Consider the following 140,220-nt stretch of genomic DNA (forward strand, 5'->3'; position numbering starts at 1 on the left):
TCATTTTGACTCCAATGGGATTATTTTCCTTTGAATCAGTGCCACAGAATTGGTCTGGCATTAAAATCTGTGGAAATTCCAGATAGCACACTTATCTGTCCTCGCCTCCTGACAGCTACTAATACCATTTTCTTTTTCTAGAGGATCAGCAGTTTAACTTAGTAGGGCACAGCACTGGTTTCTGTAAGATGTGCATAAGCTACAGGATATTTAAAAACATAAAATAAACAATCCAAAACAAAACAAAAAACAAAACAATACAAATGACCTTAACTTCAAATGACCTTAACAGTCACAAGAACAAATTTTCCCTGGGATATTCTAAAATAGTGTTCTTTTTTCTTTCTGTGGAGAAGTTACACATCCATCTTGACCAAATCATATCACTGCTAGGTTTCAAATTATGAACTTATATGGTTACAAATTTTCTGTCTCTGAATTGAAAAGAAACGTAACATTGCATAGTTTTCAACTTCTGCTCTTACTACACCTTAAGAAACATTTTTAGGATTAAATATTGCATAACAAAATCATCCATGTCACCTGTCTGTGTAACACCCTCTGTGAATGACATGCTGCTGAACTCTTCCCCAGAGGAAACCAAATAGCCTATTTGCTTAGGAATCTCATATATGACTCAATCAGTGACTCCTCTGTGTTGTTCTCTTGACAATTCATTAATTCTAATTAGAAATAAAAGCCTAGAACAGCACACTGGCTCTGCTCAGTTGGTTTATTGATTCAAAAAAAATAAAACAATAACGAATAAAGGAATACATTTTTGTCATTTCTATAGACCCAAGAAACTTCATTGCTTCTAAGGGATGCTGCTCGGTATGGCTGTTCATTAACCCAGATTCAGTACTCTCTTTTCTAAGTTATTAATTTCCCCATTACTTAGGGTAACTCTTTGAAATAGCCCAAATGATTTGTGCTACCAGCCATGAGCACTCAGCCCAGACCTCGAGCTGGTTGTGGGTGACTAAAGTTTGAGGGTTACCAGCAGAATACTCCTCTGATCTCAGTTCAGTACAAGTTTAACATAAATAATAGAAACATTCTCGGACTATGACCTGTACTTCTGGTGTTTATTTTTAATGCAGAAAGAAGTTTTTTTTTTTTTTTTTCTGTGCATATCCAGGGAATTCAGAGAAAGTAACACTGAACTATTGAATGCTAGAAAGCGAAAGACAAATGTAAGTGTGAAAAATACTCAGCATACAGGAGATTTGTCAATCTCTAACTCAACTGAAAAGTTCAGTGAAATTCATCTTATTACTGAAAAGTCAGGAATCCGGGAGGGAAAAAAGAAGTATTAGTATGTCCCTTGTAACTAATTTATCTAGCTGAAAATAATAATGATGATGTTGTTATTTTGTCTTGAAAGCTTGGATACCAGCAGAAGATTTTGACTTCAAACAGTCTGAGAAATTGCATATTCAGAGCCAAGAATGGAGGAAGAAAAGTACTCCTACATGAACCCCTATTGGTTAGTGGTTTAGAGTTTGCTAAATCAGAATATATATATGTATATTCTTTTATATATATGTATACATATATATTATTATATATATATATTATATATATATTCTTATATATGTTCTTTTAAAGTTAGTGCTATCCTGATTTTTAATGTTAGCCATCTAAAACATTTCAAAGTGCATCAGTCAGGTGGGCTACCCATTAGGGGGTTGACCTAATCAACAAATGTCTATTGGTGCTATGACATCAGTCTGCCATGGCTACCAATATATTTTTAAATAGTGCCTACTTTAAAATGTGTAGCCCCATACTCTCAATGTCAACATTGCCTTTCACAGGAAATTACACCTGTTCAGACAGCAGGTAGAGCAAAGAGTACATATGTATTCTCATAAGTAACAAATGATTGCAATTGTAACAAAAAAGAGGCAAAAAAAAAAAAAAAAAAAAAAAAGACCTAAACTAGAAATAAGTTGTCAGGGCAACCAATTACTCTGCTTTGGGTTTGGGGCCTTGCACAGAAAGCAATGCAAATGGACAGGCACTGGGGAGAGTGGAAGGTTTCAGTCAACCTTCACACCAGGGACATTTTAGCTGGAGTGTGAAGGCTAAAACCAAGGAGCTGCAAGTTAGAAAATAAAAGTCATATGTTTACAGAAATGAAGGTCCAAACTAGACAGCCTTCAGCCTTCAACACAGTAATTAATTGCTTCACAGTGCCCAAATTATAAAAACTTGGGGAGAGTATGTAATGGTGAAATAAAGTGCTCTAGCTTGGTGCATTTTTGTTAAAAGCCCCATCTCCAGAGTATTTTCAATTGATTGTAGAAAACACTGTAAGAAGCCAGAGGAGAGGGGAGTAAACTACTGCTGTAGTGCTGTTATCTTTTATCCTGTACCTACTGCAGCAGTTTTCATGCAGCTTCTTCCTTGCTCCTGCCACACTGGTCCCCACACCAATTTTGTCACCAGGAGGTCACATTTCAATTTCCTTGCCTTTAGCCCCCAGCACATGTGCAAAAGCTCAGTAGTCCTGTGGGCATATCTCTAGCCTTCTGCACCTATCTCTGCATCTGGAAAACAAACGGATTGCAAGGCTTGGGAAACTGCATCAAGAAGGGCTGCACATTTCTTTTAGCCCTCAGACAGGACTCAGTGGCTCCCACCTTCCCAAAAGCTTTCTGAATGTGGTAGGAGCCTGGCTGGGTGCACTCCTCTATGTAGTGGAGGAAAAAGTTTCCTATGCATTTGCTATTTAGGCTGTGCCTGTGGGAGTCCTGATAACAGATGTGAAGGAATGAGGGACACCTCCTTCCAAATGCCCCTATTGCCAAGGCCTTCGGGGCATCAGACCCTTCAGCACTCATGGTAAGCGTGTTGGACACATGCGTGCCTGCCCACCCAGGGACAGGACAGCTTGCGAGCCACAGTCACATCCTTCAGTTACATCAGCAAATATTGGTTTTGGGTGGGGAGAGAAATAAGAGATGTAATTCAGAGCCCTTGGGGAAGACAAAATTTCCTGCTTTGCCACAGGGACTGTGCATGTGCTAGTCCAGCCCACAGCAAAGGCTCTGCCTGAAGGTGCACACAGCTCACAGCAGATCGCAGACCTGAATGGCAAAAAAAGGGGAATGAGTATACACAGGAATTACATGATCTTTAAGGTCCCTTCCAACCCAAAGCATCCCATGATTAAGGAAAACACGGAGGGTTAATCAAGAATGGAAATCAAGATGGTTTATGTCTCTGATGGTCTGATTCTTGAACATTTACACATGCATGCACACCCCCCCCCCCAAAAACAAAACAAAAAAAAACAAAAAAAACAAACAAGCAAAACAAACAAACAAACAAAAAAGGGAGAGCAAGGGAAAAAAAATCTAGAAATGTGTTAATGTCATGACTTTTTATCCACGTGTATGAACATCAGCCCTTACTGAGCTTTGAGCTGAGGATCAGAAAAAATGCTGGTTGCTTGAGGTTTTTTTTGTTGGAAAGACAGGAACCTTGCATCGCACAGGAAACCCTCCCCCACTTGCTGGCTTGGCAAGAAGCAGAGATGCACAACCACAGAAGAGGGTAAACGCATTTCTGAAAAGTCTCTTAATTAAAAAGAAGAGAAAAAAAAAAGGATTGTATATTTCATCCACATGACACTGACACATTCAAATTTGTATTATATGACACATGCTTTGAATATGTACACAAGTGATAAGCATATTGATGAGTCAAGCTTTGACAGGAAAATATATTTCAAAGCTTGGATTTCTTTGACACAGAGTTATTCCACGCTAGAGATAATTAGTGCCGCCTGCTTTCCCCTTGCTCAGAGGAGAAATTTTTCCCTACTATAAAGATTAGTCAGAGCTCTTAAAAATCCTGTTCAGTTAAATCCAACTAGTAAAGAATGGTACAGCACATGTCAAACACCAGACAAAGAGAAAATCAAAATACAAAGTGATTAATTTAAGGAACCCTTTGAAAATCAAATCTGCATTTTGTTTTGAGTATGAAATAGCTCATCATGAATATTTATTTTGATGACTATTTTTACTATTTTTGCTAGACTATGAACTGCATCCAACGTTCACCTCTAAACAGAGATGAGAAAACCGGTTTGGAGAAAGATGTATCTGCAGCTCTAAGCACTCTCTGAATCCTTGCTTATTTACAGGATGAAACCCAGAGCCTGAACTTCAGCATCTATGGCAGGCTTTTTTAGTCCCCATAAAAACTAGATCCACATCTGTTCTTACATGGTGGCCCTTTTAATTACCAAGTGTTACTAGAAGAGTGTGTGTTGCTGCAAAAAAGGGGGTTCACTGACCTTTCCACACAGTTGGACCTGTAATCTAGCTGGGGCTTCAGGGTGTGCTGTTTATAAATATGTCTTTAGAGGCTGAGGTGGGGTAGTACCAGCATCTGTTGTCTCCACTATAGTGGTGATGGAGGCGTCCCACCTTTAGCATCATTTTTCTCTATTGCAGCATTGTTGCTCAGGGTGACCACAACAGTGGAGGTCAGATATCTCATTCTGTTATTATTTTTGCAACTCCAGAATGATTGTCATAAGTTTTCTGGCTCATTTTCTGCCGTGCAGACTGGTGGGGCCTGCACTTGGGCTGTTGTGCAAAACCCAGACAGATTGTGACATAAGACAAGCGCATGTCAGAAACATTTCTGCAGGTCCAGCTGGGAGTAGCTGCAGCTAGCAGAAACGATGTGGCAGAAAGCAGCAGCAAGCCAGGCAATCCTGTGGGAAGGCAAAAGGAGCTGGTCTTTCTCAGTAATTTTAAATCAAGATAACAAAACATATTTCTACAAGCATGAGCACGGATTTAATTTACAAGCGGCAGTGATAAAATAAGTAGTTAGTACTTATTAAACTATCCATATCTTTATGATGTGACATCATCGTGTGCAATGGAGCAGTATCTGTTAGTCTGGAGAACACAGAGATGATATTACTTCATAACAAAATGATAGGGAGTTATGGTTTCTTTTATCAGACTTGATCCTCCATAATTATGAAACTTTGCTCATAATCTGAATATGCATAATGCCTTCCTTATTACAAGGTACAGCCTTTTTAGTCCCGTCCCTCCAACCCCCCCCCCTTTTTGTTTTAAATGGAAAATGAAAGAACAACCAGCATTATTTATTTATTTATTTATCCCACAGTTGAAGCTTTCCTTTAGCATTTTATAATCTTGCAGCTGTTTTCCATTTCTCTGATGGCTTTTCTTTCAGCTGTGTCCTATGGAATGGCTTCTCAAAGGAAAACCCAAGGTCTCCCACTGAAGTTGGCATCAGCCCAGACTGATCTTTCTCCTTCCCATGACTTCCCCCTCTTTTGTCTTTATAATGAATTTGCTAGTGTATCCCAGCCTCTCTGAGTAGTACAACAAAGTAAATGGAGCCAGGGCTAATCTGTGAACAATGAGGGTCCCTCAAGGTCCCCATCCCTCATACCAGGCCTTGTCACCAGCCCAACTGCCTCCCCAAAGTCTTCCTCCCACAGCAGAGAGCAAGCAGGCAGTACTAGCAGCTGCTGGCCACCATTTGCACATTTCTCTAAGCACCTCCTGCCTCTTTAAAACAGGCTGAAATAGAATCCCACGTTAGGTCACCAACAGCTATAGTAATCTTTCAGGTTTGCTTCTATTTTTAAAGAGAAGTGTGACTTAACAGGAAATTATGGTAAAATTCTTTCACAGGACTGTTTGGGCTGTCAGGGTTCTCAGCAGTCTCTGGTCTAGCCTCTGGCCTCTCAGCAGCCCCTGCCCCTGCACAACTGTCCTAATAGTGAAGAAACATTTTCAATGTGTCTCTATTTTCTCTCAAGCTCCCACTATGCATGGCTGGGAACAGCCCAGATCCCTCCTCTCAAGCAACCCTCACAGGTACCCAGAGGATTCTTCTTGTCAGGGGCCTTGATCTAGAGGTGGTTCAGGGAGTACAGAGAAGCCCTTCTCACAACCTCCTTTCATGCTACAGTGTACTGTTGGCTCATTTTGACTTTGCTGTTTACCAGGACCCCAGGATCTTCCTTGCAGAGCTTCTATCCTGTCCCTGGACTACATCTTTGCCAAGGGCTCTTTCTTCCAAGGTTCAGGACTTTGCATTTGTCCCAGATGGATTTCATAATGTTCCCATCAGCACATTCCTCCCTCCTGTCCAGATGCCTCTGAATGGCAGACCTTCCCTTGAGGGTATTGGGTTGTGCACCCCCAATATGAGTTAATCTACAAAGTTGATGAAAGTGCACTCAATCAGCTTTGTTACCTGTCTCCAGGTAAGGTATAACATGTTACCATTTGAGCCCAATCATTCAGCAACTTTTTTTACACAGGTGTCTGTCCATCTAGACATTCACATTCTAATTTGGATGCAAGGCCATTGTGGGAGATAAGAGTTGAATGTCTTGCTAAAGTCAATCCTCACTGTTCTCACTTCATCTACAAGGCAGTTGGGTTATGCAGTCATTTACCAATGAGTTATCATTGGTAAATCTATGCTGGCTGTTCCCAGTCATCTCCTTCTTCATATGACCAGAAATATGTTCCCAAATTAAATATGTTTAAAATATAACAAGCAACTCTGCCTTACACAAGAAGTAAATGCCTCTGCCTTTTTAGTAAAGCCTTCTAGGAATGCACAGGAGAAAATGGACCTGGACCTGGATAAAAGGGGTTAATAATCAAATCTTGGCAAAACACACATCAAGCAGTAGTGGCCCAAGAGGCAGAAGAACTGTAGCTTTAAATCACTTTTGAAGTATAGCACCTGGGGCGTCAACATCGTGAGCTGCGACCTCGGGAGAAGGGAAGAGCGCCATCTACTGAACCACAAGGCAGGTTTTCTTTTCTTTTCCGTACTGTGGGTAGAGGTTGTTTATTGTCAAACCAGCACTTACTGGAGAGTTACTGGTCACTGGGTAAGTTACTTAACCTGCATTAACAATAGGCTGGTTCACATCTTGGAGAAGAAATGATTGCATACCTCTCAAACCTTTAAGTCCCAGTAGCCAGAAAGAACATCTGAAACCTTTCTTGCTCCTATTATTAACTATATATTTATCTCATTAATCTATCTCATTAAACTTTAAAAAGTAGTTTAAAATAAAAACAAAGGATGTAGTAAAAATAAATAAAAGATCATTTATTAAAATATAAACAAAGTATATAGTCAAAAATTATCCAAAATCCTATTGATAGTGAGTCAACCAGGAAACGAATCATTCAGGTTGACTTTCTTTCCTCTTACTGTAGTGTGCTCTTTTTCCCATCTCCAGTCCCCTTCTCCTAGAATAAAATAAGCCTCAGGTTTATATTTCTAGACTTTTTTTTTTTTTTTTTTTTGGTCATGGTCTTTTTGATGTTATTTCTTGTGTTGGCTTTTTAAAGCACTTGCTAAATTTGCTTGTAATATGAGGCTACAGCAATCCACCATCCTCCTACACTGCAGTCTGTTCTAGCTTACACCGTACAAAAAATCCTTTGCTGTCACAGGGTGGGAACTGTACTCCGAGACTCCTAAAATAGATACAAAGGGAAAAGAAGAGCTACAAAGGAAAAATAGGAATACAATCTGAAAGCTCAGTTCTACTCTCAAGGCACACTGCATATTCAAACCACCATGTCGCTTAGCAAAATTGCCCTTTAGCTTTACAAGGAAACTCAAAGTCATCTCTCTGTTTTCATTTGGTTTCTGAAAGATCTATCCTTATCAGTGATCCCCTTCTAAACTTTAGCTAACTTACAAAGCACAGCTTTATGAGCTCTGGGAAAACGACTAACATGCAGTCATTTTATTTAAAAAAATCTAGCTTGCATGTATTATTTCCATGGTGGAAAGTGTCAATCTCCATAACACAACCATTGCCAAAGACAGTATATTCACATAGAAAGCCCACCTCCATGCTTCCTTAGCTTCTGGTACACTTAGCATTTCACCAACTTTGCATTGTGACTTCTGATTCATTCAAATTATTATGCTAAAGGAGTCAATGTGTGATATCATAAAACTTTTTTTCCTTTCTTTTCCTGGAAGTAATTTCTAAATGAAATTTAAGAATTCCCAGATATAAATTGTATTAACTTTGGAAATATAAAACATATCAGCAACAAACAGCAGAACCACACCCAAATCCTACCTTTCAGAAATAAAATTTATGTAATTTCTTTTACAGTTACAGAAACACACCAGATTAAGTTATATAGACAAACCAAGAATAAAGCCAGCTGGACAGTTCAAGGATGGACTTTCCATTTCAAATAGTCCATTTCCAATAAATGGACTTTCCATTTCACAAAGATTGCCATAAAATCCGAACACACTTCTCACCCAAGGTAGAATAAACTTCAAGCAAGAAAATATCTCAATAAATGAATTTTCTGAAACCTAAAGTTATCAGTAATTTTATTGTTGATTTGTATATTTTTAAAAGTATATATATATACACACACACATATATATATTGTCTATGAAGTCCATAATATTCTACCAACAATAACACAAACACATTTTGAAAGAGGAAAATGAATTGATGGTGAATTGATGGTGAATCATTTCTATTCTTTTTGTTAAAATCAATGTAGTACAAAATACTATTAAGAAATTATCAACTTTTGACAGAGAAGCAACCCTCTCCAGAGCTGTCTGCAATTGTCGGTGATTTCCCTGGTCATGTCCTGTTGGGTACCACACATTTCTATAGTCCATCTTGCACACAGAAACTCAACTGGCAAAGTGACAGCAAATATGCACTTATTAGGAAAAGTCTTTGAGTGGACCAGCTCTCTGAGCTGATGCACAACACCTGTCCTTACTTATAAACTATTGCACGACGGTTCTACTGTCACATTCTTCTCTAGATCAGATTGACAAAATTATTCTGTATACTGTGGCACATTGCTTATTTGCAGGATCGCTGGACGTTTTGAATCCCTGCAATTGCAGGTGCCTTTAGGCACTGGTACCATCTGGTCTCCCCAGCTCTCAGCTTGGCACATATTATTTTATTTTTGAAAGACTGAAGTATCAGGTCATGCCTCCGAGCTTCTTGGAAGGAAACGGTGATCTTTATGGGTTGTGATCTGCAGAAGGTCATAATGCATATGTAGACACCCCTCCTGCTTTGCCCTTCTGTAAAATCAGTGAACAAGCAGCAGTTCTACACAGAAATATTTCATGAGACAGTGAAAAGAGGTTTTTGTTTTGCTTTGTTTTTGTTTTTCAATAAAAAGATATGGAGGCAGAAGAATGTATAACCTGTGCTAGAATGTACTACCTATGATGGTTAATACATGAAACTGTTTCATTGCACTACATATGCATCCTTTGGTAAAAACAGTGACTATTAGGCTGCTACATCTTGCACATTAATCTCTGGGGAATAGTGATAAATGCAAGCCACTGAATTGAAAGGTGGAGATTTCCTGCTCATGAAATAACACTCTGGAATAGCTTAGGTCTATGAGATTACAAGGAACTTCTCCAGCTGGTGCAGGTGTAGATCCAGCAATTCTTACTGGAGCTTCAGAGAAGTAGAAGAAAATATTTTCGTAGGCCAAGGGTAGAAGAAGGCAAAGTTTGTTGTCTCAGCTTCCCATTCCTTTGGTAGTTCATCAGTTGTCTTTATTTCCTTGGGCTCATCTACAGCCTTTTGTTTATCAAATCCCAAAACATTCAAACTCTCGATAAACCATTGGTAGTCACGTGGGGGGCAAATGTTGTGTATCAGATTGACAGCTATGTAGCATTTTTCTCTGAATATACTTGAGGTTCTAATTTTACAACATTGCTTGGCTGAATGCCTAGAACTGAGCTCCACAGGGGATGTGAAGAGGTGGAGGAGAACAAGCAGGAAAAAGAAGAAGAAAGAAATATGGTCTCAGGTAAAGTAATTAATCTAACAATAGTTGGCTCTGGCCAGGCTAGGACAAAGCACAGGAGAAGAGGACCATCCCTTGGCAATGCAGCCTGCTCTTTGAAGATGGGGTGAGCATGCCTGAGCTCTTGTGGAGAGTTTATTTAAGATAGTATATTTAACTTTATATCAAGTCTCTGTATGCTTTGTATTCCTGGAAGACCATTGTATTCTTTTGGAAAGCCCCTGTATCGCATTTAATCATTTGCTGATACAAGTAGGAGAAACTTTAGCAGAGATGGACTCTTGTGGTTACCACTGCTGAAACTCATAGCTAGAAGTGACCACCAGCTCCTAACCTAGGACTTGCCAAGTAGCCCAACTGCACCTCAGAGAAGGTGTAGGCCAAAGACCTGACACTTGGTTGATTCACTCAAAAACTAGGAAGGCACACATTTGATATTTTGGTTTCCACAGAATGGGATACCTTTGATTCACTGAAACCAACCTCTCTGTTTTGGCATCTGCACCAGCTTTCTTCACTCATGGGAAGTTAAGCAGATTTATTTCCCCTAAAAATTCAGTCTTGTTATAGTCTTCTGGATACCTATGAGGTGCCCCAATGCTCTTCATGCTTCAGGCTGAGTAAAACTACTGACTAGATGATGGGATCGAGGTAGCAACTTCAACACTGGGAAAGCTGAAACACACTGAAGTACAAGAAGAAAATTGATATGAACTAAACAAATTGGAGATACTTTTGGAATAAAAAGAAACAAATGCAGTTTAACAAGTGAAAAAATCTACACAAGGAAGAAATTGCCTGAGTACTGGGTAGGGAACGTTGGATTAGCAGCTGACCAACAGAAAGCACATCATCCTAGAGCTGACTAACCACAAGTTAAAATGTTATCATCATTCCAGGGAAAAAAAAAGAAAGGAACATCATTCTGGAATGTTAAAAAGTTGAGTGTTGAGTATATTATCCTAATACAATTCCTTTGCTTTACTCAACACTGGTGAGACACAACTGCAGAACCAAGTCCAATTTTGGTACTTCAGAAAAGCTATTGCTCAATGGGAGAAAATCCACCAAAGAGCAGTGTGAAATATAAAATAAAATTAAAATAAATAAATAAATAAATAAGCAGAAAGGATATGACACAAGTCTTCGTGTACTTCAAAATACAGCAGCTAGAACAAAGGCAATAATTTGCTCACAACATTCACTTTAGAGAAAGCAAATAGTAAACTGAAGACATGAAATCAACATTAAACAAAATATGAGGACTGTGAAGCTCTGAAGTTGATATGGTAATATTATATGCATATTTCTCATTCATATCTCTATTATATGTTCTTCTTTTACAGGTACTGTAGGTCTGTCTTGAAATTTCTTCTGCAGCATTACTTCCCATCTCTTCCACTGACAAGTGCATTGAAAAACTGATCATACAGCCAAAGGAAATGATCATCTGTTTCTGAGCAGTTAGTGTTGTCCTTCACTATATGACTAGGTGAAGTTACAGCACAGCAATGAAATTCTTACAGTGAGATGATCACTTTCCTGTTCATGGGTACTGTTTTTAAGTTGTTAAATGTGTATCCACAGAGTAGGCAGACAGACACATATGGCATGTCACTGCTAATGTTGCTACTCTTCTTAAAGGTGATTGCCAGGAAGAATTCAGTGAGGTGAGTGATTTGCTTACTGTGAGGAAAAAAAAAAAAAAAAGCTTTGAAAAGGAGGGAAATGCCTTCGCTATTATATCTCTTTGTGAAAAAGGCAGTGATTAGTCTTTGTGGGCAGAAGTGTATGCTAGGTCAGAATAGACAGAAGATGGAAATTGATAGGTGCAATGGCCACATTTTCTTTAGCATCCTCCCAGTCTGTTGTGACCTGCTTTGTTTTTAAACCTTGATTTAGCTGCAGCTGCTTTTCCTCATTGACAGTGGCTTAAAGAAACTGGATCCCTCTGTTACAATGAAGGAATTTACAAAACTGTCCTTGGTTGCCAGTGATCTGAAAATCATAACTATGCTAGAACCATCATGGATGTTGCAGGATGACATGCCCCAAGATCATCCAGGATGGAGAAGCAATGCAGCATCTCACTCAATTGACTTGTGGCTCTGAGGATTGCAGGGGATGCAAAACCTCATCCTAGGTCCTGTGCTGAACATACAGCAGTCATTTGAGCTGGAAACATATCTTTCTGAGACTGACTTGCCTCAACCAAAGCCATGGATACACAGTTAGCCTGGTCTGTATTGGAGTCTGACTGCTTATGCACCAAATCATACCTTATAAAGTGAGATCTTTTATTGTGGGAAACCCTGCATTCCTACCTGTCCCCCACAATTAGAAACCTGGCTGGTCTGGGTAGGAAATGACCCACAGATTCTTCCCATAGTGATTTACAGCCTATATTCTGATTCCAAAAGCCCTGCCTGTGCTCAGGCACAGAGGAAACAAGGCAAGCTGAGGCAACACAGTTGGAGCAGTGTGCTGGCCTCAGAGGCACCAGCAGGGCCTTGCTGCTGGCAGCACTGTCAGCGAGGGCCCTCGTGGGTTTCACTTTCTGCAGAACTTGCAAGTGAAGTGAAGTCATGACTTAATGTGACAGAAGAGAGCTGAATCTAAGGTGGTAACAGCACAAGTGATCCCAGAAATAATTTGTTTTCCTTCTAGGGAAGTAAAAATACCCTTTGTGAGGAAAGGATCTTTAAATGCCGTATTGTGTTTTGAGTATTCTGAAAGATGTAGATCTTCAGGAATGTCTTATGTGCAAAGGGGATAGCACCATCTGGTAAAGAAATGTGACTTTGCCATGAACACATCCCAACAGTACTTCAAAGTAGGAGGAGGTGGTTGCATTCAGCCAGCAAGCCAATCCTTAGAGCAAGCTTTTGTCCTCTTCATGCACTATGTGTAAGCCTTGCACAAAGCTGTGCATTACGAATAATAAAAGAAGTTTGGACTTTCTTATGACATCCAATTTGCAGATATACCACTGTGTTTTAATGGATACCAGCAAAGAGAAATCAGCATGAAATCTCAGTTTTGGAACATGATAGCTAAGATATACAATATATCAAATAAGATTTAAATGTTAATTTCTAACCTTACAAAGGAGTAAAGTGTGAAATAATAATGCTCTGTAGTACCATATGATATCTAGTCTCCAGCCATAGAGGATGACAGGGGAAAAATCTTTCAGCTTTGAAGATCAGGAAGACTCTCTACCCAGGACAAGTGCTACAGTTGTTCCTTTTACTAACAGGAGCAGGGGAGGGTCAGACTGGGTGTCAAGGAAAGGTTCTGCACCCAGAAGGTGGTCAGGCACTGGAACAGGCTCCCCAGGGCAGTGGTCATGGCACCAAGTCTGCCAGAGTTCAAGAAATATTTCGACAATGCTCTCAGATACAGGGGCTGATATTTGGGTGGTTTTGTGTGGAGCCAGGAGTAGGACTTGATGATCAAGGCAATGGCTTCAAGCTGCACCAGGGGAGGTTTAAACTGGTCATTAGGAAGAATTTCTTCACAGACAGTGTGGTCAAGCATTGTAACAGGCTGCTCAGGGAAGTGGTCAGGTCCCCGTTCCTAGAGATATTTAAGAGCTGTATGGGTGTGGTACTAGGGAACATGGCTTAGTTGATGGGATCTGGTAGGTGAGGTTGGTGGTTGGATGTTATGATCTTGAAGGTCTTTTCCAACCTGAATGATTCAATGGTTCTGTTATTTGTGTCCCTTCTAGCTCAGGATATTCTATGATGCTATGATTCTAAGTCCACGAGTCCTGATGAGATGCACCCAAGGGTATTAAGGGAGCTGGCTGATGTCATTGCAAGACCACTCTTGATAATAATTGAAAGATTATTGCAAGTGGGAGCAGTGCTTGAGGACTGGAGGAAAGCAGAAGTCACACTTATCTTCAAAGACCAGCCTTTATGTCCAGACTGGTTGAACATCTTCATTAAGGATCTGGATGAAGTATGCCAAAGGGTCTTGTGGCCATCTGGAGAGACCTCATCAAACTGGAGAAATAGGCTGACAGGAACCTCATGCAATTCAACAAGGTAGAGTGTGGAGTCCTACAAATGGGTAGGAATAACCCCAATCACTAGCACATGCTGGGAGCCACACATCTGTAAAGCAGTCTGTCAGAAAAGGACCTGGAAATCCTGGTAGACACCAAACTGAGCATAAGCCAGCAATGTGGCCTTGCAGCAACGAAGGCCAGGGGTATCCTGGGCTGTGTTAAGCAGAACGTTGCCAGCAGGAAGAGGAAGGCAATCCTTCTCCTCTACCCAGCACTGGTGAGGACACACTTGAAGTGCAGGGTCTACTATATGACTGTTTAAATGCCATCTGTATATGGTCCTGGGCATGGGGCTCTAACTTGCCCTGCTTGAGTAGGGGCTTCAGACCAGACAACATCCTAATATTCTGTGATACTGTGATTCTCTAACTTGTATTAGGTAGGGAATAGTTATGTTGTGACAATATAGTGGGGAGCATAATTGAACCCTGAGGATATATAGAAAAAAAATAAATAAAAATAAAGGGCAAATTTAAAAAAAAAATAATACAAACAAACATGCAATTCGACTCCTATCCTCTGTGTAAGTCTCTATGAATATTTTTGAGCTATTTCTTACAGACCAAAAAGCCTTTTGTGCTACACATGGTTGTGGCAGAGCTGTAACCTGGGTTGGTTCTCACTAATAGCCATTTTAAAAAGTATTTTCATGTAAAAGTGAAATAACTTATTAAATTATGTGTTTCAAAATCAGAATGTATACAGATGAAGATGGTCATACACTTGCCCAATTGCTTGACTCTGATCTGCTTCTTGCTACAGTGAATACAATGTATTACAGACAAGTCTTTGATAATTCATGAAACACTTCATTACGGGTGAGATGGGTGTTACTATTCATTGTAGAATACTTGATTTAAGTATTGATTTCCTGTGCTTGTGTTTTCATGGAGTGCAAAACTCAAGCTGTTTCTTAAGAACAAAAGGCCACAAGAAGTTAAAAGATTTGCTGTTTTAAATTTCCACTAAAATCAGTGAAAGTCACTTGCACTTTCCAGAGTCTGGCCACTGGCAGATCTTCATTTTCCTTTCTGTTAATCCCTCAAACAGTGGCACTGAATCCTAAAAGAAGGATGCAACATGCATTGCCAAATGAACTTTGAACACAGTCTCTTTCACACAGATCATTAGCAGACATGAGAGATTCAATATTAATTTTCACCTAGCAGTAGAAGTACCAGAGCTGCAACTAACATGTGACATCTGAAGAAGTCTTGACTTTTAAGCCATCAGCAACAGATTAGCCAAACATCCCCCCTTTTCTTCCATATCAGGAGCATTAGCTCTGGATGGAATAATGATCATAATTGTGGTAGCAGCTGGGACAATTACAGAAAATGAAGGCCACATCCCATCACTCCTAATTCCACAGTAGTGCCTGTTACTGTCAGTTGAAGGTTTCCCTTGATTTCAGAAGCTGAGTATCATCCAAAACTGATGAATAATTACAGCCTTTACTACTATCCTCTACTCAGTGAAATGATTTAAACTGAAATCCCTGTGATCACTGTTTCATCTAAGGCTTCTGACCAAATGTCATCTGAAATGGCTAGGCAAAGAGCCAGGTTACCAAAGGTAGCATTTGGATGAAGCAATATGTCAGTCTGTATACAGAGAAATTAATTCAGATTGTCAGCTAACCATGTTTTTAATAATGTCCTCAGAGCACTTAGAGTCAAGTTGCTTTTTGAACACTCCCTTTGCCATTCTATCAAGTCATTCAAGTCACTTTTATTATTATTATTTTTTTAATATCTGGAAATGAGTCATATTTCTATTTATCTGGAAATAATGTGAAGGAGGTTAACATACTTGAATTAATGTATGATATTTCCTCTTACTGACTCTGACCTCTAGAACCCTTTTCAGTTTTGTTTGGTGCACCTGCTCAATAATATTATTTTCAGTCACTGAGTTTCTGTCCAAACATCAAGCTGGATGAATCTAGGCTGCCCCTGCAGGTATCTCCATGGACTTCTGGGAAGGCTCAGGCCACGTTTTTTGTTGTTGTTACTTTTTTATTTTTTTACTTTTTTCACAGCAACATGGGTTAATGCAAACATGTACCTCATTCATATAGTCTGTTGTAAGTGCTTTTCAACCACTCTCTTTTTATCTCTGATGTTTCTGTTGAGAAATACATGTTCCGACCCTTTCTTGAGTCATCAGTGTTAATCACATTTTTTTGGTAAAGCATCTCTGAAAAAGAAACTCACAGATCTTCATGTTATTTGCTGTGGCAGAACATCTGTGGCCCACATAAAATAGTATAATCGTTGGGGAAAGAAAAGTCTGCAGTGAGAATGCACCAGTTTGAATCACTGTCTGATTAGATGCATTCTCAGCCAGAGAGAACTGGGTTTGGAAACTGTGCAAAACTTTGATGACTGTAGCTCTCATAAAATTATTTCGACATTTACTACTAGCTGATCTTCAAAGTATAAATAAAATATCAATGCATTTTAAGTAAATTCCTCTGGTCTTGACTCTGTTCTTTCTCTTTCCACCACACACATACCCATCAAGATCTGGTGATGTCAGAAATACACTCTGTTTACACAACCAACTGAGCAGAACTGCTTATGTTGCACTTGGGGGTTCATCTCCTCGGCAGGGCAAAAAGTCCCTGATGAAATCTCAGCAGGATGGAGCTCAAAAGGCCAGCTCATGCTAACAGGTCAAAACTCAAAAGCCAAGCTAATGATACTCAGACTCCACGTGTCTCTAAGATGGTCTTAGAGTGGTGTCCTCACTGCACTGAGAGCAGCCCAAAATACCAACTGTGCTTGAGTCTGGGGAGTGTAATGGTGGCTGTCGTTGACATTAGATGTAGGAGATGTTTCAGCTAATGTCAAGGGAAGAGGATGTGATATATCTGGACAGGGACAAAAAATGTCACTAAATCTAAACAGAAAACAAAGTAAGAAATCTGTTGGGCAATTATGTTGCACAGGGGAATCCTGGGTTCTCTTGTTGCAACATTGCTTCATACCTCCAATTTAAATTCCAAATCACAGAAATAGAGCAGATTTCTGAGGGCTGCATCCAGCTGAGCATCAATACCATCAACGGTGCACGGCATCTTTGTCACTGGTCTCAGGGCCTGATCTGTGAAACTTTTTTCTCCTTACGTCCAATCACAATTTTTCTTGTTGCATCTTGTGTTTGTTGCCTCTTGTGTTTGTGCACCTCTGAGTAGACTTTTTCTAATACATAAGGCTGATGAAGACCATCATTAGTTCCTCCCAAAGCCATATCTCCTCCTGGCTGAACAAACCCATTTCTCTCAGCCTCTCTGACACCACATGTTCATGTCTTCCTGTCCAACCCTTTCTTGGTGGCCTTTCTCTAGAGACCAGTGTATTGACATCTCTCCTGTAATAGGGAGGTCCAAAACTGGACACAGTGCTCTAGATGCAGTCTTACAAAATAGATTAGTTACTTCCATCAACATGGCTGTGGTTATTAGTATCTTCATCTAAGTTTCAGAAGAAAATATTTCATGGGTCAGAGCAGGTGCTTGTCTGGCTTCAGCTTCCTGTTTTCTGTGGGTGGGCACAGACACCAAAGCCCTCCTGTGACACCAAGTGTTAGGCTAGGTACTGTCCCATACCATATGTCTGCTCCTTACCAAACTTTTCCCCTCTACCAGCAGACCAAGGTGAGCAGTAACTGGTTATCTCACCCCTTCGTCTTAGGCCCCAGAGCCAGCAGTCACCATACCTGCTTCTTTCTGCAAGAGCTGGAAGCCTGACAAGGACCAAGTTTTGAAGTTCAGGAAAAAAAAAAAAAAAAAAAAGGTGGTGGGAGAATGAAGTCTTGCATAAAATTTCCATAGGATTGTAGGATTGTTGTCTGTAATACTAGTATGTTTGATCTGTTTGCACACAAGAGAAGGGTGAGGCAGCTGTACGAGTTCAACTAATTGAATGCTTGATGGGAAAACATGAAAGGTATCCTCTCAGTAATCTGCTTATTGAATTTGCATAAGAAAAATCTTCTAAGTAAAGAAATAATCCAGCTTTGCAGTTATCCCTCCATTATTACAGGCAGAAGATGCATGTAACCTCCTGATGGAAACCTGGATAAATCATATAGCCATCTACTGCCTGCACTTTGCAACTTCTGCTCCAAAGTTGAGCATGAGATAAAAGATACAATGTCAGTCCTTAAACATAACTGAAGGATGTCCTGCCCTACCTGGATTTTGGTGCTAGGCATAGTTGGACCTCCTCCACATCCAGTCAGCTGGTGTGGTTCATGAGAAGGTGAGTCAAGACAATCTGCAGGTAAGAGGCTCTGTTAATGCACATGACACTGATACAGACCAATCTCCTCCTCAGGCCCAGCAGAGCTGTAAGGGGTTTTAGCAGGGGTGCTCAGCTCAGAGGGCCCTGGAGGGACTGCTCTGTGAACTCATAATGTCACCAGGAGATCTGTAGGCCTTGGCTGCCAAGGGAACAAGCAAATAGTTATGATGGAGGCCTTGAGAGGCCTGAGGGGCATCACAGCAGAGGTCCCAGGGATATAAGTAAAATTCAGTAGCAGACAAGTACAGCTGATGGAAAGGATGCAGCTGAGCAGAACTGGTTTTAGAGCATGACAAAGGAAACAAAGAACTTATGTCAAACACATGTATCAAAAACATCCCTCTGTGGTGCAAACACAAAGTAGCTAACAGAAGATACTAAAACCTGGAAAAAAAATCATACAGAAAGGGAGGAATGCTTTTGATATTATCATCCTTGTCATGGAGTCCATTCCTGATCAATGCCACTATTGACCTGCAGTTGGTCTCTCTCGCCTTCAGTAGAGACAATGATGCTTTTTAAATTGCCACTTTTACACTACATTGTCAGCAACTTGTATGTGAAGTATACATGTATTTACTCTATGCTTTTGTTGAGCAAATTAGAATTTTAATTCTTATTGATAGGTTGCAGCAGTATGTGTATACATATATGCATATGTGTTTGTGTGTTTTCTGCCACAAACTTTCATGTGCCAGGGTAATAGCTACTGCAGCATGGTCAGAGTAATCTCAGATGTGAGGGACTTGTGTGGGCTGAGGGAAGGCTGGTTTCAGTACTAGAAGGCAACCTTCTTGCTCCTGGTTATTACCTGGTAGGTAATTTATAAGGAAAACATAAAATTAAATATAGTGCTGTTAGACATTGTGGTATGGTATGCACTTTACATATATGGTATTCACTTTGAAAAGGAAGCATTTGTTTTCAGGACTGGCCTGAAAAATTCTGACTGATGCCTTGGTTCCAGAGGCTGGAACACCACAGCTTTTCCCCCCAACCTACAATGCAACATGATGTGACACTTTCTTTCCCTTTTCTTTCTACTTCCTCAGCATTGGGTTTGCCTTTACCTTGTTGGGGACAGTGGAAAGAAATAGCCAGGCTGCAGTGGAGATAGCAGAGACAAACCTGGTCAATGGCAGTGATAGAAAATACACTTCAGATAGAAGCAAATTTTACTAAGAGTACCACCCCATTTACTATACATCAAATACAGTCAACTAAAAATAATCCTCATTAAGTTTACATGTACTTCAAGCAGCTGTAGGGCCTTAGTCCCCAGGAGGAATTTGTCACTGTGCAAAGAGAAAACTAATGCATTTGTCTCACATCAGTACCTTCCCAATGGCCATGTCCACAGACCACTGAAGCCAGCAGACCAAGGGTTGCATTGCATCTCTGCACTGGGCCTCTGGCTACTGAAGTCTAAGCAGTCTGTTGGAAAAAAAGAACATCTGAGCCCCCTGAAAGCTGCTTTAATAAAATCTTTTTCAAAATCAGCCCATCATATATACCACTTTCTAGTTTGCATTTGACATCTGCACTTCTCATCACCATGACAACGTAGTGATGTGACCTGTCACAGATTCTTATAAAAATTTATAGCAACGTATTTTATCAGCTTGTTAATTCTGAACTAAACCTTTCCAAACAAAGAGAACAGCAAGGCTTCTGTTTGCTAAACTGAAGTGCTAATGCACAGGGCTTCCAGGGTTCACAGTAACCAGAAGCCTGCAACACTTACAGATAAAATGATAATCAGTTTGAACTACTTTCCTTTCCAGGCAGAGAAGTGATGAGCTGTTTTTGCTTTCATTTTCCTTCTCTTTCACTCTATAAAATAATTGCTTTTAGTATTTAGCTTTTTTTTCTTAAATCAAAAACATTAAAAAGTACTACATGACAACGTGTTGGAAAATATGCATCAATTTAAAAGAAAAACATGCAATTAAATGATTAATAGATTTTAAATATGATTCAACTAGGATTACACAAGTTTTAAAGACTATGAGACAGATTATTCTTTTCCACCTTGAAGCACTATGTGTTATACAGTATAATTTAATGCTCATATTCTGTTTACTTATCTGTTGACTTATATTAAAAAGAGAGCCCATTCCACACAAGAAAACTGACTTCACAGATCAGTTTAGCTACCCTCTTGTCCCTAGAATATGTGTTCTTAAAAAGCATCATTTCGACCTGCAAACTTCTTCAAATTTCTGGGCATTGGTGCTCCCTCCAGTAAGCTCCTCAGGTTCCTGCTTGCAGCACTGAAGCCCCACAAAGTCTTCTTCTGAGGGAGGTCACTCCCTCCCTTGTATGGGCCGTGCTGGGGCTGGTAGAGAGCATCCATCATCCTGACATATCTGAAGAATGAAATTGGTGCCATGGTTAGGATACTGTCTTCTTCACTGCCTTAACCACTTATTAGAGGGCTTACCTGAGACAGGAAGATTTGTATTATTCTCTTTGCTGTTTGCATGGTATTAGACTCCATCTCCAGAGGACTAATGGATAAGATAGCTGTGAGATATGCTGGTGTAAGGTTCCTCAAGCCTTGTGGTTCAAACTGCACCATTTTGCATGGGTAAGGAATGGTAAGATTCATTAGCTTGTCTAGATGTCACCTTTCTTACTTGCTGCATTTTATTAAACTAGTTATTAAATTATCCCTATGAATTTAATAAGGAAATAAATGGCCTAGAGAGAAGCATGACTGAAAATTAGACATTTCAATGTCCTGTTGACCTGAAATACTTGTAGGTACGTGCTTCCACTTAGCTAGGTTCTTACACAGAGATGTTCTTGAAAGTATGATGTTGCTGCTTTTCAAAAGGATTGTGGGAGCCACATGTCTGGATCAGATATGAAAGACCAGAAGAACTTCAGGATGGGTTTGACCTAAACTATTCCTTTAACAACCTTGAATCACCAGCCTTTGCAATGACGAGTTACATAAAACCTCAGCTGGGGAGCAGGGAAAATAGTCTTAAAATGTAGCCTGTCAATTCACAGAATTGCAGAAAAATTTAGGTTAGTAGGGCCTTCCGGAGATCATCTGGTCCAATCTCCTGCTGAGTGCTTAACTACTTTTAATGTATGATAACACTAGCACCAAGAAGATCCTAAGGCACACCTATTCTATACAGTGAACTATGGAGGTCTCCCAGTTGGTGCTGTAGTCAAATGGAGCAGCCACCCAACTTCAGCTGTGTTGGCCCAGACCTGAACCACTGGAGTGACACTTGGATTCTGCATTGTTCTGGCATTAACAATTAAAGCTTTAAAGCCCCACCTGGCTAGTCTGCACGAGTAGTACCTAGAACACCTTTGATATCCAAGCCCAGATTCCTTAAAAAGAGCTCTGCTTAGTCTTATCTCCAAATAATTTGAAATTGGTATTAAAGTGTTAAATTAGAATATAATTCTGAGCAAAAATGGATTTATATTCAAGATCAGTGCAGAAATAGTTGGGCTATCCAACTGCTTGGCTACAGCTGTTGTTTAGTAAACAGAATGCAAAACACCTAGTGGGTTTGGCAGATGCAAGCCTCCAGCTATTCTGTTGTTCTTCCTTTTTTTTTTTTTTTTGGTTTTGTTTTGTGTTTCACCTTCAAAAATGTTGCAATACATCCTCAGTGCTGAGATTTTAACATGTGAACTTACATAGCATGCCAGTTAATACGCAGAAATCTTGAGATTTTAGCCAAATCATTCCCATTTCTGTCTGATGAAATACATGGACTAACGCTGAGCAGAACAGGCCAGGCCATGCCAAGCCCTAGACTCAAGAAGACCAAAATCCTAAACCACACCTTATTTTCAGCCAAATCCCCATGCCTAGTATTTTCTATCAGGTTTTCCTGGCAGTGAAGAGTGAGCCAATAGCAAACTCTTGTCCCAGGGATTTAGATGAATTTTAGGCTTCTTAAATGTGAACCTGAACTGCTGAAGTGCAATCCCACTGATGTTCACAGGAGCCTTTCCATAGAGGTTAACCCAGTGGGCAAAGGAGACCTGATTGGAAATAGCCCTGACTACATGCTCTGAGCAGGAGGGCAGAGCAGATGGGACCTCGGGGCATCCCTTCCCACCCAAATTATTCTGTCATTTTCTGACTCTGTGATTCAAGACTCACAGAACCTGTCAGGCATGGGCCTTTAATCTTTGCTCCCTCATTGTTGTGATCTCACTCTCGATGTGTTGGAAATGCAAGTCATTTTTACTGTCCACCCATCCAATCGAATGATCTAGACAAGGTCAATGCTTTGTTTCCTTTGAATATGCTCAGTGGAATTAATCAGGAAATTTTGTATTTCTGCCCTTTTGTACAATGTTCCTGCAGAGAATCTCAGGATGTCAATTCAGATTTTTCTGAGAAAAAATTCCCTTTGTCAGGCACAGACTTGGAGCCTGATACAGACCTCATTTACTACAATACATTGGGTTCATCCTTAATTTCAGTGTCTGTTTGCCTGAGAACTTTCTGGACATAGTTTCAACACAGATATACTCAGAATGGTGCTGTGTTATCATTATGTTGTGGTTGAATGGCCATACATACTTAAATTAATAGCAAAACTCCCCCATTGACCTGAAGAGATGTAGGATTTTGCATCTTTTGCCTGTTATTTATTGTTGTTAGGAGTCTACTGAAAATAAATCATATCAGACTTGATGAAGCTGTCAGTTTTTGACATTGTCCATATGTGCATGCTCGAAAAAGCTGATACAGAAGTAAGCATCAATACAGAGGAAGTTGATACTCATTTCTCCCACGGCCTGTGCCATGAAGGAACCTCTCCTTCTGGAAGTGGTTGTGGTGCTTGTGATTCACGGGGCTCTCTCTTCAGGGCTATGGGCCTCACTGATCTGATGCAGACACACAAAGCTTCATGTGTGTCTCTTATCCATTCCCATCCTAAATTAATAAGACCTTAATTATAGGGCTAGGGGAACAGCAACTATTTTTGAACAAATTAAAATACTCCATCTTGTGCTTTGTGCTTTTTTCTAAGCAATTGTGTGTTGTTTTGTGGTTTTTTTTTTTTTTTTTTTTTTTTTTTTTTTTTTTTTTCCCTCCTCATTAATGCTTTTCTCTGTGGATGCTAATGACTCACTCAGTAATGATGCCATTGCTTTTAGTTAATCACTGTGTTAGCAGTCACTGCTGGTGTCAAAGCAGAATGAAACCAATGTCATCATCCATCAAGTATAATTCACACAGTGAATGTTAAGCAGTAAAAGCATTTGCAGCAAAAGGTATGTCACAAGGTAGGTTTTTTGTTTTTACCTAGAAACTTTTCTGTTGCAACCACCATACAAAATTCATCATGAACTATTAATATTTGTTCACCATAAATAATAAATTCATCGGCATTTTCTTCTCATGTGCAAAGGGGAACAGTTACACAGTTGGAAAGGAGTCTAAATGAATCAAGTCCCCTATAAAAAAGAAAGGTAATGTACTTAGTTCAATAATTTATCTAAAGATTATATAGGGCATACAACGAAATAGGTTACTGTAGAAAATTCTGAGGAATTGTGCAATTAAACATTGTTACTGCCAAACTGATGGCTGGAACTAGGGATCCTGGTCTTGATACTGTCAGTTTTTGACAACATTTTAGATATCTATGTTTACAATAATTTACATTTTGTAAAGAGCTTCAGTTCTTTATATTCATGTAAGAATCCAGAATAGAAGAACATCGGTTTCAGATAATAAGAGGCCAGGATAATGCACCTGCCAATTTTGAAAATTTTCTTCATCTATAGCAGAATATGGTGGGGATAACCTGCAGGTACTGCCTAGTCTTACTGTCAGGGTAGACAGAGAATTTGAAACAAAACCATCTGTTTTGCTTGTTATTACTTCTATAGATAGACTGGCAAGAAATCATTGAAAGCAGAGGACAAAAGGCGACTCAGATTCAGCACCGAAAGTACAGGGACATTCAGCATGAAGGAGAAAGTGCAAATAAATAGCAGCCAAAACACTGTTCTGGTGTTCCCCAAATGCTGTGCTACGCCCTTTGAGGGAAAAGAATAGCTGAAGGAGAAGGAAGAGGGACATTTGGGATGTCTGGGGAAGGAATCATTCCATTTGCAACCCGAGATCTGGGAAGTGCCTGGGAGGAAGGAATTTGTTCCTTTGAAAAGAGGCCATAAACAAAACAATTTGAGAAAACACCCATCATCATTTTCTCTTTGTAATATGTGCTCAGGAATTTCAGAGAAGTGCACTTCCAGTGTACTCACAAAGCCCACCAGGTATAAATACTGCCTGTCATGGTATTTTCCTTTTGTTGCATTTTCTGAGCCATTTAAAATCGATCCCTAAAATAAGAAAAGTAAATCCAGCATAAAAGATTCCTGCTTCTTATAACAGGCTGTGTCATTCATTTTAGATTCTGTTCACTTTGCCTCTGCAGATTTGCCATTCTGAATAGTGCTCATTACTCGTTGTTCCAGATTTTATTTTTGTTTTTATCCTCTGCTGCTGTATTTTGGACACTTTATATTAGATTTTTCAAATAAGTCTTCTCCCATTGAAATTTCCCTCTTGTTGACCTCAAACTGAAGAAATAAACAGAATGTCTATGAGTGAGGATACTGGACTGGAGGATAGAGAAATTTCTGAGGTTATTTTTCATTTCAATCAGTATCTCCTCTCAGAGTCTATGAAATGACTTGCATGAACTTCAGTAGTCTTCAGTCTGGGTCTTTACTGAACACCTGCCCTTACAATGATGAAGACAGATGCTATTTGGTTAGTAAAATGATAAAGAACTGTAGTGAAAATAAACCAAGTTCAACACCATTGAATGTTTCTCCTGCAAAAAAAAAAAAAAAGAAAATGGTAATCTAACCTCTCAGCTTAGGAAGAATATCAGCTCGTCAACTTGAATTCATGTTTCCATTATTTTCAGTTGGATTGGAGTAGAAGGTACTAGGAAAGATTATATGAAGGTTCCCTTGAATTTGCTAAAACTATTAGTGGAAGTCACATTTTTTATTCAGTTTTATTTATGGCCCCTATACAGTATCGGATCAAACATGAAAAACATCGTTCATGAAAACACCCTTGTAGAACACAGGTGTATGAGACAAGATCTCAGGTTCACAGAGTAAACAATGCAAGCCATGTCCTCTGACACCTCCTCCAATCTGTAGCACAACGCCTTGCACAGTGAAGTGATTGTCATTCTATGAGACTTGATGCCGTTTAGATGTGCACCATTAACAAAACATAAAACAGTCTCACCAGCCAGACACTGATTCAACCAAAGTTAATGCAATAAAAGTTCCCAGCTTTTGTGGTATTTTCAACGGAAGGCACTAGAGAATTAAAGGTCTTCAGGAAAGAAGGCAACTTATGAAATCTTGCCCAAAACAAAAACAAAAACCAGCAAACAAACAAAAAATAACAAGAAGTTTTGTTCACTGTGGAGCTGCTGGAACAAGCAGAACCTTGTGACTGGCCTTTAAAAATGCGTATATATGGTTTCTGCAACAAGGTAAGTCTTACAAGTTATTGGGTCACTTTAGAATAGTTGAAAGAAAAAATATCCTTTAGAAAGAACAGCTACTATGTGGGTCGTATAAGACACTTTTCCTGTCAATTCCTTTATTTTTACTCAGGCTTATTATTTACAGGAGAATTTGGGTCACTAAGGCTTTATTTCCCAAGCATGTTACACCTTTTCACACTCACAGTTCCACTTGATCTGCCTTTGCTGGATCTTATGAACAAATACGTGAAATTCTGCCTCTGTAAACCTGGGTGTGCATTAAGTGATTGGGTTTTCCAGTTCAAATGGGAATGACACTATCCAGGCATTTTGTGTCAGCTCCTATCCATCAGTAAAAGCATTATAGCTTTTCTTCACCACCTGACTCTGGTGCAGTCAATCAACCTCGCTCTCATTTAAGACAAAAAATGTGATCATTAGGACAATAACATAAAAGGTTCGTTCCTGTCTTTGGATTATGATAGCGTGACTGCTGAGGAATTCAAACTAGAAAATTCACAGCTATTTCACTGACGAGGTAGCTGCTTGTTGACATAATTTATTCTGTTTGTGATCTAAATTATTCAAGGATTAAAATAAGGCAGTTTCTTACACTTTTTTTTTTTTTTTTGCTTGTTTGTTTGTTTGTTTGTTTTTTAGTGCTGTTGCTGTCTTGTTTCTCTTTGCCAAAATCCAAACAAAGGACCCTTTTGAAAAAACACTCTATCACAGAGAATGCAGTATAACGAAAACTAGGCAGGCTTGAGTTGTTGACCTTGCTCTGATGAGGGAAATGAACAGAAACAATTGTCAAAAAAAAAAAAAAAAAAGTTTTGTGCAAACACATTTAGTAAAATAAAGTTTTCAGTGTGCTCTCCACTTGCATAGATCAGCAGTTGGTTGTCCCAAGGACACTTGCCACATTTGCAATTGTTCATGGCCCAGGAGGGAACACACTGATAAGGCACAAGACTAATGGGAAGAGTCAAGGTGAAGGCAGGGAGTGCAGAGAGGTATCGGGATCCAAAGAGACAGGGACTAAATCTGGGCTTTTTTGAAGGGTTTCAGAAAGGGTCAGACTAAATCAGGGGTTTAAAGGCACGGGTTTAAATCCACAGGTAGGCAGTAAGGACTACAGTAAGAGGCCTCCTCTAATCTTGGAAACAAACAGCTTTAATCAAGCCAAAACAAACATTATCCTTGCAGATGAAAACAACCTAAACAATTTGATGATTCATTCAACTAAAACAAAATATGTTGTGTGTAATTAAACTCCTTTCATCTTTTTTCGCTTAATTTTGCTTCCTCTCTATACCAAAAGCTGTTGTTTTGAATGAAGCATCAAACCATTTTAGTCCAACAGCATTAACATGAAGCATTTTGACGTTTCCAAAACAGGTCTCTTGGCTTCCTTCTCTCCTCTTCTTATGCTGGGCAGCAGAGAGTACTAGCAAAACTGACCTACATAAACAAGAGTTCTCTGAGGTGCATCTGAGGATGTACCAAAAGTGAAGCTAGGGATGCTATAGCACTGAGGATTATGTAAATGTATGCACATGATGTATAGATTTAGAGAGGAACTGGAAAGGATTCATTAATTGCTACTATACAGGAATACTATGAATGCAACTTTAAACATCAGATTCCTGAACTGTTGCTTATGAATGTAGAAAGGTTATGCTAAGGAAAGGAAGATGTTTTATTTTGCTGTTTCTTATGCTCTGGCTCCAAGTTACGGTTTTTATAGAGAGCATATAGCAGTCCTGGACAAGAGGAAGGAGAGAAAAACTTCATCTCAACTTCTCAAACTTCATCTCAAACTTCATCTTTTCATCTCAAGTCCAATATTAGTACATCTCAAAACATAAATAAAACCTAAAATGGTTATCTGCGTGTACTGCTATTCTGCATAGCAACACTGTGGAATGCATATTTTAAAGGTATTTCATATTTAACTGTAATTATTAAATCATTGACTCACCTTGAATTATTTAAGATTGCATATTAAATATGTAAAAATTAAATTATTTAAATTCAAATATTACATTATTAAATATTATGTCAATGCTTCTAAATGCTTCTAAGATTACAGCTTTTTTTTTTTTTTTTTTTTTTTTTTTTTTTTTTTTCCCCCCCCGATAGAATCTCACATTAAGAAATCTGATTTTGTTTCATCTGTTAGTGGGGAAAAAAGCACCTTTCCAACTTTTTCTGTTCTGGTGCCCTCTTGTATCCTGTTATGTTACCACAAGGTCCTCAAAATCCAGGAATTTCTCTGCACAGCAAGAAAACAGGGGAGTGCCTCTTGCCTTCCTTTCTGTCTCATTTGGAACCACACTTACAAAGAGACTGCCCTGCCCTGCCCTGCCCTGCCCTCCCCTCACTTCCCCTCCCCTCCCTTCCTCTCCTTTTTTCTTTTCCTTCCTTTTCTTTTCCTTCCTTTTCCTTCCTTCCTTCCTTCCTTCCTTCCTTCCTTCCTTCCTTCCTTCCTTCCTTCCTTCCTTCCTTCCTTCCTTCTTTCCTTCCTTCCTTCCTTCCTTCCTCCCTCCCCCTCTGTCTCTCTCTCTTTCTTTCTTTTTCTTTTTTTTTCTTTCTTTTTTTCTTTTTCTTGTTTCTCATTTCTTTTTTTTTTTTTTCTTTTTATTTTTTTTCTTTTCCATGTGATTTATGCCTTAATCAAAGAGCTTGTGAATCCCCCACTGTGCTATGGCACAGAGTTTTAGGAGTTGGAAAAATGATAATAGCCTTTCCCTCGCTGACAAATAATGAAGGAACATCACTGTTCTTTATTGCTATAATAAAACCAAGAAAACAACTGATGAGTATAAAATCTTGCATGTGATACACTTTCTTATCTTTAGTGTAAGGTGCACATTTGTGTCATAATTTTATTACTGTTTGATACATGCTTTCTGACTTTCCTCCTTTGTAAATGAGTTGTTTGAGTTAACTCCAGACTTGCATTTTTTTACTTTCATGGCCTTGTTTTGTTTTTCTCATATTTACTCTAATGCACAAAATTACAATTCTGCATATTACTGAATACCTTGCAACACTTCTGCTTTGCTAAAATCAATTCCAAATGGTTTTGGTGCACTACCACATCAAGGTCTAGAAGCTGAGAATAGCTCAGTTGGAAAGGACCTACAAAGATCATCCAGTCCAACTACCTGACCACTTCAGGGCTAACCAGAAGCTAAAGCATATTATTGAGGCCGTAATTCCAAATGCTTCTTGAACACTGACAGGCATGGGGCATCAACCACCTCCCTAGGAAGCCTGTTCCAGTGTGTGACCACCTCACGGTAAAGACATTTTCCCTCAGGCCCAGTGTGACCCTCCCCTGGCACAGCTCTGTGCCGTTCCCACACACCCTGACACCGGTGACCATGGAGCAGAGACCAGCACCTGCCCTGTGCCTCCCCTCCTTGGGAAGCTGCAAAAGCCACGAGGTCGCCTCCTGGCCTCCTCTTCTCCAGAGAGGACAAACCCAGTGCCCTTAAGCTCTCCTCACAGGACATGCCTTCCAGCCCTGTAACCAGCTTTGTTGCCCTCCCCTGGACACTTTCAAGTATCTTAGCATCCGTTCTATATCGTGGAGCCCAGAACCACTCACAATATCCAGAGTGAGGCCATACCTTAACTAAATACAGTGGAAAAATCACCTCTTTTGACTAGCTGGCTGTGTTGTGTTTAATGCACAGCTTTCTTGTGGCTACGGCACTAGTCCCTGTAAACACACTGTGCCTGGATGAATGATCTTCAGAACATACAGAAGTAAAACAGCACTAAAATGCGATCTATCATCTGCTGAGCATTTATGTGACAAGGGCACAGCACTGTGAAAGATGATCTATTCTGAAGCAGAGCATGCATCCAGTTCCAGTCTTTTTAACTATTCTTGGTGACGTAAAAGCCAGCTCCCTTGGAAGTCAATAACTTTTATTGAAGTAGCAGCACTGTAATTATGACAAAGGATGTGATACTAGTATAAATCCCTGTTTTCTGACAATCCCTTACACCCCAAAAATTTATGAGAGTTGAAGTTGTAAGACCTGGTAGCAGTAACCTTGCCCAGGCTCTGCTGCATTCGACCAACGATCTTTTCCTTCTGAATACTGAGACAAATGGTAGGAATATATTTGCAACAAAAGAGGGATAAGGAAAAGAAGAGGATGACTAACATGATATGAGAAAGTTTCTCTGCAGCAGAGTTTCTGAAACAACAAACTCCCACCAATATTTGTTCTGGAACAAGTGGTCTGGTAACAGCAAGATGAGATGGCGATTTGTAAGCACTGAGGAAGTCAAGTACCACTTCACGCCATCAGAAGAGAGGTTTTTCAGGTCACTGTGGTCTTGCATATTTGCATGTGAGAAAAATATGAGCTCTAGCTGCCTAAATGGCTTACTGTCGTTGATATGACTACCACTTCTGTTTCGCACTTACAGGTGCACAAATGAGATATATTAATCTGGCCTGGTGAAGGCAATGAGATTAGCTGCTGTGCACAAAGTTAAGCACACTGCTGAAAGCTTAGCATCTGCATTGGTAAAACTGCAGTAATTGGATTTACACACACTTCTCAGTAAAAGCCCAGGTTCCCCATTTCTTGGTAGAATGCTGTTTTTTGCATGCCTGGGGGAAAAAAAAAAAAAAAAAAAAAAAAAAGAAAAGGAAGGGGAAGGGGAAAGTGAAAAGGAAGGGGAAGGAGACAGGAAAGGTGCATGTACCAGTGTTATCTCTTGAAACGGTAACTAAGTGCCTAAGTTTGCTTTCTTTTCCCAGGCCTAGCTGAGAAATACTTGCTCAGAAAAACAAAACAAAACAAAACAAACAAACAAAAAAAAACCCCACAGTGCATGGTGAAGACTTGTACCTCTGGTACCACTGGTACCTTTGAGGTCCAGAGGAAGAAATCAGTGTTTCTTCTGCAGTGTTTCTTCTATATAATGTATTTAAGATGAGAAAACAAGAAGTATTGTTTTTATTATCCACAGAAGTGTATGGATAGGAAAGGAAACTAGCTGTGCACTCGAGCATGGGTCAGTGGCAGCAGCCACCATCGCCCTGTTCTCAGGTGGAGCGGTGCTGAGCCACAGCCCCCGTGCTCACAGCAAAGCACTGCTCTCATCTGCCCTGCCCACCAGACTCCTCTCAGCCTCAGGGGTTGTTGTTTGTGGCAAAAACACCTGGATATACAACTAAGCAAACAATGACAGGGTCCAATGCTTTCCTCTTTCACAGCTGTGACGTTACTTTACCACTTCATAAGGTGGAAAAGCTTAAAAACACCCCGGCCCACCTCATGGAAAGGCAAGCAGAAAACACACTGCAAGGTGGAAAAGCTGAACGAGGGGCACCAGATGTGTTATGGATGTGTCATCGAGCTACATGCACTGACACGCTGGCCTGGTTAAAAGACACAGCTCTGCTTACAAACAAGGTCCTAGTTCTCTGCTGGACTAACACTTTCTCGCAGTGTCAAATTGAGAGGCTTGACTGAGTTACTGCAGGGACAAATTTAAACATTTGGCTGTAGGGGGGTTGTCAGCAGGCTTCCCATACCTTTTCTAATTATTTTTTTTTTGTCCTCCTTCTGTAGATGTCCTTCCTTCCAAGACATACAACTTCAGAGTAAAAGAAGCACCATGTGCTCCTCTGACTGAAGGAGGTTCTGTCAGGAAGCATCACCTACTTGAATAAACAAAATGTGTGTAGAACAGCTTGTAAAAAACTGATTTATAGCATCAAAATGGTTTTGCTCCTTGAATGCTTATGAATCTGCCTGAGACGTCATTATCTACACTTCTTTCTCTGGTTGAAACAAAATCCACCTGTGCCTTTAATAATTCTGTATTTTTACCTGAGATACCCAAATTGTGGATAGATTTAGCACAGAGCATTATTAAACTATTAATTCAGATCCTACAGATGCTGACCAAACAATTGGAATTTTTCTGTAAAGCACAGAAACTGGGTCAGCTGCTGATGACAGCGACAAAGGCAACAGTGTAATAGCCAAACGAGCTTGGGAACCCTGCAGAAGATGAAGCAGACAGGACCAGGCTTGTGGGAAAGGATGCTCTTTTATCATCTTTCCTGTGATTCCCCCATGGCAATCCCCCAGCCCTGTTTGTCCCTCACATGTACATAAGGGTGCTCTACAGCCCAACAGGGAGGCAGAGAAGCCTTATTGGCTATATTTTACTGATGGATACTAACAGCAGAGTGAATCTCAGAGTTTTGTTTCAGGTTACTTGGGCAGGCCGTGACAGAGAAGAATAAATATGAATTCCTGCAGTCCCTCCTTGGACCTCAACCACTAGCCCCTCGTTCCTTTGTAGTTTGCCAGCATTTCATATTTTAATGTTCCAAATACTCCCACTCTGCAATGTTTTATTCTAATCCTTTTTTAATGCTGTCCTACTTTCCTGTCTTCTAGCTTGTCTAATTTCAGGGAGAAAGACAGACAACTGATGCCAAGGAAACCTATAAATCACTTTATATAATTCATAACACTACTGAAAAATCAGTTTGGGATTTATGTCACTGCAAATGAAATAAGCTATTTGCAAGTTTCCTTTTATAATTTATTAAGCAAATTGAAAACGTTCTTTAAAACAAGCTTTGTCAGCTTGTCATCTAACTGAGCAAAAGAAATAGTTTTCTGATGGATCATATAAATTGGATTTTTATGGAGTCCCAGCTGTTTCAAAGGGCTTTCTTTTCTCTGACAGGTCGACACCGCGTGCCACTCCAGCACCACGACACATGCTCAAGCGTGGTCTCTATTTTTCATTCACACAACAATGGTGAGGGCTGTACCCGTGGTTTGGGATACAGCACTGGAAAAGCCTTCCATGTGAGAACAGCTTGAATGTACTACATACACTTACATATGTTTCTAATGTAAATAAGGCCTAGCTGAGGAACGTGTATGTAAAAATCTGTTTCACAGCTTGCAGTACTGCAGGCTCTGCTTGCACACTGGCTAGAAACGTTATCAAGCCAACATCTTCTTGAATATTGACTTCACATACAAAGAGAAAAATAGAATGCAATTATAGCATCCTGTTATTTTCATTTTGGCTGCAGTGCTTATTTTCAAGGGAAGAAAGCAGTGGCCCAAGCTGCCTCTGGAACACGCAAAAGCACCATCAGTAAGCTTCATCAAACTCTTTGCAGGCTGGGAGGTGGGAATGTTGCCACAGCTGTGGAAAATAAAATGACACAGTGGCATCCCTTTGCCAGTGGCAAAAATCCTATGCATGCCCTTGTGTTCAAGTGACTGGGGAAAAAACAGATCTATCAAATCTGTGTGGCAAATATGTTTCAGTGCATTCTTCCAGAATTCCCAATGTTTTTTTTTAGATTTCCTCTTAAAATAATACTAAGAAATAAGTGAACAGACATCTTACTTTCTTGATTAACATGATTTCTTCTGTTCTCTTTAAAGATTAAGTCCCATGTTCATCAACAGCAATGAGAGCTGGAGCACGGAGAAGTCAAAGAAATGCCAGTATGGGAACTGCAGAAAACCAAGAACTTATGGCTCAGTGGTTCACGATGGCGTCACCTTAGCATGTGGTTTGCTGGGTGTGGGAGGAGAAAGCTGGGGGATGGAGGAGCCCTGAGCTGCCCTGGGAAGGTGCCGTGCATCCCTGCTCTGCACAGCCCTGCCTGTACACACTTTTAAAGCGAATGACCTGACCTACAGTAAAATGCAACTGTTGTAAAAGAAAAAAGAAATCATAAATATGAACATGAGATAGGACTTATTTTGTGAAAGCTTTGTCCTTCAAAGATGCCCAAGAGGTGCTGACTAGTATGTCATGGGGATGAGTTTCTCAAAAACTGCATAAATGGAATTTTAGTCATACAAAGGTCTGCAAATTAACAGTCTAAAAAACCCAAGTAAAATAATTATTTTGCAATAGACTCAAGGACAAGGAAGCAGAGACTGCTGCTGCTGTTTTGTGCATTTGCTTTTTCCCGTGGGTGGAAAGAACGCCAAATCTCCTTGCTTCACCTCTGCCCTAAGCGAGGGACGGCTGGTTTCTGCTAAGACAGGTGAGAAAGCTGCTGTCCAAAGGCAAAGACCTGCCCTATTTGGTGCCGCTCCCCAAGCGCCAAGAAGCATGACTAAACAAGCATCAAGCTGAAGCCATCACCTGCAGTAGTTAGAGCTCCGTTTTCAAGGGAACAGATGAACAGCATCTCTGGCTTTTGTCAGACTGACACAGAAACGCTTCTGCCTAGAGCACGCAAGTCTGTGAATCGTGAAGTTGCTGCTGTCTGTGACCTTCCCTCACGTCTGGGAGGCAGTAACTGTAAGGATGGCTCTCCTTGATGGACAGGGAACCTTGACTTAGCTGAGCCTGCAATCAAATAGGATCCCCTCACAGCTGGGGGCTTAGAGCACCATAGGCGTGTGTAAGCTCCCAGGAAGCATTTATAGGGGCAAATCCAATAAAAAGCAGCAGCTTGATTACAGTATATCCCCACACATTTCAGGAGAAAAAAAATAAATTAGGAGGAGCCCATTTATCGTAAAAACAACTCACTCCTATCAAATCTCACAATAGATGCATATCACCAAGTCCCACGTCAATCCCTGAGTGAAACTAATGAGGGGAAGGGCCAGATCTGAAGAGCACTACACTGTACAAGAGCACATACATAGCTTATGCACATCATAAATACATGGGAAGGGAAGGTAAAATTTTGCTTTTGATTAAAATGTTTAGAAAAATGCAGAAACAAAACAGTGTCTCTCTGTCCACAGCTACCAGCTGATACAGAAGAAACAGGAGGGCTGGAACAAAGGCACAGTGAAAACCAAGAACATTCACCGCCTTTCGGAGCTGGAGAGGGTACTGCAGGTTACTGCATGATCATTTTATTCAAATGTTGACTCACTACTGTAAGATTACTCTCAGCAGTAGGCATGATGGAGGTAAACCCATCTCGTGGAGAATCAGAGGGGTAGGTAAACTAACAGAGCAAAAATTTGCAGTGATCTTACCCTGTTTTGGTGCACCTTCAGAAAACATTGCACAATTTCAGGTACAGCCCACAAATACTAAGATAATCTGAACGGTCTTAGTGCTAAAATCCAAGTCAAATATACTGATCTCCCTTATTGCTTACGTTTTGATGTGCTTAAATACACAAATCTCTTATCAACTCTGGTAACAGTTGCATGCATCAAGTGATTGACTTTAAAATAAAACTAATCCTTTATTCTTATCATAACAACGTGTATTATTGTTTTGATTTCATTAATCCTCTTCCAGGTTCTCTCTGTACAATCACATCAATTAAGAGGGAGAAGCATGTAGCTTTAAGCCTTCTAGATGTGTTTGGAAGATTTTGCGAATCCCACAGCTCTAGCAAGTCCTTAAGCAAACTTGGTTACAAAAAAAAAAAAAAAAACACAAAACAAACAAACACAAACAAACCATATTTTAAACATTTAGGACAAGAGGACAATATGGCTTCTAAGTTGTTAAATCTTGGATAAAAATGTTGGTAACTCCAAAGATTTGAGTATTCATGATGCCGTGATGCATTACACACGCAACGATGAGATTTTCTGAAGAAGTCTCCCTCTGGTGGTTAAAGAGGGAATGCAAACTTTTTTGAACAATCTCCACTGACTCAACCAGCTACATACATCGCTCAAGTCTCCTAAATAAACATTCTCTATAAAAGTCAGATGAAGTTTAAATGCTTAAAAGAACACTCGGGGTCCACATCAAGCTAAAAATCTATTTCAATATGAAGTGAGACAATTCAGGAAAATGCCTGCAGTGTTAAAGATAATTCAGTCATAACATGACTACCTGAATAGCCAGGTAACGTGCTGTTCTGCAGGCCTTTGTTTGTGTGCTCCAAAAAATTGTTTAGGAAGAGAACCACTATTAATACAGTTTCACTGACAACAGCACCTTTCAAAGCCACCATCAGAATCTGCTGTGAAAGCCTGTGGGAATGCCTCTATGGATAGGATTGTCCCCACTGGAGAGTTTTGGAGACCAGTTGTGTTCACCTCTTTATCAAAACGAAAATAACTTGACTGGAATGGAACACAACATGTTTTAGACCAAACATGTAGTATGTGATAAGCAAACATGTTTTTATATCAGACAAATTAATTGAAAAGCACTCACAGTTTTTTCTTACTTAAATTACACTTAGCAGAATTTGGGATCCAAGCATACAATCCAAATGAGGACAGTTTCCAGCAATGCAGGTTTGCTGTCCCTTTTTGACAGTCTTCATAACCAACCAACAAAAAAACACTTCTACCCATAGAGTCAACAACTCCTTTTCATAACTATCACATTTTTAGAAAAAGGCATACATCAGAGAAAGAAATCAGACTCTGAAATGGGTGGAAATTGGTACTATTGTGAAGCTGATAAACTTAGGCCATGGAAATATACTTGCTATGGTATCCTTATTTTTAACACAAAATTTATGAAAAACAAATAAACGCTACTACTACAGTCATAAAAGGTTGCTTTTTTTGGTTGTTTTGTTTTTAATTAAAAAAAAATTGACAAACGAGTATTTACAAGGCATTTAGTCTTTCAATTCTCTTATCAAAACTCTCAGAACACAGTACACAGAAAAAACTTAAAGTCGAATATTATACAAATCTAAAATATAAGATATCGATATTAATAAAATTCATACGATTGACCTGATAAAAATTACACCATTTCCCAAATAGGAAAGATAAAATAACAACCAGCATAGCTTTAACTGAATGTGCAGACTTTCATAATAAATTCATTAGACAGCCTCTGGGTAGTAATCTAACAGTCTAGTAATTGATGCTAGATCAAACCCACTGCTCATTTGTTGAACGTAAACTGTACATATAAAATTTACAGATATTTTCAAAAGCTCATAACATCCTCCCAAAGACTGAGAATAATTGAGCCAATGCAACTGATGCAATCTTTTTTTCTAGGAGATTTTCTGTATAACAACTTATTTTGTCTGCCCAAAAGATGAGAATAATTTTTGTTGGACAAAAAAAATACAAACTTCTAATAATGCAGAGGCCAAATTTATAAAGGCTGTTTTTCCTACCAGGCTACATGTGTTGAGTGTCCTTTCATTTCATAGACAAATAAAAGGAAAAATCCAGGTGACTCTGATCAGGTTAGGGAGCAGGAATACCATGAACTCTTCAGAAATCCATGTACTTGCATGCAGAGAAAGTTTACTCAGTGCTTTCAAGGAAAGGTAACATATACCTTATTTAGTGTCTGACATAAATAGGCAGGAAAACTGGTGTGCATACAGTTGGACAACTTCATTATGGAAAAGAAAATGAAGCAGAAATTTGCACGCAGTTCTCTTTTCCTTTTACACAGCATACCAGATTGCAGATCAGATGATGCTTCTCCTTGACTTCTAGAAGGAAACCATCACACCAAGGCTGACCTAACACTTCACTTCACTGTGTAACTGGCAAAGCAACATTAACAGGCACTTGGCTAGGCTGTGGTGCTGGTGAGCCATTACTAAGAGGTTGCTGTGGAACAGCTGCTGGCTCCATTTTGCTGATGTGCGTTATGAAACGTAACCGAAGTTTCAAAGCTGGTCTTAAATTACAAATTATTTTCTCAACCTGTAAAATGAAATAATAATAATAATAAATAATAATAAAGACAAATGCATTTGGTAAAATAGAAGTATTTTGACCACTGTACCTGACCATTACATACGCACAACTAAAAAAGGAAAAAGATGCAGTAAATCATGTAAATCACATAACGTTCTATTCACCATGTTAACCTACAGACCTCTCCTGACAACTAACCTTATTGCACCGCTCCTTGGTGTAATAGCTGTACAGCAACACTTTGCAAATGATTAACACAAATCACTTTAATTCAGCTAGTTTATTTTATAACGGTGTGGGCTTCCTTACTTTTCCACCAACTATGGCTACATTCTTGTTTCTGTCATAAGACAAGTTATATTAGCTGAATCAGAAACTAAGGAAAAACTTAAAAGCTATGGACTGAAGTGAGGAAAAAGCTATATAAACTTTTGGTTGTTTGACAGCTTTGTTTCTACTGGTTATTTAATAATAGTACTTAAAAAGTTTTCAAGCTGCAATCTGAAGTTTCACACTACAGAAAATCTAGAAATCTGAGATACTCAGCCTACCGTGTCTAAAAGGTTTTACCTGTATAAAAATATACCAACTCCCCAGTTTGCATACAGAGAGCCCAGTCAACAATTAAGCATTTTTTAATGCTACATACAAAAACCACTCCTAAAAATATTAATTTGCCATAAGGAAAAAGGATAATTAAGTATCATTATCGACTGTTTACTTACTTGGTCTTTCACACTGTCACCTGTAAACATATACTTCATATGATACAAGAAATCACAGATAGGATCCATGTAGTTCAGGTGCGAGCTGTACTGATCAGCATTCAGGAGCATTTCATAAAATGCCACTCCAATCTGTCTCCACAGACACAAAAAACACCCAAAATCAAAACAGGTTTTTAAGTGATTTAGAACAGAAACAGTTCAACAGTGTAATAAATATACTGCTTTTTAAGTACCTGTGATTCCTAACTGCTTATTTCTTGCAAAGACAAATGGGCAAGTCTAACCAATCCCATTATGCTTGTCTAAATGATTCTTTTTTCCAAAGCTAACTTTCAGCGAGAGTAGTGATGGTATTTTGGTACATTACATAACTAATGCTTGAACATCACTGCCTGCAATATGCTTTGAATAAGTGCCTACAAAACTTGAGAAAATAGATGCTAATAAATCTTGTGTTAAACTTGTTATAGGTATTTGAGTCTTCTGGAGAGAAGACTCTACAGATTACTGTTTTAGCTTGTACCTAGACTACAGCTAGGTCTTTGGCAAATGCATACAGTGCACTTTAATGGTTTAAGCATTCTCCACAGAGAGATGAATTCTCTACAACTAGAATGCTTCTGTATACTTAATAAAGGAGGCATTGTGTGCAAACCTATGTAAGACTGACCATTTAAAAATGGTAATGTGAAATCTGAACTTTGTGACTTGTCATTTTAGTCACACAACAGCTGCTGCCTACTCTGAAGGGAGTAACTCATCATGATATTCTGACACTGAAATCAGTTCCTTGCAAAGGAAAAGTAGTAGTATAGGAATGTTAAGAAACTTAAAAAGCTATCATCTTTCCATCTTTTCTTGTATTTTGGTTCAATGCAGAGAAAAAAAGACAAAAACCCTTCCTTCCTGAGGGAGGAACAAACTCATCGAAGCAGTATTTACTAGCTATTTACAGTATTACACAGGAGCCTATAAAAAGATACTGCTCCACACCTAAACAGCATTTTCTATTGCCCTCCAGTACTTAAGGACTATTTCATGGAAAAAAAAAATGGTGTGACTTTTATTGTAGCTATAAGAAAATGAGAAAAAAAAGAGAAAAGAATAAAAAAAATGATTTGTGGATTCCCAAATGATCACAGAATCATTTAGGTTGGAAGAGACCTCAAAGATCATCTAGTCCAACCTTTAAATGATGATGATGTATGTATTTTTTTGTTTCATGCTTCTAAAATATACTTAAAGAATCAGAAAATGGCACAGCTCAGTAGGAAAACTGAAGGAAATATGTAAAGAAATATACAGAAACACTATGATATGATTATTCAACCGATACAGCTCCTTACAGTATCCTGTATTCACAATACATCCAGAAACATAGGAACAACAGTTCAAAGCTCACTGTTTATGCCTTCCTACATTTTGTGACTTGTTCACAAAACAATGTATGTAAACTGAACAGTTTATTACGAAATGAGGGAAAATATTGCAGCAGCAGATCTAATAGGAACCTAAGAAGATTTAAATTGAAATCCCCAGCATAGACATGGGTAATTTGGGGTGAAAAACAATTAGTAGTGGTGGTAAACCTTTATATTATGTTGATCAAACTCTAGAAAGAGATGAGATGCATACTTGCCATACAGGTTTAGCAGATATTTGCTGTCAGCACAAATATGTAAAGACATATTTCCCATGTTTAGCTTGTCTTTCTCTAAAGGACTCTGCTACCTGCAGTTATTTAGGTCATCTGGCAGCTGGCCAACTCCATCTCTTTTCTCCCTTTCTTCCCCCAATAATATCAGTGTAAGAAACTGCTTGTGCTCCCTCATTCTCACAGTACATAGTTCTTACTTACCTTCTTTAACCCGCATAGAAGCTTTTTAAAAAAAACACACTAAGTCTGGTGCACATTTTGCATGCAATTTGAAAGCCAAAGCAAACGTCACTTAAAAAAAAAAAAGTGCTGGGTGTTTCATCCTGAACCAAATGGACAGGGTTTCAGTTAACACGGTAGCTGAATAACAACTCAGCAATTCAGATCCTTAAAACCCGTTTTATTTGTATAGAATTCAATTCTAAATGTTTATAAGAAAGATCTCTGTCGCATTCTACTCTTTAATGTAACTGAAAAGCAAAAATAACATACACTGTATAAAGTAATCCAAGAGTTACACTTTACCTCTATCATGCATCGTGTCCTCTCCTGCTGGAACCGTTGAAGAAAAGGACCGACAAGATGGTAAACGTAGAGTAACTGGAACTCAGTTTTCACTATGGGTATCAACACTTCTGTGAGGAACCTGTAACATTTTAAGATACATCCTATTTGAATTGCACTTTTTCTCCCCCAGCCCAAATTTTAACTAAAACATAGGATTCTCTCTCGCAGATCTGAGTCTTCATTTTAGAAATTACAATGTACTTCAGAAAATACTAGCTATTTCAGTGAAGGTGTAGAACATTTCCAGACATTATCACGAGACTAGAACCTTGTCTCAAGGAGACAATCCCACCTGAGCTTAGCAGAACGCCATGTACAGCGAGAAAGCTTTGCTCTGAAGTTTTAACACCGATTTTAAATCAACGCTCACAAATGATTGACAGGAATACATCATGCTACCTTCACTTTTCTGTCCAGTATATTACAACTTGGTATTTGTAAATGACATCTGCTAATTCTGTCATTAACACAGCACTGCGGAAAGTCTCATCAACTTCTGGTACTTTTTACCTGCTTTAATGACTAAGTGGACCACTATTGCATCCTTCAGTCAGTAAAGCATCTCAGCTGGCAGCCATAGGGTACTTGCCAGAATAAAGGACACACTTGCCAATTACAGTTGATGCTTTAAGACTACTCTACAATCAGTGCCTTTAAGAAAAGCTGAACATGAAAGGAACAAACAAAAGCATAAAAGCTAATCAAAATTTAAAAAGGCAGATGAAAGGCAATCACACTCTAGATGAGAGCTCTGAAACTTAACAGACACAAGAGTCATGTCAGGGGAATAGGGAGCTGGAATAAACCTTGAGATTTATCAGGTGGGTTTTGGTGCTGCCCCCTAGATATGTGCTTGTATAAATACTACCAGTACAGCTTTGTTATCTACAATATGCATGGAGTAAGACAAATCATCAAGTATCATAGCACTTACTTAGGAATAAGAGACAGCTGTCCAATGCTAGAATGATGCCAGACAGCATGTGCCAAAGCCAAAGTGTAGCTACAACCCATCTCAGAATAAGATTGGTGACATGCTGTGAAGTCAAACAGCTGGAACGGGTAACCAACCCACTCTGTCTCTGATGTCAGGCTGGGACTGTTGATGACACTCACAATGCGATCATGGAGAACAATCCAGTATGGCTCCTGGAAAAACAAAAAGCCTGAATTCCTTCTGAAGGGAACACCATCTAAGATAATGCTCCTCATCTTTTCTCTACCACTATCATATTTCTAAGATGCTTTCAACTACATGGCAGTTTATAAATACGTCTGACAAACCTGAAAATTAAGAAGCACAATACAGAATACATTTTTGTTAGTGGATGTGACACATTAAAGGGTGTGGCATTATCAAGATGTATCTTATGAACTTGGTTATTTAGAAAGCTAATGTAAAGGGCTCCAAAAGAAACAGGGCAGAGATGAAAAGAGACCAAGAATTTTCTGAGTAGGGTACAAAGGAAGGGTACAAATGTCAGAGAATGTAGATGAAGGTGCAAGGAGAAGACACAGGAGAAACACGTATCAAAAAAAAAAATAAAAATAAGGACATAATTAATGTTGTCTTTCTTCCAAGGAAAGGAACGATTTTGCTGGACAGAAGTCCTCGTGAAAATAACTGTTGCACATATAAACAACATGTAAACAAGATCAAAATTATCCAGACATTCCTGGTCAGATACCGTTTATATTCAGGAGATCAACATTTCTACTGAAACATGATCTCTAATACCGCATATACTTGCTTTTGCAGTCTTAGGCACATCTTATTTACATGATTTAAGAGATACAGGATGTGCAAGTGTAAGCATTTATAAAAAACACTAGATTTGCATCAGAAGTCTTATGAAAATTCTCATCTTCATAGCTCCAGTCTATAATTAATATTATAGATGTGGAAATTAAATGTGTTTTAAATAGGAGTGATTCACTTTTTTCCCCCTGACTCAAAACAAAATAAAAAAACAGAAAGCCTGTTCACTTTTTCCATGCTGGGTAAGTAGAAAAAGATGTTTTTCTAACATGGAAGTAGCCTTCAGAATGGCTCTGCAGAATCTACAGATGTTGGCTGTCACATTGCAAACTACAAAAAAAAAATTACAACATGTTCCAGGAAGATGCTAATCTTTACATGGAAAAAAGATTATTATTTTTTTTTTTTTTATTTAAAAGTACAACATATCGACTTACTGGTAAGGCTGTGATAATTAGTCCAATAGCATTCATCCAAGCTGTGATATTCTCTCTTGGCACCAGGGGCTGACTACAGAGAAAAAGAAAACTCAGTCTCAGAAATTCACAATTGCAGTTTGTGCTTTTCACGTACCTAGAACAAGGTGTACTTATACAAAGAAAATTTCTCACAAAGTTGAGAGAACTATACAAACATATGCAGCTATGTAGGAGAGCTAACAGACAATATTAATACCACTACGATGCCAATAGCAAAATTTTATTCAGACATGATTTTGCTTTTGTATCACGTTTTCTTCAAATACTGTAATCACACTGTGATTGCTACAAACAGACTCGAGCGCTTAAAGGCTACTTGTCCCTTTGTTGACTATTTCCCTCCATATGCCACAAACAAAGCTAACAATAATACATTACTAAGCTGAATAAGGCTAAAAAAATCATTTCAGTTTATCATTGCTTATCAAAGATGACATCTGAGTCACTGAAAGAATACTAGGTCTTTCCTTTCACTTTAGTTCTTTTCATGGTGACTGAGCTAGGAATCAAGAAACAGAACTATGGGTCAAGCTTAATGCATCCTTACAGAACACCAGCCTTGGTACACTACACCGTTTTAAAGTATCTCTGATTTTACACTAGCATCTCAAGGATCTGGAATCCTGCCAAGGCTTCCTGTCCCTTTCTCTGCATATCAACTTTTTTCCTCCCACACCAGCTGAAAGGACAACAGGCTTTTTCTAGTCTTTGTGCTGCTGAACCCACTGGATAATTCATTAGCTAGTGAAAGGTCTTCCCTCCATCTTTTCATCATGCTGAATCAATGGTTCCTAAAGTACACACAATCCACAACAGTACAGGAATCCAACACACCATTTTTCTGCTTGACCCCTATAGCTTTGTTTGTCCTCCAAAAACACCTAATTAAAAATGTTATTATTTATACTTAAAAATTATAAAAATCAATGAAAACGAGTATCACAAACTACCTTAGCAATCTCAATAAATTACAGAAAACAGTTTCAGAGATGCAACGTACCTCTTCAGCACAACATTCAACAGTGCATTGCCCACATCCTTTCCTGGAACTGCCAAGGCCATGAGCTCAACACAGGTAACATGAAGAGCATGGGCAGCTGGGTTTGGAAACTCATTGAATCTCCAGTCACAATTTGGAAACGGACCAGGTGATTTTCCTGCCATAGGTGACAATGATTAAGGAAAAAAAGCTTCCCCGACAAAGATTTGTGTAAGCAGCATGGTATTTAAAAATATAGCTATATGACACATACACATAGTTGAGTTGAAATGAAAGATAAGCTACTGAGAACTAATAAAATAACCACAGTTCATAAAAATAAGACATCTGGCCAAGAGCATCAATATAAGTCACTGAAGATTGCACAAATACATAGTTACAGATGCATTACACACATGGTCATGCAGAGGATAAATTTCCCTGATTAAGAGGTGGAACAAAACAACACCAACCATCTCATTCACCATCTGCTTCCATGACAAGATGAAAATAACAAGAATTTTCTACTCTGCATAATCTGAAACCATTAATTTGCTTCAGTATATGATCTCCTAGCAGAACTCCAGGGTGACAGTTTATGCAAAGTGAGCACCTGCTTAGTCTGAAAATACTCTGCTTTCACAAGGAATGCTAGCTCATCTGAGCTACATACAGAAAAGATCTCCCACCACACTGTTGACATTTGCATAAAAGCAGGGTTTTATATATTTTTAGCTTTCTTTAGATAGAGTAAACTTCTTCCAAGTTACACATAAAGGAACAGCAGGTTTGGGAAGATAAGTGAAGGAAGAGACACGACACCCAGAAAACTGGCCAACTTCCATAAAGCTAACCCAGAAAGAGAAGGTGTCTAGCACTGTTCTCTAGAACATAGCTGCATGGGTTCACCAGTTATTTCCACAGGAATTTAAATCAACTGCGATCATAACCATAAAAAGTAAAAAGCAACAATTAAAAAAATTTAGGTTTGTGTTAAAGATATAATTTCTAGTTCTTCCCACCTAAAAAACAGATTGTCAGCAGTAGCTAACAGCACGTACCCTGACTTTCACCTATATATATTCAGCTATATACATGCCTAAATGTGGCACTGCTTACAACATATTTTCTTAGTGATACTGGTAATGGCACTAGAAAAAAAATGATCTTATGTTCTACATTGTTCTTTAAACAATCATGCTTTATGTCAAGCTGATTTTATGACACAATTACAATTCAATTTAGAATGCACTAAGTATTTTGAAATAATGGAATAAATAGTGAAGTTTTTTATAAAGTTGTAGTCTATATCATTTTCACCATATTTTTCAAGCTGCTTTTACTAGGAGAGCACACTCCCTACACAAAATAAGAAAGAAATACTGAAGAAACATATTACAACTTTGTTTTCATCTTCTAAATAATGCTTGTAATTAAAAGGTATTGCTCTGTACTGGTCAAAAGGACCACTGAATATACATACATATTTAATCATCTCCAGTCAGTTCTATATCTGCTTAACTGGTTTACTGCTTTGACATTCTTCACACCTTTAGAAACAAAGGCATACAGTTAAAATATGCTGAAGTAACCTAATATGAATTTAGGCTGAACAGATGGAAATTGAACTTTACATTTTGATGAAATGAAGCTAGGAGATGCTGGCACAGCTTATTTCATGCACAGTTTAAGAAGGATATTGTCTACTAGTCTCCCAATGAGTTTGCAATAGTAAATGTCATCAGGAATCCATGGATTATCTTCTCGGGCATTCATAGCACATTTGAGATAAGTATCACTTAAACACCAGCCCAGTGGGCGATTATCTTTGAGAGAGCCAATAATGGCATGAACAAGCTTTCTCTTGAGGTTTGTGCGCTCTCTGAGATGCCTCTCGTAATAGTGAAGAGTGTTGTACAGGTAAGTCACAGGACGGTCTGCCAAGAAGAAAAAGTGAACAGGATGCAGCGTTACATTTCTGGTGGCAAAGTTAAAACCAAGAGTTCCCTGAGACTAAATTGCAGTATTTCAAAATAGCGTATTTAGAATGGATTCATGTTCTTTATTTCACTATACAACATTGATTCTCTTTTGTCTTCCATTTATACATGGGTAGATGGGTAGAGGTCAATCACAGAACGTCAATATTAACATAATCATCTATCCGACATTAATCCACTAAATCACCTCTTCATATAAAAGGTATTAAATAGGAAGACTCCAGGTATGAAATCACAGTAAAAGAATATTGTAAAATGTCTGGCCATAACATAGCTATGTCATCTACACAAAACTTACTGTAACAGTGCAGTAAAAAGCATATTAAAAAGTCAGGTTAAATTATTTCACCTTAAACAAAGATAGATGGAGGAATTTTTGTTTGTTTCTGATTTTTGTCTGTTTCAGTGTTGGTAACAGAAAGACTGTTAAGACACAAGTCCAAGTACTCACTACTAGAAGGGAGTGAAAGGGAAAGGTGTTAAGCATGCACTAGCAAAAGCTACCAGAATAAAAGCAAGTTCACTATTTGTAGGCTGAAATACACTAACCAGGGAACACACTTCTTTATGGAAATGTGCATAGGGCTCACAGAATAGGAAAGGATTAAACATCACTGTGCTAGCAGATTAAAATTATGAATGAAGGCAATGAAAGAGAAAGAACAGAATTGTCACAATTGGAATAAAAAGTCTGCATTCCCAGATAACTTACCATGAAATTTGTATAAACCTCCCAGATGATCCAATAAAGTTTCTAGTGACTTAGACACTGGAAGCAGTTCCAGAAATCTATGGATTACAATGTCAAACACTGGCAGAAAGCGCAGGCATACATTTCCAAAATAAATTGGTAGGTACTGTGGCTGGATCTGAACTGGGGGATTGACTTGCTCTGCCAAGCCTTCAAAATACAGCTTTTCAGGGTATTTCTGAAGGGAAGAAATCCAACAAAATTAAAAGCTCTTTCTTTAAAAGCACTGCATTAAATATTCAGAATCGACATTGCTTTAACAAGACACTTCATAACCCTTATTATCATACATGAATGCAATGAGAGGCTACCAGCGTAAATCTCACTGAAGAAAATTTATCTCTGAGTGAAATTAAATAGTGGTTATGACTCCTACATACAACTCCTTCAGGAAAAAAAAATATACAAAGTTTCACCACCACTTGAAGGGGCATAAAGGAGCATTAAGGAAACCAATGCAAAGCTGAAAGTAGGCAGTGACTGTGTTTTCCCTGTCAAGTGGTTTAAGAGAAAATCTAGGGGAATCAGCACTACCAGAAGTTTCTGCATTATGTACTAAGTCAGAACACTAATAACATGTATAATATGCATGTAATTACTCCCTGGGAAACTGCAACCTCAGGCATTCATAACACCAGGGGAGCTTGGTATGCAGACTCTAAGAGATATAGGAGGGAAGGTGGAGTGGAGTGAAGACACCATAACCAGGCTCTGTGCTAGCACTGCAGGGATGGGGAACATGAGAACAGATATCTTTTCCCTGATGCACAGGACATCTATTCTGAGTAAATTTTTAATTATTTTTAAAATAATTAAAATTAATTATTTTTATTTTTTTTAAATAATTTTTAAAATTATTGGATTTAGATTAACAAGTTTCTAACCAACCCTTCAGATGCTTCCATCTTTAGATATCATTGCATTATAATTTTAACATTATTACATAAACATAGCATTGTTTTTTTAATACTAGCCTAAATAAATTAATACTTATCAACTAACTCCAAGAGTCTACAGAACTGTCCTGTAATTTACAGGAAAAAAAGACTTTTTAGCTGATCTGAACTCCATAGCATAGTATTACAACAAAAGGATTTTATTAGCTTTGATACCTTGTGATAACTCATATGCTTAGTATGCCAGTCATTCTGCAGCCAGTGCTCTGGGGAATTCTCCTTCACAAAATCACTCACTCTGTTTCTGAAATCGTTAGGCTTGAGTAAGAGTAACTGAATTATGAAGTAACAGACTTGAGCTTCATTTCCTTCATGACTACGCATAGCCTTTAAACAAAAAGGATCAGAAAACGTGGAATTAGAGTTGATATCAGTGTCTGCTTTAGAACCTTTAATCATTGGCTAGCCTATGGAACTGCACGTTACACACAAATTCACGTGATCTCTCAACTGTATTTTTGGAGTGAAGACACACAATAGAGGTAGTTTTCACAGGAGATGACAGAACCTAACAATCACATTTTCTATTCAACAGGCAAAAAGTCTCAAAAAATTCCCAGTGAAAGTATGTTACTGTGAATTCTAGTTCTCTTTAGGCTGTCAATTCTCTTCTTGAAATTATCCAATTAACGATAGCGAATCTAAAATTTCTTCAAACTTCTGGCCACTGACATGCTTGGACTAAAGTTTTAAAACCCAATTTAATTTCCTCTGGGTAAATTCTGCTTTTCTTTATTTTACAGAATAACCTGGAAAGTCAGAGAATGCTATTTCTCCCCTATTTTTCTACATGAAAAAGGTTGGGTTCCAAGCAAAAATACAAAAACTCTAATGGCTACAAGACTTCACGTTTGTTTCCACACCATAGCATAACAACAATCACATACATTAATATTAACTCAATGGTTGCCGTTAAATAACCAAGAAAATCTTCCCCCGAAGATTCAGAGAACTGTATGACTGAGTTCTATGTTGCTTACAGAACTAATCTACTGTTTTACTTGATTTTGGGGTTGGCAAATAGTCAATACATAAAACCAATGCATTTTTTAAAAAGATTGCTCCCATAAATGTGACGAAGAATGCAAGGATCAAGTTCTGTGAAACCTCTCACATCCTTTCTTTTAAGGCAATACTTACCAAACACAGTATCAGTCTATCCAGTGTTACAATGTTGTATTTCCATACCATATCATTCAGAATCTCAATGCATTTATTAAGCTGCTGGCCTCCTGCTGAGGTAGAGAATTCATACACCAAGAAATCCGCAAATGTCCTGACATGTGCCACTAGAGCTCTAGCCCCAATTCTTTCTAGTACTCTGTTGTGGAAGAAGAAAAGAAGTCTCTCTAACAAGGATACTTGCACAGATTATAAAAGCAACCAATCAATGTTAGTATTCTTAATACATTTTTAACCGATCTATTTTACAAGAACGAGTGGGTTTTATAAAAATGTTTGCTTAAAAAAAAAACAAAAAAACAAAAACAACACCTTACCTTATTAAATAAAAACAAAACAAGCCCCATCCCATAAGCAAGGAATTCCTAAGTCTGGATGCATTAGCATAGAAGAAATGCGTCAAGTTCAACAGTTTCAACAGTTCTTACCTGTAGCATTCTGCTCAGAATACATGCTCTAGTTATGCATTTTTCTGCACTTAACCGATAAAGTTACACAACTCTTTGCATGATCTTCTGCAACACATTTCTATTTTCCTGCTCTGTGTGCTTTTAATATAACCTTAACATTAGAATACTGCTATTTTTTGATTGCATGGATGAGTAACATATGCTATTATATATGTTCATTGTTTCAACAGACCTAATGGTGACTGAAAAAGAATAATCTTACTTTTCAGGACTAGAGCTGATGCTGGTACTACAGAGAACAAGTCAAAAAATTGTAGAACTACGTATATAATTTATCTTAATTTATATATATAGCTTTTATTAGTGTATAAAGGCTAAGTAAATTTCTGAATTCAAACACCTCGCATCCTTGCCTACACCTCTCTTACCAAGATGAACATACAGACCACTGTATAAAAAAAAAAAAAAAAATCAGCTAGGAGGTATATTCAACCTTAAACAATGCAAAATTGTTATTATATACCAATATGTAGGCTCCACTTCTTTTTTTACCCCCCATGCTCCAAATTAATAAAAAAGTACAAATCAAGCTGTAATGCACAGGGCCCATGTCCTCAGAACAGAAAACATTGTTGTAACAGCTTTGAAATTGCACAGCTTTTAAGCTCACCTGTAGCCAATTTGATTAATGTGATCCGTCTCTAACAGCATCTTCCATAGAAGACAAAGGAAAAGTGGGGGTGAACCTTGCACAGAAAAGTGAGTGATTATACCATTCTCATTGGTCATCGACTTCCACTTCCGATATTCTTCTTCCACATTCTTCTTCAAGTTAAAACGGCTTTCCTGAGGTACATTATTCTGTTTGAAGAATACCTGAAATAAAAGTAGATTTTGGTGTGACTGAGAGCCTAAAACAAAACATTGCACAGGTCAACCTTAACGTGATTTAGCAGGTTTTAAGTTTCTACTTCCTTGTACAATAAAAACCTACTAGACAGGGTTGTTGCCTCACTGTGACACCACAGCAACTGTTTTATCTATAAGTCACTTTACAAATTGCCACAAGAGAAGAAGCTTCTCCATTATTTTTTTTGTTTTGAAAGATCTGATTTACCTTGCACGGGTACTAACTGCTCGCCAAACCTGGCCTTAGAGTACAGGAAAAGCTAACGCATTTCTGAAGATCAGCATTACAATCATGCTGTTTCTTTAGTGACTTGAGAAGAAGAGCATATGGACAGGAGAAGAATCTCACCAACAAGCAAATGGCAAAGAGAATAAGTATTGCCACTTATAAAATCATCAGTTTGAAACCATTACCTGCAGTGGAGCTGGAAAACAGCTTAGTGTATGTGATGCCCAGTTATGCGGAGTAAAACTCATGATAGTCTGCAATATATCCTTGCACCAAGTTCCCTGAATTGAATCAGAGCCTGTGAAAAAGTCTACAAAATGGATTGATGGCATTAGCATTTCATACACACATAGAAAATAATTATTTCTTACATGTATTTCTTCTGTAAGAAAAGGCATTAGGCCTCTGCTAGTTCAACAGGGTTCCCCTTTTGATAAACTTCTCCTACCCCCTTCTTCTGAACCTTACATATTTTGTAGAACAAGATATTTTATGCTATTTAAAGTAATGAAATTATTTTTAGGCTTTGAGCTAGAAATAAAGCAAGCGATTTTAAGATTTTATATTTAATTTCCTGTAATGACAGCAAGACATGCTTTTGCTAATTAAGTCATTAGAATTAATTTTAAAAAATCCTGAGTAAATTAGCGATGGAAAAATTGCTAGATGCGACTCTGTATTGCTTTAAATATTCTTCAGCAGTACCTTTCTCAGTTAAGCTCTGGAAAAAAACACAACTCATCTTCCTCCAGCCCCAGTGCTGACTCAACATTAAAGATTGAACAAAGGTAAAATAACAAAACCCTTTCCCTTTCAAATTTCCTCCACCAGCTTTTGTGAAATCAGTTGTTCTAATTCTCCACCGAGTCTCCAGATTTAAACTGTACTTTTCCCATTTAAACAAATGAGCTAGAGAAAATATCCCTCTCCAAGCTATCAAAAACCTGACCACTGTCACTGCAAATTAATAACATATTAAAATACCAGTGAAAAGCTTCTGCCCCTTCCCTTTCCCATGAAAGGGAATCCAAAACATGCATTACTTTGTCTTAAAGGTAAGCTATATAGGTGGTGGCTTCTGAATGAGCAACATACTTGTTCTCAACATTCTGTGATTTTTTTTTTCCTTAAATGGCACATATTTAATCAATCCAAACATTTAATAATGAAAGGGAAAACAAGACAGAGAGAAGAACCTGGTCACACTATATCTCTGCATAAAAAACAGCTCTTAACATCTGATTTCTGTTATAAATAGCAGCCCCTTCCCTAAAAACAATTTTATTTTCATTAAAAAAAATAAAAAATATGCTTTTTTTTTTTTTTTAAAAATGTTTTTGACCGTACCATTTCTGGGATATTCTGTTAAATGGTATTTAGAGAAGAAGCTTGACTTTACTATTCAGTTAGATTTTATCTCGAAGTACCATTATTACCTGTCACATGTGTTGCCCTTGCTAGAGTTAAGATCAAAGCCCTGTTGAGTTCTTCTGATTCTGCTGAAAGAACTGTTTTGGGATCGCTGAGGAATCGTGTGAACTGTGGTTGGACTTCTGAGCTGCCCAAAGCTGTGATCAGCCTTAGAGCAGTACTCTCAACACTGAAAGAAGAAAACAGCCTAGTTAGCAAAGAGTGCTTATACTACTCCTTCTAAGATACCAGAAATATATGCTCTTCCACCAGTTTCTGCTTCATATAATACAGAAGCATCTGTTTTGAAAGTAATGTTCTCAGCTTTCTGACAAAATTCTCCGCCACACTCCCACCCTGTTTAATAAACTCATCAACCATTTAAGTACTTTCTTTTCAAATAAAGCTCTCAAACTTTGATTTAGTGAAAATTCCAGACACAAAGCCCCTGAAAAAGAATCTTGAGTTTCTCCAATTTAGAGTTCCCCCTTCTGTTATCTTTTGAATGTCTTAATCTAAACATGTAATATATGGAAAAAAAATACATATATACGCAAGAACAGAGCAAAAAACCATGAATAAGGCATGGAAAATTGCAAAGCTATCACCTTGAAGCAGACAGCAGTAAATCATACTTATTAAAGAAATGAAGTAATGAGAAGCACTTTATCTTCCAGCACTCTAATTGAGAGTGCTTTTCACACCAGATAGTTTGAAGCAGTTTAAGAGACTTTTACAGCATTGTCTTTGAAATGCCAAAGCCATATATTAGTTTGCTCCTATCTAGTTACATGCTATGCATGCTTATGCAGTCTGATTAACGATCAGGTTTTTTATTTTCCAACTAACAAGACAAAACAGTACCCAGGTGAATAAAAAAAAAAAAAAAGGTCTTGACTGAAGGAGAAATTCATCTCCACTTGTTCTCTTCATTCTTAGTAAAGAATAAGCAACTGAGCAATTTGAACTTGGACTGAGAAATTAGTTTAATTAGACTTCCTTGATGTGAACCAATAATAATGAGGTTGCTCTCTCTTCCTCCATGCCTCCCCCCTAGAAGTATCCTTCTGTAACAATAAATGGACTTCAAAACAAACAAACAAATAAACCCCGCATTCAGCATACAAACTGTATCTCGGTCTGCAGCTTAACCTTTAAGAAATACGAAAATTAAAATGTCACTTTAACAGTAAGTTAAACTCAAAGCTTTTCCCTAGGATTACCTGTGTATTAACTCTACAGCTTCAACTACTAATTCCATCTTTCCTGTATGCAGATTAGCTATTGTTTTACCGTGTGATTATAGTGATGGAAGACGTGCCATTTTTTGATCCATTCAGATTCACATAAAACCACCACAGCTTTTTGCTAACTCCTTTACAGATGCAGGATGAATGAGATTATTTCTTTGATCTGACTAAAAATAAACTATACTAACGAATTAAATGGAACAAATTTAATTCTTGTAATGGAATTACACATCTTCTACAGGAGTAAGCAAGCACAGTCCCCTCGGGCAGACAAATTAATCACCGTGACTGCAAGAAGCAAGCATTGCACTTTTCCTCCAGTGCAAGAAGTTCAACAGTTTTCTGACACTTCCTGACATGATGGTGCTGGTGCACATTACTGTGTGACAGGAACCTATCACACCTGTGACACTTCTGCCATGTCTGTGCGAGGGAGGTTGCCTCGTGCAACTCTGCAGAGTAGTACTGCTAACATCTAACTGCATCTCTGAAACACAACCTGCTGAGGTTCCACAAAACACCACATTCACAGAAGTAAGACTGGGAAGTATTTGCATCCAATTTCAAACAGTTCTTACACAACTTTCAACACAGGTTGAAGAAGCAATCGGAGATAACGATTAAACATGGTAACCATCACTTACCACAGATGAAGCTGGTTCTGATTAGTCTGCGGCACAGCAGCCAAGGAATGAAGATGGCTGAGCAGCTGGACTCTGTAATGAGGCTGGATGTGATGCATGCGATAGCTAAACATTTCTAGCAGAGTGTGCAAAATTCCCCATGCGTGAGATTTGAACACTGTTGGCAGGAGCTGACCTTATGAAAAAGAGTTTGTAAAGTTAAGTTTTCTAAGTGATTACACTTCAAAAAACAACTACAGAGTATACTGTAGATCATTATATTTATTTGCAAGTTAGATTTTTTTTTGAATCTCCAAACAGCAGATGTGCAAGCACTGCTTTAAGAGGCTGTAAACATGCAGAGCTCAATAATCTTGTGGCTGAACATATACAGCAGACATCTGAATTATTTTATGAAGTGAAATTAAATATCATTTCTGAACAATTTCATACCTTTACTTAAGATTTTCCGTTAAGCTTTTTTTTGGCTTTTTATTTTTCTTTATACAAGACAGCTTGACTAGGAAGGTCCTGATAGTACAAGTTATGATATAAAGGGACTGCAGCACTCTCATCTGAAATTTACTGCAGCACTAGGGTAACTATTAGTTTTTCTTTGTTTGTTTTTTAATATTAAGACAATTTACACATGTATTCATGATGTTGCATCGTTAGATTTTGATATGGCCTCCAGTTCCTACTGAAAGAAAATGCTACTGAACTAAAAGATGGAAGGGGGGAAGAAAAACTTTCTTACTGATAAAGCCTTTGATGCCCAAGGACTCTATTTCCATATAAACCAACAAGCGACTGTAGGTTTCCACGAGAGCAGGAGCCAAGGCCACGCTAGATTTTGCATGAGCCAACTTAATTACCCTTGTAGCTATGCTATGAATCAAACTGAAGAAAGAAAGAAAATGTTTTTTGATCAAAATCAAGTACTTGAAAGTTAAGAAGTTTATTATGTAAGTCAACAAATCTAAACGTGACATTTTCAGACACAGAAAAGTTGTCCTGATGATAATTACATAAGCATTAACAGGTTAAAAAAAAGACAACTCATTGCATACTGTACCTCATTTTTGCATGAACTGTGAGTGAGTCCAAGAGGTTCATTGGCAATGGGGTAATAGACCCTGATGCCATGCAATTAGTCCCTGGAAGAGATATCCTCATGTTGCCATTGCCATAAATAGTCTCTACCAGGACACCCATTGGTAAAGTGAAACACTCTGAATTGGTTGAATAAGCATTACACAACAAGGCAATCTTGTAGTCATTCATCTGTAAACTCTTATTTCTTAAGCTCTGTTGCAAAAACCTGCATGCCAAAGACAGATTATGTATTAAGTAGGAAGAAGCAAGAAGAAAAATACACACGCATTCCAACATCAGAGCCACAATATCCACAGCTCAAAAATCAATTATAAAATATCATGAAAAAATAAAATATTTATCAATTGCATCACATCAAATAACTAGATTTTATGTCATAGTTAGTTTCACCGTTTAGTAAAAACAGTTCAAGATACATTTTTTTCTGTCACCTTAAGAGAAAAATTACACTTTAAAACACACTTTTCCAGACAAAACTTACCCCAGTGTACTGCTTATACACACTTTCCAACCCACAACATAATAAAACAAGGTAGTCAATTTGCTTTCCAATTCTCTATCGGTAGAAAAGATTTATCACTCTTAGACATATAACAATTTCCTTTAAAGTATAACAGCATTGCACTCTTTAATGAGGTATTTTGACTTTGAGATTTTAGTGCTTTTATCCTTTGATAACCCTTATCCCATCAGCATTCCATCACAGAATACATTTTGAATACAGACCTGAAGGGTCCTATTTCATTATCTCTAGAAACAAATCAAAGTTTCACACACACACAAAAAAAAATAAACACAACAAAAACAAACGCACACACTCAAAACAAACAAACAAAACTCACTCATGGTGAAGTTTAAGAGAATGAGGAATGGGAATCTGTAACTTGGAGTTGTCACTATGGGCCTTCCGATTCAGATGAATCCAAATGCAGGTCATTGCAAAAGCATGAGTCGACTGGGGTTTGTTAATGTCAGGTACAGGAATACACTACAGAAAGAACAAGCGAATGTGACATGTTGGTTGTATTAATGTACAGAAAACCAGCTTAGATAGCCAGTATTCTCAAGGTTAAGTTTTTCTTCTTCACTCGCAACACCACAAGCAACATATTTAAAGGTTATATAGCAAACTATCTAATGCCTCAGCACCACAAGTGAGATGGCAGCAATGCATAATCAAGAAGAGAGTAAGACAGGCCCTCTTAAGAGCAACGGCCTTTGACAACATTTAGAAAATGCTCAGAAACGCCCTAAGCCCACAAACACTTGAAACAAACATAACTCAAAGCCCATTAACTACATTAAAGTAACCAGTCCTGTCACTCTTCTCAGAGTTTATGCTGATAAAAGCCACTCTGAGGTCATGCAACAAATTGTACTACAGAATTTATGCCAGTCAAAACTAACCTAGGAGGAGAAAAAAATGCTGCACTTAACCCTTATCTGTTTGGTACGCCACACATTTGTGCTAATGCGTCTACTGACCTCAAATAAAAGGCACTGTAAGAGCAAACAATTAAGATGTTTTGAGAAAAATGCTGCCATGGTGAAGTTTAAATACTTCCTCTAACTCCCCTGTCTTAAGAACCTTCATTCTAGAGGAATGCACCAACCGTGACTAAGATTTGATTTACAACCACAGAAGGAACCATTAATACAAAATGAATTTAAAGTGTCATGTTCATTTTCTTGCTCCTGGAATCGTCTGATAACATATTATTCTGTTATAGGACAGACATAGCAATGAAATTCCATAACATTATTCCTTAATAGTATCCTGAGTGTGGAAACAATCCCCTCCTCAAAACCTTAGTCAGACCTATTTCAGGCAAAACATGAGTTAGGAGTTTTTTTTGTTTTGTTTTTTCTTTTGACTACAAAAACACTGCCCAAGTGTGGCTATTGAAAAAATATAGCTAGGAAATACTGAATTTTTTGATTTAATTTCAAAACTTCTGTAACTATGCAGCACACTGCTGCAACACTAACTCAACAACAATAGCAATACCTATGTATGGAACTGTCATGTTGAATAATAATTACAAATTCAAACAATTTCATAGACAAGACTTACTTCTTTCTCAGGATAAAGGAGGTCAAAAAGCTTCATAACGGGGAGGAAGTCAGCCAGAGCATTCTTCTGGATACTGCCAGAGATGAACTGCAGTAGCACCCACATCAGATGGTCTCTCCCTTTAATGAGACCGCGGCCTGCCAACTGTCAAAAACACTCAGTAACAGACAAATACTGAATGCAGAAGAAAAAACACTGTAAAGATTCCCATGAAAGTAGAAAAGCAGGCTGTAATAGTTTCAATTTTCAGAGATTATTGGACATTTAATAGCAGGTCATAGACAGAAATTATAGAATCATAGAAATACACGTCGTGTTTTCAGAAAGCTGGCAAACGGATGCATTAGTCATAACAGAGAAACAGACTGTGAGGGCCACAAAGGTTAACTGTAGGATTTAAAATGTATTTAGCTCTCCAGTGTCATTGTTTTGAAAAAATCAGCAACTCTTAAATGTTGACCTTAAGCTGTCACTTGTGGCCTTGTAGCCAAAAGGAATATCACCAACAATAGCAGAAGGCCATAGGTTTTATATTAACTATTTAGAAAGTTTCTGAACCCAAATAACTTGGACTCGCTTCATCTGGACTCTCTGGGCCTGCCTGAGTGTCTTTTTATTGTAATTTGTTAAGTTTGTTTGATACAGCAATAACAAATACTCTATCAACCTATACTCTTACCTAGCTTGATTTTCAGCTTTGATCTGTACAGTTTTGTGGCATAGAACCTATTGTTTTAATAACACTGACTTGCTTTACCGAAGGTTCATTGACAGTCATCATAGGAAAACAATTGAATTTTAGGGCTACCAAAAAGGGTAGGGAAAAAAGTATCCTCCCCATGTAAAACATACTACATATAGTAAATTTGGATATACACGGAACCATGGACAAAGATGGAGCACGCTAGAAATTTTATCTAAATAGCCACAAACTAATCTTATAGCGAGGAGAAAGAACACTCTCTTCGTATCATGAACACCATATTTCTCCCAGCTGAGAGCTCAGGATGCTGCTGGCTTACTGAAACCCTTTCTAGCCTTTTTAAATGGAAGACTGGCAGCAGCACCTTCAGGATTCAGAAAGGAGTTGGTAAATACCAGGAAGTGTATCACTTTTAACAATATTACTATTAGGAAGTAACAATAACTATAGACTGTAATTACTAATGTCACTGTAATTGGACAAATGATCTTTGATTAAATCGCTCTGATTAGATTGGTTAAACAAACAAACTAAAAATTCTTGCATTCATTTACAAGGCATGTTTCTTTAGCTCTCTTTAGTTTTAGCTTTCTTTAGCACAGGCTGTTTGCTCTGCTAGAAGCTTTGATGTATATTGGATGCAGCAGTACAGTACTCAGACCTTCTAAATTATGCCAGTTTATCTCCCAGCTCTAGCTACTAACACTTTTTGAGTTGAAATATAATACAATACCCCATAACTGAATAAACTGAAAACAGACCTACCTAACAACAACGTAACTTGAGAGTTTGACTTGTTTCTACAGGGCACAATAATAAAAAGAATTGATCATTACCCATAAGGTACTTCTTGGGAGAGGTAGCAGGGGCGAGGATTATTTCTATTTTTATTTTAATTATTATTAAATCTCTCTTACCAACTGGAAGGGATACAAACAATTTACCTTTTGATGGAGTGACAGGACCATATGAGGAAAACTTGCAAACTGAAAGAGCACAAAGAAAATGAGCTGGCTGGAGAGATGCTGCCACAGAAGCTGACTGGTTCCACCATCGTCAAACTTCTCTTCAGTCTCAGACCGTTCCATGGCATACACCACAAGATCCACCAACTGGTCCTCCAGCACAGGGCAGCGCTGCTTGTGCTGTAAGGCAGAGATCAGATACAGTATTCCAAAAGTCTTACCATTAACTTCAGGGCTTGTACAGTTGCAGTTATAGTACAGTACTTTGACAGAAGGCTGGGAAGCATGAAATGAAGTCTGAACTTAAGTTAAGGATAAGCCACTGTATTAAAGCTGCACTATGTTACAGGTCACGATGATTTTTAGGTAATTCCCTACTCAGTTCCATAACACAGATCACCAGTGCACCGAAAAAAATAAAATTTCCCTGTATTTTAAAGAAATTCATGCCCAATGTTATTTTGCTGATCTTGCACTTACAGAAAATTTCTTCTTTTAACACAGTTTTTGTTCTTTTTCCCTTTCCTCGTAAAGTACGTTTCAAAAGCAGAAAGCACCATAAAGGAAAAAATACCAATTATACTGACAAAACCAGAGGAAGCATCCCAATACACAGTACAGGTGTTTCATGACCATTCCTTCTCTTTCGCACCCTCAGTTTGGGCTCACCTACAATTAGCAGCAGAATGAACTGGTCAGTACCCCTAAAATTACAAGTCCTACTGACACAGCACCACATGGTACAAGGCAAGGTCAAGAAGACTTGAAAGCTAATCTGATGTAAACAGTGTGTTCTATATACTGTGCATAGAACAGCAATTGTGTATTACAATGATGAACACTTTACTTGTTGGATTTAGACTGCCACAATCTCCACGGCAAGGTAAGCAATCAGACAAATCATTTAAAATAACACACCTTCTCTAATGACCTTCAACAACAATCAAGTACGGAAGGCATTACACATTCAGATTTGTATGTTAGCACTGATGTACATAAGCCAGCCCCACTACCAGCTTGGAACTCAGGTCACAAATATTAAATTTAAGTATAAGCGTCAAGTGCAACAACCTTGTATTACTCCGTATTTGTATAGCTAGTGCTACAAGCTGCTATTACTAAAAACAGAAAGCTGCGTGGAATTTAACTTACTTCAGACAATGCTAGAACCATGGAACTAATCTAATCTCAGCTTGTTTCATTACAATCTCTCTTCAGTCAGGAATGGTCACGTTTCTATTTATTTTTACATCTGATGCCTGTAACATAATGCAGCCTTAAAGAAAACATTATTACTTTAAATGATACAAAAGAAAAGGAACTGAGCTGCTCAAATACTAAATCATGAAAATGCAAGGTCCCTTTCTAGAGGCAAAAAGGCATACGTAAAAAAAAATTTTTTAAAAGTTACCCAAATATTCATAAAATAGTTTAGATGAGTTTAGATGCCTTAGATGAGTTCTTTGACTTACTAGCCAGGCAGCCTAAAAACACCTTTTAATTAATAAAGTAAGAAATAATAAAAGGAAAGAGAGATGCTCAAAGGGGATGCTTGTTCTAACTTTCATCAATGGTAGTCTTTTGCAACAACAAAAAAAGAAAATATTCTCTTAAATTGAACATAAAATGCAAGAACGGGAAAAGTTGGCATAATGTAGTGAACAGCATCCCCTGTTGCATGCTCTTTGCCAGCTCCAAACTGCAGAAAGCTCCAATTCTAGCTGTGCTTTCTCAAAGCATGCTTAACACAAACCTCTAACTAGAATAGAAAGCACCGGTTACTGTTTCACCTTCTCTTCCAGTACACAATGCCAATGCCATTGCCACAGATCAACCACGCTACAGGTTTACAGAGAGCAATGTTAACATCATCAGTTGAGAACACTTCGGTTTTGTTTCGTCGTGTTTTTGTTCTTGTTATCCCCTCCTCCCCCGGCCCCCCTCCCTCACCAAGCAACTAATTATGAAGCAGAGCAGGGTGCAACAGACAAGACTACAGACTAGTTTATAATCCAGCATGCAAAACTACTACGTACAGGGCTTGAAATTTAATAGTTTGCTAAGCACTGGGTTAATGTCCAAAAGCCTAATCATGTTAGGCTATATTAATTTAGGATAAAGTTATTGAAAGAATACAACAGGAAAATATTACTGTTAAAAAGAAAGCCAGAATTTCCAGTAGGAATTTTCAGTATTCTCAATAATTCTAAGACTGGGAAAGGTTTAGGAGCCAGGAAACTAGTAAAATAAATTCATCCTTTTATTCTGAAATTCATCCTTTTATTGCTTCACAACATTCTGTGATAAACATAGCAGTATTTATTATTCTATCTTCTTTAATTAGTTTTCTGGCATTTTTTTTTTTTTTCTGTATTTTCAGTGAACATATTTAAGCAGAAATTTTCTATCTATGAGTTTTGGAGCACTCAAAATACTGCACTTGCCTATGTCTTCGCAGGATTGGGGTCTTATTTTATTAACTACTCATAACTGAAAGAGAACTTCTCTACGTATTGAGACATGGATAAAGATACAGGTAAGGGCCGATTTTCCTCAAAAACAAACAGGAATTTGTGTTTCAAAATTAAAAACAAAAACTGATTTGGGATTTTGGAAGTATTTTTATATATGGAAAAATACAGCAGTAAAAACAACTATGTTTTGGTCTTTAAAAATAAGAAGTAAGATAACCAAGTTACAAAAATGTGAATAAACACTCTCCATTTCACTCCTGACAATAACCTTTAAATATCTGACAAATACATAACATCACTGAAAATATTATTAAATGATGAAGAGATACAGGAAAAAAAAGTACTACCAGGACAATTTGATACTAAAATTTCTCTCAAGATCAGCCCTCTAATGGACCAGTGGTACCTTTTTGTAGCAGAGCAAAGCTTCAGTTGTCTTTTTTTTTTTTTTTGTTAAGAGATTTCCCTAAAACAGAATTATTTTAAGAAGTCGGTAAGGCTAGCTGCAGGTCATTATTGTTTCAAGTATTTTAAGAAATACCATTTAGCTTGAAAATATTTAGTAAATAATGGATTCAGTAGACAGAATCCTGCTGAGCAACAGGTACCTTCAGAAGTCAAATTCAAAGTGCGTAATTTAAATGGCTAAAGTAATTCATACAAAACAGAACTACAGCCCCCTCTCACTTCCATTTTCCACAACTGCATGCTACCAAGACTCAAAACAAGCCCCTACAGTTTGTTTTTATTACACCTGATTCTATTCCTACCTAGTTCTGTGAGTATTCTGACGTTTTTCTCATTAAAAATGGTGTAAGATTCAACAAGGGAAGTGCTCTCAAGCCTTCCCAACACACAGACAATCAGAAATGTATCAAAAAAAAAAAAAAAAAAAAAAAAAGAAGTAATCACACCCCTTAGTTTAAGTACTTTGCCATGCTAACACTGATAATACCAGGAAGTCCCCAACATCAATATATAATACTTCAAAAATACAAGGGGCAGTCAGTTTTTGAGTTATGTCATTCCTTCCACTTGATATTTTAATTCTACTTCCACGATGACAAACATCAAATAAACAACTTCCCTAAGCAAACTGTTCTGGTCTGTCGCTAGGGGAGATTACAACTACACATCCACCTGAACACAGCACAGTCCATATCATCTCATAGTCAAAGCTGCAGATCACCACAGGCTATTTGCAAAATCACTAATACAGTATGTCCTAATTAGAAGTTTGTATAACATTATAGAAACAAGACACCTGAAAAATCACCTCTTTTTTCAAACTTTCCCCAACTAAAATCAATCAAAGCTTACATTAAGCTTAAGTAAATTTCATTTTTTAGAGGACTGCTGCACAATCCAGATTAATTATTCAAGGATTCAATTATTCTAAAAGGACGTTTTTCATGTAAATCTGTATGTACAGAGAAGGTAATAATATAAAGCAAAATGTTCAAATGCAATTTCATGATTGTCTTAAGACATTACTAAAGTTTGATTCAAAGAAGCACGTGTTTTTAAGTACTCCCTTAAATATGATCCCTAAACTGAATCTTAATTTGGCAATGTAAGATACTAAGCTTTTAAGCATTTTCCAAGAAAAAAAAAGCAAACAAACAAAAAACTCCCCTAAAACCCAAACCCACACAGATTGTTAAATACCTCAACAAAATTATTCAAAAGGTAGGTAAGTATTGGGAGTACTACCCATGTATATGAAGAGACATGATAAGATACAATTTAAAACTCTCCTTCCTATAGACCAATTCACACAGGTAGAAAAGAAAATACTACCACACACAGAATCATACACTAGCAGAAAAGAAAAGCCAACCCCACAGTCCAACAGAAGGAATATTCTGAAGTCTGTATTACCGCATCTGGACTTAAAGCCATACATAGACTTGGTAAAAGTATAAAAAAGCTCAAAAATCCCACATCAAAACTTAAATTCCTGAAAGGAAGATATGAATGCAGAAACATACCAAATTTTACCTTCTTGTTTCTCTCTGCAAGGTTAGCGGACAGCTGGATATGTATTTTCTACACAACTCAGAGACGGTTTGAGTGAACATTTTTCTAACACACATCTGCTTAGTTAAGACTGAACCAGAGAATTTCATTGTTCGTCTTCAAGAATATTCGAGAACTAGGGCAAATTTCCGATCTGCTGAACCATACCTAGTTTGTGATGCCAAAAGATTCAAATGAAGGCTCCAATCCTGCAACTGGATCTGTGTGAATAGTTGACAGGGCATACAAGCAGCTTCATATAAATAAAAAGGAATGCCTGATCATCACTTCGAGGTGTTTCCGTATTCATTTTTGAAACAAACTTGGAACTATTTGCATTGCTAAGCATCTTTTATTACAGTGACAATCAACGTATAGAGGTTAGTTCAGTTCTATGTATAAAATACAAAATTATCAGCCATTTTACTGAAAACACCAACGCAGTAACACAACTTGTGAAAAGCACACTATTATTTTATTTTATTTTTTTTTTTCATTGGCTGGATACGTTAACAAATTCAGCTATAACATTAATTTGTACCTAAAAAGTGATTAAAATTGTAATGTTTTCCACAGCTTTAAACAGAATATATCAATGTCTCAGTAGAACATATAGTATTCCTGTTCTATACCACTACACCACCCTACTCTCAATTTGCACTTTTGAATCACAGCAGCCTAAACATCCTTACGCTGGTGTAGTTGTAGCAGCACAGCTATAGTTCATGTTCTGTCAGCATTTCCTTTATAAGCTACATTCTTCAAGTTTGTTCCTTGGCCATAAAATTTCATGCCAGGTTGAAACTTTGTGTAGAAATTCATACGCTACTGACCAAGTTTTAAAAAGTATACTTTAATATATTTAATTAATTCAATTGAATTTCCATCAACTATATTTATAGGATGGAAAAATAAGACTAAATAAATAGCATTTTTAATGTTGACATTTTTTGACTCTAAGGCACAGACCACAAACAGTTAGAATAAAATGGGCTTAATATTTTTTTCCTGTAGTCTTGTATGATTTACCAGCTACAATATACATACAAGAAGAGTTTAAATTATTATCTAAATGTAGACACAGGAAAAGACCCAAAATACAAATACTACTCGCCTGAACACTAAACCTAGCAGCTCATTTCTGAGGTTTAACATTTCAGCTGCTTTAAGAGTCTCAAATACAGAAGACTGTTGTATACAACAGTATAGTACTGTTTGCCAAGATGTAGGAATTCGTGCATTCAAAAACATTGTCTCAATCCAGAAAGAGCATGGGAGCATTGCTGTATTTCACTTAAAATAGAAAGTATACACAAGGTTTCAGAATCATGTAAATTTTATAGTCAAGTTAAAAATCTGAAAAAAGTTTCTTAAATGGAAACACTGACACAACCTTCACTATAGTATTGCAAACAGCAACGCCATTTTATAAAGCTTGAAATGTTGTTTGTGTTTTTTTGTTGTTGGTTTTTTTTTTTTTAAATAGGAGAGGAATTATTATTGTAACAAGGGATCAACTGTAAATATAGTAGTGTACTTCAAATTTTGAACAAAGTCTACTTGGTTGATTTGCTCAGGCTTGCCCTTTTTTTTTTTTTTTTTAATCAAACAAACAAAAACAAACAAAACCCCACAGGTAGTCCAAATTTTAAGGAACTACTTATCACACTACTGTGTTTTACCTAGCTTGAAAAATATTATAATTGCCTGTTGGGAAGTTTGTTACAGAGGCTTCCTAATGCTTTTTTTTTTTTATATATATATTAACAAGGATTGTATTTACAGCTTTGTAATTTCACAGTTGAGTGCAGTGGATGTTTTTCCACCTGCATAAGGAAAGAAGTCTTGAACTAAGAGTCTCTCTTCATCTGAAAATTCCAGCAATAAAAGTACTTATGACTGGTAAAGGTAATGGTAGCAGTCCATTCCAATCAAAATCTTAGGACCAAAGGACCACTGACTGTCAGAGTATTATGCTCTCTCTCTCATATCTGAAGAGATTTGTATTGACAATTTGCCCTTGTCTAATGGTCCTGCCAATTTCAAGCCCTGACTGTACATGTATTCTCTAACTGGAATCAGTGGCTACAAAGCGGCCAGCGTATCGTTAGTCACAATACAACAGTAAGGTTGTGAACATACCTGAGCAATGTTCAAGGTCTAGAGCATTGGAGGATGGGCAGGACAAGACAGGACAGAACAAAAATAAAGGAAGAAAAAAAGAAAAGACAAAACAGTGACTATGAGGCCAGCCTCAAGGATCCCCAAGCCAGACTAAGCCCTCCCATTCTAATGTATAAAAAGAAAAAACATAATAAAACAAAACCCAGCGTTCCACTATTGTAGTACTGTAACATGCCAATACAACAAAATACAACATTTTGAAAACTAAAAACAGGAACAAGAACCGTTTTTTATTTTTTGAGCTAGCAGTCTCCTACTGTCTGTCAAAGGTGTACTTGAGGCTGGCCTTATAGGAAAAAAAAGCAATGCAAAAAAAAATCATATTTTAAATCTCTACTTTTCAATTTAACATTCGTAAAGCAATATCCAAATGATAGGAACAACAGTGTCCAATTAACCTAATATGATCTCATTAAAAAATAAAATAAAAATAAAATAGTAAAAATAATTAAAAAAAATCACTCTCTGGACCTAAACTGTTTTGCTTAGTTAGCTATAGCAAAGAAAAGAGAAAAAGAATAGTGCAGATTCTATGCAGAATTAAACCATGTGTTACAGCACAGTACAGTACCTGCTTATTCAGACCTAGCATATTGCAGACCATATCCCTTGAATACGGTTGCTCCAGCACATAGCGCAGCAAAGCAGTCTGCGGCTCAAACAGATCCTTCAAAAAAAAAAAAAAAAAAGCAAACATATACAAACATATATTGCCTCAAGATGACGTTTAATACTACTATTTAACTGAGTTAACAATGTAACAAGTGTTTTACCTATGATCTACTTATGCAAATCTTTTTTGCTCTGATACCCAACAGAAAGAAGGAAATAACTGCAACTGTTTAGAACTCTTTAGAGATGTTATGGGGACTAGATAGAAATATATTCTTTAAAACCAGTAACAGGGTGTCATGCTTTCTGAAAACAGCCTTGGAAAACTGCGAGCAGGACTCTGGAAGACCATCAAGAACTGAAAGGAAGCTAGGTAAGGCAGCTGAGGAAGCACATGACCAAGATCCATAAAAATCACAAGTGACACAAAGAAAGCAGATATGGAACTGCTCACTGTATCTTCCAACATCTGAATCACTTCAAAGAAAAAAAGTTATTTGAAGCATGACTCAAAACAAATAGAAGGCAACAGCTCACGCAACAAAGCTGAAAGGTAGAACTCCTTGTCAAAAGGATACTGAGGATGCTAACAGTTTACATGAGCTCAAGAGAAGACTGAACAAGTATTGGGAAAAGAAATGGTTATTAAATATAGAATCCAAGCTTGTCTCAGGAAACCCCTAAACTGAAAATAGCTGTGGACTGTGAACAGCATGCGACATTAGATCTTCTATATCCTTCCTTAGAGGCCTAGGTTATTTGGGATGGGATACCTTGGATTTTTGTCCCGTTCATTTACATTGTTAACTTCTTTCAGTACACCACTCCTTCACACTCCAGAGTTCTAACTTCAAATAAGCTAACTTCTATTTACGTTTGAATTGCAAATGTATCTTTCCCATGGAATAACAAAGAACATAGAAAAGAAGAAATCACCTTCCCATTCTCTTTATCTCCTCACTGCTAAACTATTTTTCAATCAATTCTCTGCTCCCACTTGCTCCCAGAAGCACACACCAACAAAGAACATGAAACAAATTTTTCTTCAGCCTCCTGGGCAGCAGTTACACTACATGCTACTTTAAAGTTCCTCCACGTACAGTTTGAGATCATTGAAATAGATAACACAGGGAAAACATCTACAACTGCAATGCTAGCCTAGCTGACCAATAGGAAATTCACAGTTGAATTTTTTTTCCCCAACAATATAAAACCTTTGTATTTCTGGAACATAAAGAGGCTTAAGATGCTTAATAAGGCATACCTTGTCATATGGTAAGAGACCTTTCAAAGGAAAACGAAGGGTTGTAGGATCCAGCTTCCACGAGTTACACATGGCACCTGAGTTATTTACCACAGGAAGAAGACTACAGCGACCTACATGCAATGAAACATCATGAATTCTACAACAGTGAAATTGACCTATCATTAATCATTCTGATCCAAAAAGTAGCCTCAGCCACTTTTATGCTCTCCTTACATTTCCACTGTTTATAGCTTTTTACCATAGGATTGCTTCAAGCTGATTTTATTTTCCCCAACAGAAAGTTCAACTTCTCAACTAACAAAGTATCTAAGGAGTTAAATCCCCTTCTATTCAGATTGGGTACCCTGAAAATTAAAGTATTTGCAAGTATTAATCTAAAAGAAACACTAATTCCCATGGGGGAAAATCACTGTACTTCATACTGTATGCCAAACCATTCAAGATGATGTTAGTCAAATACAAGTGTCTGTGCTCCTCCTGCAGTTGCAGGAAACGTAGTCAACTAAGTCAGTGTAGGCCAGCGTGATTCAGCTGATTGCACACCAAGAGTTTTTGTAGGATAAATTTAGACTCATTAGATAGTATAGGATAGAGCCTTGGATATATTTCAATTGTTTAACCATATTTATAATATAATTTATATATTATATATATAATAATTTTATATTTATAACATAATTGTTTAACCAAGCATCTGACTTGAGCCCCTAGTGCATCTGTGCGTAACCATCTAAATTTAGGTGCCCCACCTTTGACCTCAATCTCATTCTCAGTTCAAATTCCATAACTTCTGCTGTCCAGACCAATCATAACACTGTCACATAAAACAAGAAGTATAAATACTTGTATCTTCTCCTCAATTTATACATGTAAAATAACTGCTTTGGAATCAAAATGCTTGGGGACATTATGATTTTACACTCTTAATCTCTTCATTCTTTAAGTTCAGTTGCAACAACACTTGCTAAGAGCTAAGAAACAATGCAACTGTCGTAAAGTTACTTAATTCTCAAAGCAAACAGAAGACATCTTTATCTTTTTAAAGAAAACCACAACCTGCATCACAATTAAAACAGCAAACTTTTGTTCTCCTCTGAATTAGGAAGTTCACAGGGAACTTTGCCACAATAGGGATGAAACTGAGCAGCTACAAAAGCTCCAATGGAAATTGAAATCAGAAAATATTCTAAAACTAACATACCAGCCGGTAGATCTGTTTTATCTCAAAATCCTTAAATGCAGAAACGCTATGATTTTCTTAAGGTCTACTGTAGATACAAACTACACAGCCATGTAACAAGAAGTACACTTCTGCTATCAACTTGAATGCTTTTGACCTCATCAATATCAATTTTCCCCTTCAAAGCAAAAACTGGAGAAGCAAGTCTGAAAATAAACTAACAAAAGGAAAGATACTACACGAGACATAAGCTCTGAATCATTTTGCTTAGATGACTATATGCCCCAAAAGGTTATATAAAACAAAATATTTAGTGAATACAAGTCATTCTCTTACCACAAATGGAATTTATTCTTGCTGTGGGTCTGAAGGTATCCACAAAATCCGATACTAAATTACCTAGTAACTGGGTGAGAAAAGATATGCAATATCAATTGCATATATTGATACAGATTATTTAAGACTAAAAAAAAAAAAGTTCATGCATTTTAGTTAAATACAAAGAAATCTACTAAAAATAGCTATCTCCCTACACATTTCAAGAAGTCAGAAAAATACTCCAGAAATTAGAAACCATAAAAAGAAAAATGTAACCTTGTAAAGTGGAAGGAAGTACTCTTCTCACTTTACACTTGAATAAGAGCAATAATAACTGTTAATAACATTATAATAATGGTTTCTTTTACATATACCACATTATTTCAGTGTATGCTATTTAGGAACAAAGATTTTAAGACAAAATAAACTTCAGAATTTCTGTTTATCTCTGGATAACAATACCACAACAATAAAGCACCATATTTTTTATTTCCAGATCAATATTACATTCTTTATAGAAACAATGACCATTTTTATTGCATGACATTTATCACAGAACTGAATTTAAACACACAAAACCATCTCAGTCAGCAATTTAAAGTGCTTTTTTTCTTTCTCACTACAGAAAGAGCACAATCTGGTTGGTAAGCATGACCTGTGTTTCCAAACGTATTCAACAAACCCAACTCAATGCATCAAGACTTTTGAACACCAAGCTAGAGGTCAAAACTATGCCATCAACTTCATGCAAGAACACAGGGATCTGCTGATCCCATCACAACAAGCCTACACCTTTAATTGACATACCTAAACACAGAATTTGCCATTAAATAAAAGATCCTAAATCTTCGCTTTAAATGTGTTAAGCAAAAAAAAAAAAAAAAAAAAGAGAGAGAGAGAGACGATGTTTTGTTTTCCGTAAAACAAAACTCTAGATTACATGATTTTATATCTTGTCATTACCCAGTGGGGAAGTTTTCCTTCAGGATACAGCTTTCTGATTTCTGTAACTGCAAAGTAGGCAGGTAACAAACATGCATTTCTTTCCAAAATGTAGGCTACCACCTATAAGTAGAAGAATGTATCAGCGTTAAAAAAAGTTGGGATAAGATAGACAAAGGTATGGCCTGTCTACTAGTCTGGGGCAATCCATAAACATAAATACTAGCAAGATTAAAATACTTTTTCTTAAGTTGTACCCTGATAGTTCATTAGATTAAAATCTGCTTTTAATTGTACTAGTGTAAGTTAGGCTGTTTAAGCTCAAGTAAAACCATGCCTTTATGCCTGCCTATAAAAGGTTGAAAACTACTAGTATTTTCACTAACTAAGAAAAAAGAAAGTAGTTAATCTCAACATTTTATCTCATACAACTTACTTCAGTAAGTCAAACATGAGGTCTGACTTTTCCTTTAGGGATTTTAGTGCACAACAGCATCCCCAAAAAGCTCCTCGTATGAGGTACGAAACACAGTAACAGAAAACAACAGGTCTTTGTTGTTGATCTGTATCAACTCTGATAGCTAGAGTGGCTCTATTTGAAAGACTGATGTGACATCATGTAAAATTGAGATAACTACCTCTCTTGCTGCTAAAAGCTGCTGCACAACAGCTGAGCTCACAGTGTTTGGAATTGTTAAGATTTTCTCTAGGATTACTTTCAACAGATCACGCACACCCTAAAAGAAAGCACACAAAATTAATGTTCCAGGATATTTTTCATTTCAGGCAGATAAATTACACAGTGAATATGACCAGACAGCATCTTCAGTGAAATCAGATGGTTTTTGCTAAGTGCCAGCAGACAGAGTGCTAGGGAAAATGTGAACACTAATGGCATTAAACCTCTTATGGGACTTCTCAATCTCGGCATACCCCAGGTAAAAAAAATAACTGCTGAAATCTTGATGTGCATCCACAGATACCCAACATATGACGTCTTGTGCAGACTGCCCAACGTACAATGTTGTGCATTATGGGTTTGCTCTAACACACCCACCAACATTTGTTAAGTGGTCTTCTTCTGAGAGATGTGCATGGTTTTCTGCTCCTTTTGTTGGAGTCGGACCATGCCAAAGACTCAGAGTTGCATTTCCTACGTAGCAACAGGGGGCAGAGCAAATGCAAGAACTTTAGCCTTACTGCTTGATAGCATTACTTTTCTGCATGTACCACTTATGCAACTGCATTAGGGATATTTAGTAACCAATAAAGGGACAGAAGATTGTGTGCTAGAAAAGAGAGTAGGAGAAGTTGCATATCTGTACAGAATTATCTATTAACATAAAGCTCAGTTACAAAAAAGCATTAAAACAGGCCTCACTCAGTTACCTTTTTCTTTCATTAACAAAGCACACTTCGAAACATTGGAGTTCACCAGCACAAAAGCATAAAAGCAAAGCCATAAAGCAATACATCTTCTCGCAAAGAAAGGAATGGGGGGGGGGAATACCTTGTAGTCTACACCTCCAATAATTTTCCGGACCAATTTAAATGTTAAGGCCCATAGCTGTGTCCTTTCCCACTCCAGCGTATCGGAGTTTATCAGAGATTCACAAACCATCCTAGCAGAAGAAGATAATGCAAGAATGAACGTCGGATTATGAGCATGTGCTCTCACATTCTTTAATAACACTCTCACAGAGCACCTTGCAATACTGCAGCTTTCAAGTATCCTATTTATTGACTCACTGTGGCTTAACTTACCTGGGTGGCAAGAGTCCAGTTTCAACTGCCATTGCTAAACAGTCATAAAGAAAAGAAATTCTTTTAGGACTGTGCTGGCTATGAATGAATCTTACAATCCACTGGACACATTGTTCATGGGATTCCTGAAAAAACAGCAAAGGGGAGAAACAATGTATTTATGGGTAGTGAAACAAACCATAACATTCATATAATCTCCTATCATGAAGAACTGAAACTGGCAGGAGATGAGAATGAAATTTAAAGTGTTTTTAGTCCAGTTGTCCAACATTCAGTTTTCCCTACAAGTCATTTGATACAATGTTGGAAACAGTTCCCATTGAAGTCTCATCTCATACCCGAAACTGATTTCTATAGTCAACTTTGTTTTTCACATACTTTCAGCACAGAAGAGAATAAAAAGTAGAACTGTTTTATACTGTTCTTCCCGTATCATTTATAATCAAATTGACTGAAAATGAAGTAGATCTCCCGTTACAAGAAGAATGCCTAGAGGTATCCAACTATTAAAAGGTCATTTTTGAGCATAAACATTATTTTCATTTCGTTTTAATTATTCACTTCTACAAAAAAAAAAAAAAGTTATTTTTGAAAAGTTACTACTTTCACTTGGTTATCTTTATTAGAAATGCACAACTTTTGCTGAACAACTAATCTTACTAATGTAAAATCTAATGTAATCGTAAAATGTAATCTTACTAATGTAAAAGCTGATCTTTTTCTTGCATAGTCTTCCTATATTCTTTACTGGGCCATACCTGAAATCAGATTCTGAATAACTGGAAACACACCTTATAGCTTCAGTGTTTGTCTGCTAGACAAGGTTTTACTACATGGGCAGGAAAAAAAAAAAATATATATATATATATATATATAGAAGCAACAAATTAAATGTTAACCTGGGAAAGACTGCTCCAGAACTGTCTAAAAGCACCCAGGCAGCTGATCAGTTTGGTTCTCTCATCTTCAGGAGTGTCCATAAACATACTAATGCAAATGAGAAAATTGGTTATTAGCACTACACCAGTGAAAGAATACAAGTAGAAAAATGCATTCACACAGAAAGTCACAAACAAAAAATCTAACATCGCACTCACCCAGGAAAAGCTTCTTCAATTACCTCCGTTTTCTGCAAGAGAAAAGCCCCAGGTGAGCTGCTGTGACAAGGTTTTCCAAGGGTGCCTAACCAGCAGGACACAACACTAAGGAGGGCTCTAATGGGACTGTATCAGAGGGGGATGCATTTCTTCTGTTATCACAGAATCATCTAAGCTGGAAGATCACCGAGCTCAATTTCTGACCTATCACTAACAAGTCCTCCACTAAACTGTATCACTAAGCTCTACATCTAAACGTCTTTTAAGGACCTCCAGGGATGGTGACTCCACCACTTCCCTGGGCAGCCTATTATGCTAGGTTCTTTCTTAGCTTATGTCCCAAAGTTGTAGAAATCGTTTAATTCTGTAACTGCAGCTCTCCTCCCACACTCCAAGAAATCCTTCTAGTATTTCTGAATCCTGCTAAGCTTTTTGTCCCATTCCTGTTTCACGACACTTGGTTACACAAATCAATTGGATACACAGTCACTGCTCCACCTGAGTTTAAGTCCATTGCTTTTAAAATTCCATGAAGTGATCATACGGCCTTGCAGTAGATTATCTACGAATACCCAATTTATCTTGTTAAAGCATTTATTTTTTTTCTTAAATGCCATTACGCCCAACTGCAACGCCTAGAAATGCCCCTGGATGCAACTCTCGGCCTTCTCCAGCTGCTACACAAGGCCTGACGCCCGCCTGTTCCTCACAGCACCGCGAGGCGGGTTCACTGCTGCCCACGAGATCGGCAACAGCAGCAGCGAGAGCGCCAGCCCGGCATCTCCTCAGCCACAGCTGCAGGAACGCAACGAAGCCATTTCTGCCACACAAAGGGGCCGGCGAGGCGCGGGCACACACCACGCCACGAACCACCCCGGGCCGCCATTCCCCACGGGGAGGAGGGGGGGGGGGGCTCCGCCGCTGCCCTGCCCTGCCCTGGCCGGCGCCCCCGTCCCCCCCGGCCTCACCACCACCTCCTCGAAGATGCTCTGCAGCTGGGTCTCCATGGGCGCCATGGGCAGCGCCATGGCCCCGCCGCCCCCGCGGGCCCGCCGCAGCCCCCGCCGGAAGGTCCCGGCCGCTGCCGTCCCCCTCCCGCCCCGGGAAGCGGCTGCGCGGCTCCGGCGTTCCGCCGCCTCTGCGTTCCGGGCGGGGAGGGAGGGAGGGGAGGGAGAAAAGGGAGAGAAGAGTTGCCTTTATTTTAAACCTAATCTGACTTTATAACTAGAGTTCTGCGCCACGCAGTTTGCCCCAAATGCCACACCCAATGTTGAGTTTTAAAAGTGGATCGTAAGATGGTCTTGAGGTCCCTAATGCATGTAGGTCCCAAGAGTGATTTATCTCGTACGTGGTGCCTTTCCCGCTGTGGATTTGCACAGCAAGGGCTAGCAGAGGATGGCTGCCAGGGGTGGCCCCTGGGAGCAGAGCCCAGCCAGCTCCAAAAGGGACCCGCTGCTGGCCAGAACTGAGCCAGAGAGTGATGTTGGGTGGGCCTCTGGGAGAGCAGATTGAAGGAAGGGAAAAAATATAATAATAACTGCTGCACAACAGCAGCTGGGAGAGAGGAGTGGGAACCAGCCCTGCAGACCCCCAGGTCCATGCAGCAGGAGGGCAGGAGGTGCTCCAGGCAGGCAGCAGCAGTTCCCCTGCGGGCTGTGCAGGGAGGGGCCCCTGGTGGAGCAGGCTGTCCCCCTGCAGCCCATGGGTCCCACATGGAGCAGATCTCCACGCTGCAGCCAGTGGAGAGGAGCCCCCGGTGGAGCAGGGGGTCCGGGGGGAGCTGCCGCCCACCCGTGGGGGACCCGTGCTGGGCAGTTTGCTCCTGGGGATGGACCCCGTGGGACGGAGCTGTGTGGGAGCAGTGTTTGAAGAGCTGCTGCCTGTGGGCAGCCCCCACAGGCTGAGTTGGGGAAGGACGGCATCCCCTGGGAGGGACCCCACGGGGAGCAGGGGCAGGGAGGGACCGTGAGGGAGCAGCAGAGATGAAGTGCCAGAGACTGGAGCCCCCATTCTCCTGTGCCACTTGAGGGGAGGAGGTGGAAGAGGGTGGATGGGGGGAAGATCTTTGGAGCTTGCTTTAGTGTCTTACTGCTCTACTCTGTTAACAATAAGCAGCAAAGGATATTATTCTCCCACACAGAGTCTGTTTCACCTGTGATAGTAATTGGTTAGTGATTTCCCTGTCTTTATCTCAGCCCCATTTTTTTTATATCATATTTTCTGCCCATGTTGTATTGAGGAAAGGGAGCAGGAGGACCATGTGGTGGAGTTTAGCTGACCATCAATGTGAAACCACCATATTTGTCTAACCAGATCTAATTTTAATAAAACTGAACTACATATGAGCTTACCTATAGCAGAGAACCTGGTCCCTGAGGTAGAGCTGAGGTCCAAGTCAGGGCCATTACACAGGCAAATCAGGTCTAAGTAAAGGTCGTCGTGCCTTCTGTAAGGGACCCAAGTGTCAAAGAGGAAGAACAGTACAAGTCTTAAGGGCTGGGATTGCACCTAGTTGTCTCTGCCAAGGAATGAGGCCATGGCAGATTCCATGTGTTTAGTAAAAAGGAGCTGTAAGCCTGACCAAACAAGGAAGGAAAGAAACGTTTGCATGAGAAGGAAATGACCCTGAAATTCCAGTGACAGAAAAGGAAATGCACCTTACAAAATGACTTTAAATATATAAAAGAGCAAGCAAACATTTTGACAAGCAACAATATATATGAGAAACAATTTGCAACCAATAACATAGGTTTGGGTGAGGATCTCAGTGAAGCAGCATTTTTATTCACGATTGCAATAGCAGGCATCCTGCAAGCAGGAGCCCACAGCAGAAGTGTATCATAACCTTATATCCCCTATTACCCAACACTTGATTCCTCCACTGTTTCCTCACTGGCTGAGTACTACAGCTTCACAACCTACTTGATGCTTGTTACTACACCATATATGTACAATTTTATTTGACGAACCTGTAATTTCTCATTTTTCCCCTTTTTTCTTCTTCTCTCATTACTGGAAGGGCCCATGATCTTTTGTTTGTTTGTTTGTTTTGTTTTTGCTGATTCCACAACTGCTTGTCTTGTTTTTTGTAGCCATCCTCCTTATTTTGGGGCAGTGGGACCTTCCACTGTCCCCTTATCTGCCTAACATACCTCTCACTGATGTGCCTGCGCAATCACTTATGAATATGCAAGGTTAGTGGTATTTTCTATTGCAAAAACACAGCTTTAATTCTCACAATTGTTATACAAGGACAGCAAACAAGTTCTATCTTCTTGTTTTGCTCTGCTTGTGCATGCAGCTTTACTTTACCTATTAAACTGACTCTAGCTCAGCCCCTGAGTTTTCTTTTTCTTCTACCCCTAGAGTTTTCTCCTCCATCCCTCTGGGAGGGAGTGACCGAGTGGCTGGGTGGGGCTTGGCTGCCTACAGAGGTTAACCCACCAGAGTGCTTTTTGGCACCCAACTTGGGGCCAGTGGCGCTCAAGATAACAACAGATTTGATTTATAAGCTGCCAGATTTATAGCTGTTACACTGTTTAGCTATTCATTGGCAGGTTTCTGTGCTTGCCACAGGTCTTGCTTGCTTTTTTTGTATTAGAGTCTAGTGCTTGCTAGCGGCTGCTATTTGCTGCACTTAGCATCATGTTTTGCTGTGCTTGGGAACATTTTGATAACAGCAAAGGCCACGTCCCTGGACTGGCAAATTGCCAGGGCTTTGCTGTTTTTTCCTGTGCTGCTGACTGGACAGGCTGCAATTGCAGCGTCTCAAGTCAGAGGGACTTGTGCCTTCCACGTACGTCCACACTGCAACACTACCTCTACAGGAATCGCAACCCTTGGTTAGGAGCAGGGGTGAGGGTGAGGAGTCCATTGCAAAGTTAAGTCTGATAGTCTGGTCCAAAGGGACGAAGGGTGAAGACTGGTATGGATAGACCCTTAAGCTGTAACCCATGATTTGAGTTGCGTGTTGTAGGAAGTACTGCAGCAGGAACCACTCAAACCGATGAAGAATGAGCTTCCCAAAAAGCCACGCAAGTGCAGCAGTGACCCCACCTGAGCTGGCTTTGGCACCCAGTAACATCACACTACCTCTCCTCTCCTGTGACCACCATAACAGATGGAACCCAAGTCATGAAGATTATGTCCATGGACATTTCAGGAACATTTTACAAAGGTGAACCGCAGACTAAGAGAATGATATCTGTGTATATATCAAAGGATGGGCAGGGACGTGGTGGTTAAATGAAGAAGTATTATATAGTGTGGGACATAAGCATAATGTAAATGGCATATAATAAGGTGTGGAGATCGTGTTGGTTTGGGCTGGCTGGGATGGAGCTAATTTTCTTCATACCCACTCATATGGTTCTAGGTTTTGGATTTGTTTTTTATAATAAATGTTATAAATTTATTTTAAATTATGACTCATGTGGTACTCAACTTTAGAATTGGATAAGCATTTGATTAGTTACAGTTGGTAATGATTCAAGAATCCTGGTTCTCAATCCTGGTAGGCTATGAAGGCTATACATTTCCATAACAAACAGGCCTCCCATTAACCACCAAATTGAATGAGGAATACATTTCCAATTGTGTTTAATTTTTATTTCTATTGAATTTGATTTGGCTGTATACCATTTGTCTTTAATGAGTGCATCTACCACTACTGGAAAAAAAAAAAAAAAAAAAAAAAAGTGTAGCAGACTGAAAGAAGTCTATGACAAAAAATGGATTGAAATTAAATGGGAGGAATCCCCTGGTGCTAAATAAGGGAAGGGAACTCAAAACATAGATGTAACACAGAGCAGAAGGTAACCATCTACTTAGGTATTGGTTTTGTTTAAGGTATTTAACAGAATCGCAAATACTTTCTTTGAAGTCAAGAAATACTCTGGATGACAGGCAAATAGTTGAGTACTCAAATTTGTGTAGTTTTTGCAAGTTATTGCTTAGCAACATATTATTCCTAATCTGCAGTTTATCTAATGTCATCTTTATCTTGAAATGTGGCAGAACAGTTCTCTCTACATGAGAGAACTTTTCAGCCTTTGACCTTGCTGAGTAGTTTTCGTGCTTACTTTGGCTTCCTGCAAACCTATCACCAATGTAAAAGCTAAAACCTCATTAAAAACCTTTGAGCAAAGTACACACACACACTTGAAGCAAAAGCAGCCTCTTAGCTGCAGCTAACCCAGCTGGGGAACCAAAGGAGCACAGCATACACACAGCTGAGAGGCAGACCGCAGCAAAATGAATCGTCACGATGAACTAGACATGCATGAAGGCAGAAGTTTGGATGATGTGATGTTACAACCATCACAGTATGTGAAGAAAAAAACACTCCAGAAATACAAGATAATCTGTGCTGTAAGTAGGCACTGTTCTTCAGGGCTGCTACTCTTTTTTTTTCCTTTCAGAACTGTAGAAACTTTACAATTTTCAAATCTGCAGGCTTTTTACTAGTTTTGTTGTATTAATGTAATGATTCAAGGTAGCTTGGTAATTGATACCTAAAGTTCTATAGCACTAAGGCACTAATTTCTCTGGCAGATTTCTAAAGTTCTTGTGGTACTTATCCAGCAGTTTAACACTGTCAAATATATATATATATATATATATATATATATATATATATATATGCATATATGTTTATATATATATTTCCTGGCAAGTAATTAGACTTCTTCTTTTGCTATGATAAACTGACAGATCTTTTGCACAGCAAAGACAGTGCTTCAGTATGTTATTTTATTAATTTGTTTGTGGCCAATGTATCCCCAGTTCCTTTTTGCTTATTCTTTTGTGTCTTTGGATTTGTCATTAATAAAAAGAGTATGTAGGCAATGCATTGATGAAAAACACTCCCGAAGCAAGGTATCGGAAAAGATGAATGAACCATTTCATCCCGTATTGTCATTCTCACATCTCAAATGCCGTGTCAACTCTTTCCTTCTTCCCCAGGGCTTTAAGAGTCATTCAGCTACCTTGTAGATAAGAATGCGTTTTTTTTTTTGTTGTTGTTGTTTTTTTTCCCTACATTTTTGAAATCTTTTGTTAGAACTGATACACATTTTAGGTTTCTGCTTCTGACCATAAATGAAACAAATATTAAAGGTGTATATATATTTATACATACATGTACATATATGTGTATGTGTGTGTTTATACAAGCTCTCGCATCTAGAATTGGAATTTACTGAAAATGACAGGATGACAGGTACTGATTTTCAAAAGACTAAAAACTTAATTTTGAAAACAGCTCTATGAAAAAGAGAGGCAGGTTGTGATATTCTTCAGCGTTATGTCATCAGAACAATTTCACATAATGCAAGTTCCTATTTAATGCTGCATTATGCAAGTATTGCATAAAATATAGGAGAAATATTGGAAATGGAGAAAAAAAAAAGAGAAGTGAAAATAACAGACATTGTTTTCCTTAAGTCATCAGTAAAAATAATTTAATCAAGACAGAGTGTAAGAAGAATGCTTAATCAGGAAGGAAAGTAAACAGTACTTTCCAAAGGTACTTAGAAGAGTAAACTGAGAAGTTTAAGTATCATAAAACATTTGTTTTTCCAAATGCAATGGTTTTCAAATGCTTGCCTTTATAAGAAACAAAATCTCAGTATTGGAGGTGTCAGCTGTTAATATTCTACACCACTGATTTATGCTTTTGAGAAACTACATGAAGCTACTACTATTTGCTTGGTAAGTTTTTTCCTGAAAGATCAGGTGGAGAATTGTGTACTCAGTGAGTAGTAACACTACCTAGAAGGTCCACACTATCAGAGGAGAGTCAGAGAATATGCATTAGGGACAACTGTTTTATGAATAAGAAGCCCTAGTCATGAATTTAGACATAGAAGTTAGCAGTAGAAAGTCTGAGGATTTGAACAGGTTCTACTGATGTTATTTTACCTTAAGGATCACTGTCCCAAAATCAAGGGCCTTTGTGTAAATTTGGTAATAAAATGCAATACATTGTGTCTATACCTTTTAAACATGAGTTTTTGGTTTTTACTTCAGCTCTCTAATGACTTGAAGCAGTGAGAACATTTAGTTGCTGTAGTAGCTATCCTTTAAACTTAGTATTATCTGTTTACTTCAATTACAAATACAAAATTGTAATTATAAACTGTAAGTTTGTAAGAAAATGGAGGGTAAAATGGAGAGTGAACTTTTAGATGAAGGTTGCAAGTCCTGGGGATTGATCTCGTCTGTGCTCAGGAAACAAAACCAATTACAGTACACTGGAAGAATTGTGCTCCCGGTCCAGAAAGAGGCAGGTGTTCTAGCCCAGATGCGACTGCTAATTCTCAGTCCTGCTTGACTGGATGTGACATTAAACCTTCACATCTGGGGTCTCCCTTTAAGAGACTCTTCTGCCACTTTGGTCAATCCTACCAATTCGTGCTTTTCCCACCAGTCTCTTTTACCCATTTCTCTCACCGATTCCATTTCCATTCCTACTGCTGGGGTATTTCTCCTGTCCGAAAACAAGGGAGTGAGCAGCAGGGAGCAAGTAAGGTTGATCTTCCCAGTCTTCAGGTAGGAATGATGTGCATTTAGGCTGTGTCCTGGAGTGGAACTGCAAAGTGTACACCCACCCCTCACCTGAGAACAGGGCAGCACTCTCTGCTGCTGCCACTTGGTGAAATGTTGGGGCAAGATGGGCAGTAACGAAGAACCCAGGGTGCTTCCCTAGAGGCTCTATTACAGTAATGCAAAGTATGAGGGTAAGCTGCTCTTATTTCTACTCTGTTTTGAATCTCGATGTTTGCTAGTGCCTGATGGTTGCCGGAAGTGGCGGGAAACAGAATTAGGCTTTGAAACAAAAGCAGGAAGTAAGCTGGATTGTTTTATGGTTCTTTTCTCCGACATTTTCCTTTCTGTTACTGCCTTAGTAAAAAATGGATATGCTGCAATATAGAGGGTTGTCATTTTTCACTGTGCCTTTTAGCCAGCACATCTAGAGTGTCTGTTAAGCTGATGAAGGTTTCCTCAGCTCTTTCCCAGTCTTCCAACCATTATATGACTTTCTATTATGTGTTTTCCTTGGGCTGCTTGTTCATTTCCAGTTTTCTCTAACCTCACTAATACAATGTCTTACTCATTAAAAGAAACTGGCTAGTGGATGAAAACTTGACACGTGCAGCCTCAGTCCAGCCGAGTTTTTTAAAAAAACCCTGTGGGCATTTTAGGAAAGTACAGAATCTATAAAACAGGCTTTGGAGTTGAGAAAGGTGGGGATTTCCTTCTCTTTACAAAGCTTAAGAATTTGCAAAACAGGTGAATACAGTCATTGCTTTCTACTATCTTTTCCCTATCAAAGAATTCCTTGGTTACAAGATAGGACCAGCCATAGGTTAAAAGTGCAGTATTTAGGCGTTGCCTTACAAACAGTTCACAAGATTATTATTTCTGTGCCTCCCATGCCATATAGTTAATTCCTAATAAATGTAACAGTTTATCACAATTATGAACTTTAATTTTTGTGTTTTTGTGTGACAGTTTCTGCTAGTTGCTTTGGTAGTTGTGTCGCTGGGACTAGGTTTGGGACTTGGACTAAACCGTGGAGCCCAGGAGCAAGGTATGTTTATGATACTTCCAGTATAATTAAGCTACATCTGCTAAAGGCCTTCAGCAAACCCTCTTTTATAAAGTATAAATGTTCTGTGACAACCTGCCATCTACGAAAATAAAGTTCTTGCATTTTTCAAGTTGGATTGTATAAAATCTGTACACATAATTATACCTAAAAACATATGCTAAACCACTGAACGTCTTGCTTCTCAATCTAGAAGTGTTAAACCTAGTTCACAACAGCTTTGGAATTTTTATCTTGATAATATTTTTAGAAAATTTGAGATAGGACATTCTTATTATATATAAGACATTGCAATTATTTCAGCAACGTGTATTGTAGAAGAGATGTCATTGGACCACATTCATGATTCATAGTTCAGGTGCATTTGGCATAGTTCAGGTGGCTAAAACTGATCATGAATTTTCTGTGAAATTGTCAATTTCTGTAAATCTGTGGTAAAAAAAAAAAAAAAAGTATAATGCTTTGAATTTGTGGAATATTATTTTTTAATTTGAAAAAATGGAATAGCATGTTGATGTCAGGGTCAATCAGGATCAGAACAAATAAACATCACATGGTGAGTTATAACACCTCACTTAGAATCAAAACAATAATAATCTCATACTGGAGGCATTCAAGGAAGCACGGTATCTTTCTCACTCCTAATCAATATATATCAAACATATGTACCTACATCAACTCTTTACTTGTTCAGTCCTAGCAGGATGAAACGGAGTTATAATTACTGTTTGATGGCACATGTGTTGTATTACAACTTTCTGTGTAAAATAGGGAGATACCTACCACATGAGTCTTTAATGACATTTACCTGAGGAACTTGATCATAGTTGTGGAAAGTGAATGGAAGGTGAAAGATGGCACTGAAAGAAAATTTTTGTGTCTCTGACTGCAAATGTTGCAGAGCAATCCTAAAAAGGGACTGCCAAACTTTATTTGCTACCTTTATAACCAGATCTACTTAAGAAAGATGAAGTAACATTGTGAAGTATGAAGCAACGTACTAACTTAACAGAACTCACACAGTTTTGTAAATATTGTGAAGAAATTAGAGGTATGGATTGCAGATTGTATGAACAGTTCTGTTTCAGAAAAAGTTTCATATTTCTTCTGACAAAGACTCACAATGTATATTCTATATCATTTTAACTCAGATAGACTATCTGAACAACTTGATTGTTCTAAAGCCAATGGATAGAGGGAAAATTAAATAAAATACTTTAGAGACTAAAAATGAAGAAAAAATGATTGCATATGTTTATAAACATCTGTGAAAAATCACAGCTTTTCCTTAGCAGAACATGGCCTAGATATGGAATGCAACCTTTTATTACATGTTTCCATTTGTATTTTTCTTTTCACAGATTCATTTTTGCTCATTACATATTTGTTATTCTAGTTATTTGCCTAGCTTTCTTGAATGAATGATTATTGGTATTGTATGCACATAAAGAGCAAAGTACAACCTGTGAACTTTCTACATGTGAAACAAGCTGACTAATGTGAAAAAAAAAAAAAAAAAAAAAAAAAGCAATCTTAGCTCATAGCTCCATATCCATACATAGTGAATATTAAAGCCTGATTTTTGTAGGCAGTCCACCTTGCAGAAGCGTGAACCGTTTGGAAAGCATAATAGGATACCCATCGCAATATAACTGTGGCTAGATGGGAACACTAGAAATGTAGGTGCTCAGGCTGGTTCAGACCGTACTTCTACAGTACAGAGACTGCAGACACAAGGCTCACTGTGGTTTGTGTGGAGCTGCAGGTGATGTTTGGAGAGTTGGAGTTGCCCTTGGATGTCCCAGAGGCAGGGAGCAAGAGCTGAAGGTATCAGAGCTGTGGTGAGGAACTGCATTTCTCCATTTCCTGTGCAGGGCCCTTTATGTGGTCCCTTTTATTTCTTTGGGTCAAAACCATCAAACCTGCAGTTTTTTAAGGCACTTCTTGATGATTAGGTGGGAGAGATGTGGTCAGGCCAAGGAGTGCACCAATAAGCCCTGCCCAGCGCTCTGGGCCTCCCCCCACCACCCGGGACCCAGGGCACCATTTCAGCCTGGGGACTGTCAGCCCTGGCCCAGATGAGGCTGCTGCAGAGCCCTCAGGGAGCCCCTGACCCACACCCAGGGTGGGTGTTGCTCTTCTCTCAGCATCCTGAATCCAGAAACAAGCAGAGGAGACACCAGTGGGAGGGTGGGATACCTGGGCATTGCCTCTCTGGGGAGAAGTGCAGCAGAAACAGCTATGCCAGAAGTCCCGGGTGAGCACACGAAAAATAAAACCCAGGACCTTCAGCATCCAGAGGACCTCTTATGACTCTCATGTTGCTTGGTCTAACCTGTGCACTAGCGGCTGCAGTGGAAAATGATTAGGGAAATTGGTTTGGAAAATTAATCACCTTTCTTTACATGTCCATGATCCATTCATCTGATGTGGCTGGGACAGGACTGTTTTGCAGCCTGGTCATTGAGATCCCTTTCCTTCTCTTTGCAGTCAGCTGCAGACACAAATGTGATGAGCCCTATCGGAAAGAGGTGGCAGGCTGTCAGTGTGACAGTGGGTGCAAAGAGCGTCAAGACTGCTGCTGGGATTATGAAGATGCCTGTGTGGAGCCAAGTATGGTCTTGAGCAGTCCGTGCTCATTGGTTTCCATTCTGTTCTGTTTTATTGCATAGTACTAATTGGAAAAAGATCAGTTCTTGTATTTACACTGATATACAGAAGGCCCTCTTGCCATGCTGAGAAAAGGTTTTGGGCTTTGCTATGCCATATATTGACTTGGGGAGGGAGGAAGCCAGTGGTGTTGAGTTTCAGGTTGTTAGAGTGCCTAGCATGAAACCTTTCCACCTCTTTCTCAAATTATATCCTCATCTTTTTTCTTATGAAGAGACATGCTTTTTAGGCAAAAATATTAATTGAAGCAATTTTTATGGACTTCATGTATAGCACAGTGCAATGCAGCAGTGCACAGCACAGCAGCACAGAACAGCCAACTCTTTTGAAGATAACCAGAGCATTTGTAGTGCACGTTTCCTGGTCCAGATGAAGTTATGGACGAGTGTGAATGAAATGACAGGTTTTCTTTGACTAGGGGTCTGAAACAATGCCTGTGCACCAGAACTTTTTGTCCTTTTGAAAATTAATGGGAGTTCCTGTAAAGTATATCGTTGACCTTATGTAGGCTTGGGGATTACTTGTGAATTAATGGAATCAGAGGATTGCAATGTTCTTCCTGGAAATTTATTTCCGCTTTGAGTCCAGATTCTTCTCCAGTTAGTCCCTATGCTGTCTTGGCAGCAGTTCAGTTTTTCTTCATCCTTATCACTTTCTGCCTGCTTTTGCCCTTAGTTGCCCTTAGACCCTTAGATCCCTTAGATCTTTTCCTATCTGCTGGGAATTAAGCACAAGAGAAAGAAAAAAAAAAAAAAAAAAAAAAAAAGATCTCTTGCCTTCTTTCATATTAATTAATTAATTTATTTATGAAGGGTGGAAGGCATTGAACAAGATGACTTTGGTAACATCATTCTAAAATGAATTATTCTATGATTTGATGTTACCATTCAACGGCAGCAACATGTTATGTGTTTCTATGCGTTAAATGTGTTGAATTTTCCTCTTACATGAAACTTTTAAAGTAAATCAAGTAGGACATATAAATACTTGTTTAACAAAAGCTTTATAGTAATCTTTTTCTTACATTTTTCAGCCCGATCTTGGAGATGCACTAATTTCCGTTGTGGTGAGAAAAGGCTACCTGGAAGTTACTGTTCTTGTTCTGATGACTGTTTGCAGAATAAAGACTGCTGTGTAAATTACAACAGCATTTGCAAAGGTAAATCAGAAGTCAGAAGGATTTTATGTAAATGTTCCTGTGAAATAAATGTTTGCTCAAACATTAGAAATATAAAGGTCGATACATTTGTTTCTCAAGGTTAGATTCTTATAGTTACATCTTGGAAGATGAAGATGTTTTGAGGTGAAGCTTTTGGTGTTTTTGACTAGGAAGAAGAAGATTTCTGGAGAGAAGTGTGAGAACTGTCATTCATAAGAAAGAGTGTTCTGAATACTGCAGCAGTATCCCGAATGTGGTTTTTGTGTTTGTGTTTTTTTTTTGTTTGTTTTTTCTAAAAAATAGTTGGAGACATGGTTCCAGCTTCAAATTCCATGGAATCTGAAGTACTTATAGTAGTAGTAATGAGCCCTAATTAAAACTTTCCCTTTCTTTTTAATAGAAATTAATTTATAGAATGAGTTTCGTATGTTTTACTTATTTTGAATGTTGTTCATACTTAATTGTTTTATACAGACTCTGTCTAAACATAACATCATTAGTAAAATCAGATTACAGATATGATATCTGAAGAGTATACTGGTGACTTAAAACATGTTATCTGTTATTAGAACTCCTGTATTTTGTGAGGTGGCTGAGATTGAAGTCAAGTTCTGCAATATTATATTTGTCACCTAAATGCAAATGGAAGCTAAAAACAGTCAAGAGTTTGGCTAGATGCTAATTTGTTTGAGCAGAGAGTACTGACCTAATTAAGATCAGTGTACATCCCCACCTCTGGCTGCTTATTAGGATAGGAGTTTTCTGTGGTAAGCCAAGAACTCTAACAGCCACTGCTTCTTCTCTTTTCTTTCTTTCTTTTTTTCCTTCCTTTCATGATTTTCTTACTTCTTCTTTTATTTCCCTTATTTCTTCCAAAGGGATGGGCAGATCATTATCATAAATGAGTGAATGTGAAATGTGAAGCAGGTGTAGGTTCAAGGGAGAACAGAAAGACCTGGAAGTCAGAAGCTGTGGCCAACAAGGGAAGACTGAAGGAGTTTGGATTCTTTACGGGTGGGGGGGGGGGGGGAATTAAAACAAAAGCTAAAGGAAGTCCTGGCAGCCATCACTAAGTGTATAAGTGGAATTTGCAGAAAAAGAAGGAAGTATTCCAGTGTGGATCCTGGATACAGTTAAATGTTACTCATTTAGAGCCAGATAAAAATTAGGCTAAGCTTTCATAGTCATTTCTCCTCCATTGTATTTACTTGTTTGGGTAGTATGTGTGTTCTGTTTTTAGCTTACAGCTGTAAGCATTAGTCCTTTCAGTGTCTAAAGGCCTAATAGCTTGTGCAAAATAATATATAAAGCTATTTTTAGACCTACTTTTATATAATTCTGTATTGAAACAAAAAGTCTCAGAAAGAGCTCTAAAAAGGTCAACCAAGACTTCTTTGTTGTACAATTTGTTGTTTGTATTACTTTGTGATGCTAACTCAGTATTTTATTTTGTCATTTTAGGTGAAACACCTTGGGTAGAAGAACCATGTACACCACTTGAAACTCCTCAGTGTCCAGCTGGGTAGGATAAAGTTTTCCCTTCCCTTCCCTTCCCTTCCCTTCCCTTCCCTTCCCTTCCCTTCCCTTCCCTTCCCTTCCCTTCCCTTCCCTTCCCTTCCCTTCCCTTCCCTTCCCTTCCCTTCCCTTCCCTTCCCTTCCCTTCCCTTCCCTTCCCTTCCCTTCCCTTCCCTTCCCTTCCCTTCCCTTCCCTTCCCTTCCCTTCCCTTCCCTTCCCTTCCCTTCCCTTCCCTTCCCTTCCCTTCCCTTTCCATGCTTCACTCAGCCACAGTAGGTCTTTAAGAGATTTTTATAATTACTGAGAATAAGATGCCTGCCTAAAGAATATATTTTCTATAGAAATAGATTATGGCTAGCAACATTTTGTTTTTCTAGAGCGTATGTAATTTTGTTGCACATCCATTTATCATTTACAGCTCAGAGCAGAGTACAGGAGTTCAAATCCAGATTACAAGTCAGTTTCCAAATACCTGGAAAAATTGTTAGAGTTAATTTATGTACCACAAATTGTTCATAGTCCATTTTATGTTATTAGTACAGTATCTCTGATAATTCAATCTTGACGTTCTATGAGCTTATGCAGGCTACGATAACTTGGAATTTATGATGGCAATTCTTTATCTGAAAGATTTATTCATTTATTTATTTTTACTCAAAGAACATATGAGAAGAAAGGTTAATTAAAAAAGAAGATATGAAAGTAGTGCTATGTCTGCAATATCTGGAACATGGAAATTCTGATGACCACCTGTAGTTATTTTATAAAGATATTTTATATCTACAGGCAGAAGTTATAGGTATAGGATAGGCAGAAACGTAGTTTAAAAGTTGTTCTCAAGATAAAATGAATTATTTTTCGGCTCAGTCTCAGTATCTGTCAGGTTATTATTATGATATCTACTTTACTGCCGAATTATACTTAATTATAACAATTATACCTTTAGTAGTGCAGCCTCTTTCTAAAGTTCATGGGTTCCTGCATGGACCTCCAAGCATAGGTACAAAGATACGTACTTCTTAGGTTAACAAATAACTTATGGAGTTCACAGATATTCATAGGCTAGAATTTAGACATTAGTGGAGGAAGAAGGCTTCTTTAAATGCTGTAAACAACACAGCTATATAAAGCTCCATTTTGTTTCAAACTTCAATCAGGAAGCTATTTTATGCAAAATGTTTGTATACAAACTCTTGATGACAGTGTACTTTAGTGTTTTGGAAAGACTATGGTGAATGAGAAACAAACTGGGAGAGTTTGTTTTATTTTTTGTGATATTGTGTGATATGAATATATAACTTTATTTTTATAGTCATCACTCAAAGTATTACTCCAAAAAATTCTTCAGTCACATGTTAGTAACTGCATTTAATCAATAGTAGTTCTTTTCAAATGTTTTCCAGGTTTATGTATTGAACCATTTCTACAAATTACAAATAATTGGTTCTATTTTTATTTATTTTAGATATCACATATAATGAGACTTATTTCAAATTACATTTTTCATTCAATTGTAAGCTTTATTTTTTCTAAGGAAACAGTGAAATACATAATGATGGTTAACAAAAAGACCGAATTGCAAAACTAGATAACTTGATCCCACTGATTTTTTCTTTGTGTTACAAGTAAAATGCTGTAGCGCTAGCATTTTATCTCCTAATGCATTTTTTTTTCTTCATCAGTCCTTTTAGATTGGTTAAAAAAAAACATGTCTAATAACTTGGAAGGTTTTTTTCACATGTAGCACTTCCCAATTAGAACATTTACAACAATAATCTAAACACTGTTCTACAGATCAATTTCAATTTGCACACATGTTATCATACCTTCCATATAAATACATATCTGAGGCTTTTGATCCTTGTTCGCTTACTTTAAATCTTACCTATGGCATGATAGCAGCTGCATTCTTTTCTTAGCTTTGTGTGCAGTGTGTCAGTGGACTTGAGGTAAGAAAGCTTTCTTTACCTCAATGAGAGAGCTAACTTGAAAGATAAAATCCACAGAGAACCTGTACTGCCCACTGATGTCTTCACAAAGCAAATGTGGTAAGGTAAACAGCACAAACCTGGCAGTGCAGAGAGATTACTCTTTCCAGCCCAGAGGCCAACTGATCTTAGCTGCCTGCTGGGTGATTGCTGTACTTTTACAGTCTTGTGCAGGTGCCCTGAAAGATTTTTAAGGTGTGTAAAGAGAGAAGAGACAGAATTCAACACTACTATGTCCAGAAGTGCTTTGGCTGTTCTGTACTCTGGGCTTGAATTTGGATGATAGTCTGTAGATTTATATTTGTGATTAAAAGATGAAAAAGAACCAAACAATTTATTTTCATGGGTTGTATATATAATGAGTAGCTTGTATTTTATGTCTCCAGTGGTTTCTTTTTCATGAGTATTGTGTGTTTGTACTTGAGCTATTTGTTCATTTCTCACTGTGACTTTAATTCTTGGAATCATGTGGGAGTTCTGGATACTGTTTTTAGAAATAGAATTTGTTTTGTTGTTAAAGACTTTAACAAGTCAATAACTCTTCAAACTCCTTAATGATCAAGAAGTTGTATTTTCCTACAGGTTTGATGTGCCACCACTTATTCTTTTTTCAATGGATGGTTTTAGAGCAGAATACTTGCAAACTTGGGGTTCGTTGCTGCCAAATATTGAAAAACTCAGTAAGTTACCACAAGTGCTTTGACTGTTTTCTTTAAAAATTTGCATGCAACCTCTGTACTTAGTCCTTTTTGCTGCTACATTGTTCACATGTTGCTCAACAATACGAAGATCCCAAATCAGGTCTCCCTTATCAGTTGTATACTTATATTATTCCATATTCTGCATTAATTCTTGTATTTGAGTGCACAGCAAACAAGACTCTTTTTTAAGAAGGCCATTAATATTGGCCTGCAGTGTTTTATTAAATAACTAGTTTGAAATGTACATTCAAATACAGTTTAAGGCTGAAAAATAGTTCCAGCAAAGGATTTCATACATTTTCTGTACTCCAGTAAAAATTCTATTAGGTAACGAGATCTTAATTAAAGTATAATACTAAAAAAAATGCATTAGGTTATTGGAAAGTATCCCTCAAAGGTGCACTTTTCCAAGTCAGATATTTTAACATATTAAAAAGGAGCTGAATATTTAAGAGAATGACAGTGAATATTCTTATCTTAGACTTAAATATAATGTAATTTACATGTTGGTATAAATTAACGTATTGATGTAATTGCAGTAAGGTTCAAGCAACTGTTTCTAGGTATTTCTTTAGCTTGTGCTGTAGAGGGCTCTGAAAATTGAAAACCATTAGTGCACACTTTGTATTCAAATTTCCTGAATATTTTAGGAAACTCTCAAGATGCTTTGTACCTGGACAAAATCTCTGTGAATTTATTCATTTCTTCTCAGCAGTAATAGTCTAAATTGACAGTGTTTGTGTCTGTTCTGAATATATTATGTTCTGCTTACTGAATAGTAAACAATCTTGTTTGTGGATTACAAAGGATATCCAGGGGCCTGAACTAAAAACAATGTGCAAATGACTTCTTGTGCAAATATTTTATTCTTTGCTGTCTTTCTGACAATGGAAGGAATTTGAATCAGTGAAGAAATCATGCATGAAGAAGTCAGTGTTCAATTCCAGTCTTTTGAAAGAGGTGAAAAGGAAATGCCAATTTGACTTAAGGCATGAAAACCATGCTAGGTGTATGTTTCCAAGAAATCCCTGTAAACAAGATCAGTTCTAATTCAATACCTGTGGTCAGCTTTAATATTTACTTATACACACTCATGCTTATATTTCTCAGTAATCTACTGTGGGTAAGAAAGGGAATTTCCTTTCTTTGCAAAAGGAAGACTTTAAAGCTGATTTGTACCATAAAATATTTTCCTCTCTAGGACTCCATTAACCTAGCATTTTCAATACAGCTAATCAAGCAAGTTGGTACAGAATATATATTATGAAAGTAACTCCTTTACTGTTCAAGACAAATCTGTAAAAAAATTCTTCTGATTTTCTCATTTGTCAATTATTCAGTCCCTCTTTAAACATTCTTTATAAGCCTTTTTTTTTCTGAACAACACTAGAACAGTTTTGTTGAGTACCAGGCTTTCAATTGGTTAGCTGAACTTGTTCAGTTAAAAAATTATAGTATTTAATGGAAATGCTTTATATCAACTAATAAATTGTGCTTCTGTGTGAATCAAATAATCAGCTGACTACAGATTAATACAGAGTTGTTTTTCCACATGACATATTAAAAATGGCATTAAGGCATCTTAGAGTCTTCACAGCTTTTATTTTGTGGATAAATAAGTTGAATTGCAGTGCATTTAGCTATTACATATGTTCAGCTGTGGTAAGTGCCTTTGAAAATTAATTGCTGAAATGTGGCACAATGGTTGGAGAGAAAGAATCAGAGTCGTCTGCATTGGAAAAGACCCATAAGCTCATCAATTCTAATGATCACCTTATGTCCATCACTGCCAAGTCCACTACTAAACCATTTCCCTAAGCTCCACATCCACTCGTCTCTTAAATACCACCATGGATGGCAGCTCCACCACTTCTCCAAGCAGCCTAATACAATGCCAGTCTTTCCGTGAAGAAATTCTTTCTAAAATTTAATCTAAACCTCCCCAACACAACCTGAGTATGTTTCCTTGCGTCCTATCACTTGTCACCTAAGAAAAGAGAATGACACCCATCTTGCTACAAACTCCTGTGCCTTAAAGTTTTCATTCTTGAAGCATGTCCAGCCTTCCTAGGCACTTGGGATGAGATTCAGTCCAGAGCAGGGCACCTATATTTAGATATGTTCTTGGAGATGTCTATATATAAGATATCTACATGTCCATTGTAGTAAGTGCATTTATGGTTAATACAGTCTGTGCAGTATGGTGCAAGTGCCTAGAGAGCATGTCAGTTCAGCCTACAGAGGGTGCCACAGGACTGGGTGGGTTTCAGCGTCTAGGTCAGGGCACAGGTCTCCCATTGATCTTACATCAAAACTGCTGGCTTCTTGTGTATGTCTTGGATATCTGAGGGTATCTAAAATAGCATTGGACTCCAGTGCTGTTGCAAATGAGTCTTTCTGTTCACCAGACAGCTCTGCAGATTGTCCTGCCTGAGCTGACCTGAGACTTCAGTCTGGTTACATAAATATGTATGTCCAGTACCAGGGTGATTTGAAGTATGAGAGACATCTACTTAGGTTGGCAGACCAGATGCAGGAGCAGCACATGGAGACTGGGCAGAATCATTAAAGATGCCTCAAATGACCTCAAGCATATAGGGTTCAGGCAGCTGAATTGATTGTCCTGTGTTCGATGGCAATCGAGTGTAGGCCTAGCTCACAAGGAAACACCAGAATGTTTGTGTCTTATTTTTGGGTCAAATTTCCTGTCTAATACAATAGCAACTGGACAACTGAGCAGCTGACTGTGGTGATGTTTTTTTGTTTTGTTTGTTTGTTTGTTTGTTTTGTTTGTTTGTTTTTGCTTGTTTGTTTGTTTTTTCTTTTAAGACTTAGTTTTCAATTAAAAAAAAAAAAAGGAAGGAAACATATTAATTCTGTAATCTGTTGCAGAAACGTGTGGCACACATTCAAAATACATGAGAGCTGCTTACCCTACAAAAACTTTTCCAAACCACTATACTATTGTCACAGTAAGTGAGAATTTGTTATTTATACTTTTCTTTATCTATATGACACAGAAAAGATTTTGTGGTACCAAGGAATTAACTAATCTTTTTGTGGAACATAGGAACTTAGGCTATAGAAGTGATATATAAAGAGACATGCTGAGATAGTACATGCAGCATTGTAGAAGGAAAGAGGCATACCTACGTGTTTATGTAGGTATGTCATCTGATTCTGGCCTATGAACCTGTTATTCCTGATCTTTGTCAGTCTAATTGGATAGGGGTGAATAGGGGTGAGGGCGCTGCCGTTTGATGAGTGTCTGTGTTAGGATGGGTTTGGCAGCTGATACGTAACCATGTGACATATCTGATACTTAATCTATAGCATATCAGCTTTTAATGGGGTTGTGGAGAAAACAGAGAAACTGAAAGAGAACTTGCAAGGCACGTTGAATTTACTGGAAGTAATCTGATGAACTATGTGAGATAGGAAATGTATTCTGTTTCTGTGATAAAACAGCCATAAAATAATTGCAATACTTGCAACATAGTTTAGGTTTCATTTGATTTTAAGATTTATAGTTTTATGTTTGTTTGTTTTCATTTTGCAGGGATTGTATCCAGAATCTCATGGTATTATTGATAACAACATTTATGATGTAGACTTGAACAAACACTTCTCACTTTCAGGGACTGAAAAATTCCAGCCTGAGTGGTGGAAGGGACAGCCGGTAGGTTTACCTTCCATTCATAGTGTTCCTCTATGTCTAAGGGATCATGTGTCATATTATAAAACAAAACAAAAAGAGAATAAAATGCAAAGTTGTGTGATGTACTTGCAGTACATACTAAATGTCCTTTAGGGTTCATATTATAGGCTGCCTACAAAACAGTTTTCTTTCTGAAGGTAAAAGAACTCTTAAAATGTTGACTCAGAGACTTTAAGAATTCTCTTAATGGGACAGTTTCTGAAAAATCCTTAAATATTTTGGTTGTTATCGGAATGGTATTCTTGCCACAGGAAACCTTAGTAAATTTTTGATAGGGTTTTATTTTGTAGGTTGTATTTGCTTGTTTGGTTGGTTAGTTAGTTTTTGACAATTAGCTAAACAATGAAATTTGCAAATCTATTTCCAAAGTATATCCATTTAAAAATACACTTATAAAGTCCAGGCATATAAAAACAAGGAATAGGATAGCAAGAAACTTCATTTCCATCTAAATGAATGCTTCTGTGTAAAATGTGGCTCATTTCATCAAGAAAACCTACCTCTTGATTGTATCTGTGGTTATAGCTAATATTATAAATTTACTAGAAATACCAAGTAGTACAAAAATAGAAAAAAATTATTTACATGTGTAGTATATGCTTAATGTATATGTTTAACATACATATATATTTAATTATATACACACATACAGATTACATATTTATATATATATGTGTGTAGTCGTGTTTATAGTATACCCAAGTATACAAATTTTGGTGCTGTTGTTTTCTGAAGGATTCAGTAGGGACCACAACTGCACTCTTTAGAATGAAGAGAAATATACCCTGTAATAATAAAATTATATAACTAGAAACCATATCTTCCATCTTTATGATTCCACTGGATCCACATATCCATTCTGCAGGATATGTCATTGGGAAAAAGGACACACTACCTGTTGGCAGCTATGGAAATACCTGTATGATTTTTTTTTCCTGAGAATTCCCAAGAAACTGCAGCATACTCACTCCCATGCTACCAATGTTTCTTCAGAATGTGTACACAGAAAACAAACTTCAAATCTGATACATTTGTTAGGCAACATGATGATTTGTTAGATACATGATGTATGAAGGAAGAAAGAAATGTATACCTGCAGCCCATATTTCTGATCCAATCATGTATTTTGATTCTGGTGATCTGAGGCCCTCCAGTTGTGTAAATGCAATAAAATAATTTGTTTATATCTTTATCCATAGATGTGGCTGACAGCAATGTACCAAGGTTTGAAAGCAGGAACATTCTTTTGGCCAGGCTCTGATGTTCCCATTAATGGTACATACCCGGACTTGTACAATATATACAACAAGTAAGTTTTTATAAGGCTTGTGGAAAATGCCCCTAAATTACTCCAAAAATACAAATTGTCATATAAAAGTTGAAGGAATTAAATACCTAAATAACTTAATTTAATAATTACAATTTTAAACAACAGTCTGAGTGGCAAGTGCCATATCACATAGTCCTGTGTTTGCCATGGAACTGCCATTAATAGTTAAAAATTTCAAATCCATTTAGGTGATTCACAATAAGAAAGACAAAAAGTACTGTATGTTCTCCTCTCCTAGATGGTTTTGAAAGTTTCAGCCAAGTGCAAACCACCAATTTCCCACTGAGAAGGCATCCCGTAAATAGTAGCCACCTACAAGCTATACCAAAGACTACCATAGTTTCACACATAAAGTCTAAAATCTACACATAATGACTAACTCTTTGAAAGTACTTGTACTTGATAATAAGTTTTCACATAACCTATGCCTTAACTAACTTGGAAACACTGGCAAAAGGTTATAGAAGGCAGGAACTAACTGAAGAAAGGACACTGCATAGGGAAGCTACTGAAGGAAGATGACCTTTAGACTGAGTAATTTTTCATCTTTTGGAAGGCATTGGTATTAGCAATTATTTTTTTTTTTTATTTTTATTTTTTGTGATTTCAGTAAATCTCTCATGGTTCTGTACATTTACAAAGCTATTCTAAAGTTAGTATATAATTGTAAGGCTGTATTGATAACAAATTACTTATTACTGGTATCTTACTAAGATATGTCATTCTTGAAATACAATACATTGACTTTATTATGTTACTAGAGTAATATAGTAACATAGTAACTAGGTGGACTCTTTCTCTGTACTTATATTCCTTGGAATTGGGAGGGCAAATCAGAAAGGGCTTGTTGACATATCTTTCTGTTTGTTTCAGTTCAGTTGCATATGAAGAGAGAATTTCAGGAATACTGAAATGGCTTGATTATAACAAATCTGAAAGGTAAGATCCTAGTGGTTTGTAAGAGTACAGCTTGGAATGGTTGTAATACTTTGCAGATGAACTTTCTATTAGTGTTTCTGAAACATGGAATCTCCCATGTTTTGCCATCTCAGATGAGAATTTGCTGAACATGACCTTGTAGTATAAGTATAGTTAATGATTTTCAACATAAGATTGTGGATGCAATGTACCTGAATGGAATGTACTGTTTTTTAAGTTTTCCTTTATTGTTTTGTTTTATGCCCTAGGTGAAACATGTAACATTCAGTTTCTAGGCTGAGTGTAGGATTTTGTAGGAAAGGTCTTACACAAGAAAGGTTAAATATCTGAAAGTAATTGCAGACAGTAATTCAGAATGAAAAGCAGATGTCTGTACTGGTTGTGGTAGTGTGGATATTACTATGTTTGCATGTATCAGAGAATGACAAAGTAGAAGACTTTTACATCTTCTAAATGACACAAGATTCTGAATACTGTAGTGATCTAGGACTGTAACTTGGCAGTTAGATGCCCAATAGATTTGTATCTGTTGCAGTTGTTTAAATGAAATAATGACAGATTAAGTATCATTTGTGTGTGTTTTTAAATAGAATTTTAGATTACCATGCTGATCTTTGTAACATGCAAACAAGTGAAATCTTTTATATGATGATTTGTTACCAAAGTCCTCATATTTGCAGTTAGGAGACACTTTCTAGAGCCTCACCACTTGAGCAGGATAAGGTCATTTTAGTGGTAGTTTCATTTTTATCTCAAGGAACAGCTTGCTTTGTTCTCTAAGATCCTGAGGTTTTACTGAGTGATTTCTTTAAAGACACTGGATACTGTTTCTTAAAATGTAATTCCAAATAAAATAGTCCATGTTGATTAATTACAAAAGTCAGAGGAAGGTAGATGATTATAGTTACTGTTTTTGCTTTTTCTTTTTTTCTTAAGGTTAGAGGAAATTACTTAAAATTATATTTGTATTTCCTTTTGTTTCAAATGAGGTTTTGTTTTTTCAATGCTGTCTCCAAATTTTCATAATATTTCCTTTTTATTTATTTGTAACTTGAGGCCTGATTTCTACACTTTGTATGTTGAAGAACCAGATTCTTCTGGCCATTCATTTGGACCAGTTAGTGCTGGCGTAAGTAGTTTTTGTGTTTTTCCTAGACTAAATATCACTAAAAATGGTGCCGTACTATAAACTTATCTGATTTATAAACTTGGAAAGTATACTAGATCAAAAATTACCATGACTGTTTTCTGAGTTTTCATTAAGTTAGGCTCTTGCTTGTGGCTGAGCCCTTAGTTATGATCAGCAGTGTGTGTGAGCCAAAAGAGCCGTAATACAAATGGACTGGCAGAAAATCATTTCTGTTCATAGTGTTACAAATAGTATTAAGCTTAAAGTTGAGTGCATTTAGACGAAACTTCAATTTTATTGACAAGTGATATTTGGAAGCATGTGGCCTAGGAAATTCTCAGAATTGTCTCTTATATATTCATTAACTCTACTTCAGTGTTTGTTAATTTGTATTATTTCCTTTTTATCTGCATGCATAAAAAATGTTCAATCTTTAAGGAGAGACCCAACACATCAGGCTTATCATATCAGCTCCTTCCTAGATTGGTCTTGTGTAATAGCTTTGAAAATGATCTTCCACAGAAGGCTTTCTTGTAGTGGACAAGAACAGAAAAACTGTTCTTTGTAGGACAGTTTTAGGCTCCCTGACTGGAAAGTGAATTCCATTTCTCTTTGTGCACAAAGGGCTTAAAACCCCTTTACTGTATGCATAATTGTATATTTGTGCATTGTCCTTGCATGCAAGATTGTTGAGAGAGTGCAGGTAGGGGAACAAGTAGGGTGCAATTCCTCAGACTCAGTAAAGCGTTGTCCTTTCTGTTTGCTCTTTGAAGGAGACAGTAAGTCAGCTATGCCATTTAGGGAAGAGCCATTCTTTGTGAAGATCTGCAGGGTGGGTTGTGATGGATTTCTCCCATATTACTTCAGTGGTGGTGTGGTTCTCCAAACTGCTCCAGCATGGGTCCCCCACGGGTGGGCAGCAGCTGCCCCCGGACCCCCTGCTCCTGTGTGGGCTCCTCTCCACTGGCTGCAGCTCCAGCCCAGGGCCTGCTCCTGTGGGGGCTCTCCATGGGCTGCAGCCTCCTCCAGGCCACATCCACCTGCTCCACTGGGGTCTCCTCCATGGGCTGCAGCGTGGAGATCTGCTCCATGTGGGACCCATGGGCTGCAGGGGGACAGCCTCCCCCTGGTGTCCCCTGGGGGACAACAGGGGCCTCGCCATGGGCCACAGGGAAACTGCTGCTGTGGTACCTGGAGCACCTCCTGCTGCACAGACCTGGGGGTCTGCAGGGCTGGTTCTCACTCCTCTCTCCCAGCTGCTGTTGCACAGCAGTTTTTTCCCTTTCTTAAATCTGCTCTCGCAGAGGTGCAGACATCTCTTATTGGCTCGGCTCTGGCCAGCGGCAGGTCCCTTTGAAGCCATATGAAACTGGCCCTTATCTAACATAAGGCAGCTGCTGAATTCTTCTCGCAGAGGCCACCCCTGCAGACCCCCACTACCAAAACCTTGCCATGTAAATTCAGTACACATAGTCAGTGATTTTCTGTAGGAAGCTTGAAGGAACTCTGTATTGGAGAAGGGCACCATGTTTCCTTAGATGCTATAGTTAACAAGTGTATGTAAATGTTTTTGAAATGCTGCTTGTTATTAATACAACGACATTCTCATGCTACAATGACAGTTTAATTGTCATTGTCATTAATTTTCATAAATGTCAAAGACATTTAATATTATAAATCTTATATTTTATATAAATTGGGGGTAAGGAAAAAATTATCTGAATGTGTTACATTTTTATTTTAATAAACATATTTTAAAGCTTAAGTAATAGAAAAAAATCTAATGTGAGTCTTTAAAATGTACTTAGTGTAGCAAATTTTGTGGTAGAGTATTGGAATTTTGCACATCTTTACTCTAATGGTGATGGTAAATTGCACTGGAGCAGAAGAAATAAAGGAGCAATATGAACAGCATGAAAGCTGACAGAAAAACTTGCTTTTTTCAGACTTTGATTTAAGTGATAACTTGATTAAGTGATAACTTGAAATCAGCAACAAAGGAAAGTTCTAATGAACCTTGTTTCTCTCACAGGTAATCAAAGCCTTACAGCTAGCAGATCAAACACTAGGAATGCTAATGGAGGGACTTAAACAGAGAAACCTGCACAATTGTGTAAATCTCATTGTTTTAGCTGATCATGGTAATGTATATAATTTCGTTTTTCAACGTAAACTTCACTGAGTCATTGCTTTCTTTCTCTTCTAATATGTGTGCTTACTAGTTTTAATCAATTTTATAAATCACTTTATGGTATCTTGAAATGTAACTGTTTCTGTATTGTTCTCTAGGGATGGATAAGACCTACTGCAGCCAATTAGAATACATGACTGATTACTTCGAGAAGGTTAATTTCTACATATATGCTGGGCCTGCAGCTCGCATTCGAGCAAGCAATGTTCCTCAGGACTATTATACTTGTAAGTGTGGACCAATCCTGGGATTGCACAAGCACTATAACAGGAAATAAACAAACAAAACTTTCTGTATCAGGGAAAAGAAGGGAGAGAGGTAAACCATGGAAGAGCTCTATTCAGGGAGTTTAGAGAATTCATAAAGTATTCTAAAAGGCATAATTATAGCAGATTTTAATTAAAAGCTGGAATCCTATTGTACTTTCTTTGATCTTTTCTAATTGTATTTATATTTATAGACACAGCATTTATACAACCTGAAGCAGACTTTCCTTGGCTTAAGTAACAGACTAAGTCAGATAGGAACAGAGTAACAAAGTATACTGAGGAGTCCAGAGGAGCGAATAATGATGTTTATTATGTGTTTTATTTTCTATATAATTGTTGACTTATTTCTTCTAATGGTCTTACTCTTTCTGAAAGAATTTTCTTTCTGTAAAGTGCTCTGATTTGTATTTTAGAAAGCTAATGTCAAAAGACTGAAGTTACTCTTCTAAAACATGGAAGGTGAAAATGCTAAAACAGACTGGATTCTTTGTGACTGCTGCTGGAATTGGAATACTAGACAAGCGGTCCAGGTCCAATTCAATGTAAAGAACATTCTATTTCAAACTGAGGTTTGTAGGGAGAAAAAAAAAATTGGTTTTCATGATTTATCAGCTTTAGGTGTAGGCAGTCATTACCATAACTTTTCAACAGTCTTTCTTGATGTACCCAAAGTACCAGGTATTGTCACAGGCTATCATGTATACAGGCAGTTATTCTTGGAAACATAGCATTCCTATCCATGGAAGGTTATGTTACCATAATCTTCACAAGCTAACAAAGAAATTTAATTTTACAGGGAAAAAGTGTGTTGAAATTTTTCTAGCAAGGCTTTGGACCTTCAACGATTTTAATGTATGCTGATAGATCTTTTCTTTTTAACAGTTGACTCAGAAGGAATTGTTAAAAACCTCACAGTGAGTAAATATTTTAATATTTTTTCCTCGTAGTTCCTCTTAATAGGAATCTGACCAAAAAACATAGTTTGTAAAAAACTGAGATTATAGTGCCCTTTTAAATAGTGTATTGTAGTGTACCACAGGAGGTAGTTCTAGAAGTTGTTCAAAAATAGTACACAAATGAGTGCTGTGCTGTATTTCTGTTCAAAGCAAAGAAGTTTTCTGAGCTTCACTTTGAAATGGAAGAAATAGCTGACTTCAGATGGAGAAAGTAAGATATATCTTCATTATAGAACAGAATACAACACAGTGGTGCTTTAAATAATAGACATCCTGTTAGCTCTGTATCACAAGGGCTGCACCCAGGCTAGGTTAAAGCAAATTTTCCATGCAACAGATTTTGACATTGTGGAGTACATTGCCACAGGGTTTTGTAGAGGCTTACTATATAAATAAGAAGGGAAGATTTTAGATGACTTTAAGAAGGACAGGCCTGTAAGGGCTGTTAAACATGATGCACAAGTAAGCCTAGAGGAAGCTGAACAGGTACAAGAAAGAATATTAATTTAATACTTGACTTGTTTGTATATGCTTTCTTTATACTTCAGTATCTGGTTCTGGCTACTGTTGGAAACAGAGTACTGGGCAAGACGGACCTTTGGCATGAGGAAGTATGGCTTTTTCAGGATCTTTTATGGCATATGACTTGAGTACTTGCAGGACTTCTAGGTATGCTGCACTACCACTGGTCTCCATAGTGATAGTTTTGCCATACTTTGTGGGAGTAGCACTTGAGAGCAGGTCCAAGCTTGCCTGTGTCTCCTGTGTAGGCCGTTGCTCCTTCTAGGTGCACTCTGTGGCAGCTGAGTGCTGAAGGATGCAACCAAATGAGTGCAGGATGGGGTGCAAAACATAGGAAGACCAAGACAGTTTCTTTTACTGAAAGGTGATGAGGTAGAACACTGCATATTTTTCTTTATAGTCTTAAGATAGGTAATTCACTGTTGTTTTTGTTTGTTTGTTTGTTCACTTGTTTATTTTAATCAAATTATACATTAACTTGTTATATATGTGGTGTGCAAACTAGCATCCTTGCAGGAAGCCTGATTTTTGTATTTCTTTAAATTTATAATTCACAGTGAATTAAAGATATAAACTGCTCACTCTCTCTGTATTGCCATAATTTTCCTTTATTTCCTTCAATGCCAATTTGTTTCTATTCTGTGACTAGTCCTAGTCCAAGCAGTGGACAGATGTTCTGATACTTCTAGACTGTGTATTTACTCAGCTTGGAAAAGTGCTAGGCTATCTCGCTGAGTGAATTTCCAATAAACCACCACTGGAGGTCTTCCTGTAACCTCTTGAATAACTCATCTGTGCCATACAACACGTAGCTTGTGCCAGCCACCCGAAGTTCAGAGAGCGGTGAAATTCCTGTTTAAATTCTTATTGATTCTGAATACCTAAGAACATGTCCTTTGTTCCAGCATCCAAAGCAGACGTGGGAGTAGAATATCAGGGGCTGGGAATAGAGGAAGAAGCTTTTTCAGTGTTACATCTTCTACCCCATTGTATGATGCGGAGCCTGTCATACCAAAGAGCATTAGGGTGAAGGCAATAGCAGTTTCTGCATGTTCTCTACCCTACTTGAAACTGCTACTGGTAATAGTTACAAGGTGAGATGCAACATCTCCGTATTGCAGGAATAATCTGGATTGAGACTTCCTTTCCCCCATCTATTCATAGATAGTTACATCTCGTGTTTTGTCTCTTTCAGGTTGTTAGAAGAAGGGTTTGGGGCAGAGAAGGAAATTGTGGATTGTATGTTAATTAGGTCGATTTCTTCTATTTTTTTTTTTCCCTTTATTAGAGTATCTTCTGCAGAATGATCTCCTCTCCTGAGCTAGCAAACCCACTGAATCCTTATTTGTTTTTCACTGTGCTTCATAGATGACTACCAAGGGACATTTTACTCTCAATTCATACATGAATGTCATTCTGTGCATAGTGTAGAATTCTAGGGCTCAAAGGTGAAGATGTCAGATCAGACTCCAAGTATGCTATAGCTTGTGTGATGCCTGTGTGATAAAACAGGCCCTCTTCTCTGGCTTAATCTGCTTTCTAGCAGCAATTCCCTCAACATTTTAGCTGTTCTGTGTTGTCCCAGATTTCTGAATGGGATCAACACCTCTGAAACATTGCTGTGGTGGTTGCTGGCTGGTGGAGTGGCTCCTGATAACCATATGCAGTTAAATTATTGCAGCATGTTGTATGGTTTCCATTAGTGTCTTGATGGCAAACTCCTTCATGGTATGCCTGTTAATATAGCAGTTAAAATAGTAAATGTGGATGTCAGAGCTAAGGTCTGTAGCTAATAGCGGAGCACTAGACATCTACATGTTCAATCTTGCAACTAAAACTCTAGACAGTACTATGTTATGTATATTTGGTTTTCTTTGTTGCTTATTGAATGGTAAAGTAATAGAAGATGACAGAAAATCATGAACTACCTAGGAACTTTCTCTTGTAGTTTGTGAACTTACATATGAGATGCCAGTGACACTAGTACGAATGTACAGAGTAAACATTACTACTAAATGTCTTTCAGCCTTAGCAGTGCTTTTACCACAATATTGGTAAGGTTACTATAATTCCATTGCCTCTTGGGCTGAAAATGAGATAGGCAGGGTTATTGGAGCTCTCTACAAACTGTTTGTGATAATACTCAATGATGGATTTATTTTTGATACTGCACAAATCTGACTGGGCCCTTTCTTGTTGTGCAGTGCAAAAGATCCCCTCAGCACTTCAAGCCTTATCTGACACCTAACCTGCCAAAACGGTTCCATTATGCTAACAACATTCGTATTGACAAAGTTCATCTTCTGGTGGATCGACAGTGGCTGGCTGTAAGGTACCATCATGTTTGTGACTTTTTTCCTTTTCATTTCATTCATTGATGCCTCCTTTCTTGTTTTGTAAGACTTGCAGTGTTACATTTATTTTTTTTTTTCAAGTGTAAAAATGAATAATGTAAGCTAAGAATGCATTTTAGTATGATTGAAATCTTAAGTCTAGTCAAAGAAGTCTTGTACTCCAGAACAAATTTTTACAGAAAAAACAACAGCAGTGGCAACAACAAAAAAGCTATTAAAAAAAAAGTCTCAAAAATAATGCAGTTAAAAGTGTTACACAAATCCTTCCTAGTATCTAGACCTTTTCCTGGTGTCAAGGTCATCCTCTCACTGTTCTGGGCCCTTATGACTTCAGTCTGCTGTCCAGAAATTGGCATTATTATCCTTCATCAGTAGGAATATGATGCCAATGTTTCTTTTTCTTCACTCTGAGGTCATTTTTATATGTATGCTAACACACTTCTATAACTTCGTCATCCTTCACTGGTCTCCAAGTCAACACTACATCTCATTCTACTGTGTATAGTGTACTTTACATGTGTTAAATACTTGTTCCTGTTCTCTTTTTTACTTCTACATATGGCTATATTAGTTTCCAGATCTACATGTCTTTGATAACTCACCAAAACACTGGTGAGTTGTTTGTAGCCTTGGGGTCTCCAGAGGCCAGCTTGGGCAAGTCTGTAGTCATCTCATGTCTGTAGTCTTCTGTGCTATGCTCCGTGTCTCCCCTTTTCAAGGTCCTCTGCTACTGTACCAGGTCAGTTTTTCTCCACACTACATCATTACCTCAGAACTGTAAATATCTCATTCTACACAGAATAACTAATTTTTGCTGCTGTCTATATAAAAAACTATGTAAAATTCAGGACAATGTTGGTGGTGTAAGTAGCAATACTGTATTTCTGAGATACAGGGCTACAATAGCAAAACTATGATCTGACTTGGAATTTCAAGGCTATTCAAATACTAGAAAATGCCTGATCAGTACATAACTTGATTGTTTATTTTGGTGCAACCAAATAATTGTCCTGAACCTAAAAAGAAATGCCCAGTGAAAAATATCACATTCATTTTTTCTTTTTAGCTGTGCTTGAGTGTTCTTGTGCCTTTGAAAACAGGGTACATAGGTCTTACAAGTATGTGTTGAATAAATAAAAGATGACTATGTCCTTATCTTTCCAGGTATCTCAGCAACAGTTAAATTAATACAAGCATTAGTCACCATAAGTCAGAGTATTTTGGCATGTTAATAATTCTATAACCCCTTCCCACATGCACATCTCTCCTTCAAGATCACCCTTTTAAGATACATGATGAGATTGCACTCTCTTGTAAGGCAAAATCCCTTGCAGTCTTATTTGTGTTGTTCCACAGAAGATAACAGATAAATTTTCCTATTACGGCTTTTATATTAAGTTGCTGATACCAAGGAATATAACTGAAGAATTCTTCCTAAGAAGATTACACTGTTGTGAAAGTTCTTGCTGAGTAAAGGCCTCAGTCAAAAACAGGCATTTATTCAATTTATTTTGAAAACATTGATTCACTGTACACTCCATAGTTGTCTAGAATACATTTTGTTTCTGTCGATAGCAAACTGTGGTATAAGATGGAGAGTTCTTCATAAACATGAACACAGGATGAGCAAAAAGCAGTACAATATTATTTCAGAGTCAGTTCTGAGGATGTTGTTAAGAGTGCAGTGATTTAGGATGACTCTTACTATCTGCCTCTATTTGTGACGTTTTAATTCACAGTGTGTGATGGTTTCTTCTTAGGGACAACAGTTACACGTTTTGTGATGGAGGTAACCATGGCTATGACAATGAATTTAAAAGTATGGAGGTAAGATGATTTCTATTCAAGTCTTGTGTCTTCTCATGAAGAAAATCAGAATGTGGTAGACGAACCAGGAGAATATATAGTAGTTTTAGCCTTGTGCTTTTTCTTACCTGTCATTCAGACATGTAAACTGTGAACATGTATAGGATTCACATATTGGTATTGCCTTTCATCAGTGTGTACAAGTCCAGCTACTTTGGGATCCTGTAGTAAAACTTGTCATGGCTCACCTTAACTCCATGGAACCAGTAAATCAAGCATACTGTGTTCAGATGTGGAACACTAAGTTCTTTCCTTTTCTACTGAAGCAATGACTGAAAAATCTCCATAAGCTCTGGGAATCCAATTGAATATCTGAAAGCCTGTGTGCTCAGATAAACTAAATCTCATTTTCTCTGCTTGTCTTACAAGCCTTAGGCATGTCATCAGGGCAAAAAGATCATTAATATAGCCTGTATATTAATATAGCCTATTTTGAAATTTTGTCTCTTTCATGTCCTGTAACAGGTCTATTTAGAAGTCTTGAGCTTTTGAGCTCAAGAAGATATGTATTATCCATGTACTTTCTGTGATGTGAACCTTTAAGTAAGGTCAAGTACACCTCTACTAGTCCCATATCCTGTGCTTAATAATGAGATTCTTCCAGGTCTTCACAACTGTATTAAAACCACATGTCAATATACTGATCAGAATTGCACTCAGTGTTTGTGTTGGAAAAAAAAATAAATTCTGCTTGATGTAGAGACATTAATCATAGATAATCTTATGCTGCTGGCACAACGACTGATTAAAAATATTTCTTTATAAAGTAGTAATATGTCTTAATATTGTCTTCAAAAATATATTAAAAATTCCTTTTCTATTGTGAGAACATACGAATATTATTGTAGAACAGATTGTTGTCCTGTTTAGTCATGTTTCCTGCCATCTCATGGGAGAGAGCTCAGACGGCTTGTGAAGCAGTAGAAACTGATGTGGGACTGTAGGTAGTATCCGTGTTCCGTTAAAATGCTTACAGATCCCAGCAAGGGATGTCCAGTACTAAATTGTACTGTTGGCGTTACTGACTTAGGTCTCAGCAAAGCTTGAGATGGGTCTCCCCAGTTCCCTAATGCTGGCTGTTGCCACAGCAATCGGCTCCTAAGTTATCCAAAGATTTTTGAGAATGCAAAAAAAATACAAAACCAAACCTTATATTTCTGGCTCAATATTAGCATTTAAATAGGATCTGTGAGTGCCAAAACTCTGTGTTTATTGAAGTTGTTACCAACTTTTGCAATGAAAATATAAAAATATGTGAATTTGAAACACAACAAGCAATAGTTTTCCTAAGTATGTGTCAAAATATTAAAAAAAAGATAAAATATTTTTTCTTAAAATTATATGTAATGGGCAAAATTTGCCTATTTTATCAGAGTAATCCTGTATTGTAACTTATGACAGTGATAAGACTATTTTGGTCCAGTGTCCCCATTTGCATGAAATACAACTGAATTGTTTTTTTAATTTGGGTTCCTTTAAATAGATTTTTTTTTCCAATCTAGGCTATATTCCTAGGATATGGCCCAAGTTTTAAAGACAAAACAGAAGTGGATCCTTTTGAAAACATCGAGGTTTACAACCTTATGTGTGGTGAGTAGAAACAATCTAGTACTTAAGGTGATAAACCAGCAGTGCTTTCAAATACCAGTGTTGTGTGAGAAAAAGAAGAGTAACGAAAAGTTTGGTGAATTCATTCAAAAGCTAGTTTTTTTCTCATACAATATGGAAGCCATGCTGTTTTGCTTACTATAAGGTGCTGAAAGATTAACTGCCAGAAATTATTCTGCTTTGGAGGTTGTTACTGACTGCAAAAGAAGTCCACTAAAGAACCATGGAGAAGTGCTCCTGCCATGTGGGCTTGCTGTCAAAGTGGTGTCTGTAGAATAATTTGGGGATCATAGAATCATGGAATCATAGAATATCCCAAGTTGGAAGGGACCCATAAGGATCATGAAGTCCAACTCCTGATAAGGAGTTTGTCCTGGCTATCGGGGGAGGTCCCAATCGACTGGCGGCTAGCAAACGTGACGCCCATCTACAAGAAGGGCCGGAGGGCAGACCCGGGAAACTACAGGCCTGTCAGTTTGACCTCAGTGCCAGGGAAGCTCATGGAGCAGATCCTCCTGAGAGTCATCATGCAGCACTTGAAGGGGAAGCAGGCGATCAGGCCCAGTCAGCATGGCTTTATGAAAGGCAGGTCATGCCTGACGAACCTGATCTCCTTCTATGACAGAGTGACGCGCTGGGTGGATGAGGGAAAGGCTGTGGATGTGGTCTACCTTGACTTCAGCAAGGCTTTTGACACCGTCTCCCACAGCATTCTCCTCAAGAAACTGGCTGCTCTTGGCTTGGACTGGCGCACGCTTCGTTGGGTTAGAAACTGGCTGGATAGCCGGGCCCAAAGAGTCGTGGTGAATGGAGCCAAGTCCAGTTGGAGGCCAGTCACTAGTGGCGTCCCCCAGGGCTCGGTGCTGGGGCCGGTCCTCTTTAATATCTTCATCGATGATCTGGACGAGGGCATCGAGTGCACCCTCAGTAAGTTTGCAGATGACACCAAGTTAGGTGCGTGTGTCGATCTGCTTGAGGGTAGGAAAGCTCTGCAGGAGGATCTGGATAGGCTGCACCAATGGGCTGAGGTCAACTGCATGAAGTTCAACAAGGCCAAGTGCCGGGTCCTGCACCTGGGGCGCAATAACCCCAAGCAGAGCTACAGACTGGGAGAGGAATGGTTGGAAAGCTGCCAGGCAGAGAAGGACCTGGGAGTGATGGTGGACAGTCGGCTGAATATGAGCCAGCAGTGTGCTCAGGTGGCCAAGAAGGCCAACGGCATCCTGGCTTGTATCAGGAACAGTGTGACCAGCAGGGCTAGGGAGGTGATCGTCCCCCTGTACTCAGCTCTGGTGAGGCCGCACCTCGAGTACTGTGTTCAGTTTTGGGCCCCTCGCTACAAGAAGGACATCGAGGTGCTTGAGCGGGTCCAGAGAAGGGCGACGAAGCTGGTGAGGGGCCTGGAGAACAAGTCCTACGAGGAGCGGCTGAGGGAGCTGGGCTTGTTCAGCCTGGAGAAGAGGAGGCTCAGGGGCGACCTTATCGCTCTTTTTAGGTACCTCAAGGGAGGCTGTAGCGAGGTGGGGGTTGGCCTGTTCTCCCACGTGCCTGGTGACAGGACGAGGGGGAATGGGTTTAAGTTGAGCCAGGGGAGTTTTAGGCTAGATGTTAGGAAGAACTTCTTCACTGAAAGGGTTGTGAGGCACTGGAACAGGCTGCCCAGGGAAGTGGTGGAGTCACCATCCCTGGAAGTCTTCAAAAGACGTTTAGATGTAGAGCTTAGGGATATGGTTTAGTGGAGGGCTGTTAGCGTTAGGTTGAAGGTTGGACTCAATGACCTTGAGGTCTCTTCCAACCTAGAAATTCTGTGATTCTGTGTGATTCTGTGATAAGATAAGAACCTTTTAGAGAGTTACAACTCTTGCTCATAGCTTCAGGTGAACCATAGCAGCCATGACAGTAAGCAATTAGGAAGTATGTTCTTCAGAAAATATGGATTAAAATGCAATAAACTAGTATGCTTACTAGAGTGAGTCCAGAGGAACGCTACTAAAATGATTAGGGGTCTGGAGCAGCTGTTGTATGAGGATGGACTGAGAGCTGGGCCTGTTAAACCTGGAAAAAGAGAAGACTGAGGGGAGATTTCATCAATGTGTATAAATATCTGAAGGGAGGTTCTCAAGAGGATGGAACCAGACCCTTTTCAGTTGTGCCCAGAGATGAGAGGCAGCGGGAAGCACAGGAAGTTCTATCTGAGTATGAGAGGACACTTCTTTACTGTGAGGCTGACAGAGCACTGGCACAGGTTGCCCAGAGAGGCTGTGGAGTCTCCTTCTCTGGAGATATTCAAAACGCACCTGGATGCCATCCTGTGCAATGTGCTCTAGGTGATTCTGTTGGCAGGAGGGTTGGACTAGATGATCTTCAGAGGTCCCTTCCAACCTCAACAGTTCTTTGATTTTGTGACTTGCAAACAAGTTTGTACTCTGCATAAAATCATTTAATCTCAGGAATGTTATGGCAATGTATAAAACTGCATGAACAGTACTCAAGTACATAGATTACCGAATTTTGATGTAGTGGAAGAAGATATCAATGAACCTTTGAAACTGGAAAATTGCAAGATAGTGATAGTTAACTTAATGGTTTAAATAATTGAATAAGCTGTTTGTTCTACATTTAGAAAAAATGCACAGAAAATGCATATTGGTGGAAAGAGAGTCTATTTAAAATGCTATTCTAGTCTTAAAATAGCTTTAAAAATGATTTAAAATTTCAAAATTTCCAACAGATCTGCTACGTATTACACCAGCACCAAACAACGGAACACATGGCAGCTTAAACCACCTGTTAAAAAAACCTTTTTACAATCCTTCACATGCAAAAGAGGAGTCATCTCCTTTATCATGTCCGGTTTCCGATCTGATTCCTGCAGATGAATTGGGATGCACATGCAATAACGTAAGTAGGAACTTTTGAAATCTTTCAATCATCCTTTTCAAGTGTGTTCTCTTTTCTTTGATTTTCCTAAACACTTGATTCATTCTGAAGGATTCTCTGATATTTTACAGATCACAGATCCTTCAGTAGTAAACATGAGGTTAAATCTCACCACAGATGAAAGTAAGTAAAAAGAAATGAAAGGGACAGCAATATTTTTAAATCTATGCCTGTTTTATATTTTAAGTTACTGGTTTCAGTGGGAATTTTTGCAATGTTAATTGCAATTTGAAGTGAAGTAGGTGAGCCAAGTCAGAAGCATAACTGTTTTTCTTGTTTCTCTGCATTTCTTTAAAAGATACTAATTGATACTTTTGTAGTGGCATTTATGCACAAGAACTAGATCTGAATCCCATTAAAATCTTGAGAAAAACCACACAGTTTTCAGTGGAAAGCCCGAGTACTTCTGAACTATATGGCATATCTGTTTTTTGCTATCTTGCAACTGTATGTTTGTCTTTGATGAAAAATTCTCATACTACCATGTTTTTCTATAAGGTTTCTGGAAATTTTATAAAACATTTCAATGTTTGCTAGCCTAATAGCTCTCTTTCCACTGGCAAAGTGAATTCAAAAGATTTATATTCATAAGAAATTGCAAAGAAATGAGAATTTTCATGTCTGATGTCATATCATGTTGACCCGCTACGTTAAACAAAATGAAAACTATTTTCTACATTTCTTTATTCCACTTAGAAGCTAATAGCTTAAATAAATACATGCTTGTGTTTCTTGTCAGTTCTGTCTCTATTTGTTAATGCTTTAATTTACTTTTTGCTTTGTGTTTTTTCTCTGCTGGCTTAAACCTTTATGTCATCAGAAATGTTATAGAAAAATGAATCAATCATTTTTTCTTAAATTATAGTAAACAATGCAACCTCATACCATTTGCCATATGGGAGACCCAAAGTTCTTCAGAAGAACAGCATTTATTGCCTCCTTCCCCATTATCAGTATGTGAGTGGATACAGCCATGATATCTGGATGCCACTGTGGACTGCATACACTGTGAATAAGCCTGTAAGTTATCAAACATTTGTATCATTCTTAAATGTCAAATACAGTGGACTGAAAATATTGTGCATTCATTAGGAATACTGCTTAAGAACAGGTGGATATTATATGACCGAGGTCTTTATTTCTGAAAAGGAAAAAGTATCTATGACATCTGTCAAATTTTAAGCATCTAAAAATGTGTTTAAATAAGTGGGAATGGCCATATGTTAGGGACACAAAAGATATAAAAGAAGTTTGTTCTGTTAAGCCCGTTCTTTAAAAGAGATAAAGTGTGAAAGTTGCTCCAACTTGCCTGTCAATTCCTGAGCAAAAAAAGGTCTGTGATTTCCAAAACAGAAACTTTTAAGTTTTTCAATGATTATCATAGTCTTTATCCTATTAACAAACCTTTATACAACTCCACAAAACAATTTGTACTAATGCATGTGTTTTGCTTATTTGTTCTCTATTACGTTATATAATTTATGAAATACCATTACATCTGAATGAAATTCTGAGAGTTCAAGGGTATACAACCCTAGAAAAATCTGAGCTCCTGGGGTCTGTAAGCTAGTGGACATTCACGAGCTTAATCCACTGTATAATTTGACCCTTCTTCTAAATTGCTATGAGGAAACAACTTTTACACTTCAACTTTTGGTTTTCTCTCTGAAGAGAATGGTGTTAATGATATCTACATGATTTCTTACTTTATCTGTACACATATCTACACACATATGGGGAAATTATTTTAAACAAATATATGCTGCTAGAATGTTTGAATTTCAGAAAGTTTTACTCTATGCTTTATACTAATTTTTCATAATCTGGGTGGAAGATCATAAATCCAACCCTAACAAGGCTTAAAATGTAATGAAAAAAATGTCAATTTCAACAAAGATTATTTTTACTTCATTGTTTTTGATGATCTGCTCTTACAGCCTGGTATGAAAGTACAATACCATACTGAAAACCAGTTAATTGTGGGCAGATTTTTCTTCTGAATTTGCGTAATTACAAAATCCCACCAGAACTGAGGTCTTTTTAGTATTTCAACAACAGCAGCAAAAAGCTCAGAAAATCAAGTTACTTTTCAATCATTTTCTTTTGTTGAAAACCAAATCCTCAGTTGGAAAAGTTCTTGCCCAATGTAACATCTAAGTCAACACAAATACATATGTGAGAGTTTCTGGTAGTGATTTATGCAACGTTGTGGGAAGCGGTGAATGATTAAGACAGAAGTATTAGAGTGTATAGCTCACAGCAGACTAATGCAATTATGCATGTTTCCTATAGAAAGAATAGGAAAGAATAAATTTTCTCTCTAGTACTCTTGGAAGCACAGTGATGAAAGGTTGTAAGTTTAAGTCAGCTCAGTTACTAACATACCTTACACAGTAAGCTGACATCACAATTTTTGTTTAATCACAACATGTAACACTTGAGGAAAAGCTTCGCAAGTTGTGACAGCAGTGCAAGGACAGAAGGCTACAGCTACTACCTTTGACTGTGAACTTTGGCTACAATACATGGGAATGGCAGAAGACTGCAATTTCTACATAATTTTAATGTCTCTTACATTATTTATGTTTCCAATAAAGCCTGTGCAGAGATTTATACGATTTGCAAGATGGGGTATTTTTTGACAGTAGATAGCTATAAAGAAGGGTTTAAATCCTAAAACAAGTGGTACAGGCTGAAGTTCTGCTGGTTTTGTGGGATTTAGAAGTTTTGAAACTGGGCTGGCTGATGAAGCCAGCACACTTGCACACTTGCACTTGATACAGAATCTGGGATATCATGAATAATATATAGTTACAGATTTTAAATAAATGATGTCAGACTTTAAGTTGCTTAGTATTCTCAGTCAAAAAAAAATATATATATATTGAAGGATTTTTTTTTTTTTTTGAGGCTTTATACTTATCTGCCAGGGAAGAAGGCAGATTTTTCTTGCAAAAAGATTTTCCTCCACCTGTCCACAGACAGCTGCGGAATGTGGAATATCTTTGCTGTATATAATCATTTGTGAATTCACTTTTTACAGTGGAACTGCAGTTTTATTTGCCATTCTGAGCTTTCAAGAGGTTTCCTGTGTAGAAATCTGGAGCATTTTTTGAGGTTAAAGAAAATTACATGCAAGAATTTTTAAGTTTACTATAAAAACGTATTAAAATGTATAATAATCTAATCTATTTTATGATGAAAACTGCAATGATACATGTCTAAGTCACTGGGGTTTTTGGAACTACAGCTCAGTGCACTAGAATAATGGAAGTTTTGTTTTGTGTGGTTTGGCATTTTTTCTTCTTGATTACTGAAAAAAGATTCCTGGAAGTGGCTGAAGTTGACATGTCAGACCACAGCAGATGCTCAAGTCTGTCATGTAATGCAAATGTCTCATGCTTCTCAATGTTAATTATGAATTAGTCAAAAGACAAAAACTTGCATCAGAAAAGGTAATGCATGGTGTGGTATGCCATGCTATTTTTTTACAGTTGTAACTGCATTCTTTACGACTCATTATGTTTTTTTTGAACTCAAAGACAAGGAGCCAAACAGCTAAACCTGGCCTGATTCTGAAATTTTGAGAAGGTGGTTATCAGTGTCAAGACCTCATTTCTTAATAAATCAGCCCTTCCAACAGCTTCTTTGAGAATCTTTCTATTCTTATCGAAAGAATACCTATTTAAAAATAGCTAATTTCTCTCTTTTGAGGAAGAGGAATGAAGAGAGGTAGTAGAGTGAATATATTAGTTTACAGAGCATCAGAAATAAGGCTTGCAATCTTGGGTTTCACTAACTGTTGATCTCATTGTACTAAAAGGTGACATAGGTACCCATTCTCATCTCTTGGCAGCTTTTGATATTATTTACCACCTGACTTGTAGATCTTTGAAGAAGCAAGCTGAAATATTTTTGAGTGGTTGCTTTTTCAATATTTTGAGAGTTCATATGGTGTTCATTATGAATTCTCATTTCTTCAGTTGAATTTTCTCCGGTGTTGCCCAATGTAAACAGCCATGAGCAATTTATATCTCCTGAATGTATGAGAGTGTTTCAGAAAATACAGGATGTATGATGTAGTACATACATGAGACAACTCTAAACCACTGTCTTCCTGCCTTGGCACCTGTATTACAGCTCATATTATATAGATAGCTTCAAGTAGAAGCTATCAGACATCATATATTAGACTAGACATCAGGAAGAGGTTCTTCAGTAAGCGGGTGGTTGCACACTGGTACAGGCTCCCCAGTGAAGTAGTTACTGCACCAAGCCTGTCTGAATTTAAAAAGCGATTGGACTGTGCACTTAGTAACATAGTCTAATCTTTTGGATAGACCTGTGTGGTGCCACGAGTTGGACTTGATGGTCCTTATGGGTCCCTTCCAACTCGGGATATTCTATGATTCTATGATTCCAAGTAACATAAGATAATAAGGGAAGAGTTGGGGGATATTCTCATGGCTTCAGGCTGGAGAAAACATGAATGGTCTTGAAAACCCAGCATCACGATACATGTCTAAAAGTAGATTCACTGCTGTATTTGGATAACGTAGGTCTGGCCCCTACATTTAGTGAGAATTTAAATGAAGTTCTCTTCAGGACAGTCCTTGTCATGTTTACTCCGACCCTCGTTACTTTGATTCATATTTTTATTCAGGGACCATGGAGAAATCCAAGCTGTTGTTGAATATCACAGCTTAATTATTAAGTTAGTTTCTTCTGGGTGAACCTGATCTGTTAACCCTGCCTGACTGATTTCAGCACTAGAAAGGACAAATTACAGAAGTGAATTGAGTGTCAGATTTGTATTGGGATTTACATTTGCTTAACAATGACAGTTATTCTTCTCAGATGGCAAAAACAGCCTTTTGTATTTTATATTTCATTGGATGAGGTATATGTATTTTCCATTAATATTTAACCTGACTGTGATATGAGCATCTTTAGAATTCACATGAAAGTAAGTAAAGAAATTAAATCAAGAATTGTGAAGAGGCATGAGAGGAACTTACTTTCCACTTTTTTTTTTCTCTTTTTTTTTTTTTTTCTGCTTGGTTTAAACCAATCAAAACCTACAATGTGCTAAAATTCGATTTGGACGTTTAACTTTTTCATGTAAAGATGTAAAAATTAAATGTGTTCCATTCTTACCAAAATGAAAATAAATAACATGTAAATAAGTATGAAAAAAGAAAGTGTAGTTAAATACAGAAACACACATTCTCATGTTTTATTTAATGCTATTGTATAATATAAGGCTGTAGAAACAATTACACTAATCAGAATCACTTTTGGCCAGGTATTAGCTAGTGTGTAATGCTAACATTACTCAGCTGAAGTTAGTGAAGCTAGCCAGTAAAATGTGCTGAATTTTCCCTAATTTATTTAACTTTAACTCTTCAGAGGCACAGACTGTTATTATCGAGATAGTATTCTCAGATGCTAAGGTGTAGTGTTATTGCCACCTTTATATATAAACTGGTTTGCAGGAGGATGTGAAATCATGTTTGTGTTTCCAGAAGTTTGTAAAGGGGAAGAATGAGACAGAGTTGTCACCTGTTTTTGCCTAAGGTATAACCTTATTTTTCCTAATACAGTTTTAATCCTTATCCTGCATAAGGATTTCACTGAATTACCTGCAAACAGAAGTAGAGAAAAAATACTTGACAGAGTGCATCAGTGTCCATTAGTTGCATTGGCCTGATTCATTATGAAAACAGGAGAAAATTCAATGAAGACCATTCTAGAAAGTTAAAAACATACAGAGCATTATGTTAGCCACAGCCGTGGGTGTAATACTTTTTTTTCCCTTTTCACAGGAAAGCACATCTTCTCTTCCTCCCACTGGTTCAGACTGTCTGCGGGCTGATGTTAGAATCCCGGTTGCTCATAGCCAAAATTGTTCCGACTACCCAGAAGGGCTGAACTTGACATATGGTTTCCTCTATCCTCCCAGTGAGCATGATTCTTTTTATAGCTGGAGCATAGAAAGTCTTAATCAGCTGGATGTGGGTTTATGTTTAAACATATACCCAAACACCAAAACAAACTTCTTTGGATCAGCATGTTGGGCAGAAAAAGGTTTCCAGTGTTTGTAGACTGACCAAAAAATGGACAACTGCTACTTGTATCTAAATATTTTCAGCTTAGAACATTTACGTTTTTCTTTAGAAAATGGAGTAACTTGACTGTGATGAAAACTGACGGAAAGATGTAAAAGGATTTGAATGAAGAGCTCCCCCTATTCCTCTGTATGAATATTCCTTTTCTATTGACAAATTTGATAATGACTGTATTGAACAGGTTGTAGAAACAAATTTGGAGATACTAGTTTTGGAGGAGGATCATACACTGATGCTCAAATATCAGCTTCAGTTGCAAATGGATAGGAATCAGATATGCACAGAGCCTTTTTTAATCATACCACAAAGGTACAACACAATTTAATATATTTTGGAAGATACTTTATTATCTGGGGAGCTTGCTTCATAGAGAGATGAAATCAAAAGAAAACACATCTCATGAAAGTGGAGTAACCTGGAAATTACAACAGGTGATAAATACAGTGACTTTATGCTCTAATAGTTCCTTTCCAGTCTACTCTGTGAACGAATAAATGAAAATTATTCACATTACATGTGAAAAACAAAACAAAAGAAAACAAAAATCCTGTCATTGGTATTTGATGTAATTATGACAGAAAATTTCTATCTAGCCCATATAGTTCAGACATAACTGTGTCTTTGTATATGGCTTCATGTGTTGTGTTCTGACTTCTGTGGAGTAGCAGAAAATTTAAATGTTAAGAAATGTAAAGTGATTTAATTACATGTACCTAAAATTTATAGTGACAAGTGTATCAAATAGGTCTTTGTATAGCATTTCACTAATATATACTTTGTTCTTTTATATAGACTTCAGTTCATCCACTCTTGAACAGTATGATGCCTTACTCACCAGCAATATTGTTCCCATGTATGAAGCTTTCAGAGGTAGGATGCAAGATTTTGACTATTTTTGATTAATTTTCTGTAATTAATATTGTAGATTTGATATAGCTATGACAAGGACTTAAAACCATTAAGTCATGGCCTTCAGTACATCCAGATCTCATGCAAATATATTTAAATCTTTTTAAAAATAGATGTATGAAATTTTACAATACACTTACATGAAATAATTTTTTTAATGTGTGTAGTCCTCTGCTTAGGTGTATGTAACATGAAATGCTAGCTATGGAACTTGTAGAACAATATCCCGATGAGGAAAAGCTTGAGATGAAGGAACATGGCACATTTTCTTTTCTTTTGCAATATCTCAAGGGAAGACAGGACAAAGTTTGTAAACAGTGCCCCGATAACCTGATGTTTCATCAAACAGAACCTCAAAACAGATAATGTAGAATATTTCTTTCAGGCAGATATTTCTATCATACAAGTACAGTAAGCTATGTTAACCCTTTCCAACTAACTTGACTTGCATTTGTTTATAATCATTGATCAGGATTTATACAAATGCCTATTGTCCTGTTTTGCTTTTAGGTTTATACTCATTCTCATAGACAAAGAATAGAAAGAGAAATTACTGAAGTAAATGATCTGGGCTGAGGCTGGGGCAATCCCAAGCACAAATACAGGCTGGGCAGAGAATGGATTGAGAGCAGCCCTGAGGAGAAGGACAAGGAGGAGGTGGTGGATGAGAAGCTTGACATGAGCTGGCAACGTGCACTTGCAGCCCAGAAAGCTAACTGTGTCCTGGGCAGTGTGGTCAGCAAGTCAAGGGAGGTGGTTCTGCCTCTCTGCTCTGCTCTTGTGAGACCCCACCTGGAGCACTGCATTCAGCTCTGGGGCCCCCAGCACAAGAACATGGAAGTATTAGAATGAGTCTTCCATCCTTGGAAGTGTTCAGGGCCAGGTTGCATGGGTCTTTGAGCAACCTGGTCTAGTGGAAGTTATCCCTGCCTATGGCAGGAGGGTTGGAACTTTGCCTTTGATGAGATGGCCTTTGAGGTCCCTTCCAATCCAAATCATTCTATGATTCTATGATGTAACTACTTTTCTAATACATTCAGACATCATTTATTCATTCACTCATCATATAAAAAATAGAGATCCGGAAAACCTAAGTTGCCTTATTCTTCCAAGTAAATCAAAGACATTATGGAAAATCCAGTGTTCCAAGGAAAACTACAAGAGATTTAAACTTACAAAAACTTACTATAGGCCATAAACAAGAATAAATCTATAGGGGGTACCTCCCAGCCCTCTGAACCCATGTTTTCTTTTTTTTTTTTCCCCTTGATAACTGCAAATATTCACATAGTCTTACTAGATTGTAACCTACAAATTATATTTGCCCAAATAACATTTTTGAAATAAGACATTGCCTAGTGATATTTGACATGAGTTTTATAGAGTTAGGCTAACTCTCAGGTGGTAAATATTCCTTTCTCAAAGCCATTATCTTGGATTCTACTAATTGGCACAATTTTGGGTGCTAGCCCAAAGCCAGAAATAAATGGCCTTTCAGCTTTATAATTATCCATTTGAAGACAAAGGTACAATGAATTATATCCAGTAGTGCAATGGAGCTTGCAAGAGGTATAATAGCATTTACTATTACCCTTTGAATGGTGAATGACAGTCTGTACTTTCTGATGAAATCCAAACTGTGTGTCAGGAGTTGATTTTACAGGCAGTTTAGTTTGGATTTTTTTTTCTTATCTATCTGTAACAAAAAAAAAAAAAAAAAAAAAAAAGACCAGCTATTCTTTTTCTTTTGTGCAGAAATAACCCCAATTTAAAGTTAAATCTGCTTGTATATTTTTTTTTTTTTAAATTGCAGACATATGGGACTATTTCCATAATGTGCTTCTTCAGAAGTATGCCAGAGAAAGGAATGGAGTAAATGTTATCAGTGGACCAGTATTTGATTACAATTATGATGGCCATTTTGACACTCCTGATGAAATTACACAGTAAGTACACAGAAAAGCCAAAGGTCAAGCTCTGGACTATTTTCCACTGTCCCCAAATAAGCCTTTTAATCAGAGAGAATGAAAAAACAAGTGTCAAGGAGAACCGAGTCTTCCCCTTCTAATGATACATCCACTGTTACTCATACAATGGCAATTTCTCTTGTAAACAGGTACAATACTGTAAAAATTGAAGTTCCAGTAAAGAGAAAAAGGCTTTGCAGTTACATGTGTAACTATGTACATATGCACAGATACTGACCAGTAATTTACTTCCTAAGTTTATGCTTAGACTTTTTGTCCTCTGTAGTGGAAATACTGGAAGAATAAATGACATCTTAATATATGGAGGATGTGCTTAAGTGCAGTTTTCTTGCTTTTATGTTTGTGCCCACTCAGATATTTGTTGTTTCTCCCTGTTTTCTCAAACTTTGTTTTAGCAAAGATCAGTTTTGCATGTTCAATGCATTCATGTAGCCGGGTATGTAATGTGTAATATTCCTGAGAGGTACATGTACTTTTGGCTTTCATAAAACGGAATTCCATAAAAGAGAAACATAAAAGATAAAGACCAAGTATTACTAGGGAGTAGTGAAAGTAGAAGGGAAAAGACCAAAAACCAAACCAAACAAACAGACAAAATAACCCAAAGCAGAATATGCAAACAACTTGGGTTGTTCCAAATATAGGGAAAATACCTTTTAACAGTAAGGCCACTTACGTAGTAGAAAAATGCTTGGAAATCTGCACTGCTGAATCTGTCTTTGGAGATGTTTTATTCAAGGCTAGACTTAATACCACATCTGTCAAAAATGGTTTGAGAATGGGAAAATCAACCCTGCCACGAAGTAGGAGGGTGGAAGGGAGGAGGGACTGGAACTTCCTTCCAAGCAGAATGCCATAATGCGCAGTCAACCGCGTAATTGTGTCTACAGTTTTGAACAAGCATGTTCCATTCAGCATGTTATTCAGTCATAGTAAGCAGAACAATGATTTCACTGACAGTGTTTGGTTAAATTTTGAAGAAATACAGCAAATTTGGGAAGCTCCTCATAAGTTTATACACAGAAGTGGCCATGCTAACAGAATAACTAGTAAATGGAGGAAAAGACATTTTGAATTAGGTATCCTAAACTGGTGGCATATAGCCACAATTCATCATTCTGGCATTTCTTGTTGACAAGAATCAGATGCTGATCTTCTTTTCTCTCTTCTGCTCATTTACATGTGGGTGAAATTCTTAATGTAATAAAGGGCACATATGATGCTCTATCATGCCCCATCCAGATGTAGAGGTCTCTGAGTCTGACAAAGCAGTGTTGAGCACATAAGCAATCCTGTAATTTTCAGTGGGACTGCTTGTAGCAAAAGAATTAGTCCATGCATGTTTGGCTATTCAAGAAACAGATATTGGGACTCTGAATCCCCCAAGCTGTTTATTTCAATCATAAGAAAAGTAGAAGTCATATAACAGTGAAAGATCTGTACTGAGATTAATTCTATAAAATACTAGTGGTATGGTTTTTACAGTTGATATCCAGATAAATATCTTAACTAATGTTTGTTTTATAGGCATGTAAACAACACACAAATCCCTATCCCAACCCATTACTTTGTGGTTCTGACTAGCTGCAAGAACATATCCTATACTCCCCTGAATTGTACAGGCTCTTTGGATGTTCTGTCTTTTATCATTCCTCATCAACCTGACAACACTGAAAGCTGTGCTGTAAGTATAGTTTTATGTTTCCATGTGCAAATAAGCTTTGTGAACTGATTCCCAGTGTGATACAGTTATCTGGAGAATCATTAGATGTCTAAGATATTTAGACTAGTATTAAGGTAAATTCATTCCCAGTAGCTGAGCATGAGTTGAGAGATAATGAAGACTAGGAGAGCAAGAAGCTCCAGGAGAAGCAGCAGGTACCAAACCAGCTGATTGGAAGCAAGTGAAAAGAATGAATGAGGGTTTGATAAGAGGACTTGGAAATAGTGTCACCTGACAGGTTAGTGAAAAGGGCTGAGAGAAGCAGAACAAACAAGTTTGATGAAATATCTGTATGGAAGTCTGCAAGATAAATTTACTCCAGAGGTATCAAAGGTTTGTTACTCTCTTCAGTGGAATTCCTTCAGTCCTTTGTTACGTGTTTGTCAGAAATTAGACAGCAGGCATTTAGATGGATCATTCTGCAGTTGAAATTCACAGTTAACAATCAGAAATACATACTTTAATTAAAGAAGACATACATGTACATATATGCTTTCCACTAAGAGTGCAACTCTCACATTTTGTAGCAAACAATAAAAATAAATTAGTGGAGTATAACTTGTATTGATAAACCAATGATTGGAATATATCTATTCCATAAGCCCTGAGAGGCAGAAGGTTCCTTAGCTCAGTGTCTCTATTAGTCTTCCCACACAAAAGTATAGCTGTACAGACTTGAACTAGCCTTCGAAGCAATGTAATAGTGTTTATTTAATTAGTGATTTTGAACTCATAACTCCAGACGGATACAAGCTTATTGCTTAGAAAGCACTTGGGTATCTCCACTTCTTTGTTGTTGTCATCTCAGAGTTGACTGAATGCACAAAATAAATAATATTTATGAATTAGCCTTTATACTCTAGCAATTAATCTGTTGTTTCTAAAGATTAGCAAAAAAAACTCAATATTGTTGCACTCCGTAATTTTCATTGTGTACTGTGGTAACACAAATTCAGTGAACTATAGTGTCAGAAGAATATATTGGTAACAGAAAAGCACATTATCATCTGTTTGCATAAAAACTTTGCAGGTAAATAATTCAGCATATTTGATTGTGCTTGTATTGCATTGATTAGAGCTTGTATTTCCATTTTTTCCTTGTCTATCTAGCAATTATTATTACTCTCCAACAATCAAGGCTAAGCTGCTGTAAAAACTTTGTTCAGGTTCTCATATACCTGTTTTTTGGCTAGCCTGAGTACTGTAATTAATTTGTACAGTAACTAAACTATCCTGACTTGGTTGTTTAAAATAAGACTCACATGCACTTTGTAGTTAAAAGCCATATTTGCCATTTCAGCATAATTTTGCTTCTTTGTTACTCTGGAAGTGGTGAGAGGGGACATCCCTTTGCCTCTATGTAAGTGAGATCTGTAAAAGCAAGGCTGCAAAGATGTCTAGGAAAACCTGAAAAAAAGTTTTACAAACTGAAGGCCTTTAATGCCATAAAAGGCACTTTCTTGTGTGGTGGTTGTGTTAGACAATGACCAGTGTTTGAACATTGTTCTTGTTTCTTTTGGCAGGAAAATAGGTTGCCTTCTGAATGGGTTGAAGAAAGAGTTCAGGCTCATTCGGCACGTGTTCGTGATGTGGAGCTGCTAACTGGGCTTGACTTTTACCAGGAAAGACAGGAATCCGTCTCTGAGATCTTACAGCTAAAGACGTATTTACCAACATTTGAGACTGAAATTAACTGACTTTGTGTTTAAAAAGTGGTATTTGGAAGAAAGAAAATCAAAGTGATTTCCTTGCTAAATAATGCAGGAAAAATTACTACAGCTCCTCATTAAGAAAATACACAATACACAACTACTTTTGTTTTCAGATTCCTGTTCTTCAGTCAAGTGTTTTGTATGAACTAAATAAAAATTATCTTAATTTACTTAAATTGTCATTGCTAAGCCAATTTTCTAAATTGAGAATATTTTAATGCAAATGGTTTGGGGAAAAACAAACAAACAAACAAAACCTGTAACAGGAACATGTTTCGTAGTAGAGAACTCAGAACTGTAAGCTGTATAGAAACTTTCTACAATAGAGCTGGAAAGTGAAACATTTTGAAAGGACTGTGTGTGCTTTTCCCCTTGTGTTTATCAGTGAGGTTAAGGTTATCTAACACCAGTATGCACTGGAATGTCCTGAATTCCTCTTTCTTATCCAATTCACATGGAAACTCCTATGTACTTAAAAAAAAAATATTCACTCACATAGAATCTGTATATAGTGGACTTGTCTGCTATGACCATCCATTGTCTTTTCCACTTGAGTTAATTCATTATACTAGTAACAACTGAAGTGAAATTAGAGTCAATGAGTAATCTGTATTCCGTACAGTTCAGAAACCTTAATGCATTCTGAACAAGAAGAGGTGAAAGAAACACTCTGGACAGAAGGATTTTGTCAGGATATTTACCTGTATTTGCAATGATTCATGAATCTGGCAACTCCAAAATATTTGTGTTTATTTTGAAATAGTTAAACCTGAGATTAGAGGATGAAATTAGTGGTAACATGCAAAAAATGGTCAGTGTTACCTTCCGTAGTGACTTTATACACAAAAAATCTCTCAAACTGCACTGTACACAAATGACTGCTGAGAGCAGGTCAGTAGGACAAGGCAGTGGAAATTCCCCAATTCTGCTATTACGGAAATACTATGTGTTAATTGAGTGTTGAGCTGATTTTCTCCACTAAAAGTGCTATTAAATACAGGTATGAATAACAGCAGACAATTGACCATTTGGCTAGTTTGTAGGCACAGTGGGGAGTTTTGAAGAAACATGTTAGAGTGTTTCAATTTTTAACTAATTGTAAACTGAAGAAGATATGTCTCTTTAAAAGGAAGTCTTAAAAACTTGTAGAAAAAAATTACTTTTCCACATCTTAGGTGAGCTGTTTATTCACATATACTCCAAGCATAGTTTAGCAATATTTATCATACATCAAGATGTGGGACCAAGGTATAACACATGGCAGGTACTAGACTTAAATAGCTGCAAAATTAATTCACTGTCCTTCTTCACAAACTTATCTGGAATTCCTCTTTATTCAAATGTCTACCACCCCTCTCCTCCTTCCCTAAACCCACCCCACTCCACCCTGCTGATATACGCTGCCCCTTCTGTATGAACACCCCTGCCTCTCAGGCTGACCAAAAAATGTATTTCTCATTAAGTATTGTGTAGCATCTAATACAAGAGGATCTTGATCACATATACGGGTTTTAAACAAACTTCTGTGTGAACGGAGACTGAAATTGCAGTTATTCTAAAAAAGCAAATTTGAAAGCGTTTTTGCCAGGGTTGTTTTGCCATTGCTTCTGGCAGTATTGTTTTCCCTCTTCTTCTCCCCCAAGACTGTTACATCCATCAGTGAGTTGATCTTGTGGTTTCACAGAACTCCTTGAAACTGTTGCATGCTTTGTGATTTACAGGAAAAAACATGGGAATTGTTCCCCCCTCCACACACACTAAGTGGAAGGGACTAGGGAGCCCAGTCATCAATTGATTTAAAACATGTCTGGATTTAGGACTGATTTGGTGGAAAATTCCCCTTTCCCAGTTACATGAACCAATGTCTGCATTAGAGATTGGGAGAGCTTTTAGTCTTGTCTTGTATGTAATGTATGATATACAAAATATCTTACTAAAGAGGACACTTGCAGCAAACATCATTTTTAGAATACTCCCATTTATTTCTGTGCCTGGGGAATTCAGAATAGAGTAAGTAGACAAAATATCATCTTGATATGTTCAGTATGAACTCTAGTGCAAAAAGTGCTCAAACCTGTAACCTCAGATAGGTACCTAGCAGTGAATGTGTCTGAAACTCTTCCAGTAAATTAGCAAGAGTTTTTAGGTTACTATTAATAATCTTTTATTCTAGATAACTTATAGATATACCGTGCCACACTGATTATTATAAGAAATCTGGATTTTATGACTCATAATGACTTCAAAGAGCTTTAAATCAGGTTGATAGAATCATGATTAGGGGTTGGATTTGGCCCTGTTTAACCCCCTTGCATCACATAATCAGAGCTGAAAATTTATTTATTTATTTATTAAATACAATCTTCCGCCATTTCACATGAAATATTAAATACAGTCTTCTGCCACTTCATACAAAAACACTCCATACTGTGTGTATAGGGTTGCATTACCAGTAAGGGTATAGCCTGAAGTTTCTATTAGTTCCCTAAGATGTTTTTATGGATCTTCTGCTTGTTGAAAGAGAATAACTTCTCAATATGCATAGAGGTGGGAATGAAGAGCTGCCTCAAATGCCTCAAACAGTATTCATAGGCCACTAAAGCTAGAAACTTCAACACAGTCATTTGAACAATCTAAATATATACATATTAATTCAAATAAAATTAAATTTACCATTTCAGCTGCTTACATTTCAAGACTCTCAACAATGGTTGTGTTACTCAATTCTAGACAGCATTACAAATGCAAAGAATACTTTTCTTCATTAAAATTATCAAATAAATTAAATTTCTGATATATAAAACAGAGTAGAAGAGGGATATATTCCACATTGCACTTCAGGCAGTGAAACTACATGCAACATTGTCAGAAGTCTACTTAGGACATGCTCTTAGGGCACGCTATGGAAAGCAGGACAAAATAGTGTTCTCCAGAATGAATGTATACAACTGATATTTTTAACTCAGAAATGCTTACCAATGCAAACACAGAAACAGTACAAGGTACAACAAATTGACAATAACATAATAAAACCATCTTATAGTAAATATTTACTTTACTCTTAGAAACATTCTCCTCCTTTGATAAACACTCTGAAGTGTTGTGAGAACTAAGAAATAATGTTGATTCTGAAAGATTAAAGCTTGTCCTCTTTTCTAGGGGATGTACATATAACTTTCCAAAAAATGACAAGTCCTTTTTTTCTGTGTTTGTCAGCCAGTTTTGGGAGACCTAAGTATCAAGCTGGAGTGAAATAGATATAAATCAATCTACTGACTATAAAAACAGATGAGTCCTGGCTCTCATAGCCAATTTACGTGTGAGAATTCAAAATATAAATTCTGTAAAATATGATTTTCCTTTGTCCACTATTGAAACAGAAACTGAACACACCTGTAGCCATTGAAAATCTGAACTCAGGGGGATCTGGTTGCTTCCCTCTCTTCTGTTGACCTTTTTTCAGTATTAGAAACAATCTGTAAGTAAATATAGAAATTTGGCACTATCTATAGCTAGTCTTGTTCCTGCATAAAGGCAAGGTAATATGGGAGAGAACAAGTGAGGAAAACACAGCCCCAGAAAATCCTGCAGCCAGAGCAAGGAAAAGCCTAAGAACATTTATTTAACAAGTGCTACCACATTTCCCTTTGTACCACACCCTGGCCCTCAGAGACTGTCACCATGTAAAAACACACTTATTTTCTTTTCTCCTTTAATATTTATTACAAACACTGTTCGCTTTTTGTCAGTACCTCACTGAAGGCTACCTTCAAATGAGTGTAGACATTTAAATGGCACAGAACACTTTTGCCACTGAATTCTGTGCCAATACACTGGCACAGAATACTGTGCCCATTCTGTGACAATACATTGGCACAGAATACTCCTGACTCATTTCTTGGACATTCTTCCTCTAGGAGAATAGGATCAATGGATATAGACAGGGCTGATTTTCACCTCCCATGGTGATTCTGCAATGTTTGCACGTGAGGCATTGGAACAGGCTGCCCAGGGAAGTGGTGGAGTCACCATCCCTGGAAGTCTTCAAAAGACGTTTAGATGTAGAGCTTAGGGATATGGTTTAGTGGGGACTGCTAGCGTTAGGTCAGAGGTTGGACTCGATGATCTTGAGGTCTCTTCCAACCTAGAAATTCTGTGATTCTGTGATTCTGTGATAAGATAGTAGGATTTTTCATATTCAAAATGTGCAAATGTTTTCTAACTGTACAGTTTCTATGCATTGCAGAGTCCCTGCCTGTGGTTGAATTGCTGTCCATAAGGAGTCAGGTAAAATTGTTGTGCATCCTGACCTGATGTCTTGGGAGAAGAGGAGGCACCTGCCTCTTCTCAATCAAGCCACACTTCCCTTCCCAAAGACCTTTTCCCTGGAGATTGCTGGGATGACTTTCCTTCCCAAAGTCTGGGAATAGCAGAAAGTCTGAATCCTTCTCAGTCCCTTTGGGCAGAAATCAAAGAACATGACAGCCCTCAGAGGGATGAGAAGGGAGGGGAGGAGCATGAGTTGGGATCAGTCGTGGTTACAATTTAGGGCAGCTTCGGATTTGGGATTACCCAGACATGAAGCTGGGGTGTCTTTTGCCAAGGATCCAAATTACTTTTGGGTGTATGTTAAGGAGACATGGCAAGTGATGTGCCAGATCAGAAACTGCCCACTGACCAGGAAGCCCTTAAGGAACGAAGCTTGGTGACAGCCTGCTTAGTCTGCAATGGTTAAAGCTAGCAGAAGAGCAAATGCTTTCCGAGCCCAGCTGCAAGGAGGGCAGGTCTCCAGGCCCTACTCCATGCAAGAGAAATGTGCGTGGGAAGAAGAGGACTCCTGCTTTTCAGAGGCTCTCCAAGGAAAAGCAAACTTGCTGAGCTTTGTTTGGTGTCTGGCTTGCACCAAGTCAGATTTCCAGCTAGCATGGGGACCAGCTCACCTGACACACGCGTGTGCAGCACTAGGGACTGCAGAGAACCTTGCTACGAGCTGAGGGGCAGGATGGTCTCTTCCGAGCATGTGGTGGGCACAACCTTTCCGTCAGGGAAAGCAGAGGCTGAAGTAACGTAGGTAGTTGGTGGTGAGGAACTCATTTCTCTGGCTGATTGTGCCTCAACACCAGATGTTGTTTACTGTTATGATGACAGCAGGAGATGATTGAGAAATCACTCTTACACGCATCATGGTGGGACACGTGAATTTCGGCTACGTTGTGACTTCAGCAGGATCAACAGTTCACAAACAGATATATACCAACAATACCAACTCCAGCTGTGTATGTAAGGTACAAAAATTGACCGAGGCCTTTTAAATAATTTTCATGACTGCTTGTAGGGCTGTGTGGCTGAAAGAGAAATAGCTATGGGTTCAGGTCCTCACTTTGATGGGAGCACTTTAAGCAAATGCTCTTTCATTGCCTTGAAAGCAAAACTTCCCAGCTTTTTTCCTAATTCTACCCCTTAACAACTTGATTTTTTCTCAGCAGGTTCCAGGCAGGACATGCACAATAGTTCAGGAGGATCTGAGTGCCTGTAAGGACCACTTACAGGGTAAGGTGGAATAAAAAGTTGAAAAGAGCTGTAACTGGAAGGTTAGATTTGATGCATTTTCTAGGTCATTGCAAACATAGCAGATCTAAATATGCCACTCTGGGGAATCAGAGGGTCCCAGAGCTGCTGAAGCTGGAAGGCACCTCTGTGGAGGATCTAGTCCAACCCCCCTACCCACAGCAAGGTTGTTCAGGTTCAAGGTTGTTCAACCACAACAAGTTGTTCAGGTCTGTGTCCCATCAGGTATCTATCTCCAGTGATGCAGACCCTATAACCTCTCTGGAGAAGTAATTCCATCTTTCAAGTAAAAGTTTTTTTTCTCATGTTTAAGTTGAATTTTCTGTATTTCAGTTTGTTTCTTGTCCTGGCACTGGGCATGAAAGAAGAGAGCCTGATTCTGTCCTGTTTATACTTTCTCTTCAGTAAGACATTGATGAGATCTTCTCTGAGCCTCCTCTTCTCTAGGCTGAACTGTTCCAGCTCTCTCAGCTTTTCTTCACAGGAGAGATGCTCCAGATCCTTGGTTATCTCCATGGCCCTTTGCTGCACTCTTTCCAGTATGCCCATATCACTCTTATACTGGGGAGCCCAGCACTCCAGCATCAGCCTCACCAGTGCTGGATAGGGGGGAAGGATCTCCTATCCACCTGCTGGCAATAATTCACCTAATGCAACCCAGGTTGCCTGTTGACCTTCTTGGTCCCAAGGGCACATTGCTGACTCATGTTGAACTTGGCATCCACCACCAGAGAGAAGCTGTATTCCAGATTGCCTGCTCCAGCATGAGTTGGTACCTGGGGTTGTTCCTCCCTCAGCTCAGAGCTTTGTACTTCTCTGTGTAGAACTTCATGAGTTTTGTGTCAGCCCATTTCTCCAGCCTGTCAAGGTCCCTCTGGATGGCAGCATGACTCTCTGACATATCCCAGTTTTGTTTTGTAGACTTGTTGAGGGTTCTGCCTCCGATATTCAGGTAATTAAAGATGTAAAATGGTATTAGGCCCAGTATCTGTCCCTGGAGTACACCACTTGTGACTACCCAGCAATGGGAATGCCTCAAAAATTGCAAGACTTATCATCACACTTCTTAGGATGTCTTTCGAAGCCAGTGATGTTATTTATTTTTATGAAATTTTCTTAGTGGCCAAATGTAAGCCTGTTCGCATACTGTGTACAGCATAAAAGTTTTCTCAAGGTCCTGCATTTCAGATGCACCAGACTTTTTTGTACGAGAAGTTTAATCCTTAGTACAGATGGAAGCTGTGTCAGTCAGCTATAAATATAAAGCGCTCAATTTGTTCAACCAAAAACTTTTCCTAATAACTACAGGAACTATCAATCTCTCTGTCCTTCTCCTTCTCACATATGCAGGATATGACACAGAACTCCCTCTCAGATCTCAGGAATGATATTCAGCTCTCAAGGCAGTGAAAGAGTGTGGACGGGGAATGGCAGAGAAAAAAACATTTTGTGAAGCAGTGTTCTTTTTGCTTTGCAGGCAAGCCAATAAATGTAATTTCCATCTATTCAGCTGTTATATTTTGTGGTTGTTTTTTTTTTTTTTTTTTTTTTCATTTTTTTTTCCATTGCTTTTTGTTTTCAAAAGAAAAGCTGACAGATCCATGTCTACGTGTCTAACTAACAAAACTACATCTGTGAATACCATTTCTATCCTCTCAAGAACATTTGAAGGATATTCCCATCAGCCAAGTATTGCAAAAGTGCTTCAGAAATCACAGTTGTTCTTAATTTCTCCTTATAAATTTCTCCTCTCTTTTAGGCAATTGGATGCCTTTTCTATATCTGTGAGCACATTTTTTATGCAGCAGCAGGTTGCAAAGAGATTAGTTTGCAGCCCTCTTTTCCAAACTTCCTTAAGGCATGTTGTCTGCATCTTTGCATCTGACCAGTTCATATATATATATATATATTTACTTATTATTATTTTTTTTTTTTTCAGATTATGGATGCTGGATATTTCCCTAGCATCATTAAACTTTTCAAATCAGTCTCCAGTTACAAGGAGGAAGAAGGAAGAAAAAAAAAAAGCCATCTGAATGTAGGAAAAAAAAAAAAAAAAAAAGAAAGAAAAACAGAAAAAAGGGATATTAAGATTATTCAAGCTTTTGTTCCTTAGCAGTTTTGAAAGCTTAACTGCAGTCTCATGGGAAAGGTAAGTTCAAGCTGTTGCTTACTCAAATTCTTTCCACAGACTGAGAAATCCTGTCTCATTTCCTTTCCACAGTTATGAGTTAGATCACAGTTTATGTGGTGAGTTAATCTTATGAGCAGTGTATAATTTTAGTTGCACATGCTAAGGAAAAGCAGATGATATGTTCTAGTACCTATTTTAGTAAATGAAATAAGTTAAAATGAAATAAAGCATTGCCAACAGCTTTCAGGCTCTGCCTGGATTATCAGACAGGCTTCTGGCAGCTTGGCAGCAGTTGATTGCCTGTAATCCCGATTCCTGAAGGCACCGTTGCATGGACTGACAGCAAACAGGCCACTGTCTGGTTGGGAGATGAGCGGGAATCTTTCAGAAAGAAGTGGTAATGTTTTCCTAGGAGACTGTGGGTTGTGGAGGGCACAAGGACTGGACAGTGACCCTTCTCTGTAGTCCACCCACATTAGGTATGATTAGGTAAGATGCAACCACACCAGTTTCCTTCGTATACTGTTTCACTGGCTGTATCTGCTGTCCAGCATCATCTGTACTTTTTCCCCATGGTTACTGCTCATCATTTTTATTACTCCAAGGTGTATCTTCTCTTCCTAGCCCCAGTCATGTTTCTCTCCTGCAGCTTTGACTCAATGTGGTCTTCGGGTTCTCCAGTTGTTACCTCTTATGGTTAAAGAAGCTCCCATTCCTTTCCCCAATTTGTCTCTCAGCATTTGGGCCAACTGTTCGTGTGCCAGCCAAATTCCTTCAATAATTAATTCAGAACGAAGCCAACATGTGAACCACCTCCATGTTCTATCTTTGGGACTCTGACTGCTGCCCCCCCCATGCTTTCTCAGACCAGAAATCATGCTGCTTTTGTAACTCAGGACTTTAAGAGAGCTTAGTGTAAAAGTGATTAATCCAGTCCTTAAAAACAGATGGCTTCTGCCAAAGGAATAAAATGAGCTATAAGAAGTCCAGAAATAAGCATTTTCAACAACAAAAGGCTTTGACATTGTATAACATGTCTGTCATTATAACTGTTCTCAGAGGTACTGATTTCATATAGTATACTGATGTAAAGACCATTAGAGAGAAAATTTCTGTTAATCTGAATGACTTGTGGGTGATTACTTACAAGTAAACACCATTGTATCAGATATATTATTAAGGGTTACAGAAGTAATATAGAATTTATTTAAAATGTTCCTCACACGTAAAATGTTGAAGAGGAATAATCCAATGGAAATGTTGCCAGTGTTACTCCTAGATGTTCTAATTATTAAAAGCTACCAAATGCTACAAAGGCCATGTGAAAGCTTTCTAGAAATAAAAATAAAAATAGAATAAATGATCTCTGTGTCTCGTATAAAGACAATCTGTGTATACTTCAAAGTAACAGGCAGAAATTGTTATGTACTGTTAGTGCAGTTATGGAAGTTCCCTTTTTTACTCATGAACAACCCAATACGTGCATGAATAGATTGTTGTAATATTGTTGGACAAATTTGCTGATGGATTGCTTGAAAAATCTCATCCAGTGAAACACAACTGATAAGTGATATAAAGGTCAAAAGGAAGTTGTTGAACTGTTTGATTTCTGGAATATATCAGGAACGTTATACAATCTGCTGTGAGAAAGATTATATTTCTTCATGAGAGTTGCTCTTTTATTTTCTATAATGTGTTTATGTACTGTAATTAATGCAACATCACTGCAGAGAAAAATAACACTGACAAACTTTGGATGTTCTAAGGTTTTTGTTTTATGAATCACCGAATCCACAGTCTACTTGTTGTCTGACAAAGCTGTACAGCATTTTGTACAGCTACAGCATAGGATAATGATATATGGGACATGATACACCAGTATGTTGTTTATGCTCAGGGACTTTCCTGTGTGACATTTTGGATTGTTTATTGAGGTTTGAGGTTAAGCTGAAGAAAACAATGATTTTCTCTTGGTCTCTGATAATCCATCTGCTATTTGACTGCAAAGTGTCATTTGTGAATTGCTTTCAACTTTTACATACCACTTTTCAAACAAACGAGGTGTTCAATGTGCATTGGTGTTTATCCCAAGCACAAATACAGACTGGATGGAAAATGATTGAGAGCAGCCCTGAGGAGAAAGACCCGGATGTGTTGGTTGATAAGAAGCTCAGCACAGGCCGGCAATGTCCGCTTGCAGCCCAGAAAGCCAACCATACCCTGGGCTGTATCAAAAGCAACATGGCCAGCAGGGTGAGAGAGAAGATTCTCCACCTCTGTTCTGCTCTCATGAGACCCCAGCTGGTGGACTACGTTCAGTTCTGGGGCCCCCAGCACAAGAAGGACATGGATGTATTAAAATGAGTCCAGAGGAGCGCCATGAGGATGATCAAGGGGCTGGAGCACCTCTCCTATAAAGACAAGCTGAGGGAGTTGGGGTTGTTCAGCCTGGAGAAGAGAAGGCTCCAGTGAGAACTCACAGTGGCCTTCCAGTACCTAAAGGGGGCCTGCAGGAAGTCTGGGGAAGGACTCTTTCTCAGGAGGTGTGGTGACAGGACAAGGAGTAATGGTTTTAAACTAAAAGAGGGTAGATTTAGATTAGATATAAGAAAGAAATTAATCACTCAGAGGGTGGTGAGGCCTTGGCACAGGTTGCCCAGAGAAGCTGTGGATGCCCCACTCCTGGAAGTGTTCAAAGGCAGGTTGGATGGAGCTTTGGGCTGCCTGGTCTAGTGGAAAGTGTCACTGCCAAGGGCAGGAGGATTGGAACTGAATGGTCTTTAAGGTCCCTTCAAACCCAAACCATTCTATGTGTCTATGATTATATAGCCACATGGGCTTAGCAGGACAGAGAGGCTACTATAGTGATGCCCTAATGGCCAAGTAGAGGAGAGAAAAGATAGAATTGTGTAATTTAAATATATATATATACACGTATATATATATATTTAAATATATATACGTGTGTATATATATATATATATATATTGATTCTAAGTGGTTTCACAGGTATTTTCATTTTTACATGTGAAAAATGGTGCGACTGTCACTGGTGGCACCTCCCCATCTTGGATTGTTAGTTGTTTGTAGCTCATCAGCTTGCTAAATGCTTGTCCACATCACCTCCAGAAGTAGGTATTATAGACAAAAACAGGGCAGAGCTAATGCACCGAAATAATAATTTTTGTTGCTTTTGTGAAGGTGAAGAGGACTTCAAACTGTAAAGGAACATTGTCATTCCAGTTACTGTACAAGTGATTTCAGTTTGGAGCAGGAGCAAAGGAAGTCTTCTGCTATGACACAGAAAGAGAATTCCCTATATTCTTACCTACTTTTATGGTTTATCAAACAATAAAGATTTTAAAAGATTGTCTTTTATAGCAGATGCAACCCAGTACCTGAAAAGTTATAAACTTTTTCTGGCTGTATTGCTAGGACTGACTGTAGTGGTGAAGAACAGAAAGAGAAAAAGAGCTGTCTATGCTGCAGAGCAATGTTGGCAATTAGAATAATATGTAAATTTACTAGCAGTCAATTCCAGCTGGAAATCAGAAGCTGGATTCTCACCAGTAAGCATCTGGAACAGCTACTCAGTGGAAGCTGAGTGGGACAAACAAGGAGCTTGGTCAGTTTATGAGTCAGCTGGAATGACAGAATTACCCATGAAAACAGGGAACTGCCTCAGTGACTCAGATTGGATCTGTGTTCTTTGCCTCAATTAATAATGATTGAATAAGTAAAAGTGCATTTTTACCATAGAAAGTTAATGTAAGATGTTTGATTACCAAACAGTGCTCAAGAATACTTAATGGAGATAAAACAGAAAGTCCTTATGGCCAGGAACTTGAGAAACTTTTTGGGGTTTATTGCAGTTGAAAAAAATATGTATCTTTATTGCCAGGATTTCTGTGAGTACTGCTTGTGCTACTATTTCAGCAGTCCTAGCTCCCACTCTGCTTTCATTTCTTGTGAATCATCTTCCTGAAAGCTTGGATAGGAAAACTCTTCCCTCTTTACTTTGCTTCCAGCTGTGTTTGTGAGGTTGGGAAGTATGTGTGCGGAGGATTGACGGAAAAGGCATGGAGATAGGGGCAGAGGGTGTCTGTTACTCCAAGGGTGGAGCTGTAACACAGCTCATCAATATCTCTTTCCTCTATTGACTTTAGTGACTATTTTGCACAGCATCTACAGGAATGTGTGAAGAGAACCTGTCTGAAATGTGACGACAGGAGACGTCGTGCTGAGCCAGAGAAAATGTCTGTACAAACTGCCTTTGACTAGCCAGGGAAAAAAGAGCACAAATAGAGTTGGTCAGAAAAAGCTTAATAAAAGTTAGCTCTTTTGGTTGTTTTTGTTCTGAATTAGTCAGTTCACTGAAACTAAATCATTTTGCAGAGCATTTTTGCACTGCTTTCAGTGGCATCCCAACAACCTTGTCAGCCAAAGAACTTTGAGAGTAAGATATGTTAGGTGCCAACATATCAACCCTGTGACTTTTCTTTTTCAGGCTTCCCTTGACAACCAACCTGAACTTATTGAGTCCTGGCTGATGGCCACATTGCTGCACAGCTGGCTGAGCTGACAAAATCTGTAGTTTGGAGCATCCCGAAGCACAAGCTTGATGCTGGATTTTGTATGGACTTCAGTGAGTGTCTTAACAACCAACATGCTACCTGCTTTGTTATCCTTCTGTCCGCATTGAGTGATGGCTATGACCTGGTGCAGAATGTGAGAATGTCTGAAGTCCTATAAATTCCCCAAGGACAGGAAATTTCATTCAAGCACAGCATTTTTGCCACGACTCTCCTCTTCATCTCATCCAGAACCCATGCTGTTGTCCTCACTTTCTTTGCTAAAATCCTATCCTAACTCCTCATAAGAAAAATACATGTGAAATTTAGTTGGAACATATGCAGAGGGTGGGGCAAGATACCCTGGCTAAAAAGAGCCCAGACACACGATGAAGGAGGTGGTAGTTACTGGATGTGCTCAGAAGCTTTTATTGCAGAGAAGCTGCCTTGCAGGTCACACACATTTATATGCACTGGGAGCAGTCAGTCAGAAGATGAAGTGCAGGAGGCCAAAGGAAATTAAATATATCAAATTATCTAGGTGTAAGAGCTGATTGACTAACAGACTATTATGTGACTATCAAGGGTCCATGCCTCTTTATAGTTTTGGGTGCAGGATGTGGCTGTTGATCACAATTTATCAGCAGCATTGTTTTATTTGCGACATAAGACTACTCAGCTATTGTGCCAGGGTGCTGGGCAGTGGCAAGACCTGTCTGCTGGAGAGCTTGCAGACTTCTGCAGTAGTTGAAAAAAACAACAGATTCTGCCTTTCTGTCCACCTCTCAATTATCTAGGTGATATACAATGTATAAGATAAACATCAGTGACTGAGAAGTAACCTTGGAAAGAAGATCAGAAGTAAATTGGTTTACATGCTTGAGCTGGTGCATGAGCTAAAATTTATATGCTGGAGCTTTGAATTCTTATACTGTAAAGGGGAAGAATGAGCAGATTTACTGCCTTGCAGCTTTTTTGAAAAGGCTATTCCAAATATTTTTCATTTAAGCCTTGCAAAGACTCAGTATTTATATAGTTCACATGGTACAATTAATGCCTACTTATCTCTCTCTGCTCTTCACATAAAACTTCTAAAAAGGCAGACAGATGTCTGACGTACTTTAAAACTTTAAGCTAATATGCAGAAAGGAGCATAGTAATATTTTCCTCACGTCCTCTCAACCCATTCCATTAATATTTATCTTTCAGTAATTAGCGGAGAAGCTAAACAATATTAATACTTGTTAACATGTAGGATTTTGTTTGTAAACAAAGTACAGACTGAACAAAGTACAAGTGGACTTGGACGAAGTACAGACTAACAGAGCACAATTGGCATTGCTGGAACTGGCCACCAGTGCCTGGGGATTCATCTCATATTATACCTTATTATCCAGTGCCAGCTGGCTTGTTCATTTCTGGGATTGATGGTTGTGGTTAGAGACCAGATCAAGGTAGGAGCCCTGGGTGTTTACCCTTTATAAGAAGGCCTTCTTATCAGATGGATCTTCCTGATTTGTGTCACAATCACTGAGTTGGATTTCTTCATGTTAGAGAGATGCAAGTCTCATAAGAGACAAGTTCAGGTTTGGGGTTCTTGTTCCACACACTGTGCTAATCAGTGGCTTAGATCCTCACTGGGGAAACTTAGTTGAAAAGGCTGTGTCAAAAGCTAGAGGAAAGGTCTCTATGAGGCATCAGGAGAAGAATCTATGACTCGTCTAAATGAGGAAATAGTCTGTGCTGTGTGGGGTTCTGTAAATGCAAAACTAGCTTTTCAACAGAATCCTGTTAGACACTAGTATTATTCTCCAAGAATGCCAAGAAGAACATGGAGCTATGCCCAAAGGTTTTTTTGTTTCATAATTGTTCATTCATTTTCCAAAAGCCCATGGGGCATAGTTGATTGCTAAACCAGAAGACCATGGGCAATGAGTTCTGACCGTTAATTAAAGTGACATTACTTCATCTTAAGGAATTGCTTGCCCTGTCCCCCTTCTACATGTAGAGTAATTCAAAAGTAAACTCTGGACCTTTATCTAAACAGGCTAGATTAGAAACATGACTACCAGGTGTAAAGTTGTTGCTGCTGAATGCTATCAGCATTATTGACACTAAACAAGTTTGAACTGGTAACTAACAAAGAAGTGCCTTAGCATAAACGCTGCGCCATCTTAAAAATCTCAACTCTCACTAGTTTTCAGATGCTTCTCTATGAATTATGTTGCAAATTAGAAGATATGAGTAAGTAGTAGGGTGACTAAGTGCAAGGTTTCAGTGGTGAGTTACACCATGAAAGTGTTATAGAAAGATACCTTCTAAAGACAAGCTATTCTTCAGAAGCTATTCTTCAGAATGGTTAGTCTGAGATGAACTGATTTACCAATAACTTGGAAATGATGTGTCCAAGGTATCTTGTACACAGAAATTTTGGAACTTTCCATGAAAGAGCAACCCCAGACAAAAATAAATATTCACTGAAATTACAGTGTGTTTCTTTCTGGGTGAAGGTAAAATGACTTTCAGACACCACTAACATCCTGGTTGAGTCAATTCAACCTCCCTTAAAATACATAGTTTTTTTTTTAACATAATCCAAAGAAACATCCACACGAGAGCTGACAATGAATGCGTTTATTTTTCCCTTCATATCTTCTTAGAAAAGGACAAATGAACAGAAAAATAATGATCCTTTTGATATATTCTCTGGTGGAGTTCTTTTCCACTTAAATTTCATATGCTGCCTTTTCCTCTTTTCCAGCTTTTCTTGTCCTAGCAGAAAGAGCTCATATGAGAAGGCAATGCTTGCATCTGTCACTTGCACATAGAGTCTGCATTACATGTACTACAGCGAGTGATGCTTCAACAAGATTTGCTGAATTGACACAAACTTTCCCGTAAGTGATGTACTACTGAGAAACTGGAGGCAAACAAGAGTAGACAAGGGAACCAGGTATGGAAGGAGCAAATCTGTCTCTGACATCTGAAGATAATCTGATTATGGCATTCCTATATGATGGAATTGCAGAACTAGTGTAGACACTGATGATATGGATACTAATGATATAGATGTAGAACAAATGTAGACATACGCAGAAAAAAAAATATTTATTAACAACTGACATAAATGATTTGGGTGTTTTATAAAGTAAACCCTATTTCACAGAATCACTGAATCACAGAATTGTAGGGTTTGGTTTTGACCTTGAAAGGTCATCGGGTCCAACCCCCCTGCCAAAGCAGGTTCCTCAGAGCAGGCTGCCCAGGTAGGCGTCCAGACAGGCCTTGAATATCTCCAGAGAAGGAGACTCCACAACCTCCCTAGGCAGCCTGTTCCAATGCTCCGTCACCCTCACCGTGAAGAAGTTCTTTCACATGTCAGTGTGGAACTTCCTGTGCTCTAACTTGCAGCCATTGCCCCTTGTCCTATCCCCACAAACCACTGAGAAGAGGTTGGCTACATCCTTCTGTCGCCCACCCCTCAGATATTGATATACATTGAGGAGATCCCCTCTCAGTCTTCTCCAGGCTCAACAGACCCAAGTCTCTCAGCCTGTCTTCATAACGTTTCCCAGAAGATTTGTTTGCAAATTAAGCTGGAACAGAGTGGATTAAGTAGTGAATGGACTGAGATGCTGCTGCCTGCAATACCCACTGTGCACATGAAATCATCAGAGGAGTGGCTGCTCTGTAAAAGAGATGCTTTTTGTTATACTACATGCTGAATACATTCAGGAGTATTGCCTTCCACCTCTCTTAAGGGCTATGGGAAGTTTAATAGGCAAATAGTAGAGACTGACAGACTTATGGTTTTACTACTCTTCTATCCTGGTTGTGGAGCCAGCAATGACTAATTTGCCATGTGTCCATTTTGGACTTGTTTAACACATTTCCTTGATGGAGTCTGTCAGCCTCACCTGCAGTCTCTGGTAAACTTCATCCACCAATAAAATCATGACCTACATAAACATAATTAAATTCTACTCTGAAAGTAGGGCAATGTGTTGAGTTTGGATGTGATTTTCTTGTGATCTTCTCATCTCTTAAGACCATGTGTGAGGCACCTTGCATAGACCTTGATTCAAACATGGAAGAATGGTCTTCCTGGAATTCCCCACAGTCTAAATTAGCTGTCGTCTAATGACAACAGCTGACATCTAGCTCTGGTGAATCTCTGGGTAGTCTTTCAAATATATCTGGGTCTTGATCACATGATAAAGTAGCAGGGGTTCAGCAGCTGGCAGTCTGCTAGAGACTTCATGCTTGTTTTCAAAAAGAGGGGTAGGTGCAATGCACTGCCGCAGAACACCTAGTGCATCTTTGAGATAAATCATCCAGAAGGATTTTCAAAAGTAATTGAATTATTTAAACATGCATAGATTCCCTTTCCTGGTGGACTTCTGGCCTGGGCCATGTCCCAGAAAATAGTCTCATGTTATCACTGTGAAGCAGTTTTACAAGAGACAATGTTGTGCATCCTTTTAAACATTTTATTTATTTATTTATTTAGTTAGTTAGTTAGTTATTTTAAATAAATATGTCTGAAGATCTGTTTTCATGAATGCAGAGGAGGCAAACTATGGAGTGCAAAATAATTCTAAGACGTTCTCCAAGAATTTCCCTGGGTAGTTTTCTTGTTGGGGGAGTCCAAGAGGAAGTGGTACAGGTTAGCTGGGGGACAAAGTTGAGTTGAATACATAGGTGAACTGGGGTGAGCTCAGCTGCTGATCACATCTACTCACATCCAGACTCATTTTGGAGACAAGAGTGTGAGCATTTCTTACCAGCAGAAAGGTTTCCTTGCCTGCTGATTTTTTCTGTTTGTACATCAAGCCAGGAGAAGCACAGAAGTAGAAGGGGTGAACAAGAGATGTGAACCAGAGAGAAACTCAGGCTGATGTGGTAGTATAATAAAACACATTTGTTCCTGACAGTTACAACACATAAAACCCTAATCTTAGCTATTTACATCAGAAAAGAGTTATTGTCTTCCTGAAAAACAAACCAAATCAAACCAGCCAACCAAACAAAAAAACCAAACCACGATAATAATCAGCCTACTTGGAGATTACTAGAGAGCTCTAAAATACATGGTTGATTACAATTTATGCAAGGATATTGTTTTCAAACAGTGCTTAAGCTTTCAGAAGTCTTTGTCCACAGATTTGTCAGGACTAAAAAAACAGATGTCCAGTGGAGGCTTCAAGACTTTGAAGCGCAGAAATCCCACAGCTAACCAAATTGCTTGGAAGCTTTATGGATGTCCTTTTACAGAAGGGAAATTTGATCCCAACAACAAAATGTTTTCAGTAAGTGTTTTGTTCTGTCAGATTTGATCATTTCCTAAACTTGAATGTACAACACCGATATTCAGATGAATAAGAAACAGTATCTGGAGCACTAAAAACCGGAGATACAATTTCCTCTCTCTTTTCTCCCAGGTGCTCCTCCCCTTCCTTCTGGAGAACTTTGAGTTTTCTCTCTTGAGTTTTCCATTTGATCTTAGCATTATCCTTGTCAAACTACTAGACTTCTAATTTATGCTTTCACGTCGTTTTTTTTTTTTTTTTTTTTTTTTTTTTTTCCTTCTGAAAATGAGTAACAAATGGTATTTCTGTTATTCTTGCATGTACTATTTTAATTGTTTATGAGACTTTTATTGAGGAGTGTCATATTTTACAATACCAGATGTTTCCTTAAATGTGCACTGAGTTCCTGGATCACTTATGGACTGATAAGCCCTGGAAGGAACAACTTGTATTGTGAAAATCACTTTTTTTTTTTTTTCTTTTTTTTTTTTCCTCATGATAATTGTTCTGGATAATTTTTGAAATATATTTTCCAGAGCCTTGTTTTAGTTGAGATGACATTTAGTAAGTCCATATGAAATAGATGTTGTTCCAGCAGTGAAATACAAACTTGGCATTCCGTGCACTTGCTTCCAGTAAAAAGGTTATATGAATGCCAATGCCTGTAGCTGCTGAAATGTGCAGCATGTGAATGGTGATGCTAGTCTACAGGGCACAACTTTCTGAAATTACATTGACCTACATATTTTTGCATGATGATGATAAATAGTAAAATAAAAAGAGGTTTTTCTTCAGAAACCAAGAACAAACAGTAAAACTTCGTACTGCAGAATGGGGTAGATACTAAATGTGTGCATGTGTTCAGAAAATGGTTAGATATAATGAAAAATCATCTAAAACAGCAGGAGACCTTCCTTCTGGCTCAAGAATGTTCTTAGCTGCAGATCTCTGACTGCTGTTTAATCTGACTTAATGCAGCAGTCGTTGTTCTCTTAGGCATGAAATGAAGGCAGATTTAAAGTGCCCACATGATTTAGGAATATAAGTCGGTCTGGAGGTGCAGGATGTACATTCCTAAATTCCTCAGATTTTTTATTTTTTATTTTTCCAAATCTATGCCTCCAGTTGTTTATCTGTTTTGAAAGCCTATTTATTTATGTATTTTTCCAATCCCAGTTTGTGTTGAGGCTTGCTGGTCACTGTGTTGTGAAAAATCAATGAGATGTGATGGGATTTCTCAATGCAATTTCAAGTGGTGTGTCTGGGCCCTAAGAATGCATTTGTCTTATTCAAAGAAGAGTTAGTGAATGCAGTTTCGCAGTGGTCTATCTGTATGTTGCCTCCTGAAACACCAAGTTGCAAGAGATGTCTTAGAAGACCTGGTTTTTAAGGCAGGAACTGAAAGAGGAGTACATTGGAGCTTGTCTCTATCATGCATAGACCAACATGGAAGAGAACGCAAGTACTTCTTCTGTTTATTTGACTATTTTAAATAGTAACACAAAATTTAACTTGTGAAGGAATATTTTATCTTCTTTAAATTCCAGCTAGCTGCAGTGGCTGTTACAGTACATATACTATTGCTCTGAGCCATTGCCAAGTGATAAAAGCTCTGCACTCCTCTCAGATTTGTAACTACTGCTTTCAGTTTCGGTAGAACAAGCACTGAATTAACC

The 140,220-nt window shown here is 38.1% G+C and overlaps 2 protein-coding genes across 4 annotated transcripts; one reads left to right on the plus strand and one right to left on the minus strand.

The window, feature by feature from the left end:
* Positions 1-36,257: 36,257 nt before the first annotated feature.
* MED23 (mediator complex subunit 23) lies at positions 36,258-73,106 on the minus strand. Of its 2 annotated transcripts, XM_082756118.1 has the most exons (30): positions 73,004-73,106; positions 72,036-72,067; positions 71,838-71,925; positions 70,939-71,063; positions 70,685-70,796; positions 69,813-69,911; positions 69,196-69,297; positions 68,251-68,320; positions 66,732-66,844; positions 65,427-65,522; positions 64,814-64,831; positions 58,158-58,358; positions 56,511-56,654; positions 55,279-55,424; positions 54,396-54,641; positions 54,078-54,220; positions 53,342-53,516; positions 51,474-51,637; positions 50,223-50,347; positions 49,570-49,775; positions 48,448-48,628; positions 47,464-47,634; positions 46,313-46,529; positions 45,301-45,537; positions 43,622-43,787; positions 42,580-42,652; positions 41,318-41,532; positions 40,342-40,462; positions 38,157-38,288; positions 36,258-37,437 (listed from the first exon to the last, which is right to left on the minus strand). In XM_082756118.1, exons 1-30 carry the CDS (start codon positions 73,061-73,063, stop codon positions 37,264-37,266), a joined length of 4,152 nt encoding a protein of 1,383 aa, XP_082612244.1. In that variant the 5' UTR covers positions 73,064-73,106; the 3' UTR covers positions 36,258-37,263. The 2 variants fall into 2 exon arrangements, with proteins under 2 accessions (XP_082612244.1, XP_082612245.1); XM_082756119.1 differs by lacking the exon at positions 64,814-64,831 and having other exon boundaries at positions 36,259-37,437.
* A 2,720-nt stretch (positions 73,107-75,826) lies between these two features.
* ENPP3 (ectonucleotide pyrophosphatase/phosphodiesterase 3) lies at positions 75,827-121,138 on the plus strand. 2 transcript variants are annotated; one of them, XM_082756128.1, is made up of 25 exons: positions 75,827-77,405; positions 80,550-80,628; positions 83,137-83,259; positions 84,350-84,475; positions 85,937-85,997; positions 88,562-88,659; positions 91,573-91,652; positions 92,240-92,359; positions 93,598-93,707; positions 94,602-94,667; positions 95,724-95,796; positions 97,829-97,937; positions 98,086-98,214; positions 99,139-99,170; positions 101,939-102,066; positions 103,849-103,915; positions 105,457-105,544; positions 108,294-108,463; positions 108,574-108,625; positions 109,368-109,522; positions 114,328-114,463; positions 115,423-115,500; positions 117,353-117,485; positions 119,055-119,211; positions 120,774-121,138. In XM_082756128.1, exons 1-25 carry the CDS (start codon positions 77,289-77,291, stop codon positions 120,945-120,947), a joined length of 2,661 nt encoding a protein of 886 aa, XP_082612254.1. In that variant the 5' UTR covers positions 75,827-77,288; the 3' UTR covers positions 120,948-121,138. The 2 variants fall into 2 exon arrangements, with proteins under 2 accessions (XP_082612254.1, XP_082612255.1); XM_082756129.1 differs by lacking the exon at positions 80,550-80,628 and having other exon boundaries at positions 75,827-76,212.
* Positions 121,139-140,220: the final 19,082 nt, after the last annotated feature.

The sequence above is a fragment of the Aythya marila genome (assembly GCF_965140915.1).
Source record: "Aythya marila genome assembly, chromosome: 3".
In the NCBI taxonomy this organism is placed as follows: domain Eukaryota; kingdom Metazoa; phylum Chordata; class Aves; order Anseriformes; family Anatidae; genus Aythya; species Aythya marila.

Excerpts from the sequence above, each read along its gene's own strand:
- MED23 (XM_082756118.1), bottom strand. The coding sequence starts at position 73,063 with ATGGCGCTGCCCATGGCGCCCATGGAGACCCAGCTGCAGAGCATCTTC. Across the intron at positions 69,298-69,812 it reads AGCTTTTAGCAGCAAGAGAG|GTGGTAGCCTACATTTTGGA; the intron begins GTAGTTATCTCA and ends TTCTACTTATAG. Across the intron at positions 41,533-42,579 it reads TAATTATCACAGCCTTACCA|GAGCCATACTGGATTGTTCT; the intron begins GTAAGTCGATAT and ends TTGTTTTTCCAG.
- ENPP3 (XM_082756128.1), top strand. The coding sequence starts at position 77,289 with ATGAATCGTCACGATGAACTAGACATGCATGAAGGCAGAAGTTTGGAT. Across the intron at positions 84,476-85,936 it reads TTACAACAGCATTTGCAAAG|GTGAAACACCTTGGGTAGAA; the intron begins GTAAATCAGAAG and ends TTGTCATTTTAG. Across the intron at positions 88,660-91,572 it reads GCCAAATATTGAAAAACTCA|AAACGTGTGGCACACATTCA; the intron begins GTAAGTTACCAC and ends AATCTGTTGCAG.